The following is a 124,566-nucleotide window of genomic DNA, read 5'->3' as shown; positions in this document are numbered from 1 at the left end:
ATCTCAGCACCTGCCCTCTGGAACCTTGCTAATTTATAAGGGAATTGTGTTTATCTTGATGAAAGGCAACATGATTTTAGCAATATAGTTTTCCTGACCACCCCCACCTTCAGGCAGTCAATTATAGCTGGCTAACTCTTTGGGACAAATAATGCAAAAGCTGAAAGGAAAGAGGGGGTAAATTATCTTCTAGGACTCCACAGAAGCTTAAAGCTGATGAGGAAAAGTAGCTGTCAAGATATTTCCCTATTTCTGCTCCTTTAGGCTGGTGGGGCAGAGCATGTAGGTTATTAGAAAAGCAGCCAGCCTTCCTATGTTAAAACAACCATTGTCACCCAGCTCTGATTGTATTCAGGCATCTGAACAGCCTACAGGGATGACCAAATGTTTGCCATCTTTAACAATCAGGTTCCTGGGAAAGTTTTATGTTTTATGTATATTATTTCTTTGAAGTCCAGGAAGAGGCAGGGCATTGTGACAAGATGCGGGGGTTCTCTTGCATCTGATCTCTTCTGTGGCTTCAGATAGCCCTTTGGCCATCTGAGAAGAAGACAGCCTTCTAGTCCAACACCTGATGGCTTTTTCTGTCTGCAAAATGTCCAGTACTGGGGCCAATCCATTTTCTAAGTCTTTTGAATCTTTCCCATTTTCAAATGTTTCCCCAGGCTAGAAGCTCACATGTAGTCCCCAGTGCAGACATTATTCAGGACAATCACTTGAGCTTTGGCAGATGTACTAAATTATCCAATGGTTTGAGAACATTTTGTGGATCAGAAAAGCAATTCACAGTCTGTCTATAAGCTGCATTTATCCATTGTGCAACCAAGTGTTTGCTTTAATTCTTTATTCCGTGTTGTCTGTTTGTCAAGGGCCATGTCAGTTGTGTGGCCAGAGCTAAGCAATGGCTAAGGTATGGGGGTTGTTACTGGGAGGCTCAGTTTCAAATGTCCTTGCTGATAGATTTCCCTGAGCACTTTGGGAGTCCCTTTCTCAACCCAACCTCCTTATGGCAATAAAATTAAGGAAGACTCACCACATACACTGCCTTGAGCTCCCAAAGGAAAAGTGGAATTTAAATGCAATAAATGCATTGTGTGAATGCTTGAAGAACTCAGGTTCATGGCCCTTGACAAACCAACAATCCGCTTCACCAGACTGTACACCCATTGAGATCAAGGTCTATGTATGATGTGTCATTGTACAAGTGCTGTAGTATCTACCAGTTATTCCTTGTGACAGTTAATGATGACAGGTACTGCATGTTGGCAACCATGTTGTTTTTGTTTTTTAATTCTTTTGCAACTTTAACAGGAATGATATTAAACAACAGTGATATTGAACAACAAAAAGGGAATGGACAGGAGGTGAAACAAACTCCCGTGGGAATATTTTTATGACTAGTGTGTTGGTTTATCAGCCTTTTATTCATTCAACCAAAGATTGCTCCATTTATTTTTTGTAACATAATTATCTCAGAAGGAGGAAATGACAAACTATTTTTGAATTATTGCCAAGGAATCATCACAGATGAGTCCAGGAAGTCATTGGGAGTTGAGTTTGACTCGAGGGAGATTTTATCTTTTTAGATGATGACTCTCACAGATATTGAACTGCTAAAATAAAATTTCATAGAAGTGTTCAAGGAACAGGTCTGCAATTCAGGTCTGAATGGCATCTTAAATGCACTCATTTGCAAAGTAGGAAGGAAAATGACAAAGATATATTTAGTGTAATATTTATCTTCCTTGTTTGTTTGTCCAGGTAGGATATAAAAAATATTACAATGTAGTATCTTTAGCAGAGCTAGCACAAATTTAAATGTATATCTCATTTAGTGGATCTCAAAAATCCATGCTACTGTATTAATCTTATTTCTCTCTCCCTATTTGTTAATCTTGGGAGAAGCAGTATATTCCTGCTCGGGCACTGAAGAATGGTCACCCCTTGCCTCCAGTCTATTGAGAATGGAGATACTATTGTGACATCACCTGAAGGAGGAGTTGTGAAAGTGTCATGAGTTAAATGAAAAAGGGCAAAGCTCAGTAAAGGGATTTCTACATATAGAATTCAGTAGTCATGGCTTCCCTTCCCACCAAATGAAATGAATACTAATATTAATACTACTAATACTAACAATAGTTGAGGAATTAATGATATTTTTGTTATTATTATTTATTTTGCACTTTATACCAGTCCTCCTGCTTTATACTTAGAATCCTGGGAAACGTAGTTTTGTAAGGGTACTGAGGATTCTAAAGCAAACAATCCCCACCCTATCCAAAACTGTATCTCCCAAGGTTCCTTGCAGGGAGGGGGTCAATTCATCCATGTAGTTATGCCCCAGACCCAAAATAGACAATCTTTGGGTGGCTGGGGGCAAAACTAATTATTGTTTGAAGAGACAAAGGTCACAGTAGGCAGTGTGCTGGTGCAAACTGGGCAGGGCCTTAGGCAATGGTTTTGCAGGTTTTTTACCTGTAAATGGTACCACTGACCTTCAGCAGCTGTCTTCCAATGAAATCCAAAGGGCTGCAAAACCGATGCACACAACACCTGCAGCCTTAGACTGCCTATCTTTGCTCCAAATTGCCTGTATTTTGTTATTTGCATTAGCTTCATGAAACCTGCTATGTTGGGCTAGACTAACAGTCCATCACTTTGTCTCAAAGGCTGCCATCCACAGGGCATAAGCTACGAACTGAGGGGCAAGGACTCTGCTGGTTGCTCTCCTTCTCTTGGCAATAAGAGATTTAAACGTGCACTAGCTGTTACATGATCATGCTTTCCCAGGTACTATATGTGTTGCTCCAGTAAAAGCAGGATTAAAACCAGCTGACACGTAAACTAGTGGACAAGCATGGTGGAGGAGCACACTTGGTGTGTAACCTGCATTCATTTAACAACATCTGGCCTTGTGGAATAATCATTTGTTATCAAAAGCATGTTTTTGGAAAAGTTTTGCAGGTGTTTAGCATATAAAAGAAATCAAAGCTCCATAGGGATAGAGTTAGGGTAATTTAAAATCCTAAATCTATATGTTTATCTTAAGGGTTAGGATATCTGCAAATCTGAAACTGGTCTGATATAGAATTAACAATCATAAAATGTTCACTGCTCAGCCTTGGGCAGTCCAAAGGGAGATGGTATGGTGATCCCCAAATGTCCTGGACTTCAACTCCTATCAGCCCCAGGTAGCATGACGAATGGCAAGAACAGGGGGAGGTGTAATCCAGAACATCCAGAAGGTACCATAGTGCCCGTGTCTGGGTTAACCTATCCTACCATCTAGATGATTTTGTAGTATATGGAGACAACACAGAATGGTAATGCTTATAACAAGGAACCGATGTATAAAGATTAAACAAAATCACAAGACAATATATTGGCAGCATACATAAGTCATACAAATAATACAGAGGAAAATTACAACAGGGTTCAGCCAGTACGTTGGGTAATAAACAAGAGGATTTAGTACGATAAGGAGGAAAACATTCACAAATCACTTTTCATAGCACCAGAAGCCCATTTTATAAAATACACTATTAAATTATATGTATTAATATTTATTATTTTATACAGTGCCATATTCTTGTGCATGGCTGTTTAACAGATAATCCCCATGATAAACAGCTTTTTGCTCCCAAGGACCCTACAATTCAAAACAAATTTGAAAGAATTGGGAATGGAATGAATGAGAGTCAGTGAAGAGCTAAGTCCTGCTGCAGCCAGGTACCTTCCGGTTCTGCTAAACAATCCATCTGATCACCCCTGCCAGCCCAGCCAATGGGAATTGTAATCCAGCACATCAGCAGGGCCCTGGTTGACAAAGGCTCTTCTACTCCTACTTTGCCTTTGGCTTGTACAAGCTCAACATTTTTCAGCTGGTTTGACATTTCCACCACCAGCTTGCAACAGGCAAGATTATGTCGGGTTTTTGTTTCTGTTTTGCGTTCTTGCTTGGCTGTTCCTTTCTCATTTATAATAAAATTACTTTAGTCAAAAGTATATATGTATGTATGTGTGTGTACACACACACACAGAGTTGCTTTCTGTGCGTGCAAACGTAACAGTCAAACTTTTCCCACCATCATTAAAGAGAGAGTGACCAAGACAAATTGCTATGGATTGAAGTAATGGGGCTGCAAAATTTTTAAGTGCTAAAGTATTGCTTCAAAGATTAATTAATTAATGTTTACATACTTTCCTTCCGAAAATGCCATCCTGCTTTGAAAATGAACTTCAAAGTATATTTACAGTAGCTTGTGACATAAGACCATGGTTTTATTGTGGATGTGTGTTAGAACTTAACCATCAAGGTCATAGTGTTTGAGGAATGGTGGTGCTGGAAGTTGGAGTAGTAGTAGTGGGGTTCATGGTGTGCTTTTTTAGCCGAAAAGATGTATGTTTATCCACATTAGAACTGTCATATTTTGTATCCAGCCCAGATTCTTGCACCTTTAATGACAGATTAGCTGGTTCCTTATTTCCATGCCATGAAGGATTTGCATTCTGATTTTTCTAACTCAGTTCTTCATTAAATAAACAGCCAAGTCAGATTTTTTCCCTCCTGCTTAGGTGGCAGTGCTACTTGCTGGAATTCATTGGTGGCAGTATGAACAAAAAGTCCTTGCAGAAATCCTTCCAAATCTTAATGATAGGACTTGGAAGGAAAGAAATTAAAAGATGATTGTTACCCCAAACCTATCTGGGCACACAGTATTGCCAACTCTGAAGCAGTAATTCTATGTGCAGTCAGACCTGCATAAATTTCATTCACTTACATGGAATTTCTTCTGTTACAATTGCTCACAGGCCTAACAAAGAATGTGATTCCATGCCTACTGCATTGCGTAGAAGCCCTGCAAGACGTCGGGGGCCAACATATATAGGACCGGGTGAAATTATTCAACTCAACCCATACACAGAATATCTTAGGCATCATGAAGTAGCTAGAAATTAATGTATTGATTTCATCTTTTAATACATCATTTTTTGGTTTCAGGTGTTTTAGGTATTCAAGCTTTGGCTAAGTCTCCTACAATCTCATGACTCCTAGGGTTGATTTTGTAAAAGGGGAAAGAAACATTGTAATGTAATACAAGACTAAGGACAAAACAGTGAGGATTGCAAACACAGTTCATATAATTCCAGAGAAACTCCAGTCTAGAGGAGTTAGCAGTAGAGAAAAGCATAAATGATAAAACAAGACTAAACCTCATCCTACGGTGCAGATTTTGAAATCTAGACTAAAATGTACTGAGATCAAATGCCCTTTTAAGGACATGGTCTGAATGTATCATGCGGATATGAGATCCTGCAAGCACTTATGCACACATCACTAGTGTTTTAGAAAAAAACCAAGGACACGGAGCTACTCATCAGTGATACACGGGCACTGAAGTACTTGCAGAAATGAAATACGAGAACTTGTACATTCTCACCTTAGTACCAAAGATGGAAACATATCAGTTCGGTGCCATTTGATGAAAAGTCCTCTTCAAGACAGACAAAAATGGTAAGTCTCCAGAGTTATCAATGTGGATGAATCATAACAGTCATGATCTATATATTTTTTTTCCCTCTGGGGAAATTCAATACATTCCCTCCCCCCCGTCACAGTGTACATGATTTAAATTTGCCTGGCTAACTTCAGGGAGAGTGTTTATGCACACCTGGTGTTCTATAGCTTAGCTGGATTGAGCTATAGAAATTATAAAGCATTTCCACTGACTAATATGTACACGGGATAATTAAAGGAGACAGATGTAGTTCTCTTGGGTGCTATCCTGTTCCGGTGCCAGTTTATTCCTCTGAGAGACGGCATTCAGGTCTGTGGAAGGGGTTCTGCCACTTTGCTGCTGCTCCAGCTGCTGCTGCCACTGCTGTCACCTGGGGGCTCCTAAAAGGAAAACGGGGAAAGGAGAAAACAGAAGCAAAGGAGCTTGGGTGATTCACTTCTGGGATTTTTGACTGCTCAGTGGATTCTGCTAGGTCTCTGCAATGACACTCATTAGAATGATCCCATGAGGTCCATCTGGAAGGCCACACATTCTTTATCCCTACCATGTTTGATGGGCCCTATTCCTAGCTATGTGTGTACAGGATTGCAGCTCTCTGTCCTCTGTTTTGGACATTCACAAATTGCTCTCTTAATCATCCTGAAAATAAAAATCAACAGCATGCAAACAAATGTTTACTAGGGCTTTCTGCTTTTTTCTTCCTCCAAGAGGCTGGATTCCCCTCCCAATGCTGCTGAAGGGAATTCCATTATTGGAAACACTGATCGCACCCAGATTTTTAAAGAGGAATTTCAACATTATTATTTATGATATGCTTATCACACCTTTTATCCAAGCAACTCTAGAGAGTACAAAACCTCCTCCATTGCCCTTTCATCCTCACAGAAAACCTTTTTCAAACTTTTTCTGGTCACAGAACTTGTTGGTTAAAAAAACGAAATTTGGAACTCCTGCTGCCTGCCTTTCAAACACACGAAGAATGAGGAGTCATCATGGGCACAAATATCCCCTGGGGTTTGGGGGCTTTTGAATGTCAGGTGACAAGCCATGCCTTTTTCGCTATATTTTAGAAAAATTGCTATGGATTCTCCTGGTTGCAGGCCACAGTTTGAAAAATAGTGAGCTAGAGCATCAGTTGGACTTGTCATGAAGTACCTTTCTTGTTGCTGAAAGATGGACCTGAGAGGGAAGGGTTAACTCCATCTTCACCTCTTGGATTTTATATCTATTTTATCTTTATTTATTGGTCTGTTATATTGTAATTTATATCTTTTACTTTTGATTTTACTGTAAACCACCCAGAGTCCCCCTTTTGGGAGAGATGGGCAGTAATAGAAATTTGAAAAATAAATACGTGAATAAATAAATATTTGATAGCTAGAAGACAGGGCTTAAGAGTTTCCCATACCCCACTGAGAAATCCTCTCCCTTTCAGATATGTGCACTGACTTTAGCTCAATGTAGTCCAAGTTCTTTTTTAACTGAATAATTCACTGCAACCGCAAGAAAACTTGGTAGTAGACAAGAGATGCGAGAAAAAGAATAATAGATAACATTTAGCAAACACAGTCAAGAAATTAACCATTTGACCTTTGGTTGCTTGAACTGTCTCTGTCTCCTTTGTTGAGTTCTTTTGGTAATCAGAATGGTACTTCATTGTAAACCCAACTATCCTTGGTCACCAAAGATGGAGCTGACATGGGGTACACTACAGCAGTGTTCCCACACTGGAACAATAGAGGTTAAAGTACTGCTTAATAGATATAGATGATTCTGCCAAAGCTGCTACCTTATAATTATCTATTAGTGGGAGTCCTTCTATTAGAGCTGTTGATGTGGGCTGTGCTGCTGTGAAGAAGCTGTTCCTTGCCAAAGGAATGCAGCCTGCTGATGATGGATGGTGCAACCTGCTGTTTTGTAGGAGACCAATCGGCGATTGGCTTTTCACCCTTCTACAGTATGTTTGAGATATATTCCCAGCACAGTGTGCATATCTAGCTTGTGCCTGGTTCACTCCTCCTCAATGGGAAGGTCAAGATGCTTCCTTCATCCTGAGCTGCTTCTCTTTATATTTAGAGATGGGGGATGGCAGGAACATTCCTCTTGCTTTTCCTGCGAATTCCAGAACCTGTCTCTGCCCAACTGTCTTTGCGTGTTTAATCAACACTAAATAATTCAGCTGCCTTCTGCAGATGTTGATTAAATCTTCTAATACTACACCTGTAAAATGGTATGATTAGCTTGGCTAAATGGTAAGGAAGGCCATTAAGTGAGCTGTTAAATATTTACCAATCTGAAGAGCCAATGTCTTATGAGGACAAACAAGAACCTTTCCTTCTGAGTAGGGAAGCACTGTGTAGCCAAGGAAAGAGAAGGACTGAGGAATTCACCCAGTCCATTAAACCGACAGGTTGCCAATTGTTTTATACTTAGAGGCTCTGGAATACCTTGAGGGCTGTTGGCAGGATTTTTGTATGAGGAGAGAAATGGAAATTTTCCATGCTCCATCTCTCTGTGAAATGAGAAGATTGATGCTGTGTAATTTCTGGTCATTAACCAGCTTTCCATGTGTGGAGAACAGAACAGGAAGTGAATGGCAAAAGACAAATTCTCTTTGTGCCTCCCTTTTAATCTTGTTTTTTTGTTAAGGTTGAAACCTGTCCCTGGAGATTTTTTCAAAACATTAATATATATATGGATCCCACATACTCCAATTCCATCTCCACCATCTAGTACTTAATCTTTTTCTTGCCAAACACTGGGGAATTAATCTTGGTCCAGGCTGACAGAGTTTATATTAAGCGCTTCTCAAATAAACCACATTGTTCTGAGCAGATGAAGAAGAGACAGATGAAGCCAGTTCCTGCCCTAGAATCACAGCAGAAAACCTTCCTTCCTTCCTTCCTTCCTTCCTTCCTTCCTTCCTTCCTTCCTTCCTTCCTTCCTTCCTTCCTTTTTTTTTTTAGTAGGAATCTAGAAGAAAATCTAGGTCATTGATGTAAGCAACTGAGCTGGACTGTTAAAACCAAGACCATTTTCTAGGGGTGTTCATCAGATTAAAAAATCTAATACTGAACTGAGCTTGTTTGAAAAGAGTCAGGTGCTTTCCAGTAACAATACAGGCAGTCCTTGCTTAACAACTATTTGTTCAGTGATTGTTCAAAGTTATGGTGCTGCTGAACAAATGGTACTTACGCCCAGTCCCCAAAGTTACAGTCATTGCAGCCACATGATCAAAATTTGGGTATATGGCAGCCCGCCTGCACTTATGACCACAGGGGTGCTTCAACTCTCCCCACCAGCCTCTCTCCCTCCCCATCTCTGCCCTTTTGGCCACCCTGCACAGTGGCGCTCCTTGGTGGCAGCACCAGGGCTGAAGTACTGAGAATGGTGCATGCTATTTGGAGAACAGTGCAAGCAGCCTTGGGAAGAATGTTTGGTATGGCCAACAGTTGCCTCACATGGGGCCAAGCTGTCCATGCCTTGTCAGCAGTGGGAGGAAGACTGCGAGAGTCAGCTGAGGTGTGGCAAGGCCTGCAGAGCACAGGGTAGTGGGGGCAGCTGGGGCTTTGCGCTGTGGCACTGGGGTGGCTGGTTGCGGCACGGAGCTTGAGGTGGCACTCCTTGATGGTGGGTGGTGCTAGGGCTGAAGTAGAGGCCTGGGAGCAGTGGCGGCCAGCAGAGACTGCTGAAGGCCCCAGGCCCCTACTTCAGCCTCAGTGCCACCATCGCCAAAGAGTGCCGCTGTGTAGGGTGGCCAAAAGGGGAGAGATGAGGGGAAGATGGGCAGGTGGGGGGAGGTGGAGGCAGTCCCTTACCTTACCGAGGCTTGGGGCTGGGAGGGACCAAGCCAGGAATGGCTTGGATCGGGGTGGGTCAGATTTCTCTGATCAAAAGGTTCACAGAACCCCTTATCGGAGCATCTTCCATTACTTCCTTATCAATAGGTCAGACTCTCTGTCTCCAAATGGGAGGGGGTGTTGCGATGGAGTGTGAATTGCATTATTATGGCTAGAGATTTATGGTGGTTCACATCAAGGCCAGTCAGTAGAGATACACCAGCAACACCACCTGGATGGGAAGAGGGGTGACATACTTTCGTGGGAAAGGAAGGCAATTAAGGGAATGTAGTTTTAAATGTATGTTTTAGCGGGAATTCTCCATTCGCAGCTTTACTTCTGTCCTAGCCATTTCGCTTCATTAAACAGTTAAAGGATCCTGGTCTCCTGACTGTCATTGTGTGAATGCTCGAATGGTCTGGTGCTGACACTAACAACTGGTGGGATTCGGTTAACGATGGCAACAGGGACTGCTGTTGCTAAGCAATGTGGTCACATGACATCATGCTTTACAACTGCACCGCTTAGTGATGGAAATTCTGGTCCCAATTGCCATCGTAACTTGAGGACTGCCTGTATTGTCAGAGACTGGCAGGGCTGTACAGAGGTGCTCCTCTTGAATGACTTGACTTGAGCAAAGCACTCCTTCAAATACCTTCATCAAACAGAGTGGAGGCTTTCTTTCTAATTGGTGGGACAGCCGCTTTGCTTCATTTGGCAGCAGGGACTTCTGCATGTGAGTATCCTCTGTACTGTGGCTGCTGTTCATGAGGCAGATCGGCCCATCAAGGCAAACTGCCCCACCTCAGCTCTGTTGAGGTAGACCAGGGAGTTCTCTGAAATAAGCAACAACCAATTTCACAGTGCTTTGCCATGTTAGCTTTTCAAAACAAGAGATACCAAAGCAGTTAATAAGCAGGACATACTGTGTGTTTAAAAAAAAGTTCTATTATTTTGATAAAGATAAAAATTGTGGTGAGTCACAGCACTGATAAAACAAGGGGTCTCAAACTCTGTAGTGCCATGGCTTCCTAAATTTTCAAACAGAATTGACCTTTCTCATCACCTTGATATCACAAATTCAAGAATCTGCTCAAAATAATACAATTTATCTTAAGTTAAATCAGAAACATCTCAGAAACTGCCAACAGACTATTACAACCGCATGGCATCACCGTAGCACATAAACCAACTAAAACTCTTCAAAACATATTAAGCAACCCAAAAGACCCAATAGCCTAAGAAGAAAAAACAGGAGTTATTTACAACATACAGTGCAAAGACTGTAACAGCCACTATGTAGGACAGACGGACAGAAGACTAGCAGAGCGCATCCATGAACACCAACTAGCAGTCAGAAGACACGATGAGAACTCCTTAATATCACAACACATGGACAGATTCAACCATACTTTCAACTGGGAAACTGAGAGCATCCTAGACCAAGCCAAATCCAAAAACGCCAGAGAATTCCCGGAAGCCTGGCACTCAGACAAAGCAGCCATCAACAGACACATAGAGGTAAACAACATTTGCATACCATTCAAAAAGGGCAATAGAAAAGCTGAAAGACCAGAACACCTCCATGCCAGCAATCAACACCCAGATACGCAAAGATAAACACCAGGATTAACACCAGAGGAACAATCAAACAGCACAATATACCCTAATCAAGGAACTATTAACTCAGTCAATCAACCAAGCATCAAACAACAGCCCAATCAAAGAACTCCCAAGGAGAGAACAACATCCTCACCAACACAAGCAGGGCATGCCACCATATATAAATAGAGAGCAAGGCCCTCTCCTATTCACACTGAAGATGTTACCTAGTCTGGCAATGAAATGTCTGCAAGAAAACAACAAGGCTCATACCTGTTGAATGTGGATGGTGAAGGTATGAATGCTTACAGCTATTTTTTTTTATTTAACCTCACTTTTAATATTGTTGATATGGTATATAATCAAACAATTTTAAATGCTCTTTTAGTAAAGAGGTATCACTTGCTGTGCAAAATTCACTGTTCATACTTCTGCTTCGCCCTGGATGATGTAATAGTTTTGTGCCAAGAGTCCTACTGAACTAAGCTGTGCACATCAAGCTGTATTTTAAAAAAATCACTAAAAGTCAAATTCCAGTATTCTGACTACAATTAAACTTAAGCCAAACTTCACCTTTTCTTATTGTTTGCAGAAACAAAACAAAACAAAACACAAAATTAATAACCAGGCTTCCAAATCAGATTGAACTAGCAAGATGGAGCTGCATGTCCTTAAGACAATGCAACCTACCTCTGCCAAGTGAAGCACCTTGTCAAAACAGATCTCCTGTGATCCAGTCAACCCAGTTAGCTTACAGAATTAGTTCTCAGGAGGAACAAATAGGACAGAGGCCCCTGAAAGGAAAACGGCTCCTGCATAGCATTGTTCCCAGGCTTGCTTTCACCATCTGTAGGTGTACCAAAGGGATGGCCACTTTGAAAACCACGAAGAAAAAATTGGGAAAGGATTCATAGAATCCAAAGAAATAGTTCTTTGGTCAGTTAAGGCAGTGTTTTTCTAATTTGGCAACTTCAGGATGTGTGGACTTCAACTCCCATGCTGGCTGGGGAAATCTGGCAGCTGAAGTCCACACATCTTAAAGTTGCCAACTTTGAAAAATACTGAGTTAAATAAATTCTACTATAGCTTGGATGATTAGCCAGTATCCCAGCAGTTGGCAGGGATACAAACTGCAGAGAAGTACATATAAACCTCTGCCAAAAGTTGTTTGCCATGTCTGTTGGGCAGGCCACACAAATCAGGTCTCTAAAACGAAGGCTGGGCTGAGAAGAACCAGTAACAAGCATTCTGATTGTCTAGGGCAAATGTGGGAAAGGGTTTTTTAATTAAATTTAATTTAATTTAATTTTCAAAGCCTGTGAAGCCATAGTTGGTGGCACAATGATGTCACCAGAATGGGCAAGGCCAAACTTTTGCTGGGGGATGGGAGGGTTAATGGAAAATACGATGTCACATAGTTCTGCAAAAGAGAATGTATGTATGTATGTATTGGACTTATATGGCCACCTCTCTCATATAATGATTCTAGGTAGCTCACAACAATCCATAACAACAAAGATTTTTGAAAAGTACCATTCCCTCCAGGCACATGTAATGGTATGTGGGAGCGACCTTGGGAGACAGGGGAAGTGCCACAGCTAGGGGAACAGTCAGATAAAGAGCAGCTTGGCCCACAGCAGGAATGGGGTTGTGGCAAACATCTCAGAAGGGTCACCCACCCCCCCCCCCAGTTTCTTAGGCTGTAAAGGCAACGGGGGAAAAATGTACTTTCAGACTTGCAAGATTCTGTTAATGTAACCTTACAATAAAGTAGAATTAGTTCATCTGGATGTGCTTCTTGTCTGGACTGCCTCATAAGGCTGACAGTGCCAGAGCAAACAGCCTCCCAGCTCAACCCCCATCCTAGCCAAATGCTTGGGGGAACAGCCAGGTCTTCACAGCCCTCCAGGAGGCTAAAAGGGTACAGATCCCTCGGCTTTCAGTGGAAGGCTGTTCCATAGAGCTAGGGCGGCCGAGAAGGCGCATCTCTGAGGTCCCATCAGGTGGCAACATTTAAGGGAGGGGACTTGGAATGCACCTACCCTTTTTAACCTAGTAGGGTGGGCAGATACCCTCAGGGAGATGTGGTCCTGTAAGCAACCATGAAAACTAGAGCATTTGAAGAGAATTAGGGGGCTAAGGGTTGCAATGCCTACCTTAAACCTCACATATGCTTAAGGTATCTTTCTCATCTGGCTTAAGATTCAGGTAATTAGCCTTCATTCACTTCTTTACCATACCCATGTATTGATTAAACCCTTTTGTTGCTTTAGCTGGATGGGATGAATGATATAATAGAACAGTGATTATCATCAATATTCTAATGGCACTACTTACTTTCTCTCCCAATTATCTCTCTCAGCAATTTCATGCTGACATTAAATAGCAGAGGAAAGAGATGGCTAGTCACCCTGGGCAGCAGAAATAAGCAGCCTCACTTTTCTGAGATCATAGAGTAAATAAACTAGTCCAAGGCAGGGATTGTGGGAGTTTGTCCAGGGGGACAAACATTGCCCACTCCTAATTCAAAGTGATAGCCACGCAATGTGGCTATTCACGCCTATCCTAACAAGCCTCCCTTCCACAAATTCCTTAAAAATACTTTGTTTCTCATCTGGTTTTCCAGATTGCTGGGCAATATTTTTTTAAATATTATTCCAAAGAGAAGGACAGTAAGGTGCAAGACGAATGTATATTCAAGCTCTACACTCGGAACCTGAATGTACATTGACCAGCCAGTGATTATGCCCCCAATTTGCTGTAAGTCAGCAACCCCTAGAGTTGGCCAATGAGTACAATTGACCTGGCATAGATGGGATAGCCTGGCAGTGTTTCTGTTAGACAGTAACCTTCACCACAAAGGGAAAGTAACATTTTGCCTAGCTGCTGGCACAGACAGAGCCTCCTCATGAGAGCAGCATATAAAATCTGAGCAAAAAAATAAAAAACCTTCCACAATAGGTTTGAGTGGGAGATTTTAACATGGTAGGTGTCACACATGCTCTATTAATTAGACATCCAATATACTAGGTGGGGGAGTTTTCACTAGCTGTAAGATTATCACATTTGTCAACTAAGGTTCATTCATAAAACAATGTACAGGTAGTCCTCACTTAATGACCATTCGTTTAGTAATGGTTCAGACTTACGATGGTGCTGTTAAAACCAACTTACAACTGGTGATCACACAACTGTTGCAGCATCCCCACAGTCATGTGATCACAATTTGGCAACCAATTCGCATTTATGACCGTCGCAACATCCTGTGGTCACATGATCACCATTTTTGACCTCCCTGGCCAGCTTCTGGCAAGCAAAATCAATGGGGAATTGTGTGATTCACTTAATGACCATGGTGATTTGCTTAATGACCACTGCAAAAAAGTCATGAAATCAGGTTGGATTCACTTAATGACCACTTTGCTTAGCAGCTGAAATTCTGGTCTCAATTGGGGTCTTTAAGCAAGGACTACCTGTAGTGATTCTGAGGGACAAACTAAATGCTACAATGCAACCACATATAACATATATGCTTGTCCTTTGCAAAGTATTCTTCAGCAGAGCAAGTTTGCTGAGAGAAGAGGAGGCAGGAGAAGGAAGCTGTAGCCATCTCCTGCCAGCCTGTTCTTCTGTGAAATTCCCCTTCTAAACTCTTTGCAAAATCTATGCAGGGCCACTTGTGAGGGAGGAAGAGCCAGGAGAGTTTCAAAGGGAAATAGGTAGCCTTTCTTAAGAGGAAGAGCCATTTCCTTCTTGTGTGTAGTTTGGCTCTGTTACATCCTCTTCATCCCCTTCAGTCCACCACTTTCTGTTCTTGGCAAAAAGTTTTGGAAACTAAATAAAGCCGGCAAATGAATAGGCACGCAATATTATGTGCCTGCTTTGTTTAATTCACAGAATTTGGGTTTGCAGGTCAGATAGAAACGGTTAATTTTAGCATCAAATTCTAAGTACAAGCCTGAGGCAGTGGAACAAAACATTCTCATGGATGCTGAGTTCCCTCTCTTAGAGGCAATGCATCCTGATTTTCACTTTTTCATTTGCTTTTATTCTTACACAACTATGTACATTGCCAAAATCAAACAAAGTCATGAGCATAGGGAAACACGCCTGTAGGCAGGTTAAAAACGGGGAAAGACAATCAAGGAAGGATTTCTGGCTCATAACAAAAAGCCGACTATAAGACATTCCTACGGTTGAGCCGTGTGTGTGATTCAAATATCATTATATTTCACATTCAGTACACAAGGACAAAGTGTATGTAGGTGAGTGTATATATGCCTTGTACCTCCATACAGATGACCATCTCTTTAGACCTTCAGAGCAAATGCCTGAAGGGAATCAGCTAAATATTGCTTGTGCAGTTGGGGAAATTGTCACATTAGGATTTTTTATTTTTTAACGTCTTTTACCAGGTTGATCTTCTATGAGGGTTCAGTTGAACACTGTTGCAAACCTTCATCCAGATACCTGAAAGTCCCTTTTAGAATCTGGTGACTGCACAAAAGTCCAAAGAGGATCTGCTTATGTGGGCACATTGGCTAAGGCATACTTAGGAGGGGTTTAGTTCTTGCACAGTCAGCTGAATGCTTGAGTAGATCTTTGGTCTACAACTCTTTTTACTGCATTTAACTGAAAGGAAGCTGGGATGTTTAAAAGCGTTTCTTAAATTATGTGACATCAGGAGGCTTCCTAAAGTAAATTAACTTCTTAGCTTCCTCATTGCTGCCGTTGTTAATAAAGGCTCCCCTAATGTTACTCAGAGTGAGGCAGCTGCTTTAGCAATTGCTGAAAAGTACAAAGTACATAGAATTGTATGGCCACAGAATCTTCCCTTTGCCCATAAGCCCCCTCTGATATTTCCTGTCACTAATATTGCAACAAAATACAGTTGTCTTTTGACTAGGCAATATAATATTTTGGAACATTAAGACAGAGATGTATTGAAAAAGATGAAGGTAGGGTTTGAAAAGTTGGGTTTGTGAACAAAAGATCAGAGGTCTTTCTGCCTGAGTATCCTGTTTCCCTATATCTTTTGTTAGCTGAACTGAGTGGTGTGTGTCCTTGCTGTTTTTGATGTAGGGATTGACCAGGAATGAACTGGGTGCAAATTAGAATGGAAATTAGCCACAGTAATTTTCCAACCAAAAGCTGGTTAAGATATCACCATTTCCTTAATATCTTTTTAGGCAAAATGAAGCATCTAGAGCAATTTTTTTTAATCCCACATTTTATATACTTATTTATAATTGATTTGTGAGCCGGACCACATTGAAGAGCCAAATCCTATATTATGTTAAATGCAGTGGCAAAGGATGACTTCTACTCTATTTTGCCAGTGGAAGAGCAGTTTAATCCTTCCGTCCTGAGTTCCGATTGTATGTGAATTCTCTCTGCATGTCTGTGAGGCTTGGGAAAACATCTGCCATTCTTACAAACACTCTGAAAGGTAGATTTTGAAAATGCCTGTTTTACAGATAGAGGAGCAAGACTGCAAATGGTGGTCCTATTTCTGATTTATTTTTATTAAGGAAATAACTTTGCTGCAGACCTAATAACAACTTTGCTGAGAAAGCAAAGATTGGGGTACCCATTCCTTTTCATTACCCTCTTCGTGCTTTCTCTTCTGTCTAATCAAAAATATAATCCAGATTTACCAGAAAACCCAGCCTAATCCATTTATAAGCCTTTACTCAATTTCACAATGCTGATAGGAACTCCCTGGCTTGATTTTTCTTGCTGATAAGGGCAAGAAGTCCATCTTCTTCTAGCAGCATCCTACAAGGAAAATGGATGATACCTTCACTTTGAAACCAATTTATTCAGCAATACAAAGTTGTTGCATTGCCTGAAAGACCTTGATGTATCAGTGTTCATTGTTCTGTGAATGAGGCTATGGTCACACTAATGGGATACTATGCCCATGAAAATCAATTCCCAAGTTCCATTATAATGCACTAGGGGTGAATCTGAAACGGGCAGATTTGACTTCATTGGTATCTGGGTAGGGGTGGGGGGTGGGGTCAAAATAGCTAAGACAGAGGACACAACATCACAATCCAAGCCCTGCCCCTTTTGTACAAAAGGAACAGGGCTTGGATTGTAATGCCATGTCTGCTATCTTGCCTGTTTTGACCCCCTTGACATTTTATCTGTCATGGATTTTCTTGCTAGCATTTGAGAAGTGGTCTTGCCTTCAGTTTCCTACATGTAAAGCAAAAATGAGTAGCATACTGATCTGTTTGCAAAGTGCTATAAGAATGATAAATTGAGTGGTCCAATCCAAATTCAAAAACATTCTGTCTGTTTACTCTATTCTAATAAGTCATTCTGTGTCATTTCAAACAGAGGAGGCATATTTGGTCAGCTACGCTTGCCTTTGTTGTTGGTAAAAAGACACAGCCAAGAAAAACAACGGAGAGATCAAATTGGATTTGGGCGAAAAATGTTCCTGACTTCTGGGGGAAAAAAATGGCAAAGAACTCATTTGTGTTGTTGGAATGTCAATTAATAACTACAGAAAACAGTATCATTTCCCATCAAAAAGATACTGCACAGCTATTTCCTCTGTATTTCCTCCCTGGATTTTTCTCTCATAGCAAATTAAAAAAACATGCACAAACAAGACAGGGAAAAAACAGGAAGATTACAAATGGAAGACAGCATCATCTTAACCCAGTGTAAAATTTCATCAGTACTGTGGCTCAATCTAGCCTACACAAAAACTCAGGAAGTCTCAGGAAGAAATGTATGGTGAGAAAGAATCCATGGACCATCCCAATGCTTGACCATGGATTCTTTGGCACCATCCCACTTTCTATAATCAGGAGCTTTGAGGAATATGGTGACACTTCAGTAAACACAGCACTATTTCATTGGCAGGATATTGTATGCATGCAGAATATGGCCCTGGATGTAGAAGATTATGGCTCTCAGTGCAATGTGGTTGAGATGATAATCACATTGTAGTATGTGATGCGAATTGACCTTTAGGCCCATTGATCCTAGTTGGATCCACACCAGTGGTTTACGTAGCAACAATTTTCTATCCTATCCTAGGCTCTCTGGAGCCTCTTAATCTCATTCATGCAAAAATCCTGGCCCTGGCCATTTGAGAAAGCTTTTGATGTTAATCCGTCTTTCTCTTGTGTTCAGACTGCATGCAGGATGTGGTGAAAACCCACAGGATTACTTCTGCAGAACACATTCACTGTATGGAAATGCTGATTCCTTGCCTTTTAGGGATCTGCATAAAGTACAAGTTTAACTGGGTAATTCCCAATGCTACAGAACTTTTCCCTTCCCCAATGGTATCTCCAAGATGTTTTGGTTGACTCAGTCCCTTGTTTTGGCTGTACAATCTGTTACTGAGTTTGTAGAAGAGAAGATCAGAGACACATGGGAAAGGAGAAGCAAACAAGTGAATACTTTTGAGTTACTTTTAGCCACTGAGTCCCCTCCATTTCTGAAAAAAAAGAAGGATTTACTGTTGACGTGTTTCATGAAAGAGCTCTGATACTGTCAGGATGACATAGGAATGGTCTGAAGGTTTCGCAGAATGTTATTTTGCCATCTTCATCTTAGTTGAATGTTTTGGATTAAAAGTATTAAAACTGGAAATATGGCAACATGCTCCTTTTCATCATTTGGGGCCTCTATTTTCTTCTTATGGAGAAAGTGTATAATCAGGTAATCTGGAACTATCAAGCTGGTATCAAGGAAGCTAAAGCTCAGAATGAGTTGAGGTTAGCAAAGGATGCTATAAGATAACAAAAATGCTTTCCTTAAGTATAGAATAAAAGGAAAAGAAAAAAAAAATAAGTGTACCAACTGTTCAATGGCAAAATGTTAGCAGGTAGCCAAAAACAGACTTTGCTCCTCAACTCTTAACTTCAGTTTAGACTGTAGTTCAGCACACTATTATACAATCCCCTTGAAAATTATGAGGAGCAAGATAAAAAGGTAGGGTTGAAGCTTGAGATGGGTAGTGATATGGTCACAGATGAGTTTAAATCTCCAGGACCAGATGAATTGCATCCTAGGGTACTGAAGAAACTAGCTGATGTTGCTAGTGGCTGAACTCTTAAGTGTTGTCCTTGAGAACTCCTGGAGAACTGGTCAAGTACTAGATTTCTAGAGGAGAAAAATGTTTTTTTTTTTAAAAGAGCAGGAAAAGGAAGAACCCACAAAAATCCAACCTGACATCAGTACCTGGGAAATTCTATAGCAAATCATAAAGAGGTTATTTGCAATCACTTTGAAAACAATGCAGTAATTACCAGAAGCCATCATAGATTTATTAAGAACAAATCTTGCCAGACTAACAATATCTCATTTTCTGATCAGGTTAACTTTCTTAATAGATTGGGGGAGTATTGGAGACATACTATATCTTGACTTCAGCAATGCATTTGACAAAGTGCACCATGACATGCTGCTTAGCAAGCTTGTTAAATGTGGGCTGGATGGCATTCACATTCAGTGGCTTGCATTCAAAAGTACATATATTAATGCTTCCTCTTCATTTTGGATAGATGTATTGAATGGAGTGCCACATGGATTAGTCCTGGGTCCTGTACTCTTCAATATTTTGATTAATTATTCCAATAAAGAGGTGGAGGGAAAGCTCATCAGGTGTGTAAATTACAGTAAATTAGATGAGATAGCTAATACCCTAGAAGACAGAAATAACTTCCAAAATGATTTTGCTATTAGTAGCTACTAGTAACTAGTAGTTATTAGTAACTATGAAATTTAAGAGAAATGAGTACAAAGTTCTTCACTTTGAAAACAAAACCCAAATACAGAGGTACCTAATTGGGAAATATCTGGCTTGGTAGTGCTACTTGTGTGAAAAAGGATTTTGCAATAATAATAATAATAATGATGATAATGATAAGTGAATATATGCTAAAGTGTGATGTGGCTACAAAAAAGGCAGATCCAGTTTTATCACTGCATCAATAGTGGTATCACTGTTCAAATCATAGGAAGTAATAGTTCCACTTCATTCTGCCTGTGTCAGACTGTATCCAGTTCTGTGTGCTGGACTTTAAGAGTAACTTGGAGAAATCAGAACAAGTTCAGAGAAAGGTAACAAGGATAATCATCAGACTACAAACAATGTCTTATGAAGGGAAATTCTTCAGCTTTGAGAAAGGCGACTAAAGTGATAGCACTCTTCAAATAACTTCCACATTACAAAGAAGTTCCAGAACTGTTCTCTTCCATTTTATAGTACAGGACATAAAATAATGGATTTAAGCTAAAGGATGGCAGAGTTCTACTGAACTTTAGGGGGAAAAACTTTCTACTAGCATGAGCAGTTTGACAGTGGAACCAACTACCTAGAGAAGTGGTGGGTTCCTTTTCATTGGGTGCATTCAGGTAGAGCCTAGATAGCCATCTCTCTGAGATTATGGATCTAATGTGGATTTTTGCTCTGAGCAATGGGTTGAGCCTAAAGGGCTCCCCTTACCTCTGTGATTCTGTGGTCCTTCACTTCAGGTAGGCCTAAGGCTTTTTTCATTGCAGTGTTTCTCACACATAGTTTATGCTTCTAAACATCACCTCTGACTCTCTAATTCCAATGCTCATTCCAATGCTGTTGTCTACCGGTCACTCGCCAGCAGATTTTTCTGGCTATCTTAGATGCAGATGTCCTTGCTACACAAGTATTTTCCAGGAGCCTTCAGACATTAATTTAAAATTGCCAAAAGCATACCTTGCTATTTGACTTACAGTCTGAGGAGTACAGCCACACTGGTGCTGGGTTTTTGCTCTTGTCATGGGGAAGAAGAGCCAACAGGAAATCAGTTGCTTTTCAAGGAGTTTATGCATAGCAGTGTTTCAGCAAAGCAAGAAAAAGAGTGTTTGTATAACGAAGTAGAGAATATGGTTGGACTGCAAATCAACTTACTGTATATGAAACCTTGCCAGATAACTGTATTTTAATCAGCTGCCCTACTTCTGCTTAGTTCTGGAGTCTTATTTTGGTTTCATAGGATCCAGAGATTCTACTACAAAAGAAGTGACATGTTTACCCCAGCAAAAATATCTGCTTGGCAGTTGGGGGAGGATTGTGAATAGCAGCAGAAGTACCTCATGTAAACTGGCTTGATGAATCATGTAGTCAAAGAGCGGGTGCAGGAACTGACATCATTGTGTGGGGCAGATGACCTTTGACTGACTGGGATCATGAGATAAATGATCAACTGCCAAATAAACAAGGACAGGAATTTGCAGAGCTGTTACTATCTGCCCCTAAATGCTATAGAAATATTCTTGAGTTTATATTTGATGTATTCAACTTCCAAAACAATAAGCTGCTTACTAAGCGATGACCCAGCTATTGCTATTATTGCTATTTACTTATTTATTCAATTTATATAGCTGCCCATCTCACATATGTGACTTTTGGTGGTACATCTGCACACAACTAAAAAAACCTACCATCTGAATCCATGTCCTCTATTCCAAAGCATTTTTGGCAATATATCATGGAAGAAAAGAAATCTCTCTCTCCCCCCTTGCCCCCACCCCCCGTTCTCTCTCAAACTAATACTGGACTTTTTCACTGTTCTCTTTGTCTACCATCCTGAGAATCCTGGATAAACTTGAGGATATAGTATTTAATATGTGATAAATCAATAAGATGTTAAATGATGCTGAAATGATAAGGCAGGGGAAAAGGCTTTATCAAGTTCTATTTTTATTACAGTATACAATATCTCCAATTTCTGGATCCCCATTTTCAACAGCTAGACCATTTCCTGTAAGACCTGTTACCCATGGCAGAAAGTCAGCCGTATTCTATACATAATGGCAGTATATAATCAAGAGTTTGGGATTTTCTTTTTTAAAAAGTTGGTTATTTATAACCCATGCTTATTATTTATAACTAGTGAAGATATTACATAGAATCTCAGTCATACAGGTTTGTATAGAGGAAATGTCTCAACAGAATAATTTTTCTTGGCTAAGAAGATTTGCACAAACAGAACATTTTGAGGAAAAGTAATTTTCAGTGCATTGCTTAAATACAGCTGTGGCACCAAACACCTGTCAGCAATGACAATTCTGACTGAAAGTTGACCTGGAAGCACCTTTGCAATTAGTGAATTCATACTGAGTGATCAATGTATAAGTCAGCTCTGCATATCAACAAGGAAAAACTATAATTAGAACTTGCTTTTAGTTTTCAGCAATAACAACGGCTAAGCAATGTGCACTGTCAAAATGTTCAGTAATTAATAACTGGTGGCATTCTTCAAGTTCTCTCAAGCTTATAATAGCCATAGCATAGAGTTCATAATCTTTTGAATTTTAGACCTAAAATACTTTTATGGCTACCATCCAATTTATTTTTCTGATTGTAAATGTGTGTTTTTAAAACTTGTTTACTATGTTTATATATTATTTTTCAGTTCAGAAAGTTTTGAAAAGATAGCTTACAAAAGAAATTAAAGTCAGCAGCAACATCTAAAATTCCTGAAACTAATTAATACAAAGCAGCAGCAGCAGCAAATTAAACAACCTGGAAAAAATAGCAATACAAACCATATTAAAATACTTGACCAAAAAAGATATGGTAAAATACAAAATTCTTTAACAAGCACTAAAAATAAAAGGAGAGGAAAATGGCAAGCATATCAGGGAAGAGTATGAAGGAAGTCCAAGACAGCTATTGAAATCTCATGGAACAGAATTTAGCCTTTAGAATTAAGGGCCTCTGGAGTCAGATGCTACCTTCCAGTACTAATGCTCTAGAACTAAGATCACAGCCTGGTTGGTTAAGAAATCATACAGAGGCCAGTGCAAATACAGTAAATTAAAATACTGCCTGGTGCCCATCAGTAATTAGATGTGACATGCTGTGTATCAGCTGAAGTTTTGGAACTATCTTTAAGGGCAGCCCCACATAGAGCACACAACAATAGTAACCTAATCATGATATTACTACGAAGTATTATATTTTCAAAGTACGGGCAGCCCAATTGTTGAATCAGCCCAACTGATGACACATTCTGGGTCACAACTCCTACTTGTAAATCTAAGAGCAAAACTTGAACATTGTTATTTAGGCACAGGCTAGCCTGAAAAAGAGCAGACATTTGCCAGACAGCCCCAGTTATCCATTCTTGTACTGAACTTGCATTTATTGATCCTCCCTTAATTCACCACCCACTTCAGAGATTTGTTTAGCGAATTCTCTGCTAGAAATGGATCAGATTGAAAATGACGAAGAACCTTGCAGGATGGCTGCTATGGGGAAGAACCACCATCTGCCACCACCACTTTTCGAAATCCCCCTTCTGACGTAGGAGTAGCACCATTACAAAATAGAATGTTACGGTAGCAGTTCCTAGGACAGTCCAGAAGAAGACCAGTGCAGATTTGATTCAAAGCAGCACTGCTCTTTTCACTCTCCCACCTAGGTTGTCAGTTACGACACTTAGGCAAGTTCCTCTAGACCACGTTGAATGCCTGGCAAAAACGGATCATAAACAGCCACCTTCAAGACTCCTCTGCATTGTTCCAAATTTTAAAGGTTAAGACAACAAGTTTGAAACTGGCAGAGTACAACTGGAATCTAAGATTATTGTTTTATTTTGTTCTGTCTTATGTTTATTTTATTTAGGAAATGTATATGCTGCCCACATCCGTAACAGTTTTTAACATGCATTGGAGCATTTGATGGGGATTTAGCCTATCTATGCCAGAATGACTTAGTTAAGTGATATTCAGGCCTCCTGAAAATATCTTTGGGGACTGGGTATGCACACATGTACAGTGGGTCTATCAGGTAATTGTATCAATAAATTGACCGGAAGGGAAGGAGAGAGTTAAAGGCAGTCCTCTGCTTCCCCTCCTGACTCAGAGCTTTCCTTAATGAACTCTGCTGAAGCTGGGGAATTGTGAGTCCTTCAGTCGTTCTTAGGAGCTGCTAGACATGTGTACGTGGAAGCTTGCCCCTACTTGAATGTGGCATAATCCCTGGATGAGCTGAATTCCAGCTCTCTTCCCACCACAAACATTTGAAGGGTGTTCCCTAGCCTCTAGAGTGCTATACTTTGCTTGAGGAACACCAGCCTATGGGTTCGCAGATGATCCAATTAATTCAACCCAGAGCATGTTATTAAACACAAGCCACTAGAACTATGCAAGGCATTTGACAGAGTAAACATGATATGATGCAATCTATGACATATCTACGGGGCACAGAGAAAACAGAAGAGATAAATGAAGTCTGGTTTCCAAGAATTTTCTTCTGATGTCAAAAGAAAGGGAGGAAAGGCTTGGAATCCAGATATGAGAGCTGCATGAAACATGGAGCAGCTGTCTCAATGTGTATTAACAGAATCATCAACCAAAGTCATGATTCAATCTTCCTTCTTGCTCTTCTCTCCTTTTGATTTCCCTGTTTTTAGAATTATTTACTTGGCAGATTTAAACTTGAGTTATATATCCTCTTTATATAAAACTAAGACAGATTTAATTTTTTTAAATAATGAAGGTAACTATAAACATATTTCTGAAGATGTATATGTTCTTTCTTGGTGGTACATAGTTTTGCAGGTTGATGATACCAAATGCTGTATGCATCTGGATTCTGCTTAGTAAATGGTATTTCTGAAAAATAGCAGTAACAATAAACAAGTATTGCAATTTTTTTAATAATATGGTTTTTGAAAATTTAGATTTATTAAAGCTTGCAGCTAGGAACAGAATAGCCCAAAATGTCAGCTGTATGTTAATTTGACAAGCATACAGTTATTTTTCTTTTCCTGATGGCCTTTTTAAATTCTGCCAAAGTACCTAAATGTGAAACTCAGTTTGGTTTTCAGTATACACCTTGTGTAATGGTATATGGGAATGACCTTGGGAGACAGGGGGAAGAGCCACAGCCCAGGGAACTGTTGGACAAGAGGCAGCTTAGCTCACAAAAGGATTGTGGGTATGACAAACATCTCAGAAGGGACTCTCCCTTGTTTCTTGGGCTGTAAAGACAACAGGGGAGAAATATGCAGACTTGCAAGGTTCTGTTAATGTAACCTTACAATAAAGTGGAATTAGTTCATCTGGTCATGCTTCATCTCTGGACTACCTCACCAGGCTGACATCAGTCTTGCAAGTCTGAAAGTACATTTCTCTCCCATCACCATTACAGCCCAAGAAACTAGGGAGGGTCCCTTCTTTGTCACACCCACATTCCTTTTGCGGTCTAAGCTGTCTCTTGTCTGACTGTTCCCCTGACTGTGGCTCCTCCTCCTGTCTCCCAAGGTCATTCCCACAAACCATTACACCTTGCCATCTCTGACTTTGAGGTGTCATACAACATGGGGCACCAAGCTTGTGATAAAAATGGTGTTGGTATGTTTGAAAATTCAAGTGTCTTTTCCGTGTTCTCCCTGCTATGTGTGAGCTACTTAAACATGATTATCATGGTTTGTGTGGCTGAGAGAACGTTTGAAAGATTCAGTTATATGGTCCTACATCCTCTTTTGGGAGTAATGCGATTTCATGGGAACAACTTGAAGAATCAGTTCCTATATACATAGTTGGGTGATCTAAATACAACTCCATCCATAGAATATCTGCTTGGAGACATGCAGTTCTCACGTGGCCAGGAGAACGTCAAAAGGATGCCTGAATGAGATACTCCTAGATTCTGGAACCCTGCTGAAAAATGCCAGGGTTCTTCTGGAAACGTTTATTATTCTCATTACTGAAAATTTAGCATGTCAACAACTTCCGTGACAATTGATGAAAACCCTTGGAGGGCTTACACCTGAAGGCAAACTTAGTGTTAGCGTTCTAGGCAGCCTACAGGGTTACTTGATCTTCGGTTTTGTCAATCCTCTTTACTCTGCTGTAAGGATTGAATGGGATTATAACAAGTTTTCTCTCCACAATTGTTCTTGGAAACTTCCCAACTCTGTAACTAAATGTTCCATGAAAACATGGCAGATCCAGGACCACACTAGAATTTCCATTCAAACCTTATAATGTTTTTGGGCTCCTTTATATTTCTCATCGTGTTTTTTTTAGGAGTTTCTTGATATACATCTTGTATGTCTTGATTAGACAGTCTTTGCAGATGGTACTGGTTCTGTGGGTCTGCCTTTTAAAATGATGGAAGAGGAGTGCACCACCCAATAGTCCATATTGTATTATTGCTGTAATTATTACTGCCCAGAGTTGTTGGATTAAGGCAATATATACATTTAGCCAATCAGAAATGATCAGTATTGGAAAGGGGAGCATACAATTGTATATACTGTATGTTGCACAGAGTATTTTTTATACAAAAAAAAAAAAACAGGAACAAATCTGGCTCAGTATTTTGTCATATATTTCTCTAACTGTTCTTTCGTTTATCTTTGATGCTAGTGATTATTATATCATTTTGTGGCATTGAGGACATCTTGACATGACAACTTTGCAGAAATTCATAGGCAATTCCAATCATAAATGATTTGATCTATCAGCTGGGTTGGAGAGCTTAGTCAATTTATTTCTAGCTCTGCGTAGATTCACTTCAAGCTGTAGCAAAGCTGGGTCTCCCTTGTGCAAGGCTGTAATTCAGCAGAGTTTCTGGGAACCCTGTTTACCCATTGTAGCAGCTCTTGCCTCATCTCATCTCCTGGCCCTTGACTCAAGGCAGTCATTCATCTCCTCACCCCCTCACCCCAAACTTCAGCAGCTGGATCCTGGTATCTGTCCACCAACATACATTTCCCAGACTCCAGCCATCACAACAACATGTAGCCATTATTACTGCTATTGGGGAAAGTACAAATCTTGTAAAATTGAAAAAACCTTGACAGGCACATCTTCACAGTGTGCACAAGTCTTTCTCTTTTAAATATGACAAAGGAACAGGGTCTTTGCAGCCAGCTTCTCTTCTCATGTACTGAGAGGGTTAATAGGAGAAGGCTACTAGTAATTAAGGTTTTTTCACTTTGTGTGAAGTGGAGGTGAGGGGATTTGTTTTGGCTCCTGGGTCTGTGGTAGCTCAGATGGGATACTGAACAGATGATATTTTTGGTACTTCCTTATTGCTCAACTGGATGGTGAGCAATGACCAGCTTATGGGATTCTTTGTGTGTATTAAACATTTTGAGATTTGTAGAAGTGACAGCTCTACTGTTTGAATGACCCAACTGTGTCTCCTAAGCCATAAAATAAATGGACCCAATGCTGTGAGGCTTGAATAGATAGAATTCAGATCTCGCTTCCCTCCCAAGCCTCTTCCATATAATCTCATTTATACAATGCACAAGAAGTGAGAACAGATTATGCCTTTATCATTTCACCAAAGGTTGTTAGGAGGGTGGATTTAGCCACTAGGTAATTTCTGATTTCCTGGCTAGACTCAGAGACGGAGGATTTTCTTTAATTTGGGGAAGCAACAGCCTCCCTAGAGAGGCTGGTTTTCAGTTATTCTGCAAGTTCTAAGGAACTGAGGATAGTGCTCAAGAAAAAGAAAAAAAGATAGGAGGAGGAGGAGGGCTGCTTATTAACTCGCAGAAGGAGGTCCAGATCCACTCTCAAATCATTTCTCTGTAGTATTTTCTGAATATGTGCTGAAACCCAAGATTTCAGGCAGCAGTTAGTAAATCAGTACAGTGAATTCTTCATTTTAATGGACTAATTGAGTTGAGGGGTGTCACTTATTCAACAAGGTCTGCTAAATAGGAAATTCCATTACTGCAGCATTTAAAATTGCCAAAGAAATGTGGTCCCATGCATGCAAAGTCCATGGTATTAAGGTTTCCTAAATCAAGGTTCTAATATAGTTTACTTAGGCTGACTGTATTGATTTTTCTTGGAATTCCATGTGTGTGATTTCCTACTTCTTTTCCAAATAAATTCCTTTTTTGTATTTAGAGTTTTGGCTTCATTGGTTTAGTAAGAGATATTCTTATTAAAACCTTATGCACATGCAAAGTTGCACAGCTATCTCTTGTGTTTCAGAATGGACACCAGGTTTGTCAAGCATTGCAATTCTAGGTTTTGGGGCAGAAAAATACAAAGCTGTTCTCCCCCCTCCCTAGTTTTTCTGTAGGTGGGCTGAAGGGAGACATCTGGATTAGAAGAGCTAAAACTCCCCAGGTGAACAGAGTAAAGGAGAATCAGGAAGTTCAGCCTGATTGGTGCCATCTTGTCAAAAGTATCTTCCACCTGACAGTCTGCGTGAAAAAAAAGGGATCTGCGGGGGAGCAGCAGTTTACACTATTTCTCTTCCTAATCTGTAAGCGCTCCCATCTGAATTCTGAGATAGGTTTTCATAATCTGTTCCTGAACATAGGCTTTGGCTTCTTATTATATTTCAATGTTGGAAGTCCTGGCAAATCTAGCATGCCTCATTAGCATGTGAATTAGCATGTAAATTGAGTTGTCCCACAGTGCAACTCTGAGGAAGATGTTTGTTGCCACTCCCACTCTCTCTCTTCCTCCTTCTTCCACTGAGAGAAGCACACAGCTGTGTGCTGCTCTCCTCCATTCTGGGCACCATGCGGTGGGCCCGGAATTCCCCTTTTTTTCCACACAGCCCTTGGCAGCAAAATAGGGCTGAGGGTTTAGGGCAAACTAAGTATTTAGAAAGAAAAGAAGAACAAAGGAACTTTATCTTTTCCACCAAGATGGATGTAACAGAACTAACAATACAGTCAGTAAGAATTCTTTTACTTATCTTAACCTAATCTGTCTAAGCGTGTAATTCTTTATGCTTGGGAGGGCTGAATGTGTAAGATCAATAACCTGTGTTTCTCTGACATGCTCCTTGAAGCTATTTTAAGATAATTTTCTTTTTCTGTGCCAGCTTCTCAGCTGTGTTATAAGCTCTGCTCCATTTCAGTGGTTCTAGCAGGCCACTAAACTGGCTTCATTTAAAACATACAGCCATTCAGTTTCTAAGACCTTCTTCATGATAGTTTTAATTTAAAAATAAAGATATTTAATTTTCTTTTTAAAAACAGTCTGTAAATCACACACAAATGTGTCGAATGCAACCTTCAGTCTATCCTTGCTTGAACTGGGAGAGGCAAAATATAAACTGGAAAATAGTCTTGATAATTACCATTTGGAATCAGTCATTGTGTCTGTTTGATGGTGTTAGGAATTTCTGGCTGTCTACTTCAGAGAGTAGAGTATAATTCCATTTATCTTAGACACACATTTCATTTGGGACTGGAGCAAACACCCAATTTTAATTGAGTATTCTTCAGCTGGCTAAAATATTTTATGAATTTAGCATTGGATTTTCAGTGCGTTTATCTCACTAAGAATATAAAATTATTCCCCCCTCCAGCCTTTATCTTTCAAACTGACCGAGACTATATTAAGGCACATTATACTAAAATAATTGCTTCTCTCATTTTCTTGTAGCAAAAGCTGGATCTTGTCCTGGCCATGCCTGTTTTAATTTGCTTTAGTTGCTACAGAGGGCTGGTAACCAGTGTTCCACATGGCAATGGAGAAAGGGAAACCACTTGGGTTATAGGAGGGAATAGGTGGGTAGAGTCTGGACTGACAGATTTAAGTCTTGGTCTCTGATACACCATTTTATTTACTGGACAATATGCAAGAAATTTGGAATAGAGAATTGGAGTATTTATATTTCCCAATGAATGGATTCAGGCCTTACGGAATGTTAGATATGTTTCTTAAGACTTAAAAACTGATTAGTTCACCAAAAGAAAAAAAAAAGGAGGGGGGGAGGTCTATTGGACTTCTCCAAACATGTTTTAACAATATTGGCTTTTATCTTGTCTATGCTGGAGGCATAAATTTGAAGGAACTTTGGTATTTATGTTATGGGCATGTCCACTTGGGGTTGAATCCAGGGCTTTTCAGGGGCCTCATGCTGCCCTAGGATCTCAGGTGGTGCACCACTGACTTAAAATACTTTCAGCAGCCAAAATCAATTATTTCAGAAGTAGAAACTCGTATTATTCTGCTGTTTCTTTGACATCATTTAAAGGAAGCCTGCCCATTGTCATTCTTGGTGGGGCAGAGCTATGACTTCCCTTCACTCTTACTGAAGGAATGTCAGTCATGAGATACCTAAAGCAGATTCCAAATGAGGAAACTGTCAACAGTACTGAGTGAGAGGATCCTTCCCTTTAGTACTTAGTAGTATGGAAAAGATGCAGCTGGATTGAGACTTTGCAGACAGGTGCCCCATTTGTGCTACCTGTTGAAATCTGATCTGCAGCACAAACAGTTAGTAGCAGTTGTTCCAAGGAGTGGAGGGTGTACCTATATGTATATATAGCAAGCTTATTCTAGCCAGCTAAACCAGACTTTTCTAATAGCTTAGGAAAAGTCAAACAATATCACACCGTCATGATATGCCTTGTCTTCCTTCTAGCTGCTACTTCCCATACATGCCACTTTAAAGACTGCACTGCCTACCATGTGCTGATTCATTGTGCAGGCAGCATTGCCTGTGGGAGAGCATCCAGAGCCTTGGCACATCCTTTCGACATCAGCCTGGCTGACTAATTCTTTGTTCTGTCTAACCCAGTATGAATCAAGACTGGAAAGGGAATCCCAGTGCACGCTTCTAATATCTTTGAAAATAGGCCAGAACTGACATGCTTTGCCACCTAAATAGATCACTGAGGTGAATCACAGGCTTTCAAACACTGTAAATGAATCAGCATCAGTAGAAGAACAAAAATATATCTGAGTTTGGAAAGAGATGAAGTTGGATGATTCGGTGGGCAGAGATCACCTGATCTCTTATTATTTATAACCTAGGAGGTTTTTAATTTTGAACTAGGGATCTCTCTAAGATTTCTGGGCTGTAGAAAGACTGCAGACAAGTCATGTGTATGATAGTAAAAATTACCAGCCTGATAAGACATCATGCCCCTCCATCAATGAAAGATGTGTAGGATTAGACTTTTTTCTTGATGATTTGTGATCTAAATACCTCTATTAACATCAGACTGAAATAAGTAAATCTGAAATAAGTACATTCTGAAAGCTATTACCATAAACTAATAGCTTTCAGAATAGTAACCGGGTTCTCCTGAAGCAAATAAAGAGTCTTGCAATACTTTAAAAGAAAAGATTTGTTGGATCTTTTGTGGATCATTGCCTACTTTATCTGATGGAAAGGACTGAGATCCACAAAGGTTTATCCAACTATCAGCCACTTTTTAAGGTGCTACAAGATTCTTTACAAGATCCATATATTATGGGCGCACAAAACCTCCCACCGTATTATTAACAAACCTGGTAGTTCTAAAAGCCACAGTTAAATGCATTTCATCTTCTTTATGCTTCATAATCTCTCTATACTGATTGCCAAGAACAAAAGGTCAGGCACTGAACTTCTTCTCGAGTACCGACAGAGCTGTGCCTATGAGCCTACTGCAAGGATGGTGAAAGGGTGACAGGTCATGAGAACCAGGGTGCAATTGTGCAGAAACCCCTGCCCTGCCATATCACACTCCCACAACTGAGTTTGGAACGTGCATCCAGCCCACCTCCTTGTATGCAGCTGTCACATGAGTGTAGATGAGGCTCCTCATCTTGGCCCAGGCTCTCTGAACCTCTGGAGCAGTGAACTCATTGGCATATTCTTCTGCAAGCACTTCCAGCAGGATGCCAGTCAGAATCTGGGAGAAGGATGAAGATGAAAAGTTAGGAGAACAGAATTTCTCAGTCTCCTCCATAGCTTCAAAACTAGGCATGACCAATGGCCCTTTTTCTTTTCTGTTATTGCTTTGGCTGCGTGGTGCCATAATGGAAATTTATTCTTAGGTTCTGTGTAATACCCAGCAGACTGATAACAAGGTAATTAATAAGAACATAAAAACAGCCTTCCCTAATATTGTGCTTCCCCAATATTTTAGACTATAGGCCTTTTCATTCCTGACTATTGGCAGGTTGTTTTGGGCTAAGTGATACACCTAAATAATTTGAGGCCCTAGATAAAACGGTCTTAATTCCCTGATATTTAGATGATTAGGTTACTTCAATTATGAAGCACAAAACTAGAAGTGCTCCTTTACTTCACAACCATTTTATGCTTCACAATTGTGTGTCCATTCTTAGTAGACTACAAGTATGTACCTGATGCTCTGAGCATGTATAGTCAGGCTATGCACACTTTGAAAATGATTCAGAAGAAATGCCTCAGACGTTGCTCAAGCATGAGCACAGCACATTTTGCTATTCATTAAAGCAGACTGATGTTTTATTTTAAGGTTAACTTGAGAAAAAGTTGTGGCTGCTTTATCAGACATTCACTTTAATGTCTCAGCTGCTTATAGCAGCCACAACTGCTTGAAAAATAAGCATTTAGTTATATTAAAGTTGGGCTTGTTTACTATTTTCCCCATCTGACACTTCCTATGTGGCCATTTCAGCAGCCTGTGGGCCTCTTAATTTCAGCCCCAAGGTTGCACCGCAGCTTGTGCTTATGAAACTGAAGTCCAAAATACAACATAAAGAGCCAGTTTGTCCTAGTGGTGAAGGCACCAGGCTAGAAACCAGGAGACTGAGAGTTCTAGTCCCGCCTCAGGCACGAAAGCCGGCTGGGTGACCTTGGGCCGGTCCCTCTCTCTCAGCCCAACTCACCTCACAGGGTTGCTGTTGTGGGGAAAAGAGGAGGAGGAAGGAGTATTAGGTATGTTCGCCGCCTTGAGTTATTTATAAAAATAATAAAGGCGGGATAGAAAACAAACGAACAAAGTAAGATCAATAGAGCAAAATCAGCAATAAAATGAGATAACCAAATCCTTACTAAAAGCAAGGAAATTAAAATGGTGCTTTCTTGATGTTGTGAAAACATCAGTCTGCATGCCAAGCAAGTCTCCCTGGAAGAGAGCTGTACAAGGAGCCACAAAAGTTAAGATTTTTGGTACGGTCGTTGCTATCTTCAACTCACATAAAGTCATCAAGAAAATGGCGTCTCTAGATTATCACAAGGCTTGGGACAGCTCATGTGGAAGCCGATTTTTTTCAGGTAGCTACCTAAAGGTTAAGTACTTGCATTTGGAACTGGACAGAGAATATTTTCTGCACAAGTGATACGTGTTTCAGTTACTGGTTCTAATTATTACTTTAGCAGCTGCATTTTGTGTGAACTACTAGAACTGTGAGTGCTTGAAAAATGATTCTGAAAGTGCTTTGGACTTCATGTGAGTGCAGTAATTTTTGTTTGTTTGTTTGTTTTGCTATTCATTAAAGCAGCCTGACTTTTTCCAGGCTTCTTCACAAGCCTGTTACTTCTGGTCTGTCTTCAAAGGTAGTCCCACGCACAGTTCACTACAGCAATCCTGGCTGAAGATTCCCACTGCATGAATAACTCTAACCAAACTATTTCTGTCCAGGGGAGGCTGCAAGTAGCCCACCAGTTAGCTGTAGATTAAAGGTAATGGAATTACAGCGTAAAAGAGGTTAAAATAAAACATTTGAGAGCATTCATAATTTAACTTATGGTGGGCAGATCTGATATTCTAAAACTATGTTGCAAATATTCATTATTCATTGCAAATGGATAAGACTGTTTCATCTTTTCCAGGGTTTTTCCAGTTTACCTTTTAATTTTTTTCTGGGTCAGGAGCACCCTTTAGAAAAACAAACAAGCAAACCAAAATCTGGGCTTTAGCTACCACCACCATTGCCTAAGAATAACCACTGACAATTTTAGAAAGGAAAGAAAATGCTTTGTAGCATGCCAGCTATGTTTTTTGGTTTCAGGTTTTTTTTTTTTATCATGATAAAAGTATATATTTTTAAATCAGCTGGGCAGGTCACAACATAGTACTTTGTGTCTGATTGCCAGCTGATATTCTGGGATGCATTCTGCCAATCTTCTACCTGTCTGTTCTGCTTTGGAGCTGTTACAATCTTTAGTCTCTCAGCTGGGAAACTGTTGATATTTTAGATCAAGCCAAATCTAAAAATGCTAGGAATTCCTGGAAAGTTGGCATTCTGCAAATCAGCCATCAACAAACACATAGAGACAAACCCTATTTACATACCATTTTTAAAAAGACACAACCAAAAGTCAAGGAAAAGAACAAACAGCCCAGAGCAGCCAACACAGTGCCAAATAAACATAAAAGAAACAATACCGTAATCAATGAACCATCAAAGGAGAAACCATATCCCAGCCAAGACTTTCAGGACAGGCTATTAAATATAAAAAACCAGCACTGCACTGGTGATGTTAGCAAGCCTGGTAACAGAATATCTGCAGGAAAACCACCAAGCTCAGTGTACAGGTGTTCTTTTTGGGACCAAAGCACCATATAGGACATTGCGTTGACAAGGGTTTGATCCCAACATTTAGTATTTTTGATCATTAGGTACACATTTCTCCATGGAATATCAATGTCAAATCTTTTTAATGTTGAAATTCCTCAAAAAGTATGTGAATTGTAATGATTCTAGAAACCAGTAACAAAATATTATCTATACCATAATAAAGTTACCTTTTTTAGGATTCTTAGTGGAAATGGAGAACCATTTCAGTCAAATCAATTTCCTGTTTGAAGTATGGATATACCTTATTCAAGGGGAAGTGATTGAACATGTCAAAAATACAGAGCTTTGTACAGGGGCTTTTGAAGACTCTTGAGAGGTTATAGAACAAAATGTTTATTTGAATCCCCTCTCTTACCACTACATTCTATATCAGTATAACTTATTACCCATTGTGATTCTCTATCAAGTATACAGGCAAATTCAAAACACTGAAATAATTCTTGTGATAATATTAATTAATTAATTAGTTTAATTAATTAATTAATTAATTAGCCTTAAGTGAAAAGTATTGATCTATTTAATCATTTAAAATATTAAATCATGTTTTGGATAGGTCCCCTTCCACATTCAAGGCCTATTACAATATTGTGTTGGACAGCTAGATTCCAAGTTATAATGTGCAAAAATAGTTTATTTCAGTTCTTCATAATTATTATCTAGTATGGCATCGGGTTTAAGGATGAGGCTGTATAATCTATCAACTAATCAAAATTATGATGCATCCAAATTTGTGGGTAATTCATTTGGCACTCTTTGTTCTGCAGGGCACCTGCCCTCTGTTTTTGGCATTCTTTGATCTAGATTTCATAAGTATTTATGAGAACTAGTGGGTGAAATTAAAAATGTGTCCATGTTGAAGGACAATCATGGTATCATCATCTGTCATTAACCAGAACTGTGGCCAATGATAGATCTAGAGTTCAAAGTCAATGCAAACAGATCTGCAATAAGGTGAAGTTGCTCCAAGTGCTCTATTTAGGACAAACTCAATAGCTGAGATCAAAGAACATGAGCAAATAAGGGCTTATGGGGCTGAGATCTTTTAGTAGAAAAGATTTAGCTCACAAGAATTGACAGAGGAAATCTATCTTGGAAAAAGACACAAAATAATGATGTCTAGAGAGTGGTATATGCAACTGCATTATTTTCCATCAAGTAAGTTTAAAGACCTCTAAAGAAGGACAGAAAGACAGTCTAATCTTCTCAATCTGACAATGACAGCCTGATGAGTAACCTTTCAAATAGCACTTAACCCACAGTTTAAGAAAAATGTGTTAGGATAGAAGAGATTAATTCAAGCCTGATTTTGCTGCCTCCCTATGAATAATGGAAAAATGTTTATGTATTTGCTTGTCTCTGCCCTTCCCTTATATGTACTGTTAGGATATTGCAAACAAACTCAACCCACATCCTCATGTTAAAACAAGCCTAGTGGGAATGATTGTAAACAGAGGGCCTTAGTATACACATTTAGTTTGTTTGTGGATCTTACAAGTAAACTGAATACTGATGACCACACAACAAAACTAGATATGGATTCCATGATTAGGATTAGATGGAGACTAATCCTGCAACATTTAAATATTCCAAGATAATAAAACACCAATCTGGAAATCACAATAGATTGTATCAGTGAAATTGTCATAGTTATTTTTTAAATTTTATCGTTATGTATACTGTTGACTTTGAAAAGTAGAGTCCTATATTTATGTTTTTCTGTGTGTGTTCTTTGGGGAATGTTATGCTTATATAATTTAAATATGATTCTATTGCGTTGCGTTATTCCAGATATATTTATTACTATATGCTATTTGCAATAAAATTATTAATATAAACAGATTGTTTTGTTTTTGAATAGTGTTTTATATGCCCTGTACCAAGTTCACACTTATTTGTCATATTCATGCATAACAAATGCAGCCAGACATGGCATGTTAACTTAAAAATACTTGTTTCATTGCTTCTCTTCTTTACCTTGTGCCCAAGCCCCTATTCTATTTTCCAGAGTATATAATCAATTTTCCAGAGCAAAATATAGCACCTATGGAGGGTTTCTTCCCACTTCAGGTTTAAATGAGTACTGGTAAGTGTAGATTTTAAGAGAGCATTATAGTCCTTCTGAAGAATATATCTTATTTGAAGTGATTTAGATAGGTAATTAATTGATAGCTGCCTTGTAAAATTTGTATCAATCCTAAAGTTACCCATCCACTACATCACTGGATGTGTTAAAGTCACTCATCTTAAAAAAAAGATGTTTCTGTTATTCACCTCCTTAAATAATAAGGACCTGATCACTCCAGAGAAGACTACTAGCCAGTCAGTATTACTGTTTTATGTCTACTTTATTTGTTTGGTTTTGGATTTTCTTATCAGTGTTCAAGGACTTGATTTTGCCCTTACCTTAAAGTAGACTGGGTCGACTTTGTGCTTGACAGCATGAGCTTTGCCCACCAGAGCTAGCACAGAGGAAACCTTTTCGGAGTCATAGATGTTCTCCACCACAGTATTAATAGCCCCCATGACTCTCCTGGCATGTTTACGCAGCTGCAGACTCCTTTCCATCTCGAGTGGATCTTCCATGTGCTTGAATTGGCTGAAATACTGCTTGGCAGATGGGAAGTTGACGAAAAACCTGCACAATGCCAGAAAGAGAAGGCTGCCAGGTTAGTTTGGAAAACAATACGTTACAATGTGTTTCGTTACAATGTGTTTCGGGGGAGGGTGGGCAGGAGAGAGTCCTGGAGGTGATTTAAAGTAGGGATTTTGAGAGGGGGGCCTGGTTTACTCACATCCTTAGGGCAGCTTCTCCAGAGCACTAAGCACTTTAACGCTACCGTAATGTCAGCTTTCAGACAAATTGTAATCAGGTCACCAGAAAAGTCCATTTTTGAGAAGGAATTTGGGGAAGCCGATTATTTCATGAGGATCATTTAAAAACTGGAAGAAGCCTCAACTTCAAATGATTTTACTGTGGAAGTAAAGTAAAAGTAAATCTATTTTTATGTGGAAGAGATGGCTGAAAGCTTGGGAAAAGGTCACTATGTGAATGAATCAGAATTTCAGGCAAGTTCTTCCCTTCTACTCCCAAGTCCATCTTTTCCTTGGAAAGGTTCAAAAGCCTTGAACTATGTGGCATAGAATGGCAACCTGGCTTGTTCAAAAATGGCTTTGAGAATTGCTCCCTGATGCTTGCACAGTTTGCACTTCAAGCAAATTCCTGGTAGGCCAGTTTCACTCCGAGACAGGTGGGAGGAAACTAGGCCACCTCAGCTCTTTTTGATCCTGACTGTCTCCTCCACCCACACACGACGACAGAACAGCAGATTCTTTTGGTTCCACTTGATTACGCTGTTCCCACTTGGCTGATCTCACATAAGAGGTTGCCAGGGAAGCCGTGTGAAGCCGCAAATGGAATAACCGTATCTCCTGCTGCCTTTCCTTAGACATCTGGGATTCATCAGCCTGCCTAAAATAAGTTCTGATGTGTGAAGAGTGTGTGGCAGCAAGAGGATGGGAAAGATGAGAGACAGAGGGCGGGGGTGGGGGGGCAGGGGAAGGATTAAGTGGCTTTATTTTGCCTTTTAAATATTCTTTCATTTTCTTTCTGATCCAATCCAAATGCCTGTCTATCCAATTGATTTTGACAGAAGAAAATGTGTGCCAAGGCTGCTGTTGACTAAGTCTCACTCTCAGGTTTCTCTGCAAAATGCTCAGGTACAAGCCTGCTCAGTGCTTAATTCTGCCAGCAACAGTGGTCTCCCCCAGATTTTTTTCAGGGACAAACAGCAACTGTCTGATAGATGGTCCCAAAGCAACCTGCCCCCTTCTCGAAAAAGAGGTAGCCAAGCAAATGAGGCAAAATGTATGCCAAATTGATATCCTGGTAGAATAACGGTTGTGTTATAAATGAGAGGGGGAGGAGGAAGAGGGGGAGACAAACCAAAGGATTACTGCCTCCTCTAATATATTAATTAGGACCAACCAAAATGGCAGAAAAAGTATGAAATCTTTGGAGTTCTATGGAACACTTTCTCAAGCAAGATGTTACAAAAAGCTAGCTGCCCATGTTAATATACACTTCACTAGAGATACAGAATTCAGCTGGGTCAGTATTAAGTGAAAAAGTAACTTTGTGACCAATCCTTGCATTTTTAAAATTTTATTTTATCTATTTATTTATTTATCAAATTTATTACCGCCCATCTCCCCCACAAGAAGGGACTCTGGGCGGTTCGCAATAAAAACATTCAACCACAATATAATATAAATACTACACAATAATGTCAATAAGCAATAAAATATAAACATATTAAAATGGAATAGAGTCCAGATGGCTAAAATTGTCTCTCTGTCCGTGAGCAAAACAGGGGAGTTCTAAGGAGCTAGCCATCCCCAAGAGGAACTATTCTCTTTCCCGCCCCAGGCATGATGGTAAAGCCAGGTTTTTAATTTTTTGCTGCAGTCCAGGAGCGAGGGGACCTGCCTTAACTCCGGGAGGAGAATGTTCCAGAGGGCAGGGGCTACTGCATTGAAGGCACGCTTCCGCAACCCTGCCAGATGGAACCCTTTAACAGATGGGATCTTTAGCATGCCCTCTCTGCATGCCCGGGTAGGATGGGTCAATGTGATGGGGATGAGACAGTCCCTCAGGTAGCCTGGTCCCATGCCATGTAGGGCTTTAAAGGTCATAACCAATGTCTTGAATTGGACCCGGAATCAAACTGGCACCCAGTGCAGCTCGCGCAGTAAAGGTGTTACACGTGCCACCCCTTGGGCACCTAAAATTACCTATGCAACTACATTCTGGACCAGCTGTAGCTTCTGGATACTCTTCAAGGGTAGCCCCATGTAGAGTACATTACCGTAGTCTATATGGGAGATAACCATGGCATGAGTGGCTGTTCGAAGGGCCTCTCATTCCAGGAAAGGGCGTAACTGGTGCACAACACAGAGTTGTGCAAAGGCCCTCCTGGCCATGACTGCCACCTGCTCTTCGATCAGGAGTTGTGAGTCCAAGAGGACCCCCAAGTTATGCACCTGATCTGTCTGGGGCAGTGCGACCCCATCCAGAACTAAAGATGACAATTTCCTAGAAACCGAGGAGCCATTAACCCACAGCCACTCCATCTTACCAGGGTTCAGCCAAAGCTTGTTGTTCCCCATCCAGGTCCCCACAGCCCCCAGACACTCGGAGAGGGTGGTCACAGCATCACTTACTTCACCCAGGATGGAGACATATACTTGAGTATCATCAGCGTAGTGATGATACCTCATCCCATGGTGACAGATGATCGCTCCCAGTGGTTTCATGTAGATGTTGAAAAGGAGCTGAGAGAAAACCGAGTCCTGTGGAACCCCACAAAGTAGGGGCCACGGGGAGGACCTCTTGCTCCCTATCAACACCGACTGAGACTGATCCTGGAGGAAGGAGATGAACCAGTGCAAAACCAAGCTGCCCGCCCCCAACTCCCTGAGTTGGTCCAGAAGGATACCATGGTTGATGGTATCGAAAGCCACTGAGAGGTCAAGAAAAGCAAGGAGGGATGCACTGCCTCCATCCTGCCCACTACAGATCATCCATAAGGGCGACCAATGCCGTTTCCATCCCGTAGCCAGGTCTGAAACCTGACTGAAAGGGGTCTAGATGATCCATTTCATCCAGGATCCTCTGGAGCTGCAACCACCACTTTCTCCACCACCTTCCCCAAAAAGGGGAGGTGGGAGACTGGACAAAAATTGTCCAGGATGGTAGGGTCCAGGGATGGTTTCTTGAGGAATGGGCACACCAGCGCTTCTTTAAAGGCTGCTGGGAACACCCCCTCCCTCAAGGATGTATTCACCATCACCTGGACCCAGCCACATGTCACCCTCCGGGCTGCATTCACCAGCCAGGAGGGACATGGGTCTAATTGGCAAGTGGCAGCATTTACAGACCGGCATTTACAACTTTCACAGGTCTGTAAAGCAAAAGAAAGCTGAAGTAAGCCCAGTCACAGTTTCACATAGTGACCACTTTGCTTAACAACTGAGTTGCTGGTCCCAATTTTGGTCACTAAATGAGGACTAGTTGTATATACATTTGTCTCTGTTGTTCTTCCCTTGTGATCAGATTTCTTGTCTCAGAACAGCAAGTCTAATGTATATTTCCACTTCTGTGTATACATTACAGAAGCTGTGTTCTATTTCACCAAATGCATCCTCTCTTTGAAGGGGTGTTCTGTCTGAATGAGTGTGCAAGGTAAGTCTAATTAAAAGGCCTTGAAAAAGGGAGAGTGAGGAGCCCTGAAATTGACCATCAACAATTAAGAACTGGACAAAGCAGGCACACACGTCACCTAGTTATTGTGATGAGAGCTGTACCTTTTCTTATCTAAATTATGGATATTATTTTAAATCTGCTTTTGTAGATATATATTAGTAGAGACAAATTTTATGTAAATCCTTTTTGCTTGTGGTTACCTAACTGACCGTGCTGATTTATATGAATGCATCCATGTCAGAGTTTTACTTGTTCCTCGTCTGGTGTTAAGCTGGAAGGTCGGGGTTAACAATTTTGAAAAGGAAGGCAGAGGGCACAGTGGGAAAAGCTTTCAGTGACACTGCAAGGTAAGGGTAGTGTGTGCATGTGCACATATTTGTGTGCAGATACACATATTAATGGTGTGAGATTCAGTCCAGTTTTAAACGTAGGTAGGAAGTGTGGAATCTGAGAAGACTCTTTACTGGAGACCCTAGAGAGTTGGTTTCAGAGCACTGAGTTAAATGACCACTAGTTTGATTTAGGGGAAGGCAGCATCAGTTCATAGGATGTTGCCTCCCTAAGGCATGTAATATAAAACCCAATCAGCTATGTTGAGCTATTGCTGTCTGCTCTTTAAATAGGAAGGAAACCAGCCCAGCACATATGGATTGTGAGGAATGGATGCATATAGATGTATAAAGATGGGAGCTGCAACAACATTTTGCAGTACCGTATGGAGGGTTTCAAGACTCTAACACCCCATTCTATTTTTGCCATCTTTCCCCCCACCCCCACAATGGTCTTTCCTCCCATCCTGTCCACTAGGGCTACATCCTACTTTCCATCCTCTTTTGGACATTTTTAAGGTTTTCCCTTCTAATGTGGTTATATTTCTGCAAAGAAACGGGTGTGCTTTCTGACATCCCCTCTTTAAGCATGAGGGGTGGCGTCTGGACTATACAAGCAAGTGCACGTACAGCCAGAACGTCAGAAGTGAAGGTTTGACACGGCCCCTTCAAAAAGCATGCCTTGTTAATCTGCTCTGTTTTGCTTCCCCTGAATTTCAGCTATATTTCTTACGAACCTTCGAGAATCATTTGAGCTGGGTGGTAAAGAAATACATGCAATTAATTAATTAACCATCAGCCTGTGGAATAATAGCAGGGAGTGAGGATCAAGCTGAAACTTTCTTTCAACTCAGCTTCCACGTGGAGTTCCCCATGGGGTGGCTGCAGGGGAAAAAAAAAATCACCCCATGGTGGGAGAAAACCATTGTGTGAATCCAAAGCTTGGCAATAACAACAACAAATATTATTGTATGTTACTGGAAGGCTTTGCAGATCTAATCTTTGTTATTGCACAACATGGACAATTAAAATTGATAAAAGGCAGATGTCAAAGTACGGATTCTATGAAATTCCTTCTCTTATGAATTCCATTTAAGCATATGGCTCCTGGAAGGATATCTCAGGGTCAGAGAAATTTTCATAGTTCCTTTCTCTGAGGTTGAAGAATTCTGACCATGGATAGATAAGTCCAGTATTAGGGACCATCTCATCCCCATCACATTGACCCGCCCCACCCGGGCACGCAGAGAGGACATGCTACGGATCCCATCTGTTAGAGAGTTTCGTCTGGCGGGGTCACGGAAGCGTGCCTTCTCTGCAGTAGCCCCCGCCCTTTGGAACATTCTCCCCCCGGAGTTGGGGCAGGCCCTCTCGCTCCTGGACTTCCACAAAAAAAATTAAAAACCTGGCTTTGCGATCATGCCTGGGGTGGGAAAGAGAATAGTCCCTCTTGGGGATGGCTAGCTCCTTAGAACTGCCCTGTTTTGTTCATGGACAGAGAGAGAATTTTGACCATCTGGATTTTATTATATTTTAATATTTATATGCTATTGTTTATTTATATTATTGTATAGTATTTATATTATTTTGTAGTCAAGTGTTTTTATTGTAAACCGCCCAGAGTCCCTCCTTGTGGGGGAGATGCACGGTGATAAATTTAATAAATAAATACATTAGAGAAATCTGTTTCAGTATTTGATGTAAACCTCTGAAATCTGTTCTTTTAGAGTTCTCTAGCATCAAAAAGAGGCAAAAGGAGATGACAACGGGCAATGGGCCTGCTGGACTTTCCAGTCAGATCTTCAGACCGGCTGCAAAGCTACAGCACTTTATGAGGTGGCCTAAACATGAAGTGTGATTTCTCTGTTGAATGTAGTTCACAGAAAGAATGTTTCCTATCTCTTCCTTGGTCCTATTGGCAGCGATTAGTGTTCCCTTAAAAGTTAGAGGCCTTCCTGAATCAAAGATGTGAGTGTACTCAAAAGTGGAGAGCACTCTAAATCTGACCTGCTTTTTAAGTACGTCAGTGGGGCAAAACATAAAATATTCTGATCATTAACTTTCTTAATTTGTTTTAGCATTCAAGCTATTATTATTTGGGTGCTATCTATTGGGAAATCCAGATTGAAACAAATGGATCCCAGATAAGAATTGGCTGTTGGACAAGGAGGGATTGCTAAAGAGAAGCCATACAAGTAGTCCTCACTTAACAACCATTCATTTAGTGATGGTTCGGACTTACGACGGTGCTAAAAACCAACTTATTGCTGGTCCTCACACTTATGACCGTCACAGCATCCCCATGGTCACGCGATCACAATTTGGGCACTTGGCAACTGGTTCACATTTATGACTGTTGCAGCGTCACATGGTCACATGATCACCAGTTTAAACCTTCCTGGATGGCTTCTGGCAAGTGAAATCAATGGGGAACCATGTGATTCACTTAACAACCAAGTGGTTCGCTTAATGCCCATGGTGATTCACCTAATGACCACCACAAAAAGGTTGTAAAATGAGGTTGGATTTGCTTAATGACTGCTTCACTTAGCAACTGAAATTTTGGTCCCGATTGTGGTCGTTAAGCAAGGACTACCTGTAAATTTGTGGATTGTGTCCTCAACAGCAGAACTTGGGAAATGGTTCTATTCAGATGAAAGATTTCTAGAAGGGCTGAGAATATGTTTTTGAGTTTGTGTATCTTTCGAATAAGAAAGAAATTCCTTCAGTATGCTGGAAAAGTGATCTCAGGATTAAACAGTGCTCTATATTTTAGTATCCCTGTCATTTCTCCAGTATTACTCCCACTAGTGAAATATATTTGCCAATCTGATAGGCTAATTCTGGAACAATTTAGAATGGAACCTAGTAAGTCTGTGTAAATAGAGCAAATTTTAATCCATGAACATCATAAAACAAGAATCTTTAACCACAAACAAGAGCCACAGGCAAGGGTGTATGCATTTTATATTACAGCCACTATGTGTAAAATTAAGCCCTTTTGAGTATCCCTGTTCTCTCTGTGTATGTGTGTGTTGTTGGTGGTCCTTCAAGTCATTCTTCATTCCTGATGCTTACATGGACAAGGCCCCATGCAGATTTTTTGGCAACTTTTTTGAAAGTGGTTTGCCAATACCTTCTTTCTAGGGCAGAGAAAGAATGACTGGCTCAAAGTCACCCAGCTGGCTTCCTGCCTAAGGGAGGACTAGAACTCAGGTTTTCCTGCTCCTAGTCTAGCACCTTTAACTACTATGCAAAACTGGCTCTCTGTGAATGTACGTATATATGTTTATATGTGTGTTAGTCATCCATAAATTGAATACTGCATTTGCTTCATCACTGCCACCTCTAAATATGCTGATACAATATATGGTACAGATGTGTTGCTCATTCTAGTATATAAATTGATATAATCCATTAATAATGTTCAGGAGATATTCCCCATAGATTCTGTGGGAACAGTTGTTTTCAATTTCTAGAAGTGAAGAGAGAGAACTGTTGAATTAAAAGCAATTTCAACATAATTACATCATGGCAAATAGGACAGTTTCTAAGGATCAATAAAATAACGTTCTGAGGGAATCTTGGAAAAGTTGGGTAAACAATATTTATAATTGATAAATAATCCTCATGCTAATGAGGAGCAAACCTTATTTCAAGTGAGGAAAAAGCTGTCCCTATTTTGTTTGTTAACAAGAAGAGTCTGTGTTTCCAGAGTTAACCCAATGGCGGTGGTGGTGGGGAGAATTGTCCTATGAGGTCAAAAATATTATCCACAACTATCCTGCCCTGATCAGAACCATATGCAGTCATAAGGTTAGCCGAAAAGAAAATCTGATTGTTGGCTTTTATAAGGTAACAGAAAATCATTTTTCCTCATAAAGGACTCCCACTATTCAGTAACTGTGATGCTTTGTGTTTTGTTTAAATGCATACAGTGGACACCATCCAGCAAAATAACAAATCAGTTCCTCTGAAAGTACATGCACCACTTAGTTTATATCAGTGGAACATTGCTGGATTATGCCTATTCTTTATATAAGCGCTTACGATCTCCACAATTACAGAATTGTGGAACAGTCACTAGTTTTATTACCAGCAACAGCTCTAACTTCGGATCAGAAAAGTAAGGTAAAAGAGACTTCCTGTTCAGGGACAACACAACTTGAAAATAGTAAGCAAGCCCTACTTGAAGTTTAATCCTTCCTTAAACAACCATACCCAACAGCGGTTCCCAGGGTTTTTAGCCCATAGGTGTATTGGGAGAACCTGTTATAGGCTCCCTCCCAAAATGGCTATAGAGGGGAGGGGTGTCCTCCAAAACAAAACAAAAAAAAGGACAAAATGGTGTAGTTTTCCTCACCATCCCTGTAGCCTCCCAAAGTGCTCTCTGCCCCCTCAGCTCACCTGTTTTGGGGGTGGGGTGGGGTGGGGAGGATGAGCACATTCCCAGGAAAAGCCCTAAGTTATCAAAAGCCACATTTTTTTAAATTATTCAGAAATGCCTATGCCAAGGCAAAGGCATTTTTGGAAAAAATATGCTTGCTGCATAGTAGATTTCCATTTATCTATTTTTTTAATGAAAAAAATCTTTAAAAATAAAATCAGGCAGACGTAAAGCCAGGCTGGGGTACATTAAGGAAAAGTATTGCTGGTCAGATTAATCCTCTGCTAGGGATGCAATGAACTATTGTCTTCCCTGTTGGGGTACAAAGGAGGAGTGTGACGATTTCTACTTCCACTTTTGACAAGTTCCATGAATTTAAAGATGTGATCTAAGTAACCAAAGCCCTCCAAGATGCCATCACAAAGGCATCCACAGGACCAACCCACTGCAATGTGAGCTCATGCCATGTATATAATAGGGGCAGAACCTGTATTGCATTGGTGAGAAGCGTTATCATTTGCCTCCCCCCCCCCGCCTCACAGATGTCTCTATGCTCTAATGAAGCAGAAGTGATGAAGGATAATATAATTGGTAGCACAGCATGTGGCATATCTCTTTGGAGTCCTTTCCCATTTTCAACTGCCTCATTGCCTGGTTGGCTGATTTCCTAATTCTGTACATGACAGAGAAGTTTAGTTAGAAGGCAAGTAAAAATTCTCAGTCTCTAGAGCAGTGTTTCTCAAACTTGGGAACTTTAAGATGAATGGATTTCAACTCCCAGAATTGTCCAGCCAGTGTCCATGCATCTTAAAGTTCCCAAGATTGAGAAACATTGCTCTAGTTACATAAAGGAGGAGAGCCAGTTTGGTCTAGAAGTTAAGGTGCTGGGCTAGAAACCAGGAGACTGTGAGTTCTAGTCCCCCTGAGGTGTGAAAGCCGGCTGGGTGACCTTGGGCCAGTCATTCCCTCTCAGCCCAACTCACCTCACAGGGTTGCTGTTGTGGGGAAAATAGGAGGAGGAAGGAGTATTTGGTATGTTTGCTGCCTTGAGTTATTTATAAAAATAATAATAAAGGAAATAGAAAATAAATAAAAACTGGTAGCATGTTTAGATCTGATGCTCATTTTCTAAGCCACAGTTTAAATCTGATAGTCTGAGCTGGGCCATACTCCGTAACTTGATGTAACATGCATTCAGAAACAGGAGAATGCTGGTTTTCCAATGTTCTTTGACTGTCAAAACTGTGAGTATAATGATGTGGTTTCCAATAATGAGTATCTGGTAACTAAAGCACAGTGAGCGTTCTTAATTATGTGTCTGAACAAACAAAAGAATAACATCGCATTGTAAGTGGCAGTAGAGGTCCAGCTGACCAGGCATTAGCAGATTACAAATACTATTATTATATGTATAATATACTATTATACTATTATTATTATTGCCTGAGAAAAAGACATCTCAGATCCTTTGGGTTCAATCTCTGGTGAATAAATGGTCCAATTTTTAGGAGCACTGCGCTAATTTTTTCGGTTTTAAACCACTGACTTTGGGTAGCTGGTGAAAGCTAAATACATAGCATCCCTTCTTTTTCCATGTAATTTGTTGACAAGACCTATACTTCTATCTTGGTTACCAAATTAAAATATGTATTGCTCTGTTGGCTCTATTAGCCTCTTTGGACATATGAAAAAAATGCTATAGGTTCTTCTTTTCCTCCTCCTCCTCCTCCTCCTCCTCCTCCTCCTCCTCCTCCTCCTCCTCCTCCTCCTCCTCCTCCTCCTCCTCCTCCTCCTCCTCCTTCCTACATTCTTATGCCAGTCTCCAAATGGTAGAGAAAACATGGACAACATAGCAACAGAAGGGCTGCTGTTTCCGTTTCTGTCTGAGCACTAAGCCCTAGCTGTTGACCTTCTGTAGGCAACTGCTTGTCCTTTCCGTAATTCTGTTATCTTGATGTCAGCAGCCCTGGCTTTGATTGATCAAAAGCTTTCAGAGATGTTTCCCTCAAAGAGCAGAAGCCACTGCTGTGCTCTGAAGTAATTACCAATCTTACAGAAGCTTGTGCTCAGTAGTCCTTTATATATCATAGGCAATCTATCCCATGAGACTCAGATAATGGCCCTTAGATTCACTCTGTCTTCATTATTCCTGTGGCTATGGCGAGAAATTGAAATATCCTTTGATTCATAGATCTAATTTTTCATTCTGTAGTTCCATAAGTTATCTCTTTAGTTTCAATAGATGTGAATGGTGTGAGAGAGAACACAGCAATGTCTTTATTCTAGGCCAGGAAATGATCTCCTTGGGGGGAGATGGGCGGTGATAAATTTGTTTAATAATAAATAAATAAATCTGGAAATAGTATTATTTGTTTGCTTATTACATCTTTCTTCCAACCTACCTCATTTTATCTTTATTACAACCATCATGTTATTATTTGGGGGGGGGGCTTTGAGTCAGTCTTGACATCCAGTGACCACCTGGACAAGTCCCTGCAGTTTTCTTGGCAAGATTTCAGAAGTGATTTGCCCTTGCCTACTTCCTAGGGTTGAGTGAGAGTGACTGGCCCAAGGTCACCCAGTTGATTTCGTGCCTAAGGTGGGACTAGAACTCACAGTCTCCTGGTTTCTAGCCTGGTGCCTTATCCACTACACCAAACTGGCTCTTCATGTGAGTAAGGCTGAGCTACAAGAAAGTGACTGGCCCAAAATTACCCAGTGTGGTCTACAGCCAAGTGAGATCTCTGTTTTGGCATACTAATACCTTATTACTGTACTGGATTATAGGACTTCCCAGACATTGTGAAGTCACTAAAGTGAGAAAGATACATAGCCTGTCCTAACAGTCAGGAACCACGCTGAGACAAGGAATAGGTCTCTAGTGTTTTATTACTGCTCCATTAGACAGAAAATCCTAACAAACTGAAGAAGCGTGGGAAAAACCCAGACAGATAAACCCCAAAAGTCAAGGCGGGTCTGATCTGTGTCTCTTTGAATGGCCGCTTAACTCCTCAGTACTACGCATGCATTTTCCCCCCTGGATAGAGGCCCCTTCCAGCTCGCCATCAGTACTCATGACATCGCCACTCAAGGGCACCAACTAAACTCAAATGTTTTTTGAACGTTTTTCCTTCTCTTTGGCCCCTTGCATCTAGTCCTTTATGTAAGCATTTGGCTTCTGAAGCCTGGAGTCACATGTCTCTCACCACATGTTTACTGAATACAAATCAACTTTGACCTGTGAAAAACTAATCTAAAGCCTGTCTGGTTTTTGTGAATGTTAGACTGGTTGAGATGCAACACTGATACTTGCAACTTTAAAATATTAGTTTATTCCTCTCTTGATCATTTGCCAGCGACTTGTTTTCTAAAGGGTTTCTGAACAGTTACAGCAAAGAGGAACCCCCTAATAAACATGAAGTTAAGCCAAACGATTAATACAAGTTTATATTCCAGATTACTGGAATTTAAACACACTCATCTTACATCATCTAAAACTGCTGGGTTCATAATATTTAATCTTTTATGACACAGTTACTCCATACAGTATGCAGTTTCTTAGTCCAGTTTAGCCATTGTTTTTGCAAAATCAAATCAATACAAAAAAATATTTATTTTATCTGGGTAGTAATTGTTTCACCATGATTCATCCAAGAGTTACATGTGGCATTTTAGGCTGTGATTTATGGCAATCAGAACTTACGCTACATCAGTTCACAGAGAAATAAGTCCCTTTCTCAGCACTGCTTTTTTTGAAAGAAATTAAAATTAATCCAGAATAACAAAGAAATACTAACCCGCATATCTGCTGAGTAGCAGCATTATGTATGAACTGGAAGTACCCTTCTACTAGTAGAGAAGTTCCGTTGCACTGGGCTATTGTCCTCACTGAAAGCACCAGTTGTGCTTGTGGAAAGATCCACCAGCATTAATTTTGCTACTGGTTGCGTTCCCACCAGTGGGCTCGAAACAAGGAGAGACTAGCTTTGAATCCACTGGTTTCAAAGCTAGTCCGTTCTCCCAAAAGGCCATGGGATGTGATCATTAGGTGAGTCAGTCTAAAGCTGGCATGCTGAATTCTTCCTTCCCTGGTCTTCAGTAGGTGAGTTTTGTTTATTGGTTTGTTTGTTTGTTTTAATCACCAGAAAAATAAAACAGAAAATTGGCCTTGTATGCTACCTTATCTGATAAACTGGCAGGATTTTGGAAACAGATGATCCACTACTTAATTCACACATTCTGAGAAATGTTTGTTCTTAACACTACTTGAAATTAGGTTCCATTGCTGTCAAAGGGAGCACCTAATCATGATTAATATCCCAATGATTTCAATTAGAATAAAGCGTGACTTAGTCTGCCTCCAAAAATAGGAGAATTATCTACTTCACATACTTATAATTGTCCTTTTCCTCACTGGTCATTTGGAATATTTACAAGAATTGTCTTAAAAATATTTACACTAAGACAAGAACAAGGACATAAACTGGCTATTTGTTGTTAGGTAAATGAGCACTTTCTAATACTAAATTTCCTGTAATATTTAAAAGCACACAGCTGTGTTGCTATCTTTAATGACCAATTCTAATCATTAATTATGGAAGTTGGCAATCCCTTGCTGTCCGTATCAGTGAGAATCTTTTCAGAAACCACAATCTTTGAACACATTGCCAAATATGAGCCTGGCCTGTTTTGTCACTGTTTTAATGAAAGAATATAATGTAAACTATAAAAACATTTCCCCAAGAGAGGAAATACTCTTCTCAGGAAGGTTTCTCCTACAAAAGGAAGTTATCACTTATTCAGATCCTTGCTAATAGTTATTTCACCAGAAGTGGTGTTTATTCTTTGCTGATTTATCTATCCATTTATCTATTAAATGTGTCTCCTGCTATTATTCCACTGAGCTCAGGCTGATTAATAACTCCTTTGAAGGCTAGGTAGCCAGAAACTAACCCCCCTCCAGCTATATGGCTGAACAGGGATTTGAATGTAGATCAAGTCCTGACTTTAATAAAAGCCTCCAGATCCAGCTGAAGTTCTCAGCTTCAGCATCAGCAGTAGAGGGATCATGTCCTGAGATGTGGGTTGAAAAACATCTGGATGCAGCTACCAACCACTCTGTCTTGGCCCCAATGACATCTCTAAACCATCTTGGAGAGCTTGGAAAATAGGGGAGAACTGTCATTTTTAGTCCAATTCACTTTGAAAGGCTCTGCAGGCTGTAAAAGAGATGCTGGTTGGCTGCATTTGGCTTCCAGACTATAGTTTTCACATCTCTGTAAAGAGCCAGAGGCAGAATGAAATTGAGAGTGTCTTTCTTGAAGCCTAGTCAAATCCCAAACCAGCACTGCTCAAGGATCTTGCTTTCAGACTATCTAAATTTTCCATATTATTTCAGGATTATTGTTCAAGAGTCAGGCTGTGTAATCAGTAGGGAGTTGTTAGGGGAGAACAAGCAAATTCCACTTAGTCACAAAAGTAAGAAAACCAGCCATGAAGCTGAAGTTATATATATTTTATATCTTTTTGATCTTTTTATTGATCTATTTATATTGTAATTTATATGCTTTTATTTATTTGTTTGTTTGTTTATTTATATTTCAAATTTCCATCACCGCCCATCTCCCCCAAAAAGGGGACTCTGGGCAGTTTACAATCAAAGTTAAAGCACATAAATTACAATATAAATACTCTATAAAATAAAATAAATACACAGTAGAAAATATAAAATCCAGCAGCGAAGATCTTGTTTGTTGGGGAGAGCTATAATAGCCATAGCTATAAACTATAATAGCTATAATAGTTTTAATTTTGATCTTATTGTAAATGGCCCAGAGTCCCCTTTTCGGGAGAGATGGGTGGTGATAGAAATTTGAAAAATAATAAAATAAATAATAAGTTGTTCTTTGCTTGAATATTCAGAGCCTCCAGCAAATATACATAAATGTGTTCATACTGTAAATGTTGCGACATGTCCATTTAATCTACATACAGGCTGCCTATCAACTCCTTGGTGGAAGTCTTCCATGCAAGATGATGCTGATTCTAGTTAATGGCTGAAGTAACAGTTTCCATTCAGGGTCTTTGAGCTAATCACTCTCTTGGCTTAATCTACCTTTCTCTCAAAAGTGAGGTCTTAATGAAGGAGTACTCAGTGGCAAAGCTTATTTCTCTTTCATGGAGGAATTAAGCATGAGCCTCTCAGAGGTCACCATATTTGAAACATCTCTTACTGCAGCAGACAAAAATGATGACTATCCTGCAGTTTACTTGATGGAGGAAAATGCATGAATAGGTAGATAAAATATCTACTTCACGTACTTATAATCATCCTTTTCCTCACTGGTCATTTGGAATATTTACAGAATGCAGATAAAAACAACAATAAAACATACTAGATTATTAGAGACATAATTATATGTTGCACTACGAATCCAGAACATTGACCATAGCCATCCTTGGGGCAGTGGGGCAGTGTAAAGGAATATAGAACTGACCTTGGGGAAGGAAGGAGCAAACTTAAAGGCTCAGTGGAACTACATACAGAGCCTTTGCAGCTTAAGCATAATAATTAAGGTCTGGGCTATCCTTCCTAGAAAGGGAGCTCCATAATCAGGAGGCTGTTATAAGAAAAGACCCTATATTGATCTATATTTTTAGGTCATGGGAGATGCAACTAGATAGCTGATGCCATTTGTAAACTACAAGCCTGTTAGCAGGGTAAGAGATTTCTCAGAGGTCCTGGACCACGGGCATCTGCACAGCAGACTCGAGGAGGCAAGTGACATCATTGCACATATGATCTGAATTATGTCATGGAGGCAAATCCTATAATTCGTATTGTTTTTTTTATGACATCATGATGATGTGATGCCATTGTGGCTTGTTCCAGACACCTGTGTCCTGGACACAAACCACTTAGGACTCTATCTATAAGACCCAGAGAACATATTGGACTGGAAAGAAATAGAAAACTGATTGGAAACTGATCCAATATCAGTGCTATGTGGCCTATAAAGGATGTTGCCAAATTAATTTTCTCTATCCAGATTCCCTTGTCAGTCTTTCACCAAAGCGACCTCAGCTGTTCCCATCACAAAACCAGGGTCTGAAAGCAGACTGGAAAGGATCCAAATAATCAGCTTCATTCAAGAAAGCTCAGAGATGCCACTGCCCACAGCAGGACTTTATTTAGAAAAGGAAGTTTGGAAACTGAATAATAATTACCAAGGGTGGTGGAAACTGGTGAAGGCTTTTAAAATAAGGGTCTTACAGCTGCTTCCTTTAGAAAAATTATAAAATAAGCATTCTTCAAGGAAGAGTTCATAGTTTCTACCACCCAGCTAGCCAATTCCCCTCTGGCAGTTTTTAAAAACCAGAATGGAAATGGGTTTAAAGATCATGTTATTGGCCTCCTCCCTTCCAACAATTTGTTCCTGTCTTTGGACCGAGCAAATTAAAAGACATCCATCAAAGTTGGACAGCAGGCTGCCTCAGTCATTTGATTTTCATAGTTCAAGTCCAAAAGGGTGCAAGCGTTTTGCAAGCTTGTTACAAGAAGTTTTGGGAAGTTCTTCCTGGTAATATTGCTGGATGACACTATACTTATATAACAAAGGCAGAGATACCCCTACGGAATAGGCCTTACTAAGTTTGCTTAGATTCAGCCCATATGTTTTTCCTGACATTTCTGTAGTCATATGCCTGAGCTGTGTACCAAGCAGAGGATTTAGGGGGGGACTATGAGCTGCCTGAGTCACCTCCCCTATTTTCCCCTGATCTATCAGGACATCAGCAGGATTGCCAGCTTTTGTGGGTAGAGAATCCCCTGGAAGTTAGTCCCTGAAGACAGGCCATTCAGTAGGGTCCCCACCACTGCATATTGTAAAAGCACCAACAATTCTAAACATTACTGGATAATCTCTCCATGATAGTGGGATTTTTGGACCTTCTGACTTACAAATCACCATCATCCAAAATAGCAAAAATCTCTTCATCCATATGCCCTGCTATACATATAAGTCCCAATATGAACCGAGACAAGCCCATGGTTGCCATGGAAGCCATACGTTCCTGAGCCGTTCCTATTAAGGGATGTTGAAATTCCCCAACATGATCAAAATACTTTGCACTCTAAAAATGTTCCTTGAATATGATATTGATATGTATGTATGTACGTATGTATGCATATATCCAGAATGAACCATCTCTTTTTTACTTGAGCGTCCACAAATGACTTAAGTCTTATGCAGTTGGTGTCTTCAGTGAATTGGTGACACATATTCAAACTTTTCCATTTCTCATTCTAAGTTTCAGATCTCCTCAGGCAGCTCCTGTCCTTGGGAACTGGGTGCCTTGTCCCATCTGGGGTGCCAAAATGTTGCATGCAAAATGCGGGCTTCTTGGTTCTTCGCCCAGGGCAATTTAACAGCCAATTGATCACACAGAGTGGGGGAATCAAGCAGCTATTTATTCAAAACGTCTAGAAGAAATAGGGTCTCCCCATGAAAAGGGAACAGCCCCAAACAGATCGCGAGCGGCAATTTTATACAGTTCGACAGCAGTTATCAAAACAGTTCATCAGCAGATCAAAGCTGCTTATTGGTTAACTATTTCAGCACTTGTGCAGTTTCTTCACATACAACATACATCCCACATGGTATCCCATAATAGTTCTTAGCATGTTCTATGTTTTCCCCTAAATCCCCGCCTTGGGGTGGAGACTTTGGAATGATAATTAGCTAGGGGTCAGTGCCTGGTGAGCAGGGGCATTTGGTTTGTCCCGTACTGTGCCCCATCCCTTCCTTAAGCACTGGCCACACCCTCATCTGGGAACAGAGCCCCAGATAACAGAGCCCCCAGCCCTTCTTCTCCAACCTCCTGGCAAGTGCATAGATAAGCCAGATCCCTTGCATCCGTTAGTTCGGCTTCCAATTTCTTTCCATTATTTCTTAGTCCAATTTCACGTTCCACACTCCTTTCAACAGTGAACTGCTATTACAGTAAGAGGCCATAAACCAGATTTGGAATCAATGGGTTTAGGGTACCTATGATTTTCCTGCTGTATAAATAAAAGTCTATCTCCTTTTAAATTTAAACCAGCTGCTTGAAATGCCTGGTCCAAGAGAGGACAAACAGTTGTTTCCCTTCTGATTTCAAATAGTAAATGTTTTCCTAGGATGACAATGTTCCCCTCAAATTGCACTGAATTAGCTCCAGAACTGTCACCCACAGATGGAAGAGTTCCTTCCACCCTCATGGGGCTGCTAATTCCTTAAAGGGATGGAGATGATTTTCATTAATTCTCCCACATACTTGGAAGACAGTCCTCTATTGTCTCTCAACTTCTCTAGAGCTCTGCCACAACATGGGGGAAATAATGCATGGGTCTGCAGAAAGAAAAGGAGAGAGAGAGAGAGCAATTGGCAAAGACTATCTCCCCATTTTCCACCAACAGGAACACTGAGTATGGAAGTCTGTTTTGCATAAAAGAAGCAGGATCCAATTCATTACCACTTTGTTTGACTATGCTTCTATGCTTGAGGTGTTTACCCTACAGTGTGATAACCTCTAAATAATAACTCCTGAATGTTACATCCTTACTGGGTAAATTTAGTTGCAAAGGAATTATAGAGCAGCAAATAGAAAATAGAAAATTGGTTGGAGAAGGGGGAATACTGGACCCCCACCATGAAGCATGTGGGAGGATAGCAGCTGACCAAGTATCTTAGCTGGTATCTTCTACCTGCCAGAGGGATAGTTTCTATTTTTGAATACTAGTCCATATTCTGCCCTTATATTTTGATAGGTTGAGACATGGCTATTGTGATTTGCCAGCACTTCCATTTTTCCTATTTCCATTCCTTCCCACAAATCCCCAAAAATAAAATCTCTTATCAGATGCATATGTAGATAAATCTATGTGCTTGAAGGCCAAGCTATTGTGTAATAGACAGCCTGCCTTTCTACAAACCTACACCTACTGAGGATATTTTGAACTAGAAGTAACAACTATTTTTAGTATATCTTTGCCAAAGAAATAGTGACGGCTTTTAAATGGAGGACAGACCGCTGTGCAATAATTGAATATAACATCTGACTGGGAAGAGCTTTCAAAGATATGTAAAAATAGGAGTGCTGCAGTCCAGGCTGGACTTCAGGCCTGGGTAGAAGACTAAGTCTTCTTTCAACAGAATGAGCAAGAGGACCTCTAAATGTTCAAGGTTGCCTTTTCACCTGCAAAAGCTAATGTACATGCCTATCTAAATAAGAGGGTCCATGGAACAGAAGTCAACTGAGATGGAGTCTAAACAACTATTGAATTGTACTATTCAACAGTGGAGCATTTGGCCTGAGAGAAGGTGCCTTACAAACCTGTATTTTCATCTGTAAACATCTATAAGGGTAAGACAGGCTTGTCGTAAAATTAAATGGGGAAGAAAGATGACAACAAAAATAGGGGATAAGAAAAATAAAAATGTAATAAAATCTGGGCCTGCTGAAAAACAGAAGAGATGCCAAGAGAGAAGATGGGCCTTTAAGACATCCCTTATTTTAAGAAAATTCTGTAACTCTGGGACATGAGCAGGACATGTTATTATACAAACACTTCCATAAGGACTTGCAACATAGAAGAAGATGAATCCCATAGGCTTTCACTTTTAAAGACTTTGATTTGATATTTGGAAAATATGACTTCAGAGACCTTGGATGAGAAGGTCTGTGATTTCAGCAGATTGTAGACAAAAACAGATCCCTGTGAGTTTCCTTTACTAAAGGCAAATTGCACAGCTATATTATTCATGAACTGAGAAGTGTGTTAGAAGCTGTGACAATTTCTCAAGTATTTGTTATCAAAGTAACCAAATTATCACATTTTTCTAGTATCTTATCTGTAACTTAACATGTGACAATTCTGCAGGGCAAAATGTACAACAATATAAAACATGTATCCTTTTCATCATTGCTCAGCCCCAAGTTCACTTTGTTGATGATTTAGAGAGGGCTTCTGTATTGGCCATTTATAAATGAATAACCTTTGACATTTCCATTCCTCATAACATTCTCTAGTCTTTCATGGTAACCACTTATTATTTTGAACATCTGTGCTAATTATATAACTGAATATCATATGCTTATATTTTGTCATGATGACAACATTATCTATATAAAGATATCAAGTCCCATTGGACTGTTTAATGGTAATTTTGTAATATATGAAGAATGTGAATAATAATAATAATAATAATAATAATAATAATAATAATAATAAACATCTGCCTATCCCAGGTCCTTGGGAAGGACTTGATAGGTGGACAAAAATGCCAAATCCAATCTAAACATCTGGCTGACTGTGAGATCAACCATACACTGTGAGATCAACTATATTCCATAAAGTTTCATTTTACAATCTCTGTAGATTTTTTATTCATACTGTATTACTGTGCTACTCTACCTATCACCAAAACTGCCCCATCTCTCTTTTAAACTAGTAGCAGTCTAAATGGGAATCAATATAGCTCTCCATGTGATTTGGGAGTGTTGAATAAGCTAAATCCAATATCCTGATCTCAGAAATGCCTGCTTTCTGAATCATTCTTTTTCAGCAAAGTTTTCTGAGATTGGAATGTTGGTTTTAGACCCTTCAGTGCCCAATATTCCTTTTCATGTTCACTCAAAGGTTGCCCTTTCTTTCCTTTGTTTTCATTATAACCCATGAGCTGGACCATTATGTTCAGGCTCCATTTTCTGGAAAAGGAAGTGGGCCTGACAAACAGGGTCTTGATAGGCTGTACCCACTGAAGGATTTAAGCAGTGGGATTCGCACAGCTTCTTGTCTGATCATTTTTGGCCCTAAGAAATATGAGGCATTTCAGTAATACAGACAAAATATTTCCAAAGTGTGTAGGAATGGAGCTTCTCAATAATTTAGAGAAGCAAATTCTGCAGAGGCAGTCGAGGTGCAATTTGGACTGCTTGTCCTCTCCATGTGCCTCCCAACAGCTTCTCCAGATGACCTAGTTATCCAGGATGGGAGTGATGATCTATTATCCAGCTGTGAAATACAGGGAGGGGGCTAGCTGCATAAGAGCTGTGATCACAGGTACTGTTCGTTTCAAACCACAACTGCTGTAATATAAGGGTGCAGAGACATTTGCTAGAGTAGCTTCAAAGTGCTACTCGGCAAAGGGGCTGAGAAAAGGATTGGGAAGTCTTTCTAATTAGAATTCCTTTGTGTGCTTTTCCCTTTCCTCCTAAGGTTTCTCTATCAACATTCCACCAGCCTGTTCTTATCAGATTGTAATACGGTATATAATTTCACAGTAACGTGCAAAGTAACTACTTATGCCAATCTCAGCATTTTGGAGAGAGGGTAAGAGATAGATAAATATATGATGCATGTAGTTAACAGTTGGTTATGAGCATAACAGTAGGTTATGTTGGAGAAGACTCCTGAGAATACTGTGGACAGCCAAGAAAACAAATAAAAACATCATCAAACCAATCAACCCAGAGTTCTCACTTGAGGCACAGATGACAAGGCTCAATTTATCCTACTTCAGACACATTATGTGAAGACCTGGCTTTCTGGAGAAGGCTCAAATGCTGGGAAAGGTGGAAGGAAAAGGGGAAGAGGATGACCAGCAACAAGCTGGATGGACTTGGTTACAGAGGTGATGGGTACACTGTTGGAAGACCTGAAAGACCAGGTTAGGGACAGATGGTCATGGAGAAAATCTATTTATGCAGTTGCTAAAATTTGACACTGACTTGATGGCACATAAGCAAGCAAGCAAGCAAGCAAGCAAGCAAGCAAGCAAGCAAGCAAGCAAGCAAGCAAAGAAGAGCCCAAATTGATCAGACCCAAAGGTCAATCTGCTTTGCCATTCTGTTTCCAATAGAGGGCAGCCAATTGCTTCTAGAAAGCAAAAAAAAAAAAAAAAGAGTAAAGAACAGGGTATGAGGTCAACAGCCATCTCCCATTAAATGTCTCCAGTATCTTTAAAAATATCCCATGGATAAACACAGAACTTCCATTTAACTCTCATGGTGTTGGTGATAGATCTATGCTCCATTAATTTACCTCATGATTCATATACTACATTAAGACATATTGAGATTTGTTTGGTTTTGATGTAGATGTTGTGTGAATTCAAACTATTCTGGTTTAAATAAATCATGGGTAAACAAACTATGACTTAGTGTATTGTGTGAACCCATTCATAGGTAGTTTATGTCTTGAAGTGAATGTAAAGTTAAGGTTAGGGTTAGGCTGAAATCCAAAATTAAAGCAAAAGAAAGTTAGTGGAGCTACAATCAAGATTGTAAAGGTTCTTTAGAGAAACCTTTTTCTTCTTCTGTGAAGTTTGTTCTTCCATATGTTTAATGTTTCCATGTGTTTAATCATGCTTTCTACCAATATACCTTGGAACAGTGGTTTGAAAGGTCTGTAATATCTTGGATGTGTTCCTGATTTTCTTCTTAATCATTAATGTAATATTGGCTTATCCTTCCTTCTAACCCTTTAACATATGGTTATACTTTAACAGTATGGAAAGTGTCCAGTTTAATTTTCAGAAGATAATGCTGTGCCTAGAACTCTTTCTTTCTACAGATACATTATTAATAAAATATTCTAGTGTGTGTGTGTGTGTATCCAAACAAATACACTCTACACATATATACAATATGTGCAAATGCTCTACTTCTCTTAATAAAATTTTGTTCAGCAAGGTCTCTCAATCCAAACACTGTTCAAAGTTTGCTATTAATGCAGATGACAGCAAAAGTCCACTTGTACAGCAACACCAGCAGGAATGAAACTTCTGGCAAGATTTGCAGAGTCAATTCAACACAGGGGCTTTTTCTGTTTCAGCGATGTCGTCACTGAGCCAAATCTTATAGTCTACATAGTAAAATGTGAAGTTGTTATGTTCAATACACCCACTACTCCCAGCCTAGTGCCTTCCAAATATGCTGCACTTCAGCTCCCAGAATCACCTGCCTGAAGGTTGGCCATGTTTGGCACTATTTTGGGGAAGCTGCACTGTCTGATCTGTGTTGAGCTAGGATCTCCCAGTAACTATTCCTTCCAGGTTTGATTTTCTTTACTGCTGAAAAATGGTGCTAGTCATGGAAATACGTCTGGGAACAGACAGGAAGAAAGGGGTTGAAAGAAAGGAACCTTTTGGTTTTTATGTTTTGATAAAATAGCAACTTTGAATAAAGAAATGAAAGATCAAGCACTACAAAACTGATATAACATTAGCCACTTTAGTAACTGAAAACAAACATTTGTCTTAGTTGTGGACCTTGCGTACATTCAAACATTTCATATTTCACACTGTTGCTAATGGCCATGGGGTCAAAATGCTTCTGTTTGATAATGTGGAAACCATTAACAGTTCCCCTTTCTTGTAGAAAGTCCACTGGCACCCTGCCTATATGCTTATGTTTCTATTTGTATCTCAGTGCTTATTGGGCATATTATAAGACATTTGTACACCTGAGTAAAACACACACACACTAGAACACCCCACAACTACTCTCTTTTATATATCAGGAAGCAGTCTTCCAGAGCTGTCTGTCTATATTGGACTTCAATAATCAGAAGTCTTATGAATGATGGAAGTCCAACTTTACATCTAGAAGGCACCAGGTTGGGGGAGGCTCATGGACAAATTATTAGTTCAACCATTCTCTAACTGAAAATATAAGCAGTGTTCCTTTGAAAACCATTTGAATATAAAGGTAGTGTGATTTATACCTGAGTTACACTGATCAGCAGCTCAATACATTTTTGGAAGCTACAGCAATCTCTCGGCTGAGTTGGCTCCCATCCTTGTTCTTCCTGCATCGATATAATTGCTTCTATATTCACTGAAGCCCAAAGACATTATTATAATTTGTAACAGGAGATAATTTCGTACTGAATTTTCAATTTGAGAAATATCATTCTGATCTTTTTTTAAAACATTTTTAACTTCACACGTGAGAATGAGGATGCCATAACACCCAGTTCTTCAGGAAATTTCAATGAAAACCAGCTCTCCCTGATTTTCTAAAGAAAGGCTGGCAGGCAAACTCTTGTTACTGAATTTATTCCAAAGTATTTATGCTGCTGAAGAAAATCAAGAGCCAAAACCTATTCTGCGAATATAGTGTTCATCCCCATCCCTGTTCTCTCCTCTGACTGCTAGAGCTACGAGGATGAGCAAACTGCATTGGGCTTAAATGAACAAGTAATTCCCAAGCTAGTTAGCCCTCTAAGGCAGTCAGAGATAGCTAGACCTGAGTGCTTCCATGAACACGGTGCAAGTGGAAAAGTTCCAGTTAGCATTTTTCAGTTTTTTAATCATTACAGCATTTTCTCTCAAGCTATTAGTGACATGTTCTAGAGATGATTTATTAAAGAGAGATATTTTTCTTTAACTATCCAATGATTGTTTAAAAGTTACCTGATTAAACAACCATCTTCCAGATAATTTCATTATCTGACTGCAGAGTTTTAAATAAATAATTGTAAGCTACATTGTCTCTGGCTGTGATGGAATAAAGTTTGGAGTTTACCTCAGAACAATTCTTCTGAAGATATCAATCTTATGGCTTCTTCCAAAACATCACTTTTTAAAAAGATTATCTGGTTTGAAATATATTTAATATACTTGTGAAAGAGTCATGAAGAAAGGAAAACATGAAAACTGCTACAACAGCTAAATAGTTGCCTTGAACCATGATTATATTTGCCCAGTACCACCTCAACATATTGGATTCACCTCCCCTGCTAAAGGCAATGCTTTGAAAAAATCTTGCGTGCGTCATTTCAGGACCAATTCCTGTCTTCTTCTGTTTGCCCTCCCTCCCTCCTGCCTGAAGATTGCTTCTTTGTACTGCCTAGCAAGACTGTGTATATTTGTCCACCTGATGTTTTTGGGCTGGAATTCCTGCCTTTTAGGTATTATTGATTTAGTACTGAACTTTCACTGATAATCAGTCTCAGACTTCTCTCTCTTTCTCTCCCCCAACCCATCCAATATATTCTCTAACTTGGCTTGCTGCTTATCCACTATATTTTGCTTTTTTCATAGTTTGTCTGCAGTTCCTATGTGCAAATACTCATATGATATACTAGCCAGTGTGGGACTGCATATTATTTTGAAATGCCCTCACGATTGATACAATGGTTGTTGTGATAGACATGCACGCGCTATTTCCTTGGTATTTTGTTCTTCAGCTATTGCTGGGTTTTATTTTGAAGAAACCTATTTGGAATTGGGAATAGCTAAAATTCCCCATTTGAACAAAGATAAGGTTATTTACAGTAGCATTTCTGAACCAGCTTTCAGCCCATTGCAAAGTCTTACCTCGTTTTCTTCTCACAACAAGCCTGTGAGGTAAACTTGATGAAACAATTGTGGTTCAAATTGTGGCTGAAAAGGAAGTTGAACGGAAGGCCAAAATATTTATCTTATTTTGTCATATTGGTGCTACATTTTTCCATCCCTTAGAAGCAGAATATTCTTTTGAATACTTCATACTTTCTTCAGTACTGAAATCTGTTTAGCAACTGTTTTCTTGTTGGCACAAAGAGCCAGAGATAATATGGCTAACTTTCAAAATTATTTTTAGTGTGTGTGCGTGTGAGAGAGAGAGAGGTAGATAGGTAAAGGTAAAGACACCATTGAGCTGAGCTTGACTCCTATGGGTGTGTGAGAGAGAAGATTTATTTTTTTAAAATGTCTAATTTGTTTTTCAGAAATCTAAATGAAGGACAGGTTATTCAGATTCAGTTTTTCTTCTCTCCCTCCACCTTTCCCTGCTTATCCGTCATGCTTAGATCTGGTGAGCAAAATCCAAACAGCATTTATCTTTCCAGGCTGCTCTGAAGCCCTGCTTGGAAATTAATTTCAGCATGGCTTGCAGGCTGTAAGAAGCAGGGCAATCTCTGGTGTTTCTATGTACCAGCTTCTCTGCTCCTCCTGGAGTGATTCTATCATTTTTCCTCCTGCCTGCCCTTGACATCCTTCACTGAGTAATGACTTTGCAGTCACTGTGTACATGCATAGAATGAATTCAGGGCCAGTTCTTCACAACTGTGCACTGTAATCTGTCCACATATTGTATTGTGTTGCCTTGGCTTGGCTTGGCAGACAAATCATATCACCAATGCCACAGAAATGTGCCAGGTCTGTTTTTTAATCAACATTTTTTTTGAGTTGCTGGAATGGATACTTATCCCAATCCAAATCTTCCTTATATCTAGTTCTGTCTATTTTCCTTTGAGGAGGGAGCAGTGGTGGGGGGAGATAAATGGAAGCTGGATGGAGGTACAAAATCTTGTGCAAGGCAAGTCAAAAGAGAGAGAATAAAAACCAAAGTCAATTAAGCATTCAAATACAGATGTCCATCACTGCATTAGTCCCAATGAGATTTTTTTTTCTGATGCACAAATAGCTCAGCTAGTCCAATGTAACTATATGTGGCCAGAGCTGAATTGGGCCATATATGGGCAAATCTTAATACACATCACAAACAAGCAAAACAATAAATTTCTTCTGAGCTATAATTGGCACTTTCCAGAACAAACTAGGTGCATGCACTTGATGAAATAACTTTGTTCTTCTTCCCCTTCTCCAAGTGAGTTTATGTTTCACACCGGCAGCAAAATGGAATGGAAATAGTGGTACAACCAGAATATCAGCATGCATGTTTGCATATGTAAACAGTTGATACATATGTGCTACCCCAGTTATTTGCAGAAAAAAAATTGGGAGGGGGAGGGGCTGTTAACGCAAAGAGACTTTTGGATGAGCAAAAATAATTCAGAAAAGCAAGGCCTATTGATTTTTTTCTAGACATCTGAGAACACGCAAAGGGAAAGCAGAAAACTGAAAACAAAAAAGCAGGTTTCCTACTTCTGTTATGCTCTCTCCACTATTCATTTAGAACCTTAAAACTGAATTGATAGGCATGTTGCTCAGGGCAGCAGACTTCATTCTCTTACTGTTCAAGCAAAGAAGTAATCTGAATAAATGCTTTGATTATGCCCGTCACCAGAATCACATTTCCACAGGGCATTTGGTTTTGTTCCTCATCCTCCTCTGTCTTTAACTTCAGTCTCTCTTGCCATTGTGTAAAGTTGACCTGCCAGTTCCATTTTATATAACCTGCATTGAACTTTGGTTCAGTGGAAACCAGATGTTTGACAGAAATCTCGAAAGCAGAGATCTTGTAGTTTCTGGTTCAAAAGACAATCATGGTATATTGTCATGGCCTATGAAACAAATAGTTAGATAACTGCACAAGCTATCTTTGTAATTTTTCTGTAACTATGAGGTATATCTCTGTATAAGAAGGTTGAAGTTTGTTCCAGCTTCCTAATATTGATATTTCATAGAGAATGGAATCTGATGTTGTGAGGTAACATCCTGGATTTTTACACAATAACAGATTTTGCCTTTTCGACACAGTTCAATGGGCACTTCTACCTGGCAAATACATTGCCAGCTTGTGTGTGCATGTATGTTTATGCACCTGTGTGTAGTACCTAAGTACATCTCCAGATAACAATAAAGTGATTAATAGGAAAAGAATCACTCAAGCAATCAGACTGTTGAGGAACATAGAAGTTGGAAAAATGCAGTTGCATACATTCAAGTCAAGAACAACAAATGGAACTGTGACCTGAAATCCAGGGCCATGCCAAGGGGAAAGTTGTGCCCTGCATGATCTACATCATTCAACATGGGGGTAAGGAATTAAAATCACTACAAAATGATTCTGATATATTATTTATCCCAACTTCCTACTCAAGAATAAAATGAGAAAATTTCTGTTCAATTGAAAAAAGATCATTTGGTGTGATTTTAAGGGGCTCATTTGTAGATAAATGGGCTTTTGGTTCCTTTTTTAGTATTCTGATCAGCTCCTTAAAGTTTGAGGGATATTCTGGAATAAGTGTGCCTTAACTTGGCTTGGTTAAGATTGTGAATCTTAGCACTATCACAAGGGATGTTAATTATGCTTTGTGGAATAAATACAAGAGGCATTTCCTTTTTTCAAAAAGAGCATGCTTTGAAATAACTGAGTGCCAAATACCTTGGGTCTAAGTTAAGTTCTTCAGATTTTCTAGGAAGTAGAAGATCTGTACGAAAATGAATTCTCATTTTTTTCCCCCAAACAGCGTCTGCCTGGAAACATAGCTAAAGATGCGACTGGCAATTCTGCTGTTGTCCCAGCGGGACAATTGGATTTACGTAATATAGCTTTCAGACCATTAGTTCTTGGAAAATTTCTCCTGAAAGACAACAACTAATCTAATTTTCCACAGAAACACTGATTAGGAAACTTTAAAAAAAACTGGGAAGATGTCACCATAGTATATTTGTGTGTGTCCTCATTACTATAAAATCCAAAATCTTCTCTATTCTCTAGTCAAATTGGGTATTCTTGGACTGCAGGGAATTTTTTCGCTCAAAACTCTGAAAAGTTGCTATAAACTAACCTAAAAGTTTGATAGAGAACACATTTGTTAAATAAGTGAAGGATCTTAGTTCTTTTTGAGTGCCAGTTTACATAGTCTTTAAGTCAAACTATGCATACTAGCAGAAAACTGTGACTGGACTTCCTAAGGTTTGTTTAAACCTTAAAATGGCAGCTGTGGGAGGCCTTGGATTAAATTGGGGCAATAGCATTGGAAATGGGTTAACCCCTTTTCCCAGCCCAAACCCCACTCCATCAAATCAGACCTAGTTTATAGGTGGGAATAGTTTCAAATCCTAGATCAGTTCAGCGGCCTTATTTCTCTCAGGCCTGGTCTTTTTCTCACTGCATAGAAAAAGACCAATGTAAAAAAAGCACCTTCCACACATCTCCAGAAGAGTCTGCAAGGTCAGATTCTGAAATAATCCTCAAAGTAATTTTGACAGGGGCATGGCCATTGTACACAAGATACTTCAGGGGGCTATTTATAGTGAGTGGGTCCCACTAAAGTACACAGGTTCAGATAGGCTATAGAAAAATAAATTGGTTTGGAGAATTATCACATTCATACAAGGCCACCTCAGTTTAAACTAGCTTTCTGGCTTTCTATTTCACTCGTCTGGTGACATATAAATACACAGGCTACATTCACACATCACAATAATCCATGGTCTGAATCATGATTTTTTAAGCAAGCCATATACCATGTGAAGCCAGAAATCATGGTTTTCAGAAGGCTGGGTTTGTACTCCACACTATGCCAAAGTGAAACAAGCCACATTATTGCTCAGTGCCATGTGTAAGCTTAGCCACTTACTTCCTTCAAAAGATTCCTATGACCCTCCCTACCCACTGCCCTCTGGCCATTTTGCCAAGAGCTTTCTGGCAGAGTGAAGCATCCAATTATCCTTTACCTGTCACCATTTGCCTTCCTCACACCAACCCCCTAGCTAGTAACCTTCACGGCAGACTCAGGAGACAACTTCAGCCTCCTATTTTACATAGCTGTAGCCACCCAGCTGAGGAGCAGATGGTGCCGACAAGCTTCAGCAGCCTTGTTTGGATTTATCTTGGCTCGTAAGTTGCAGTATTTCACCCAGGAGTCTGATGTATATCTCTTTCTATCAGCAAAGAACCAAGTCAGAGCCATCCCTGTCTTTTAACCCCCCAGTTGTACATATAGAATAAGATGACCTTTCGGACTGAAATATTGATTGCCACCAACTAGGCTAAACAGAGCGTATTTTCCCCTCTTTGCTACTCAAACTGTTGGAAATCAAAATGCAATGCAATAATTCCCAATCACAGCTAATCCATTGAAGGGAACAGCCACTACCTTCCCACCCTGTCCCTTGAACCATTTGTACTTGAAAATTTGGCTTCTTGTGGGCATTGTAAATACCTGATCAGTATGGAGACCCCAACATCTTCGCACTTCGCATAGACTCTGTTCCATGTCTCTTGAATCACCTTCCTTTCGGCATCTGACATGTCTTCGCTTCTTTCCCATCTCTCAATCTCCATTTCTCCTTGGACTTTCTCCATGAAAAACAGCCAGCAAAATCTTCCAAGGAAGCCAAGAGAGAAAAAGATGTGTGAGTCTGTTGCTCTGTGGGTTTTGTCTGTATGTGTATGTGTGTGTGTGTGTGTCCAGCAAGAAGAGATAAGGTGCTCTGTTGGGTTGTGATGGGGCGGCTGATACTGCCCTTGCCTCCTTCCCTGGGTCTGAATGTCTCCCTATATAGACAGACCGAGATATGTAATAGAGGTAATTAGGGAGGGAGATGGTGTGTGATCAGATTTCAGATCTTCTAGAGCAGCCCATTGCTGTGGTTTCCTTCAGCTCAGCATGTGTGTGTCTGCATGACTCGGAAGAGAAACTGGCAAAAAGTAGAATATTCAAAGGCACTGCAAGACCAGCCTCTTTACCAATGTGAGAATGTGAGCTCACTTTTCGCTCCCCTCCCCTCCTCCTTCTCCTCCTCCTGTGTGTGCATTTGTGGGTGAGTGAGTGAGAGGGAGAGAGGGAAAAAAATGAGTGTCAAAAGCTCCTGCTTTGAGTATTTTATGCCTTGTGTGCTTTCTCTCTGTTTTCCGCATCTGCAAAGGGCTTGGAGAAAATGCAGCATCTGAAGTGAGCAGTTAAACTTATCTCAACAGCTGGCTTAGCTGAGATGATCTTTTTTATCGCTTCCCACCCCCAACATCTGCTTAGATTGTTTCTATCAACAGCAGCAGAAATCTTTATCTCTCTGTGTTCCCCCTCCTTCTTTATTTTTTGAGGGAGGGAGAATTGGGAGAAAAAGATACTATTGAATCAGTGTTTATCTTTTGCACTGTCTGAATTATATCTTTCCTCTGAAGGAATGTTTCTAATTATACAAGTCTTTTTTTTTAATTCCCTTCTTATCTGTGAATCAGATATTAGAGGAATAATCTGGTTGAAAGCACTTGTGAAAGAAACATATTGGCCTATGAACTCATTTGGGTTTTTAGATTGGAGTTAAGATAGCTTTTTTTTTTTTTCCAGTCAAGAATGAAGAAATGGATTAGAAGCAAATAAATAGTTCTGCTGTTTTATGGGAATACTAGTAGATTTTTTTGGCTGGCTCAAAATGTTTGTTTGTTATTTCAACTTGGATTAGAAATACTGACATTTAACTCATTTTGCTCTCTCTCTCTCTCTGCCTTTTGTGTAAGCACACGCAGACCTAATTCAGCCTTCCAAGAACTGGTGCCTTCTAGATGTTTTGGGATTATATTGCTCAGAACTCCATGCTAGCATTGCCAAAGACTTACTCTTGGTTAGGACCAACAAATTAGTTCCTTATTTAGAAGTGCTGGGATATAGTGTTCCATTACATCCCATTACCCTCCTGGCCAAATCACCTGGGAATGGTGGCTACCTCAGAGGAAGAGCCCTAAACTGGATCAAAAAGAGTTGGAAAATGTTGATCCTGCCCAAGAACCTCTCCATTTCAGTGGACGCTCCATGAGGAAGTGTTTGTGGATTTGACAGTGCTTGTGGACACAGGGCCAGAACTATCTGGAAGCATGATAAATACCTTTGAGATCTACTTTCAAGAGATCTGGATGCTCTGGATCAGAGCTCGAGTGACAAGCTCGGAAGGAATGGGGAGAACAACATTTGCTCAGTTGGAATCAAGCCAGTGTTGTAAGAATAACTTCCCATTGAGCTTCCTGCTGGACAGCTCCCCTTCTAACCTGAACTTCCTTATTTTTCACTCCTAGCAAAATGGCTAGGCAGTAAGAGTGGCAGAAATGGAATATGAAGTTCTTCATGGAGAGCAGACACGTGTGAATGATCTCCTCCCAAGTTTCAGATACGATTATTCCACAGAAGCACCAATATTTCTCACCAGTACTCTGTTGGGTCCTGTTTGCTCTTAACATCCTTGGGAATCATTTAAATATCTATGCAAGCGAAAACACAAATCCTATTACTGTGAAAAACTGCAAGAAAGTTTACCTCAAAGGCCATTATGTGCTGCTATATTTAAACTAAATACCCTACTTTTTAAAAAGAGGCGATCCTTCTGCTATATATTGCAGGGTAGATTGTAAAAATTCTGTTTGTTAAGATTTCTTCTCTGGACTGTCCTACTGAAAGCACTTTGCCCCCCACTGCAGAAAGGAAAGCCTGTTGACTAACAAGGATTTTGGCTCCTAAGAAAATTCTTACCCTGCTGCCAATTTTCTGAAATAGGCCACTTAATGCATCCTTAAAGAGAACTGCATCACTAGAATTCAGCTAACCCCAAAGGATACAAAGTGAATTATTTTAAGAAATCAGCCCAAATGAGCAGAAAAGATGATATAGATCTGTATCATACATATAGTTTAGGTAGTTCAGTCCCCTTGAACAAGACAGTATGTGCTTCACAGGAAATTGGGAAGATCAGGGTGATAGAAGGGACAAGCCTGAAGCTTGAGGCTGAAAAAACATGATAAAGGAATAACTATTTACTCAATGAGTTTGAATCTCCAGGGCTCGATGAATAGCATCCTAGGGTATTGGAAGAACAAGGTGACGGGATGACTAATTATGACAATGACAATGATGATAATTACAAATACTGTAATCTAAAGGGGGAAAAGGAGGAAGTGGTGAGTTACAGCCAGTTAATCTGATATCAGTATTTGGAAGGATTCCAGAGCAGAGAGATTCATCTGTGAGCACCTTGAAAATGCAGCAATTACCAGGTCAGCATAGGTTTGTTAAGAATGAGTCTTACCAGACTAATCTTACCTTGTTTTTTGACTGGGTAATGCTTTCATAAAAAAGATTCAGATGAAACTCTCCCCAAGAAACCAGTCTGCTTTAATGAATAACTGTAATAGGGAGAAGGAATAACCTTGAGGGACAGAAGGAAGAGATGCTACCAAGACAATGGTCAGATAAAAGAAACCTGAGTCCAGGCCACAACTGTAACCTGAGTAAGCATCTCAGACAAGGCCCTCCTTAGTTCTCACAAAAATAAAGAGAGGGAGGGGGAAAGTGCATTCAGACTTGCAAGATTCTGTTACTGTAACCTAATAATAAAAGTAGTATTAGCATTCATAACTTTGGTTTCCTAGTCTGGTCTACCTTGAAGGGCAGAGGCAGTAACAGAGAGGTATTGAACTCATGTGAAGATTCTGTTCTTCACATTAGCAGGGAATGCTGCATGTGGTGCAGATACAGGTAAGGCTGAAAACGTAGGCTACCTCCCCTCAACATTACTGAAAAACATTACCTGAAAGATTTGATTGACCAAAGCTATGAGGGTTTCCCCCCCCAAAATCTATAGGACCATCTCTGCAGATAACCATGGCATATGGGAGATTGTGACTTAGAATGTAAGAGGAGTAAATGAAAGGAAGAAAATAATTTTTTTAAAAAAATAGATTTTTGTGTGTGAGAGACACACAAAAAATGTGGGAAGATGTAAACCATCTGAAAGAAAATGGTCTGAACATGTGAAGTGGGGTTGATGAATACATGCAGGGAATTGAAAGTGTAGGTTTATAATGTCGATTACTATGAATTGGCATCATTTAGATTGTTGTAAATGAAAGTATGGATCTATAGATTATAATCCAATGAATGATGACAATGGAAGAACAAGAAATTAATTTTGGGGAAAATTGTGTAATATTCAGAATGAATGCGATCCAGAGGAAAATATTTTTATTCTGGGACATGAATGGATAGATAGGAATGAGAAGAGAGAATACAGAAAAAGTGAATGGGCATTTGGACGCCTAAAAATGAATTAGAATGGTGATTGGAGAACATTATCTTAGAAAAAGATACGTTTCTTTCCAATATGTAGGTATGCATGAATGTATTCATATGTACGTATGGCAAGGATTTGAAAATAAATCTAAAAGCATGTTTGATGTTATTATTTCTGATAAACAGCTGAGGGCATTCCTGATGAAGACAGAGATAATAAGAGATTTCAGATATGGGACTGCGAGCCTTACCAGGTAGACTAGACAGGAAACATGACCAGATGAGCTAATTCTACTTTATTGTAAGGCTACATTAACAGAATCTTGCAAGTCTAAAAGTACAATTCTCCTCCATCTCCTTTACCCCCAAGAAATTAGGGTGGGTCCCTTCTGAACCTCTTGCCCTGCCCACTATGCAGCTGCAGACTACGCTGTCCCTTATCTGGTCCTTCCCTAGGCAGTGTCTCTGGGCCCAGTCTCCCAAGGCATTCCCACATACCATTACAGGGTCAGAACAATACTGGTAGTGTCAAAGTACTGTATATTTAGGGGAAGAGTGGAATGGAAGAAAAGGAAGAAGTGAAAAAAATAGTTGAAAGTAGAATCACTGCAGGAGGAGAAAATCAGTGTTGTATGAAAAGGTATTAGGTTAATCTCCCAACAGAATGAATGGAAAATAGAGGTAAGGAAAGAAGATGTGGGAGCTGCTTGGAACAGAGGGAAAACAGTTATGGGACAGAGTGTCACCGAAGTAATGGATGAGAAAGGATGCAAACCTAATTCATTACTTGGATGACAAAAATGCATATAAAAGAGTGACTGCTGCAAAAAATTAGGAGGAAAGATACTGTATAATGTATCCATAGAGGAAAGGATAGTTGCAAAGAATGTAGTCAACACAGAACTGTTAAAAGGAGCAGAGAAAAGGTACAATTATTTTAATGAAAAGTTTAAAAAATGTTTTTGAATTAGATGAAGAGGGCTCAGCAGAGTGACTGGAATTAAGAATAAAGGTACTAAAATGATTTGGGGTAAAAAGTGAGGGAATGCTAGAGGAGTATTGAGAGATTTTTGCATGGGATTATAGTGGTATCTCAAAGAGTGGAGCTGAAAGTGTTCATGAACAAGTGATATAAAGGAAGTCATAAATGTTTTCAGAATGTTGAAAAATGGTAAGATTGCAGATGTAAATTCTGTAATTGGTGAAATGTTAAAATATTGGTGTGGTTTGCTTATGAAGTGGCTATGAGATTCGTTTAACACATAAAGACTGAAACTCTGTCTGACAACTGGAAAATGTTATTGTTCCCCTACACGAAGGGAAGAGTAGTAAGAATGAATGCAAAAACTACAGAGAGATTAGTTTGCACACGGAAGGCATTTGGCAGAATTATGACTGAAAAGCTATGAGAAGTGACAGCAAAATTTAGGAAGCACAGCATAAATTTATGCCAGGTAGAGGGCTGCAAACTGGATTTCAACTCATTAGCAGATCATTGAGAAATGTATGAATATGAGAAATAAAGTTCATCTTCAGCCTTAGAATCATCCAGCCAGCTGCTCACTCCAGATTGTCCTGAACCCTCCAAAGGACCAGCTTCTGGTCTGAACCCTTGAGGACAAAATACACTCAACCCCAGGAAGCAGAGCAGGGATGGGCCCAAGCTCCAAGACATAATGCATGTTTAAGAAACAAGCATCTCTGTGAGCATATCCTTACTCAAAAGTAGGGCCTTACCAGTGAGCAGGAACCCTTTGTAGATGGCCTAATGCCCAGTAATGGTGGCTCGGGAACGGTTTTAACAGCTCTCACCTTTTAGCAGCTACTGGTGAAATGATGTTTGTGCATTGGGTTTAGTGCTTGCTTCATGACTGGCTGGCTCTGTCTTGACATCTGGCATTTTTTTTTAGAAATTGCCTTGAATTCCACTTTAGTTTTATGCCTTGCCTTTGTTTTTAAATCCAAATCACAGACCTGCTTTCTGACCTGGCTTATAATTGACTTGTGATGCTACGCTGCTCTGTGACCTCCCCCCTCCTGGTTTGTTTCTGATTGAGGGTTCTGTTGCTCTGCAGCATAGAAAGTCCTGAAGTGGGACACTGAGGCCCCATTTTTTGCTTAGGTTTGTTGGGCATCCTCCTTTCCACAGCAAGATGGTTTGATTAAAACATAAAATGCCTCCTTCAGATGGAGAAGAACTGCCCCTAGCTTTTGAGGGGTGTGCTAGGACTGCATTCCAAGTAAATAAGATAAGGCCACAATAACAAATTGCAGGATAAAAGCTGAGTCTGATTAAATATAATTAAAATTAAATATAGTTGATACAATTGCTTCCTATGTATTTAATCATCTTACCCTTCTGTCATGTTCAAGATTACTATTTGCTTTTTGGCTTCTCCGCTCAGGACTTGAGGTGGGGCAGTTGTGCACTCCTAAATCAAACTTATGAACAGATTTCAAGTGGGACATAATCCAGGACTCTCATTCTTGCATGATTTCAACAAGTCTGTGAGTGTCCAGAAAAAAATCCAAATGGTCTGGATGATTTCCAAACTGGAGCTGATCCAGTCCAAGCATTTCTAGGGAAAATAGTTTTACGTTAAGTGTTATTTTTAATCCTAAAATAATACTAAAATCAAATGGAAGATTTACAGAGTGGTTTAGAAATCAGAACTGTATCCCTCTCTGGCATTCAGTTCCAAGGTTCTGTACAGGAGGAAGGGCTGCATTTCCAGATCCAGGTAAGTTGTCAAAAGGTGTGCTGCCTGCGTTACAAAGGATCCATCTTAAAAGAATTATAGCAGGCTGGGTGAACCAAATGGAATGGGAAACACGTAGGAATGTATTGAGCAAAATCTCCAAACTTGCTCATGTTTAGAATAATCACCGCCAATAAATATTCAATGCACCAAACTTGCTGGGTGAATAAAGTAGCTTCATATTACCATGATGGCTGAAAGTGAAGAGGAACTGAGGAGCCTTATGATGAAGGTGAAAGAAGAAAGTGCAAAAGCTGGTTTGCAGCTAAACCTCAAAAAAACCAAGATTATGGCAACCAGCTTGATTGATAACTGGCAAATAGAGGGAGAAAATGTAGAAGCAGTGAAAGACTTTGTATTCCTAGGTGCAAAGATTACTGCAGATGCTGACTGCAGTCAGGAAATCAGAAGACGCTTAATCCTTGGAAGAAGAGCAATGACCAATCTCGATAATATAGTCAAGAGCAGAGACATCACACTGACAACAAAGGCCCGCATAGTTAAAGCAATGGTGTTCCCCGTAGTAACATATGGCTGTGAGAGCTGGACCATAAGGAAGGCTGAGCGAAGGAAGATCGATGCTTTTGAACTGTGGTGTTGGAGGAAAATTCTGAGAGTGCCTTGGACTGCAAGAAGATCCAACCAGTCCATCCTCCAGGAAATAAAGCCAGACTGCTCACTTGAGGGAATGATATTAAAGGCAAAACTGAAATACTTTGGCCACATAATGAGAAGACAGGACACCCTGGAGAAGATGCTGATGCTAGGGAGAGTGGAGGGCAAAAGGAAGAGGGGCCGACCAAGGGCAAGATGGATGGATGATATTCTAGAGGTGACGGACTCGTCCCTGGGGGAGCTGGGGGTGTTGACGACCGACAGGAAGCTCTGGCGTGGGCTGGTCCATGAAGTCACGAAGAGTCGGAAGCGACTAAACGAATAAACAACAACATATTACCATCGAGTCTAAAAACTGTTTCAGTTTCATAGTTTGTCCTATTTAGAGTTGCTCTGTGGATAAAGCACATTAATCATACTTAAATCAAGCTGTATTTAAAGTCAAACCTTTTACACATCCAACTTTAAAGTCAGATAAAGTTGGATAAATAAAGTCAGAATTACTTTATTGCAATCTTGATACTTCAAGAAATCCAGTCAAATGGGGTTTTCCCACCAGCTCTTAGAAGACCATGGAAAAGTAGGAATGTGAATGTGAATTATAATTCCAGAATGAATTGAACATGCTATAGCATGCATTAGATCAATAGTTCCCATTATTATGGGCAGAAAACAGACTCAGATGCTTGTGGAATAAGTTGCCTCACTCTTCAAGAATCAGGCTGCAACATGGCTCATTTTAATTAAAATGTAATATTTGCATGTGGCATGCCTTCCCATGCTCAATTTCAGTACCTATTTATGAATAGAGCTGATACCTATGTGACAGATTATAAATGTTACTTCAGAATGAACATTTTCAAAATACAAATAAATGTTGGTATGGGAAAAATTATAATTACTGTATATTTACTTCAGGCTTTGGATGCTGACCTGTTTTCACACTATTGCTATGAGTGCAATGGAATGCATTTGTTAAGAAACTGAATATGGGCTGTCAGTTTCTAGTTTCAATTACATCTGCGCAAAGGGAGAGGAAGCTTTTCTTTTAAAAAAAGGGGGGGGAATCTGATTCTGAAATGACACCCAAGATACAACAGATTGGAATGTTGAGAGAGAAAAAGAAGAAAAAAAACTCTGGCTTTGTTCATAGGGCAAGCATCCAGTGGTTGAATCCAACCTCCACATTCCTCAGGTTTCTTTTGCAAAATAGCAGCAGTAGCAAAAACAATCAGATTGGCAATGCCTCCTTGGAACCATAATTATTGAATAATTATAATAGAGGACTCAAATTTTTAAAAACATGGTAAAAGGATATATACCGTGGGTAAAATGTTGTAACCTACTTTGAAGTAAAAGGATTCCCCCACCCCCAGCAAATGATTCAAGTTCAACATTTAAGGAAGCTAATGGGATTCTTTCAATTCTTCTAGGGTTTTCCCCCCAACTTAGCAGAGTTTGTATTTTTCCTTTAAAGAAATGCCAAGATTAGACTATAATAGCCAGGGTGCAAAAATCTGGACCACCATTAGGCAGTTGTTAAATGGTCTAAATTTCTCTGCTTCTGCTTCATTATTGTCCTGGACTTCGTTGCCCAGATATGGTAGCCCTGGGACCCAGCTGAAGGCATCTTTGAAGAAGCATTTTCACTGTTGTCTCTCTTTCTCTACATCATTATAGCTTCTCCTTTTGAACCACTGCACCGGTTCAGAAAATGAAGAAAGGAGTGCCTATCCACCCCCACAGTTACTTAGTAGCTTCTATATGCACTGAACTACAACTCCCATTATTTCCATTCTGAGTGGTAGGGGATAATGGTTCAACACATCTGAACAGCACAAGAATGAGGAAGTCAGGACTGGCTCATCAGAGTTGCCAAATGTGTTCATTTATTAGATTTCTGTCCTTTTCTTTCCCATACAAAAGCTCTCAAAACTGTTTCTGCACAAGCTCTCTGTACACTTGCCTTAGCCAGCAAACCTTCAGAGACAGGAGTGCAAGGGAAACTTTTAATGTTGCCAGCAATGGCAAGTTCACCCAGCTCATACATAAATTTACTTTGAAGGGAAACTGGTTTATTTCCTGCGAACAAACACACCAAAATATGGGGCAACAGAATTAGCTTAATTCTCATACACTCAGCATTATATGGAATGGAGAAGCAACAATTCAATGGAGGAGAAAATGGCTTCTTTGGCATGCCCATACATAGCACATAAATAGGTATGCTAATTCTAAATAACCTACAGTAAGGAAAAGTTGGAGAGAATGGCAGCTGCCAAATCTTGCTGGGAAGGTGACCCTAGGAAAACAGAGTTTGATTATTTGTTCGTTGCACACTGCAAGGGCAAAAGGAGAGAGTACAAGTGGGTGAAACTGAACATTTCCAAAGAAAGAGAGCGAGAATAAAATATACTTACCTGTCCTAGAGAAGATGGATTGCAAAATGACTTAAGTTTCCTGGTAGCTGTTGAGCAAGATTATTGCATTACTTGCATGCAAGTAGAATCTTGAATTTGGAATCAAATCTCATGCAAGGGCAAACACTTTGTTAAAAATAGAGCTGCGGTTATCCAATAGTTCCCAGTAGTGACATATGGCTGCGAGAGCTGGACCATAAGGAAGGCTGAGCGAAGGAAGATAGATGCTTTTGAACTGTGGTGTTGGAGGAAGGTTCTGAGAGGCCTTGGACTGCAAGAAGATCAAACCAGTCCATACCTCAGGAAATAAAGCCAGACTGCTCACTTGAGGGAATGATATTAAAGGCAAAACTGAAATACTTTGGCCACATCATGAGAAGACAGGACACCCTGGAGAAGATGCTGATGCTAGGGAGAGTGGAGGGCAAAAGGAAGATGGGCCAACCAAGGGCAAGATGGATGGATGACATTCTAGGGGTGACGGACTTGTCCCTGGGGGAGCTGGGGGTGTTAGCAACCGACAGGAAGCTCTGGCGTGGGCTGGTCCATGAAGTCACGAAGAGTCGGAAGCGACTAAACGAATAAACAACAACAACACTTAACTGGAGATTCACTCTTAACTCTTAGGTAGTAATATTTCCTTCCTCTTAGTTCTTTACTCGACCATTAAATCTGGCTTTGAGTCTAGATAGTGCTTCTTCAAGGAAAAGCGATGGAAAAAATATCTTGGGGTAGCAAAGCAACCAAGAGTGCCAAAGAAACAGCAAGAACTCTGGCTCTTAAAACATTAAGGGAGGCTCCAGGAAAAAAGTAGAGGTAGTGCTAGGTAGGAATCTCAAGGATCAGAATGAATTCCAAGTCAGTTTTACTGATCTTGAGAAACAGCATGTCAGGCCAAGAAATGGACAATGACCCTGTAGGCTGAAGGGTAGTTATAGCCTCCTGGGCAAAGGAGAACGGGGTGAAATCTGCTACAGTCCTTGATTAGATTAACCTTTGTAAATAGCAGAAAGTACTTGGACGGTAATCATTCAGTAAACAAGACCAGGTGATTACCCAACTGATCACTGACTCCTACCATTTGAACGGAAATTGTTCTCCCCACCCCTGCAACCCCCCCATCTCTGAAGATGATTTATAGTCATCACTCTACCTAGGTAACCTTTTGGGTGTTGCTAGGTTGCAGAGGATATGTGCTTATCTTTTCAGAAGGCATGTGCCTTTGAGCACAAATCTCTTTCTGAATTCCCTGGGGGTTGGGGGAAGAGTCTTATAATCAATATAGCTGGTGGCTAAGTTGCTATTCTTTGTGTGGGGGAGAAACAGAGTAGAGGTGAATTTGCACATTCCTGATCTCTTTAAACTTCCACATTATGGCCTTTCAGTGGAAAAACAGATCCTCTGAAACAGGCTTCCCCAGATGAAACATATATACAGTGTTTAGGAGCCCCTAGCTGGGTCTTTCTAGAACAGGGCTGTCCATCAATCAAAATGAATACACTAGCACTGTCTTCTGCAATCTGAGAAACATCCCAATGTTTGGACTTCAATTTCTAGTATTCTGTACCCAGCATGACCCCATTCTGGAAGGCCTGAACAGAGAGAATTCAGCATTTGTTTTCCAAAAAAGCCTCTGGTAAAAAAAACTTAGGAGTGCTTAGCCACTGGATAATTTCTGATTTGCTGGCTAGATTCAGGAATCAGAAATGGAGCCCTTTGCTTGGCAGGAGAAAGTAACAGCTGGTCTCCCCAAAGAGGCTGCTTTATTTATTTATTTATTTAATTTTTATCCTGCCTTCCAGTTATCCTCCACTTCCTATAAAATTAAGGTTAGCGCACAAGAAAAAGAAAGATGCAACGTACTTTGAACATGTCCTGAAAGCAGGTAGTAAATATCTAGTTTAGCTATGTACTGATTTTATTTGGACATCTGTTATATTGTTGACTTCCCTGCTCTCCTTTATTTCCATTTTCCAAATAATTTTTACCCTGGAGATAAAGCTTCAGTAAGGGAATTTCCCAAGAGTACAAGGTTGCACAGCTCCTTCTTGTGTTTTAGGACCTGGGCAAGGTTTGCTATGTTCTGTATTTCTGAGCTTTGAGAAGGAAGTAAATGTTTAAGCATTTTCTTTTTACTTTTCCTAGGGCTGAGCTGAAGGGAGACAGCTGGGGTGGAAGAACCAAGAACTTTCCAGCTACACAGACTAAAGATGTAACTTGACTAAGGGTGGCCTATCACAAGTAGGCATAATATACCTGGACTGCAAAATCAGGATGGGCACTAAATGGCAGCAAAGAGATGCAGAAAATTTAATTCTTCCTTGTTATCCAGATATGGCATGCCTAATCATAATGATCTTTTATTGGACAGATTATATCTAGAAGGGGCCAGAGCTTTGCTGAGTAGCACAGCACTCGTGTTGCATACAGCAAGTTCTGGGTGCCATTCTTGACACATCCATCTGGGATGCAGAAATTCAGGTAACCAGTAGATGGCCACAGAGATGTAGCACCTTCTACAAGACTTTCTACTATCTCATGAATGTCCAGATTTTGCACCCCAGATGTGGTAGCCCTATGTAAGCAACCTTGCCTCAAACCGGGAACAACCATTCCTATCAGACAGCATGCATGGGAACAAATCAAGCAAAAGGCACAAACAGAGGTCACAAGAATTGAATTGATAAACCAAATAGACGAATTAAACCTGAATAAATCCCCAAAGGATTTCCAAGTACTTAACTGTAAAAATGCTGATTTTAAAAAGAAAAATATGGAATTTCTATTTTCGATCTGCATCTGTTCCAAAGACTGGAAAATCAGTGTAACTCTAAATGTGGAAAAGGAATTGAGGAGAGAAACAGAAAATGATTGGTCAACTGTCCAGTGTTGACCCCAGGCGATTGGTTTATTCAAATGTAAGCTATTGTATGAAGGATGTATAAAAACTGAAAACCTTTGTCTCTGGGTGTGGCTTCCTCCGAGCACGTTGCTGCCTGTGCCGTTGGATCATCCACCTGGCTGCTTTACGTGGCCAAATAAAGAGCTGTTAGTTTTCTGAAGCCTCTGCCTGGAGTCTTTATTTTCGGCATTAAGAGTCTCCGGTTTAGTTTAGGGTTTGCTGGAACCTGACAACTTGGTATATGACCCAGAGCATGCTTCCCTCCCTCATGGGAATATGGATCCACAGTCTGGCATCAAGTGTTGGCAGCCATGCTCGCTTCACAACAACTGGAAGATACTTTACATGTCAAATCACATACTGTAGTGGACTTCATCTGTCAGTACAAATCCCAGTAAAATGGGAGTTGTTTTTAGGCCGAAAATACTGAAGAATTGGCTTAGCAACAAAGACAGATGTCAGAGACTAATAACGTGGCTCAAAACTGATCAACAAGGTGCAATAAATAGATTAACATACAGAGTTGTGAGCAGATGCAATGATATATGAAATTATCTTGAAAAGCCAAGCCAAGCACAACTGGAATTGCACAATAGTAGCTATTGTTATAGGAATAAAATAGTATTGACAAAAAAAAAAAACCAACAACACAAAAAACTGGTTTGGACGGATCTCTCCCTGTGCTGAACAAATTTCTGTTACTTCTGGACCCAACTAAATGAGGCTCTTTTCTTAGAAGAATTGGCATGCTAAGAAATTCATCCAGGAAGCTTGGTCTAGTTGCTGCTGAACACACTCACTTATATCACCGGGTTGCTACGAAGATAAAAGGAAAGGGAGAGAGCAATGGTTTTGCCTTACACTCTTTGGAAATAAGGTTGGCTGTAGATATAATGAAATGAAATAAATAAGAAAAGAGTAAATGGGGGAAGACCCCAGAAAATTTTCAAAATACCTTTCCAAATATGTCATATATTTTTAGATGCATGTAAATAATTATCAAAGGTGGATGAGCTGTGAGTGAAGTTGATAAACATATGAAAGATTCCCCCTCCCTCCATATCTTTCTCGATGATAGACTTCAAAAAATAAGTGACTTCTTAGAAACACCGGGTTTAACAAATAAATCTGATTATTCCCAGCCAACAAACTTTATCCAAAAAACAGGAGGAGATATTATCCCAGAGGCTGGGCTGCTTTATAATAACATATATTGGGCTATCTATGAAAGCCCTGGAAAACTCAGAGCAATTGGAAATAATGGAGGAAATCCTTGCCATCATTCACCATAGCAGTAGAACAATTTTGGAAGCTCTGGGATGTTGGGAAAAATAATTATTTTTCAAATTTTGTTAGATATCTCACCTAAAGAAGGAGGAGGTGCACTGCAATCAATCCATTTGGAGTCAGAGCAATGGTCTGAAAAAGAAGAATATATATGAAAAACTCAGTATTCTCCTGATCAGTAATGGATCAAGTGGACAGCAATAAGACAGATGAGAAACACAGGATTAATTGGTTTTGATTAGATTTCTCCCCCATCCAGCCCAGTAACTGCACTCACACCAGAAAGACAGTCCTCTCTTGAAGGAAATAAGGATGGATCTCTCTGACAAAAATTACCAGCTATACTTCTTTCCTCCAAATGTGCTATCAACCATTGTCCAGCTTGGCCATTATACAAAGAATGGGAGAGAACATGAACTCTGGGAGATGTTCCAGGCATGCAACTTTGAAGAAGGGTCTTGGGGCCTAAGAAGTTTGGTGCAATGTCTCAAATAATGACAGATAACTTTGGTGAAAACATTATGATACAATGAAAGATAAGAAGTATCCGTAATTAATTAAACCTTTATAAACCTTCTGATGATTTAGACTTTCAGTTGGATCAAATGCCCATTCAAGGAAAAGAGAATGTGCAAGGAGGAGTATCATTTTAGGACTGGCTGCCTGTTTGTTTGTGGGGTGGTTAATAGCAAAATGGTTAATTGATGCTCTTGATAGGAAAAAAAATTGTTAGGAAATAGCTTGTTAGTTTTTTTCTCTTCAGTTTCTCTTTTGTTATTCAGATTTTTCTCTTGAGTGGTTTGAATGGAAAGTTGCCAGAGTATGAAGAAAATGGTACAGATACAGACAATAAAGGCAGGAAACATGGGTTTGTGTGTGTGTGTAAACAAGGGGATTTTGAGGATGAGAGAGAAGGAACGATTCTCCCCTTTTGGTTTTAGCTCATCCATCCTCTGCCCTTGTCCCTATTCTCAGTTATCTCCATTAAGAAAATAACCATGCACTGAGGGCCATGTCTTGGAGACAGAACCTACCCTTTCCGTAATAATCTTCATGATCTGGAATCCAGATTGTGGAAACTTATAAATCAAAGAGGGTAAACTCTTGTAGACTGCTACATTGAGTGGGAATTCTGGGAATTGTAGTCCCAACCTTCTGTAGATCACGAAGCCTTTGTGGCTGCATGCTGGCACTCAGTAGAATTAAATCCAAAAGTGGCCAACCACTCATTTTCTCTCTGTCTGTTTCTGCAATGCCCGTTTACCTCTTCATTTTCATCTTAGCTGGGAATACACCATTCTTCCAAATCGTTTGCAGAGGGTTCATGCATCTTTATTGCTCTTCCCATTTAAGCTCCCCCTACTTCCTCTCTCTCTCATCATCAACTTGTTTTCCCCTGGCCTCCCCTTACTTGCACACAATAGGCTGAGGGTGCTGCAGGTAATCCATTCCTGCTTTATCTAAGGATTAATCTGCCCCTAGATTAATCTGAAGTGTCATTGAAGAAAAGAACAATTATGTAAATATATTGAGAGCTCTTCCACGGAAGTCAAATTCCTTGTATGTCTAATCATACTTGGCCAATAAAATAAAGTATTCTATTTACCAGCAGGGAATAGAGGTGGCAAGAGGGTGGGGGTGGGTACTAGGAAGATCATGTTGACAGGGGAGAGGTCCAGTCCAAAGCCTCTGGTTTGCAGGATACCACAGGGCTCAATGGTTCATCTCCTCCATTTAATATCTACATGAAACTGCTGGGGGAGGTTATTGATCAACACGGAGTCAGGTTATCATCAGCACACTGATGATATCCAGATTGACTCCTAAGCAAAACCTTTATTGCTTAAAGGCTTGACCACTAGTCAACCAAGTTATGCCACTGAGGTCAAGTTTCAGTGCCTGGAGGCTGATCAAGTCTGGACAAGAAGGAACAGGCTCACACTCAACCCTGACAAGACCGTGTAGCTATGGGTGCATAGATCTGGTCCTGTGATTTTCCATCTTTAGTTCTCAATGAGTGGTACTTCCCCACACAGAACTGGTGCACAATTTGGGTGCCTGCAGCCGCCAGAAGGCCTTTGCACAGATTCATCTGGTTTGACACTTGCACCCTTTCCTGGACCTGGAGTGCCTTCTTGTGGTCATTCATGCCCTGCTCACCTTAAGTGTGAACCATTGCTATGTGCTCTACATGGGGCTACCTATGCTCATGTAACACCTCTGCTATGTGAGCTGCACTGGTCAACAGTGAGCTTCTGTATGCAATTCAAGGTGCTGGTTATCACCTGTAAAGCCCTCCATGGCATAGGGCCTGGCAATCTGAGGAGCCACCTCTCTTCCATCATTACTGCCTGCCCCTTTAAATCTAGCAGAGGAGATGTGCTTTGGGCCCCAGCCATTAAGCAGTATTATCTGATAGGAAGTTCCCTTCTCTGTTGTGGTTCCTGCCCTAAGGAATAATATCTCCCTGCGGGCTCAGACTGCCCTGACCCTGTAGGCCTAGAATGACCTTTGAAAACCTGTATTTTTCCCCCAGGCTCTGGTATGGGTTTGTGAGTGCCCATGTCTTAGGCAGTTTAGTTTTGTCTAGGGTATGTTGTTTCTTCCTGTTTTGGGTAGGCTTATTGTTATATTTACTTTAATTCATTTTTAGGTATAGTATTTGTTTTGATTTTTTTTTAATTGTATGGCATAGCAGTTTGGTGTTCATGCTGCTTTTTCTTGCTGGGAAATCCTTGTGAGGTCCAGCAGCCAGATGAGTAGACTATTTAGCTGTGACAAGTCACGTTGCCCATGGTGCACCAGGAAGAGGCTAGTCTACATTGCACCAAGTTGGGCTGAGAGAGAGGGACTGGCCCAAGGTCACCCAGCCAGCTTTCATGCCTAAACAGAAACATGTAGTAGCATGTAATACAGTCTTTGGTCCCAGAGGTTTTGAACACACTTTTCTCTCTCCAGTGGCCACATCAGGCGTTGGCAGGGCCGCAACTAGGGGGGTGGGCAAGCGGGGCATGTGCCCCAGGCGCTGTGCTGGGGGGGCACCCAAATGAGTGCTGGGGAGGCACCAAAATGGGTGCGAAATCCATGTTTGCCCCATGTGACACAGACCCTAGTTGCGGCCCTGGGAGTTGGGCTTCCCACAATTGGTTCTCAATGAGCAGAAACTGCCATGTAGCAAGAAAAGGCATTTAATAACCAGCAGAGGAACATTTTGATACTTAGAGGGTTTCCTTTCAGGATTGCAAGCTGAGAATAACTTGTGTGATTGGTGGCTGTCTTGGAAGTGGCATATTATTTGCACAGTCAAAGAAATATTGGGAGTCTGTAAGTAGATGCACATGCTAAAGCCTTTTTTTCTATCTTGAACTGCTTGTTGAGGAAATGCTGTGTTAATCATAGCAGAAGTGGACAACTTTTTGACAGCCATGAGCCATACTTATGGGGAGGAGACACTAAAAGGAGGGGAATAATGCCAATTGCTTGGGTTATAGAATTACAGTACATGGGCTTTCCCTTGTTTTCTTTTGACTGGGGATATTTTGAGGTTTCTTTTTCAGACCCAAAGGCTGGCACATTTGTTTTATTGTGTTTTTTTCTAAAATGTCTGGAAACAGTGCTGCTGATTTTATAGCAACTAAACCAATGATGGTCAGTAGTGAGATAAGGAAGGGCTTTAGGAATTGCAAATAGGAGTTTGTGGGCTTCTTGCAGCCTCAGATACAGATGCATCTGAGGAAGGGGTTACAAAAAAGTCAAGGTGGCATCTACGATGGCACAATTGAATCTCTGCCCTTTTTTGTATGCATTGCTGATTCACGTAATTGCCTGCTCAAGTCCTGGCACCCACAGCCTGTATGGCCAATGGAAGGACAGTGGGAGTTGTTCTGCATCTGGAAAGACACAGGTCCCCCCAGTCCCACCTAAACAATTGCTTCACAATGCATCTCTATGGCCTCTTGGTTCCTTTCCACTCACTGTAAGCTTCAGCCTAAAGTTATGCCCAGATCCTCAAGAGCGACGGCTTCCCTCTTGCCAAACCAGGATTCTTACTGGCTCAGGAAGGCCTTCAGCAATCTATGGGCAACTGGACTAAAGCCAGCAGTTGCTAGTCTTATCCTCTACCTCTTTTTCTGCCCAAGCATTTTCCTTTCCCCTGCTGCTGTCTGTTTCCCCTGAGTTTTGTTCCATTCCCCTTCTTGCATAATTTATCTTCCTTCTCTGTTTGACTGACTTGCTCCCTGCTGTAGATTTTTAATTAAGGACCTTGTCCGTATCTGTCACCCTCCATTCCTCTCGCCTCTCATCTCTGTTCCTGCGCATTCCCCCGCTCTGCCTGCCTGCCTGCTTTCTGTCTGTGGCTTCCATATTTTATCCCTTTTAAAAGCAGCCCGAGTATGCCCTGTGCGGCGGCTGCCCCTAGAGGAGATGGGAAATGACAGGAGCCTGACCTTCTGCTTGTCAGAGAGCAAAGGGATCAGAGTCTTGTCAGTTTCAGACAGCTCTGGAGACAGAAGAAGCTCCTTCTGCTTTCCTACAGCGCTGAAAAGATCAAGTGTGTGGAGGGGCAGCCTCCATTTTTACCCACAGTGCTCAGGAGGTGCTGAAACGATCTGTGGGCAGAAGCGGCTGAGCTTCTAACTATGAGAATCTCTTGGTCCCTGATTTTTGAAGTGTCCTTTTGATTAATCCCTTTCCCATAGGAGTGTAGCTTTCATTCTACCTATCCGCCCCCCCCCTTTTTTTTTTTTGCTGAATTCCTTCTTTCAGTTGGGTTGTTTTGAAGGCTGCCAGTTGTTTAGGACTTGTTACAGCGGTGCAGCAATTCAAGAAGTACCACAGTTACAGGAAAAGCTGTACCAGCTGACCCCTTTGGAAACCTGTTTTTCTGGGGAGGATAGATGGTGGTATCAGCTGGGAGTGGCAATTTAAATCCTTGTTGTTTATTCGTTTAGTCACTTCCGACTCTTCGTGACTTCATGGACCAGCCCACGCCAGAGCTTCCTGTTGGTTGTCAACACCCCCAGCTCCCCCAGGGACGAGTCCGTCACCTCTAGAATATCATCCATCCACCTTGCCCTTGGTCGGCCCCTCTTCCTTTTGCCCTCCACTCTCCCTAGCATCAGCATCTTCTCCAGGGTGTCCTGTCTTCTCATTATGTGGCCAAAGTATTTCAGTTTTGCCTTTAATATCATTCCCTCAAGTGAGCAGTCTGGCTTTATTTCCTGGAGGATGGACTGGTTTGATCTTCTTGCAGTCCAAGGCACTCTCAGAATTTTCCTCCAACACCACAGTTCAAAAGCATCAATCTTCCTTCTCTCAGCCTTCCTTATGGTCCAGCTCTCGCAGCCATATGTTACTACGGGGAACACCATTGCTTTAACTATGCGAATTTAAGAATTTAAATCCTTACTGGCAGACTTTCTTTTCCAAGGGCTCCCCAGCAAAAGATTATTCCAGGGAGCTGCTACCAGTCAGGGTGAACTCTCTAACTCCCCCCACTTCAGGGATGAGTCTGGCCAGCTGGGGAGTTCTTAGCCCGTCAAGCTCACCTCTGGAGTGCTTTGCTTCTATCTGCCACAAACAGAAGAGACGAAGCTTGTGCCAATCCAGAAGCACAAAGGATGACTGTGTAACCATGCAGTTTTGTTTGTGGGGAAAGTTTTAATGGGACATTTCCTAACTAAAATAAGAATGCCAAACTTGTACATGTAAAGAGGAATTTATGGGGAAAAGGAAATTAGAGAAAATACCAGTGAAGTCAACCATCTCACACACATGCAAGTCAAATCAATCCAGTCAGCCCAAGAAAACATATTCTTTACATCTGTTTCTGAACTGTTCAGAGTTCATTGCAGAGATGATGCTTGGAGATAATAGATCATCTGGGCTTCCTGGTTGGCAGTTTTTAGGTAGGCCTTCCTTGATCTTCCTTTTCTTTCCCCCCTGCTGAGCATTAACCTCACAGAAGGTGGAGGAAAGTAAAAACCGAGCTCTTTTGGAAAGGCTGACTGTTGCTTTTCACTGTCAGACAAAATGCTCCATCTGTAATGTTCATGGCTCAAGCCAGCAAATTGAAAAATTATCTGCACCCGCTTTCCTAACCACCTAGTGGTTGAATGATAAAAGTTCTAACTATTTTCACTGGTTCTGCCATGGTACAAAAAGAAGTGTGGGAGAGAGGTGGTTTGGGAAAGAAAATAAGAATTTTGTCTATTTTGGCTTCTCAGGCTAGGATCAATTTTCTTAATGCTTCAGGGTGATCCAATGGTGCCATTCTCCAAGATAGGAGTTGTTAAAGAGGATTCCAGGCCAAGGGCCCAGTAGAATGGCAAGCAGGTTCACGGGCTGAACTTCATAAACAACATTTCTCGTTCTCTGCTTGAAATGGTCTTCTATTTCAAAGATGGCTAACATTTTAATGGCAGGCGAGGGGGGCTAAATGCTCTTTTGAGGAGTGACTACTGCAGTAGGCAGGGCAATGTGGCAAAGTAAGTGGAGCAGCATCAGATTCACAGGGCAAGGATTTTCCAATTTATTTCCAGGGTTTGGATGAGTTGCAAGCTTCCTTTGCTTGTTGATATGTGTTAAGCCTGTTGGAAGGCTTACCGTTTACTTTTCAAGTGTCTTCTGCCTCACAATAAAAATGTCACTTTCAATTTTGGGGAATCACTCATTTAAGATAGAGCCAAATGTTTATTTTTATGCTTCTTCCCCGAAGAATCGTAGACTGGTGTATAATTAAATAAATAAATTGTAAAAGTAAAATAATCTTCTTTCAAAAGAACTGCATAGAACAATAAAAAAAAACCCCAGTAGGAATAGTGGAGCAAGTTCAGAGGACTACCAGGATAGTGAAGGATCTGGAAACCAAGCCTTATAGTAATGTTAAATTACTATATAAATGGCCTGGGCATTCATAGCCTCCAGAAAAAAACAACTGAGGTATGATAGCAATCCTCAAATATCAAAGGGATTGCCACACAGAACTGGGAGTGGACTTATTCTCTGTTGTCTCAAAGGGCAGGACTGGAACCAATTAATTAAAGCTACAAGGAAAGAGGTTCAAGTTAGACATCAGGAGGAACTTCCTGACTATACTGTCTGTCAGCTAGTGGATCCAGCCACCAGAAGAAGTGGCCACTTCTCTGTCACCAGAGGTCTTCAGACAGAGGCTATATGGTCATCTGCCAGAGATGTTGTACTGGATCCTGCACCAAGTAGAGGTCAGACCAGAGTTACCTCTATGATTGCTTCCAATTCTATGCGTGTGTGAATACAATTTAAAATGAAGTTCATTTATAAAAAGCAGTCTAAAAGGCATTCTGCTTCAGGACCATTTGTTGCTCTGCAAATGTCTGGGTGAACAAGCATATCCTTGGTTGCCATTTAAATCAAGATTTGGGATGGGGGGCAGCTACATTCCTCTGGTAGAGTTCCAGAATTAGGGTACTCCCACCAAGAGGGATATATTAACTTAGGTTTGATTTCTAGGTCGGGATCCATCACCTCAACTGTGCATTGAATTGTGTTGCTTTATTCCTACTTTCCAAATTGGCCAGAAATCCAGTGCACTGTTAAGGTTTGTTTTCTAACCTTTCTCTCCTTCCAGCAGATAACAGGCATCCCTCCCCACTTTTTCCTTTAGTTCCAGTTTCACAGAATGCCTCCTTGGTTATGATAAAGAACAAAACTAACCTAGATGAAAGGAAGAAAAGAGAGAAGAGAAAGGCAGGAGGGCAACTGCAGGGAGTTAGCTATTTTCTTATCTCCTCCACCACAGCATGTCAGAAGATCATTTGATAGCTGGATCCCCACCCTTGTTCCAGCCTGACTACTTGAAGTTGATAAAAAGTGCCCTTTCCAAATTTTAAACCTTGGAGGAAAAAGGATAGGCAACAAGCTGACACTCTTTACAGAGTTGTGTATGTGTGTTTCTCTCCCCTTGAAACTGAATGCAATCTCAAGGCAGCAGGTGGCTAATACCATATTCGTATCATTTTGCATTTCATCGTGGCACTTGACGTGCTTGCTGTCAAGGATCCTAGCTTAGGTTCAAAGCATCTCCCCATTTTAGATGCAGATCGTGCACCTGATGTGCCCATAAAGATTCATTGATTCATCTCTTAAAAGCCAAAGACATCTTTAGAAGACCTTAAACCTGGCTTTTCACATGCTCTTTGGTTTTCCAAGGTCTAGGCCAGGCAGCATGGGCTAGGCTCATATTGCATGCCTTTGAACCTGGGGTGTCATGGTGTCAATCAAGCCTGCTTTTAACTGATCTCTTCTGTCCAAGCTCCAAGCCTTTTGAAAAGTGAAGGTTATTAACTATCAATGGGACAGAATTTCAGACATTCATCTTCCTATCCCTCCCTATCCCTCTCTCTTTTTCTCCCCCTCTCTCAGATGTTTCCCACCAAGCCTACCAAACCCATTCTAATGACGTGAGCTCTCAAAAGCTTACACCCTAATAAAGTTGCTTAATCTGGAAGGTGCTGTCAGGCTCTTGTCTATTTCAGTGCAGTTGTGTTGATAAATTGATCCAAGAATGGGGATGTGGGAGAGAACAGAAGAGAAAGAAGTCAGATGGAAATGAAATTCAGAAGGTGTAAATAGGGATAGTTACCTATTGATAGTGATTATTCTCAAAACAGTTGGGAATGCCCTAGGCATTCTGTCATTGGTGTGCTTCTCTTTGTGTTTAAATTGTGTAATAATACAAGCAAACTTCTGGATGAACTATAGCTCAAGTCTTTTATGATGAAATTGGTCTTGTACTTTTTTGCATAAAAACAAGAAATTGAAAGTCCCTGTTCCCACACCATCCCCTGGATTTTGGATATTGCCACCTCTGGGATCAGATTTGTATCTTTTTATTTTTTGCTTACAGATTGCCAAGTTTGTTCTAAACTGAGTTTCTAATAAATGATATGACATTAGAAGATGAGCTGGCATATGAAGTGACATTCTTGGTTTGGTAATAGTGTAGTCAGAGAAGATACTGGGAGGACAGCAAGCAATCTAAGACATTTCCCTGTTGTATGGATTTCGGCTTCAGCAAAGGATCGTTACCTTGTCGTGGTGCTGGAGCTTGAGCACCTCAATGATGCCATGAGCTAAACCGTGAAGGGCCACCCAAGACGGGAAGGTCATGACAGAGAGGTCAGACTAAATGCGATCCCTGGCGAAGGTAATGGCAGCCCACCCCAGTATTCTTGCCGTGAAAACTAAATGGATCAGTACAACCAGAGATACGTCGGTATACCATCGGAAGATGAGACCCCCAGGTCGGAAGATGCTCAAAATGCTACTGGGGAGGAACAGAGGATGAGTTCAACTAGCCCCAGACGTGATGACGCAGCTAGCTCAAAGCTGAAAGGACGGCTAGCGGCCAACGGTGTTGGTGGTGAACGGCGAATCCGATGCTCTAAGGATCAACACACCATTGGAACCTGGAATGTAAGCTCTGTGAGCCAGGGCAAATTGGATGTGGTTATTGGTGAGATGTCAAGATTAAAGATAGACATTTTGGGCGTCAGTGAACTGAAATGGACTGGAATGGGCCACTTCACATCAGATGACCACCAGATCTACTACTGTGGAAAAGAGGACCATAGAAGAAATGGAGTAGCCTTCATAATTAATCGTAAAGCGGCTAAAACAGTGCTTGGATACAATCCAAAAAACGATAGAATGATCTCAATTTGAATTCAGGGCAAGCCATCTAACATCACAGTGATCCAAATATATGCCCCAACCACAGATGCTGAAGAAGCTGAAGTAGAGCAGTTCTATAAGGATCTGCAGCACCTACTGGACAACACGCCTAAAAGAGATGTTATTGTCATCACAGGAGACTGGAATGCTAAGGTGGGCAGTCAAATGACACCTGGAATTACAGGTAAGCAAGGCCTGGGAGAACAAAACGAAGCAGGACATAGGCTGATAGAATTTTGCCAAGACAACTCACTCTGCATAACAAACACTCTCTTCCAACAACCTAAGAGATGGCTTTATACATGGACTTCCCCAGATGGACAACACCGAAATCAGATTGACTACATCCTTTGCAGCCAAAGGTGGCGGACATCTGTACAGTTGGTAAAAACAAGACCTGGAGCTGACTGTAGTTCAGATCACGAACTACTTCTTGCACAATTTAGGATCAGACTAAAGAGATTAGGGAAGACCCACAGATCAGCTAGATATGAGCTCACTAATATTCCTAAGGAATATGCAGTGGAGGTGAAGAATAGATTTAAGGGACTGGACTTAGTAGATAGGGTCCCGGAAGAACTATGGACAGAAGTTTACAACATTGTTCAGGAGGCGGCAACAAAATACATCCCAAAGAAAGAGAAAACCAAGAAGGCAAAATGGCTGTCTGCTGAGACACAAGAAGTAGCCCAAGAAAGAAGGAAAGTAAAAGGCAACAGCGATAGAGGGAGATATGCCCAATTAAATGCAAAATTCCAGAGGTTAGCCAGAAGAGATAAGGAATTATTTTTAAACAAGCAATGCGCAGAAGTGGAAGAAGACAATAGAATAGGAAGGACAAGAGACCTCTTCCAGAAAATTAGAAATATTGGAGGTAAATTCCAGGCCAAAATGGGTATGATCGAAAACAAAGATGGCAAGGACCTATCAGAAGAAGAAGAGATCAAAAAAAGGTGGCAAGAATATATAGAAGACCTGTATAGGAAGGATAACAATATTGGGGATAGCTTTGACGGTGTGGTCAGTGAGCTAGAGCCAGACATCCTGAAGAGTGAGGTTGAATGGGCCTTAAGAAGCACTGCTAATAACAAGGCAGCAGGAGACGACGGCATCCCAGCTGAACTGTTCAAAATCTTGCAAGATGATGCTGTCAAGGTAATGCATGCTATATGCCAGCAAATTTGGAAAACACAAGAATGGCCATCAGATTGGAAAAAATCAACTTATATCCCCATACCAAAAAAGGGAAACACTAAAGAATGTTCGAACTATTGAACAGTGGCACTCATTTCACATGCCAGTAAGGTAATGCTCAAGATCCTGCAAGGTAGACTTCAGCAATTCATGGAGCGAGAATTGCCAGATGTACAAGCTGGGTTTAGAAAAGGCAGAGGAACTAGGGACCAAGTTGCCAATATCCGATGGATAATGGAAAAGGCCAGGGAGTTTCAGAAAAACATCTATTTCTGTTTGATTGACTATTCTAAAGCCTTTGACTGTGTGGACCATAATAAATTGTGGCAAGTTCTTAGCGGTATGGGGATACCAAGTCATCTTGTATGCCTCCTGAAGAATCTGTATAACGACCAAGTAGCAACAGTAAGAACAGACCACGGAACAATGGACTGGTTTAAGATTGGGAAAGGAGTACGGCAGGGTTGTATACTCTCACCCTACCTATTCAATTTGTACGCAGAACACATCATACGACATGCTGGGCTTGAGGAATCCAAGGCTGGGGTTAAGATCACTGGAAGAAACATTAACAATCTCAGATATGCAGATGATACCACTTTGATGGCTGAAAGCGAAGAGGAACTGAGGAGCCTTATGATGAAGGTAAAAGAAGAAAGTGCAAAAGCTGGCTTGCAGCTAAACCTCAAAAAAACCAAGATTATGGCAACCAGCTTGATTGAGAACTGGCAAATAGAGGGAGAAAATGTAGAAGCAGTGAAAGACTTCGTATTTCTAGGTGCGAAGATTACTGCAGATGCTGACTGCAGTCAGGAAATCAGAAGACACTTAATCCTTGGGAGAAGAGCAATGACAAATCTCGATAAAATAGTCAAGAGCAGAGACCTCACACTGACAACAGAGGTCCGCATAGTTAAAGCAATGGTGTTCCCCGTAGTAACATATGGCTGCGAGAGCTGGACCATAAGGAAGGCTGAGAGAAGGAAGATTGATGCTTTTGAACTGTGGAGTTGGAGGAAAATTGTGAGAGTGCCTTGGACTGCAAGAAGATCAAACCAGTCCATCCTCCAGGAAATAAAGCCAGACTGCTCACTTGAGGGAATGATGTTAAAGGCAAAACTGAAATACTTTGGCCACATCATGAGAAGACAGGACACCCTGGAGAAGATGCTGATGCTAGGGAGAGTGGAAGGCAAAAGGAAGAGGGGCCGACCAAGGGCAAGATGGATGGATGATATTCTAGAGGTGATGGACTCGTCCCTGGGGGAGCTGGGGGTGTCGACGACCGACAGGAAGCTCTGGTGTGGGCTGGTCCATGAAGTCACGAAGAGTCGGAAGCAACTAAACGAATAAACAACAACAACATGTATTTGGGGGAGGAGGGGCAATTACTGCAGGATGTATGGCAGCCTGGAATGGAGCAATGACTAAATGGCTTTCTTTTTTCCTTATTCTCAGCATCTTGAGGTTGGTAGATAAAAATACCATTGCAGATTATCTTCAAACCTGTTTTAAGGAATTGAGAAATAGAAGGAGAGACTTCTTTATTTTTCCCCACTTTATTTATTTATTTAGCAAATTTATATAGCCACCCATTTCACAAAAAGCGACTCTTCCACTTTTTTTCTTTTTTCCCCCTCACTTCATTAGATGGGTATTTAGTTTGACAAATACCTGATTTAAATGTTGAGATGTGAGTCTCTGTTTGATAAGTCTAAAGATATAAAATTGCTTGTAAGGTATTAGCTTTGGACAAGTGATTTTGTGATGTGTTTGGGTGGAATGTGATAGTATGTAAGCATAAGCAATTGTCAATCAATTTCCATTATATAACCATCATATCATTTCACAATCATGCTCAACTTGTGTAAATGAGTTGATGTTAGGGTGAAGACTATTGAGGTTCTGATGAACTTAGCCAGGGCCTCCTTGTTTTGAGTGCAGATGGACATCATCAGTGCATCTCAGATCAAAAAGAAAAAAATGGAATTGGGGGATGCTGACAGAAAAAAACCCCTAAATCTGTTCTGAAGGTGTTGACTTAAGCTTAGTCAAGAAAGCTAAGCTTGTGCTCACACTGGCCTTTTTGTCATCTGCAAATAAGTAGGCAGTACCCTGCTACAACAGACTGAATTAGTGCACTGTTACTAACATTAGTTGGCATTAACATTTCCATTATGGGATTCACTATTTACAGTACTCAAAGCCAGCAAATTATCTAGCATTTTATGTTTCTTATGAAAACAGATTGAAGTGCTTTTTTCAGAAGTGATTGTTCAGAAGACTCTTATGGTACAAATAGCAGAGGTGGCCAGAAGTTGGGGAAATTATGAAAGAGGAAATCAGCAAGAGGGAAAGCATGGAAAAACAACAAAACAGTCTCTAAAAGAACAGGTGGCTGGCCAGAACCAGAGGGATTTACAGATTATCGGGGGGGGGGGGGTAGTGTTAGAGGAAAGAAGAAGGGAATACACTGGATGGAGAGGAAAATAGCCCTGAAGGTTATGTGCCAGCCAAAAAAGAGAAGAAATGCTGCAGCCAAGTGGAGGGGCGGACCCTGTAAAAGAGTTGGGAGACAGCCTTAAAACAGAGATACAAAGGTCTGTCATTTGTCTGATCAAAATAATGTTCCAGAGGAAAATGTTGGAGATGTGATTTCCAGGTGATTTGAGATGTATTTATGCAATATTTTCTCCCTTCATCCTATTATTTTACATGATTCCTTATGCCAGAAGAACACACAAGCCTAGGAAAGGTTAGGAATTTCCAAGACTTCAGAATATGACACACATATAGCACCCAATATTCTGCAAAAACCAGTGGTCGTTTCAGTGGTCTTAGAACAGACCCTGAATCCTGTGCAAATGAGAAGAGGGGAGATTCTCCCCAGTGGGGAAAAAACCCTTAGCTCTCTCTGCTTATGACTCAGAGCCATTGCACAAAATGAGCAGAAAAAATTCATGACTTGGTCCACCCTGAGCTGCACTCTCTGCAAGGCTAGAGGTCTGTGCCCTCATTTTCCTGCCCATTAATTCCATCTTATCCTCCTCTAATCTTCTCTGAAAGGGTCAGGAGAGCCCACAGGTGACTGGGAACACAACAGCCCCACCCGCTTCCTTCTGCCTAGCCTCCTTCCCAGGCCATCAGGGAGTCTGTCTAAGGGCTGCCTGTTGCTTTCCAGGTAGCCCAATGATGCCCCTGGTTTGGTAATGGAGGAAGAACCATGTGCACCACCTTCTTGGCCATCACAACTCTAATATTTCTGCTACGTCGATGCTTCTTCAACAAAGTTGAACCGTATGTCTCATCATCCTTTTCTTCCTATAGAAAAGCCATTTTAGCAGCATTTCTGGCAGTGAACCTATGGGTGTGTGGTGCCTGATTCTTAGTCATATAGAGCTGTTGTTTGTGTGCATGTATTGTTGTTGTTTTGTTGTTGTCTTTTGCAAAGATTAGATCTTGAGATGCCAAGATGGCTGTTCCAACTTTTTGCTCAGGTTTTTAATCTAATCCCCAAGGTAGGTTCCCCACCCCACCCCACCTCTGGTGCCAGTATATATTCTACCCAGACAATTTCATTTCAGTGAGTAAGACAAAGAATACACACAAATGATTCTCCACAAAAGAGTTTCAGTATAGCTGTCTAGTAACATATACGAAACAGTCCTGATATGTTTGGGGTGATGCTGCTCAGTTGCAGGGACTAAGAAGCCTTCCACCTCACCTTGTATAAACCTTACATTTGTTTAATAATGTTCTTACATTTCCCAACTAGTCTTTGAACTGACATTTGGCATGTTGGTCCAGGGCTGAATCCTGTTTTCCCCCACAAAATTCAGGGTTTTATTAGGAACAACCACAAGAAAAGTTAGGATATTATTTGAGGTGAATTCCGGAACAACAAAATGCATTTATGCTTGTGTGCTGCTTGATCAAACCATGATTTGCCTTCCTTTGCTCAGTAATTATCTTCAGTTGGACTGGGGAAGGAAGGTGGGATTGAATGGCAGAATCTGGACCAACCTGCATATGGAATTCTGTGGCAGATAATGAACTAAGCTTGCATTAGATGAAAAGCAGTGCAGACTTTTTCTTCTGTGCCAAAACATCAAGCAAAAACTTTTTGATCCCAGTAAAGATACTGAGGTTTAGAATTCCTTGTCACACCATAGGAACACATCCTAAAATAGGCTTCGACTTTCAGCAGTTAGCTTCTAAAATGCTTCAGTTGTTGGCAGTGGTTAGCTCTGCTGTAGGAAATGTGGGTTATTAATTTGCTTTATTGTCACTGCATTCATTTACTTGTAATGGTACTGTAAAGTCTTTCAGCCATGTTGAAATCCAAATCTTTGATCTCCAATAGTTGGGGATAAAAGATAATATCAGTTAGTAGTTCAAAGGAAAATGGGATAAGGAAATATAGCAACAGTGATGACTTTAAGATGAATTAATTCTTCCTTCCTTTTTGAGCTTATTTACATTTTATTTTATATTACTCTGATATGAGGTTTCAAATACCAAGATTCTACATTGTTCTTTATTATTCATATGGCATGAATTGCACTACCTTAAAAAAAGCTTCCCAATCAAAATTACACTTCTGTTTTATAATATGCAAATATTTGAATGCCCCTACATGATCCAGAATTACTAAAGCCTTTAAAAATAAAAGGTAGCAACAGATAGCACACAATGATGCAGGTGTGAGAGATCTAGATTTTCTGGAAACAAGATCTTTTTGACTGCAAACTCTTTCAGTGCCAATTACACAGGTTATGGACAATCAAAACTGCATTTGTGGTAGGCTGTATGCAAATGGAAACCAATCCTTCTTTCCAAGTAAGTTGAGTGCCATGTGGATTTTGCAGGTCAGATTCCTATTATGGTTTAGGAGTCTCTTTGAAACAACTTAGATGTGTGCAGAGTATACTTATTGACTGTGTGAAATGACTGAGGAGAGTAAGGAAAATGACCTTGACAGAAATATGCAGGATCTGTTGCCTGGGCAACAGGGGCTCAAGTACTTTTTAAGTCCAGAATGTCAGATAATGTTCAGAAACAACTCAGACAGACCCCTCTCTAATTCACTGAGCTATAAGAAGACAAAGAGGGTACAGCACAATCAGATTTGCAAGATTCTGTTATTATAGCCAACCTTAATAAAAGTAATTTTAGCCTTTCTTAGAGCTGATTTCTTGGTCTGGTCCACCTAGTGGGGCTGACAATGACTGATTAAAAACAAAGCACAAAACCTAGCTGAGTTCTCTAAGTTGAATTAAAGAAAATTAAAAGATAAACCCCAAATAATTATCTAAATTAGGCCATTAAGTCTCTTTCTTCGGAAGTAAGTCCCATTGAATTCAATAGCACTTACTCCCACAAAAACTTGCAAATAATTTCTTCCTCCTCTTTCCTCTTCTTCCAAAAATCTTGGTATTTCAGTGCATCTCAACTCTCTAGAACATAGCTCTGGCCACAAGGCACCTCTGCAGGAAGAACTGATTTTCTCTGCAAACAGAAGCCCTGGTTCTGGGATACGTTTGGGTTACAGATGTGCAAAGCTATTTTTCAGCTGAAAAATAGTTGAATTTAAGAAGCCACATTGCTTCAGCCAATCAGAGTCCAAAACTGGATATACTGTAGCTGTCCTTGGTTATATAGATGAGATGATAGCATGTTCTTTTCAAAGCAAAGTGAAGTGCACTGACAACTGCTGTTTTGTAGATTAACCAGCAAGCAGGCAAGTATCTGGAGTTTTCATTCTGCATAGATCTGCAAAATTGCTCAAGCGAGTGGTTATCAGCATTCCTTGCCATGGGTAATTAGGTAGTGATAGCTTTGGCTCTGCTAAGGAATAGGGTGCTAGTTGTTATTAGTATACAATGTTTACATTTTAATGGTTCACTTTTTAAAAAGAAATTAGAGAGGAACAGTGTATTCCCTTCAGAACTTGGAAAAGGGGGTCCTTAAAGTCCACAGTGGAAGATCTAATTTGAGGTAGCCACTTTTCTACCTGCATTGTAAGCATGCATCCAGCATGTTTTATTTCTGTTATTCTTCTAACAGCCTGGTCTATAGCATGTGTTTGTGTGTGTGTGTGCGTGTGTGAGAGAGAGAGAGAAAATGGCAGTGGGCTTCAGGTCTATGGAATGAGAAGGAGTTGGAGTTGGGCGTTGCTTGTGCCCCAGACCTGGAAACTAGGATTGTCATGATCTTTCTTTGAACAAATTCCTTACCTTAATCCAAATCTTTATTGTGGTTAAGTCATATTCATGCAAAAGAAAACATGTGTGTATATGTGGGAAATCTGGTATGCTTCCCCTTCCAATGCTTTGATGCATGTGTTGAAAATATTTGACATCACAGCTCTGGGGTTACTAGGAGTAGAAGTCAGGTTTTCATATTATTACTATCCAGTATACCACTAGTCTCATTCATAAATAAATAAATAAATAAGCAAGCAAGCAAGCAGGCAAGCAAACCTGATCATATCTGATTATGTGGAGTCCTTGGTGCTCTCTGATATTGGTTGTTTGCTTGCAGATGTTTCATTACCTGACTAGATAACATCATCAGTGCACTGATGATGTTACCTAGTTGGGTAATGAAATGTCTGCAAGCAAACAGCCAAGCTCAGAGGGCACCAAGGACTCCATAGTTCCACTCTGAGCTACATATATTCTCTTCTATTGGGCATATCTGATTAGTATTTGGATGGAAGAGTATGAGAAAATCCCAAGGCTGCCTACTCCAGGGATTTATAAAAACACCCCAGGAAAAGGTTATGGTAAACTAGTTGGATATACAATATTGTTTGCCAAGGCATATAACCTTTATGTGGTATGTCCACATATATCTCAAGGAATCAAGCTTGACTCAAGGGAGGCTTTTTTTACTCACACAACACTAAGACTCACATAATAGCCAACCCTATTTTAGCCTAGCATAATGCTTAGACTCAACTTGGGTAGTTAGTTTATGATTTAGTGTTTGACATAAAGACAACCAGTTGAATTGAATTAATAAACAATGGTTAAGTTATCTTAATCATCCATGAGAGATGGCTGCCCAACCTCTTCTTAAAAACTTCCAGAGATGGAAGACCCACAACCACTATAGGCAGTCTATTTCACTGTTGTAAAGCTCTTTCCATCAGGAAGTTTTTCCTTATATTTAAATGAAACATATAAGTAAGTGTGTTGAATGAACAAGAGGTTGCTATTAGAATGCAGTCCAAATCCACTCTTCACCCCTAAATTACTAAGTAGCATGAGCCCCAGTGACCTTCTGCAGCAACCCTGCAGGTGATAAAATGTGTGACCAGTATGAGGGATGCATTGCAGTTAGCTAGGACCCCCTCCTTCCTTTGTCTCATTAACTTACATTTTGCCATTTGGGAAATATTTGCCAAAAACTTAACATTAAATTATTTGATCCTTCTTCCTCTCCTTCCCTTTCACTCTCTTTTTCAAACACAGAAGGAGAGAGAGAGAGAGAGGTTTGCTATCCAAAAACATTGTGTTAGTTAACTGTTACAATAAAGCAGTACAGTAAAACAATAGGTAATCAACTGAAATTATATGACTGAATCCATCTTTGCTATGTTGACCATCCCACTCACCTTCACTGTTTTAAGAGCATTTCTCACCCTCTGATCTTGGAATTGTCCAGCTGAACAACCCCCCTCTCAGGGCAGAAATTTGAATTAAAGCATCCTTGACAGATGGCTATCTAGCATCTCTTTGAGCATATCCAGCAAAGGGATGCCTGCCACTTCTCTGGTTAATTGGTTCCATTCTTAAATTATTCTTGATGTTAGAAAGCTTTTGCCAAACATTCAGCTGAAATTGGCCACCATATAACTTCAACCCATTATATCATTTCCTGCACTCTGGAATGATAAAGAACCTTCTGTATGGAGAAGATAATTTTGCTGCCTATAGAAATCCTGAAAAGAAGATACTTGAAGTCTCTCCTCCTTGTCAGTCAAATGAATAGGACACTTTCATTCATAGAACACTTTAAAAAATATTTTGGATTTCAATCTTGACACTGAAGTCCTTTGAAAAAACAGGATCAAGAATATGTCTTATAACTATAACTGTAAAAATGTGTTTTATATAGTCAGCCATATACACTAAGATGTCTAGAGTTTTCTATTTCTATGCGATTATTCACAAACGATTTACAGATCGCACACATTGACTGAATTTTATATATTTAGTGCAGTTACTTTCCAGCCGCAAAAAGGGAGTGTTATGAAGGGCTGTGTGTGTGGTGGAAATTTGTCCTTAATATAAGGAGTATAGCTTCTTGAAAGAAAAGGCCTGAGGGAATATTTCTATTTTTGATGAACTAGAGTGCATCTTCATATGTATCCTGTGCCAAATTTGGAAATGCCCACTGTTACGGAAGTTGCTAGGAAAACTGCTATCTTTTAAATTTCAGGATTATGCACACAGTTTGCTCTGGATGGATTTTATTTCTAGATAAACAGTTAAGAACTTAACAGGAAGGAAAACAACTGTTAGCATTCATGATCATGCTTAAAATAAAGCAAGCTGATTGGCCAATTGAATAGTCTCAATGCTACCTATTGTCGTATGTAATCATTCAACACCTGCTTTTCTTCCTACTCCATGCAGATAAAATGCCTATTTTTAGAATATAATTAAATTTTTATTTGAAACCAGATATTAGCTGTCTCCAGTAGTAACTCATCTAGTGACTGCTTATCTGTCAGTATTTAAGTTTCCTTCCTTAGGTTGATAAATGTGCCCTAAATCCATCCCTAGCTTCTGACAAGAAATCCTCACTATTTATTTCATTCCTTTTCACTTCCTAGTGAGGCTTGTACTGTGCCATCTGTTTGCCTCATTCACAGAATTTTATAGGGAATCCAGACATCGCCACCTTCCGCTGGTAACTCTCCTGTGAATTCTCACCATTTTCATCCCTTTTCTTTCCACACAACAATCCATCCAGGATTAAGAGATTGAATAGTTGAATGTGTTATTTTGCTCTTGCTGGGAAGCACTCAAAAAATCTCACATCTGTATATTTTGTTCAGCATAAAGCACACGGTTGTATTTCATGTTTATGGACAGACAGTCAAGCCCAAGTTAGGATGATATGAAAACCCGTCCTAGCCGAACCGGCTGTGGAGGTTGGGAGTGAGGGACGCATTGTGGTGGTTCTTTTCCTTCCTAAATGGGCAGTTCCAGTCAGCGGGAGAAGGGAGAGGTTGAGCCCTCAGGCACTCTGATGTGGGGTGCCAGGGTGTTTGGCCCTTTTCCCCTTGGTGTGTAATATTTACAAGTAGCCACTGGGGACAGGTCCTCAGGAAGTGAGGTGTCATTAATAGGTGGATGATACTCAGTTGTACAGCTCTGCCCTGGGCCGGTCAGCAGCTGCAGCCGGTGTTCTGTTCTGATGCCTGGAGGCTGGTAGGGTCTGGATGGGGACAAGCAGGTTGAGGCTTAATCCCTGCAAGGCAACTGTAGGGGATAGGGAAGGGGATTACTCAAAAGGAAGCCCATTTGTGTGAAGCAAGTTAACAATCAAGGGGTGTCCTTGGACTCAGCAGCTTCTGCTAGAAGGGCAGATGGAGGCCGTCGCCCGGAGGGTCTTTGCACTAGTTCATCTAGTGCCAGTTGTAGCCATTCCTGGAATGGGAGGCTTTGCTGATGGTAAGTCACACCTTATAACCTCACATCAGCACTGGACTGTTGCAATTCACTCAGTATTTATTTATTTATTTATTTATTTATTTATTTATTTTCTATCCCGCCTTTATTATTTTTATAAGTAACTCAAGGCAGGGAACATAGCTAATAGTCCTTCCTCCTCCTATTTTCCCCACAACAACAACCCTGTGAGGTGAGTTGGGCTGAGAGAGAGAGAGACTGGCCCAAGGTCACCCAGCTGGCTTTCATGCCTCAGGCGGGACTAGAACTCTCAGTCTCCTGCTTTCTAGCCTGTTGCCTTAACTACTAGACCAAACTGGGCTCCCTTGCAGTTGGTTCAAAATGCAGCAGCCCGGATAGTTACCAGCTTGACTAGGTTTACCCAGGTAACACCTCTACTGCAGGAGCTGCATTGGTTGATGTTAGTTTCCAGGTATAATTCAAGATCCTGGTTGCTACCTCTCAAGCTCTTTATTATTTAGGACCTGGGTATCTCTAAGACCACCTGCTCTGGGTGGAATCTGCCCATCCAGTGAGATTTATGAGGGAGGGCATGTTATAGGTCCTACCTCTGAAGAAATGTTGTCGTCAGGGACCTCAAGGATAAGCCTTCTTGCCCCCAGCCCACCCCTGGAATAACATTCCCCTGAGATGAGGATAGTGCCTCCTTATGTTTCTGAAGATTTGTGCTGACCTGGCTCTTCCGTAGGGCTTTGGTGATGGAATGCAATTGTGAGAGGGTTCCTGAAGGCTGTGGTGCTACATATTGGTAAGGGATAGTTTAGTGTTTTTAGGATTTTTTGGTATTTATATTGTTTTAATTACTGTATGTAGGAAGTGTAAATTGCTCAGAGTCTTCTTTGATTGGAGACTATAGAATTCTAACTGATAAATAGCTAAAGGTGAATTAGAAAAGAAACATTTTAAAAAAATAAAAATTATTTAAATACAACTCATTACAATAATTTGGTCCCAGGTTTTTTTCTGTTTTAAATCTAATTTTTTTTCTCTGGTCATGTGCAGAAATGAAATGTACATACATACATAATACGTACACATATGCCCATCACACCATTCCTGTTGAGGATAAGTAACATTATGCAAAGCACCGAAAAGGAATAATAGTAATCCAAATGAATTAAAGGTGAAAGATAAAAAATAGAAATAGATGAAACTAGTTTACAGCAACCCCATTCGCTCTACCTCTCTATAACTTTATGCTCTTGCAAACCATCCTTGCTTCTACCAAATCCACACAGGCTTTATACACTGTCTTTGAACTTTAAATTTAAATCCTCATTCAGTTTCTCTATATGACCAAGCCACAGCATATTTCTTTTTTTTTTAAAGTCATGCTTGGGCATACTCAAACTTTCTTCCTTTTACTTACAATAAAATATAAATAAATAAATACATTCAGCTATTTCCTGCTCAGTCTTGAATCTCCCCCAGAAGAACTAAGCAATTCACCTTTTTCTTGCCCTAGTCATCTATTTCTTCTGTTTCAATAGCAGTCTTTGTGGCTCTTAAAAGAGGTGCTGCTTTCCCAGACACAGTCCCAGCCACAGATTTCTTGTTTCTTTCTTTGATACCCTATGGGGAAGTTAAATACCATATCTCTGAAAGCAGACAGGAGAAGAAAAAGTGAATATACTGAGGGAAAACAGCTTCAGAAGATAGACAGGAGAGCATGTCATAAGAATCCAGGGTGAGATAAATATCACGGTGCGGGGATAAAATGCTTCTAAAGAACTACTCACAGTTGTCTGAAGTATTTATCTGTACAAATAAGAGACTGTCATTTTTTGGGTTCCCAAGTAACTTTCGAAACATTTTTATTCAACAGAGAATAATGTAAACTGTGCTAGTTCTAAGAAAGATCTCAACATCTTTGGTCAGGCAATACCTTTATTCAGACTAGCCAACTATTCTCAATAATGAGGGCAAGCTTTTAAGATCTGTGGATCTCTTAATTAAGCAAAATGTTACATTAGACCATCTGTTTGATTACACCAGCAGTTTGTGAATGTTACAGAATAAAAGTGATAAGTAACAGAGCCATCTTACTACCCTGATGGAATATTCTGGCAAGTCCAAAGCTTTCTCTTTACCAACTAACAGGACAGGAGTGCAGGGAGGACGAGTATTAATTGCTCCTCTGGAATGGATCTCTACCTCTAGATTTAGATCTCTACAAGCAATGGGAAAAATACATTTAGGATTGGCCTAAATGTTGCAAGTATTTGGGGCATGGCAGAGTGTTGGGGATTCTGTAGATCATCAGTCCACTCCAGCTTGCCCATGTCTAAGTTCGTTCATATTACCTCAGAGGCTTTTTAATTGATATGATGGATTCCCAGTGTGAGAAAGAGCCCTCCATAGAGGCTGCAAGAAGGAGGGAAGAAGATCTGAATGACAGATTTCCTTGCCAGAGATCAGAGATCCTTCTCTAAGTTCAGTTAAAGAAATACCACATATCCTAAGATCAAAATGTGCCTTGAACAGATAAATCAGTCAGACATAAGAGGCAGGACTATGAAATCAAACGACAATGATGTGAAGAAATTCCACTGTTAATGTTCCAATCTACTAGAAATTGATTAAAGATAGACATTTTGGGTATCAGTGAACTGAAATGGACTGGAATGGGCCACTTCACATCAGATGACCACCAGATCTACTACTGTGGACAAGAGGACCACAGAAGAAATGGAGTAGCCTTCATAATTAGTCGTAAAGTGGCTAAAGCAGTGCTAGGATACAATCCAAAAAACGATAGAATGATCTCAGTTCAAATTCAGGGCAAGCCATCTAACATCACAGTGATCCAAATATATGCCCCAACCACAGATGCTGAAGAAGCTGAAGTAGAGCAGTTCTATAAGGATCTGCAGCACCTACTGGACAACACGCCTAAAAGAGATGTTATTGTCATCACAGGAGACTGGAATGCTAAGGTGGGCAGTCAAATGACACCTGGAATTACAGGTAAGCAAGGCCTGGGAGAACAAAACGAAGCAGGACATAGGCTGATAGAATTTTGCCAAGACAACTCACTCTGCATAACAAACACTCTCTTCCAACAACTAAGAGATGGCTTTATACATGGACTTCCCCAGATGGACAACACCGAAATCAGTTGACTACATCCTTTGCAGCCAAAGGTGGCGGACATCTGTACAGTCGGTAAAAACAAGACCTGGAGCTGACTGTAGTTCAGATCATGAACTACTTCTTGCACAATTTAGGATCAGACTAAAGAGATTAGGGAAGACCCACAGATCAGCTAGATATGAGCTCACTAATATTCCTAAGGAATATGCAGTGGAGGTGAAGAATAGGTTTAAGGGACTGGATTTAGTAGATAGGGTCCCGGAAGAACTATGGACAGAAGTTTACAACATTGTTCAGGAGGCGGCAACAAAATACATCCCAAAGAAAGAGAAAACCAAGAAGGCAAAATGGCTGTCTGCTGAGACACAAGAAGTAGCCCAAGAAAGAAGGAAAGCAATAGGCAACAGTGATAGGGGGAGATATGCCCAATTAAATGCAAAATTCCAGAGGTTAGCCAGAAGAGATAAGGAATTATTTTTAAACAAGCAATGCACGGAAGTGGAAGAAGACAATAGAATAGGAAGGACAAGAGACCTCTTCCAGAAAATTAGAAACCTTGGAGGTAAATTCCAGGCCAAAATGGGTATGATCAAAAACAAAGATGGCAAGGACCTAACAGAAGAAGAAGAGATCAAGAAAAGGTGGCAAGAATATACAGAAGACCTGTATAGGAAGGATAACAATATCAGGGATAGCTTTGACGGTGTGGTCAGTGAGCTAGAGCCAGACATCTGAAGAGTGAGGTTGAATGGGCCTTAAGAAGCATTGCTAATAACAAGGCAGCAGGAGACGACGGCATCCCAGCTGAACTGTTCAAAATCTTGCGAGATGATGCTGTCAAGGTAATGCATACTATATGCCAGCAAATTTGGAAAACACAGGAATGGCCATCAGATTGGAAAAGATCAACTTCTATCCCCATACCAAAAAAGGGAAACACTAAAGAATGCTCAAACTATCGAACAGTGGCACTCATTTCACATGCCAGTAAGGTAATGCTCAAGATCCTGCAAGGCAGACTTCAGCAATTCATGGAGCGAGAATTGCCAGATGTACAAGCTGGGTTTAGAAAAGGCAGAGGAACTAGGGACCAAATTGCCAATATCCGCTGGATAATGGAAAAAGCCAGGGAGTTTTAGAAAAAACATCTATTTCTGTTTTATTGACTACAGTATTCTAAAGCCTTTGACTGTGTGGACCATAACAAATTGTGGCAAGTTCTTAGTGGTATGGGGATACCAAGTCATCTTTTCTGCCTCCTGAGGAATCTGTATAATGACCAAGTAGCAACAGTAAGAACAGACCACAGAACAACGGACTGGTTTAAGATTGGGAAAGGAGTACGGCAGGGCTGTATACTCTCACCCTACCTATTCAACTTGTACGCAGAACACATCATGAGACGTCTTGGGCTGGATGAATCCAAGGCTGGGGTTAAGATCACAGGAAGAAACATTAACAATCTCAGATATGCAGATGATACCACTTTGATGGCTGAAAGCAAGGAAGAACTGAGGGGCCTCATGACAAAGGTGAAAGAAGAAAGTGCAAAAGCTGGATTGCAGTTAAACCTCAAAAAAACCAATATTATGGCAACCAGCTTGAGTGATAACTGGCAAATAGAGGGACAAAATGTAGAGGCAGTGACAGACTTTGTATTTCTAGGCGCAAAGATTACTGCAGACTCTGTGTCATGATCACCGTTGTGATGTTTGTGACATCGCAACGGCTCGCATGACAATACAGGGAAATGGGTCCCTGGCGGATTAAGGCAAAAGGCAACCATGAAACAAAAAGAAAGCAACAGGTGCTGGAAACTAAGTAACAACCAAAGCCGGCGGCGCAGAAGACAAAGATACAAAGTTGCCAAAAGGTAATTGACAAAACAACAGGAGAGGCACGCCCAAGCTGTCAAAGGGATTAAGAGCCTGATCGCCCGGCAATGAATCATTACCGTTCAGGAAGGCGATCGAGGCGACGCCCGGGGCACAGGGGGGCTGAACGACCTCTCACCTGACAAGGACGAAACTGGTGGGACTCGTGGGACACACCTGGAATAAGGTGGGATGGAGTGCTGACCGGCGTGGGCTATTTAAATCCCGTTCCGGCACGCTCCCCTCATTCTCAGCTTTTTAAAGGTATGCACTCTGTTTCTTCAATAAAGCCAGAACCTAAGCCTACGCTAGCATCTGTGTCTTTACTGGTTAGCAGGCAGAGCCTGACATAAAGCTGAGAGTCACAAAAACGAACCTCGCCAGTCTCCACCGGGGAAAAAAATTTTCCGCGGGAGAAAAACACCGGCAATGACGGAACCGGGGAAGACCATGGAGTCGGCGCTTCACACCGGAGGTGCAAAGGACACCACGCAAGAGGAGGAGACGACCCAACAGCTGCTAGAGTCGGCGCACCCGAGATGGGACACAGGCTCCCTCCCTGCCCACACCGCACCCCAGTTCCAGACCTGGAGCTCCAGCCTGGATTGGAGAGCCCCGACGGAAGACGAAGTCGGGGGCCAACAACTCTTCACATAGGACGGCGGAGCAGGACCCCAGACGGGGACATCCTACACCACCTGGAGACTCCACTACCCTGATCCATGAAGTCATGAAGAGTCGGAAGCGACTGAACAAATAAACAACAACTACTAGAAAAGTCTCTTTGGAAGCTGTACTTGGGGTGCTGTGGTTGATAATGCTGCAGCAAGCAACCTCCATAGAAAAAGCCTTAAATGGCCTTTTAACTGAATTATGATATCAGATCAGAATGGATTTATTCTGAAGAGATTAATGATGGATATTTGATATATTTTGAATGACATCGATAATATGAGTACATTGATAATATAAATCAGAAAAGCAAGAAAGTAGCTATGATTTTTCTTGATGCAGAGAAAGCCTTTGATAATTTAGAATGGCCTTTCATTTTTATGATTTCAAAGGAGATGAACTGTGGTTTGAATTTTTTACACGGATATAAAGCATGTATAAAGAACAAGAAGCCAAGTTACTGGTAAATGGAGTTTTGTCATAGATGTATGACAAATGTAGTATAACTAAGGGAAAAGACAAGTCTGCCCTTCTTCTTCTTTATTTCTACTGGCATTAGAACCATTGGCAAGGAAGATGTGACAAGAAAATAAAATTTTAGTAACTAAATTGGCAAATGAAGAACACAAACTAAAATTATATGCAAATAATATTGTAATTCTAGTTACTCATCCAAATAATTCTCTAGAAATAGTAATGGAACATATGTTGTTGTTTATTCGTTTAGTCGCTTCCGACTCTTCGTGCCTTCATGGACCAGCCCACGCCAGAGCTTCCTGTCAGTCATCAACACCCCCAGCTCCCCCAGGGACGAGTCTGTCACCTCTAGAATATCATCCATCCATCTTGCCCTTGGTCGGCCCCTCTTCCTTTTGCCTTCCACTCTCCCTAGCATCAGCATCTTCTCCAGGGTGTCCTGTCTTCTCATGATGTGGCCAAAGTATTTCAGTTTTGCCTTTAATATCATTCCCTCAAGTGAGCAGTCTGGCTTTATTTCCTGGAGGATGGACTGGTTTGATCTTCTTGCAGTCCAAGGCACTCTCAGAATTTTCCTCCAACACCACAGTTCAAAAGCATCGATCTTCCTTCGCTCAGCCTTCCTTATGGTCCAGCTCTCGCAGCCATATGTTACTACAGGGAACACCATTGCTTTAACAATGCGGACCTTTGTTGTCAGTGTGAGGTCTCTGCTCTTGACTATTTTATCGAGATTTGTCATTGCTCTTCTCCCAAGGATTAAGCGTCTTCTGATTTCCTGACTGCAGTCAGCATCTGCAGTAATCTTCGCACCTAGAAATACAAAGTCTTTCATTGCTTCTACATTTTCTCCCTCTATTTGCCAGTTATCAATCAAGCTGGTTGCCATAACCTTGGTTTTTTTGAGGTTTAGCTGCAAGCCAGCGTTTGCACTTTCTTCTTTCACCTTCATCATAAGGCTCCTCAGTTCCTCTTCGCTTTCAGCCATCAAAGTGGTATCATCTGCATATCTGAGATTGTTAATGTTTCCTCCAGTGATTTTAACTCCAGCCTTGGATTCCTCAAGCCCAGCATGTCACATGATGTGTTCTGCGTACAAGTTGAATAGGTAGGGTGAGAGTATACAGCCCTGCCACACTCCTTTCCCAATCTTAAACCAGTCCGTTGTTCTGTGGTCTGTTCTTACTGTTGCTACTTGGTCGTTATACAGATTCTTCAGGAGGCAGACAAGATGACTTGGTATCCCCATACTGCTAAGAACTTGCCACAATTTGTTATGGTCCACACAGTCAAAGGCTTTAGAATAGTCAATCAAACAGAAAGAGATGTTTTTCTGAAACTCCCTGGCTTTTTCCATTATCCAGCGGATATTGGCAATTTGGTCCCTAGTTCCTCTGCCTTTTCTAAACCCAGCTTGTACATCTGGCAATTCTCGCTCCATGAATTGCTGAAGTCTACCTTGAAGGATCTTGAGCATTACCTTACTGGCATGTGAAATGAGTGCCACTGTTCAATAGTTCGAACATTCTTTAGTGTTTGCCTTTTTTGGTATGGGGATATAAGTTGATTTTTTCCAATCTGATGGCCATTCTTGTGTTTTCCAAATTTGCTGGCATATAGTATGCATTACCTTGACAGCATCATCTTGCAAGATTTTGAACAGTTCAGCTGGGATGCCGTCTTCTCCTGCTGCCTTGTTATTAGCAATGCTTCTTAAGGCCCATTCAACCTCACTCTTCAGGATGTCTGGCTCTAGCTCACTGACCACACCGTCAAAGCTATCCCTGATATTGTTATCCTCCCTATACAGGTCTTCTGTATATTCTTGCCACCTTTTCTTGATCTCTTCTTCTTCTGATAGGTCCTTGCCATCTTTGTTTTTGATCATACCCATTTTTGCCTGGAATTTACCTCCGATGTTTCTAATTTTCTGGAAGAGGTCTCTTGTCCTTCCTATTCTATTGTCTTCTTCCACTTCCGCGCATTGCTTGTTTAAAAATAATTCCTTATCTCTTCTGGCTAACCTCTGGAATTTTGCATTTAATTGGGCATATCTCCCCCTATCGCTGTTGCCTTTTGCTTTCCTTCTTTCTTGGGCTACTTCTAGTGTCTCAGCAGACAGCCATTTTGCCTTCTTGGTTTTCTCTTTCTTTGGGATGTATTTTGTTGCCGCCTCCTGAACAATGTTGTAAACTTCTGTCCAGAGTTCTTCCAGGACCCTACCTACTAAGTCCAGTCCCTTAAATCTATTCTTCACCTCCACTGCATATTCCTTAGGAATATTAGTGAGCTCATATCTAGCTGATCTGTGGGTCTTCCCTAATCTCTTTAGTCTGATCCTAAATTGTGCAAGAAGAAGTTCGTGATCTGAATTACAATCAGCTCCAGGTCTTGTTTTTACCGACTGTACAGATGTCCACCACCTTTGGCTGCAAAGGATGTAGTCAATCTGATTTCGGTGTTGTCCATCTGGTGAAGTCCATGTATAAAGCCGTCTCTTAGGTTGTTGGAAGAGAGTGTTTGTTATGCACATTGAGTTGTCTTGGCAAAATTCTATCAGCCTATGTCCTGCTTCGTTTTGTTCTCCCAGGCCATGCTTACCTGTAATTCCAGGTGTCATTTGACTGCCCACCTTAGCATTCCAATCTCCTGTGATGACAATAACATCTCTTTTAGGCGTGTTGTCCAGTAGGTGCTGCAGATCCTCATAGAACTGTTCTACTTCAGCTTCTTCAGCATCTGTGGTTGGGGCATATATTTGGATCACTGTGATGTTAGATGGCTTGCCCTGAATTCAAATTGAGATCATTCTATCGTTTTTTGGATTGTATCCAAGCACTGCTTTAGCCGCTTTACGATTAATTATGAAGGCTACTCCATTTCTTCTGTGGTCCTCTTGTCCACAGTAGTAGATCAGGTGGTCATTTGATGTGAAGTGGCCCATTCCAGTCCATTTCAGTTCACTGACGCCCAAAATGTCTATCTTTAATCTTGACATCTCACCAATAACCACATCCAATTTGCCCTGGATCATAGATCTTACTTCCAGGTTCCAATGGTGTGTTGATCCTTAGAACATCGGATTCGCCGTTCACCACCAGCACCGTCGGCTGCTAGCCATCCTTTCGGCTTTGAGCTAGCTGCGTCATCACGTCTGGGGCTAGTTGAACTCATCCTCTGTTCCTCCCCAGTAGCATTTTGACCATCTTCCGACCTGGTGGTCTCACCTTCCGATGGTATACCAACATATCTCTGGTTGTACTGATCCATTTATTTTTCACGGCAAGAATACTGGGATGGGTTGCCATTACCTTCCTCAGGGATCACATTTAGTCTGACCTCTCTGTCATGACCTTCCCATCTTGGGTGGCCCTTCACGGTTTAGCTCATGGCATCATTGAGGTGCTCAAGCTCCAGCACCACGACAAGGTAACGATCCTTTGCTGAAGAATGGAACATATACAGGAGTACAATTCAGTGTTAGGATATTGGGTTTCAAATAATCATATGGAACTTATCTGAAGAAGAGATGCAATATCTGCAGCAAATCACAGGGTTTAATATCACTGCTAAAAAGGGAGGTACTTGGGAATTTACTTAACAAAAACAACGATTTCTCTATAGTTCTTTTCACAACTCTTTCAATGTTATCAAATGGAAAGAGAGCCTGAGCGCAACAAAATGGATTGAGGCCACAGCACAACTTTTTAAGGATCCTGATTCCTATGTAATTCCATTCTAGTTGCTCAGAACTAAAAAAACCTGTCCGGATTAACTATCTGAATTGATTACTCCTTGAGCCTTACCCCAACCCATTCAGATTGCAGAGGATTCCCAACATACTTTAAACCCCAATGCCCATTGCCCCCATTTTATCTTTGCCATCTCCAGGTCCAAAACACATACTGCATGGTGCTTCCCATGTGCTTGTGACTCATGAGCTTTCAGAGGGCACTGCCCTGCCCAAGCGAACCAGCAGCTGAACACCAAGAACACAAGCCTTTCAGCATTCACTCTCTCTGCTCTAACTGGCCATGACTGAATTTCTTGCAGGTCCCTACAGCTCCAAATCCTGTGTATGTACACAAAGCAGCTCTTCTTCCTTCCTTTATTGAGAGCAACAAATAGACTTTTTGTGGCACCTCCCCCCCTTTTTTTTAGTGTGCACTTGTCTAACCTAGTGATTTCCTCCTGGTGAGCTGACATGGATTGTTTTCAAAGGAAGATTGATTTCTGAAACAAATAGTAAATTCACTGAGAAATCTGTAAAGTCTTCTTTACATGGTGTCAGATCAGCTTTGCCGCTGAAATGGCACTGATTATTTTGCAGTGATCTATATAAAATAATATTCTGTATTCAGTCCCTAGAAGAACTCTCACTTGTTCAATACATTCAGAATTCCCATTTCATCCTTTGAATTACACGGAAAGATAAGGAAAACGCTTCTTTCCCTCGCCCTAATCTTTTTATTAGAAGTTTTAAGGAGAACATAAAAATTAATGCCAACTAATAAAAAAAAGAGAACAAAGAAAGGAAGAGAAGAAGAAAAAGAAAACAAAAAGTGCAGTGGGAAAGAATAAAAAGAAATAGAAAAAAGAAGCTTCCAATCTTCTCTGCAGCAAATATAAGTATGATTACAAAATTATCTCTTACTCTGGTTTCAAAAAAAGCTTTTTTCTAGTATCCATTTTTTTTTCTAATCTTCAAAACCACAAGTGCATTTTTTCCGTTTCATGCAAGAAGAATGTACATAGCCCCAATCTTGAGTGCAGCAGTATGGTTAAGGGTGATATGAAGGGCTTGATCATTTCACCTTTGTTCTCTCTGCATTGCCCCTGAAATTGGGCACCAACTGGAGCCCAGGGCCATTCACAGACCCCTGAAAGTAAGTCTTTCCATCAGTCTTCTCAGTATTAATGGACCCAAACAAGATTAGCTATTGTTAGTTTGCTCTTTTGTTATATTGTTTTCCTCTTTTAATCTTCTTACTAAAAGAACACAATGTAAGCTGCTCAGAGTCCTTCTGGATTGGGGCACATAAGCTCAAGTAAATAAATAGTGATGCTTGCTGTCTCTTATTCTGTACCAGTAAGAAGTCAAGGAGTGCTCCCCTTAATATATTGATAATACAATGAAGCCCCTTTGAGAAAGGGAGGCAAATATTGCTTCCAGAGGTTTTGAACTTCAATTCCTATCAGCCCTGTACCAGCATCAGTACTGGTAAAGGATTGTGAGAGCTATTAGTCCCAAAATCAGTAGATCTCCTATCCCTGACCTACAAAAATCTGAAACTAACCAAGGTTCCCAGATGCAAAACTGTACTGTAAATTCTACCTTTATCTTTCAGTCTTAATCTAGCAACAGCTGCTTTGCACACTCATTTTGTATGCAATGATCTACAGAATCCATATCAGCCAATGGGTTAGGATCCTGAAGAGTAAACATAGATATTTTAGCACAGGGTGTAGTAGACTGGATTGTATTCATTGCCAGCAGTGTAGAGTGATGGTAGCATTTGATGCCAAGCCTGAGGAAAGGCTGCTGCTCTTCTTATTGCTGCCCCAAATGAATAAACTCTCTTTGTTTTCCAAACTTCAGAGAAAGAACAGAAGAAAACAAGGAGGCCAAATCGGATTCCTCTACAAGGTAACACATTTATGTAAATGTCATTCATGTCAGGAAAGTTTTCATAGCAGAAATTCCTGCTTGGGTTAAATGCAGACTTTAAATCAGAATATATTAGTGACCATTCCTATTTAGCCTCATTAATACAGTTAAACATTAAGTTTGCTGCAGTTCTCCTACCTGGAAAGAAGCTCCATTTGACTTAATTGGACCTACTTCTGAGAAGATGCTGACAGAATTATGCTGCTAATTATATAGAACTGGAATGATTTACCAGCATTAAGCTGCCAGTAGGCTAGATTCAAAGGCCCAGAAAGTCACAAAGGGTCTGTCTTAAATATCCTGTGTTGCAATGCGTGTACAGTAAGCTATATTGTGTTTTGTATTTCTCTTTAGAGAAGCAGGAAATTAAACTCTGGCCCTGCATGAGGTATAGATGCAAATGGAAGAGAAACTTGATTCTCTGCATTATAGTATCACCTGGTGGAAAATTCACAACCATTTTTTGATCGTATCATGGTAAGTGCATGGATAAAAAAATACAGGGAGCTTCTGGAAATATAGTTTTTAGGCCTATCACTCAAAAGATAATAACCTCATTCACATATGTGCTAAGTCATAATGTGAGTTATTTGGTTTTGGATTAACATGTTGAGTGGATCCTACCACTGAAGCTTGGCTTGGTTGTGGCTTGCCATGTTGTGTGATCCCAACTGTGGTTTAACCATAAACCTATCATTAAGGAATTTGTGTAAGGTATGAACTCTGTGTGTAGTAATTGCATCCTTCCTCACATGGTGGTGGTAAAGGGAAAATGTAGACGAATTACCAATGACAGATGATATTGTTTGGTCTTCCTGAAAAATTCTGTGAATGAGGCAAGGCAATAAATCAATAAAAGCCTCCAAGAGCAGTGAAGGATAAGAGCATTGGAATCTGGAAAAGGCCACAATGATGTCACATGTACTGTAATGGCATTGTGCAAATGATGCAATATGCAAATGACATTATTTGCATGGTGACATCAAATTAGACATGATGTCATTCCCTCCCCCCACCCTCATGTACGCCCATGGGTAAGAGGAGGGCATGCAAGATGGAATCAAAGCTGAAGGAATCCAGATAACTAGAACATTTTCTGTTCCCTGTATTAGGTTCTTTAGCCCATATTTACCCACCAAATCAGGCTAAGCAGAATATATTAATCAGTAGTGAAACCATATTTTATTAATCAACATCACAATTCCATGCTGAGGCACAGCAAATTCCCAAGCAACTTTGGAAGAGGAAGGACAATTTTCTTTCAATGGTTTTTCAAAGGCAGAGATCAGAGTCTAATAGCAAAATTAAGTGGGGAATGCCAGCAGGACTATAACCAAACTGGGGCCACTGAGGAACAAGAATCCTAAAATTTGCATTGGTACAATATAATGTTTTTTTAATTCAAGAAGGAACAGCACACACACACAGAAACAGGGGGACTCTAATACATGTAAACATTTTGAAAAACTCAATGCTATTTACAGAGTTAAAGCATTAAAATACACACATATGCAGGGATAAGAGCCAGTTTTAAAATAAAGGGCCTTTCTTGCATTTCTCCAGGCTTCACTTGGCTCTTCACCATCTGCTTTAATGGTGCTCCAATAGTCTGTGGTTATCCTGGTTGCATCATCTGCAAAAGGTTCTGGGTTTGAAACCAGAGAGAATTTTTTTTAATTATTACTTTTCTTTCCTTGAGCCATCCATTTAACAAACAAACAGCTCACCAGGGGATAATTCACTCATTCATGATGTCCCTTGAGGTAGAAGAGTTTCACTCTAGCTCTGAAACAGCCCAAACAAATAAGTGTTGCAAAGGACTTATCACTTCATTTTTTTTTAATCCGTTCAATCATGTCTGATTCTCGGAGGCTGCCTGGGCAAGTCACTGCAGTTTTCTTGGCAAGGTTTTTCAGAAGTGGTTTGCCATGACCTCCTTCCTAGGGCTGAGTGTGACTGGCCCAAGGTCACCCAGCTGGGTTCATGCCTAAAGAGGGACTAGAACTCACGGTCTCTTGGTTTCTAGCCTGATGCCTTAACCACTACACCAAACTGGCTCTCTACCACTCCATTCACCTGGGATCAGTTGAAAAAAAGAAAGCCCCAGCATTTCAACAGTCTACCAGCGGACTGATTAACACCTCTCCCCCCAAAAAAAGCCCAGTGGAAAACTAGGCAACTCAGGGAAAGAAAACTAATATTTTTTTAAAAGTTGGTTTTGGCCAGTTTCAGACTGGGAACCGTTCATATATAAGGCAAACATGGTGCTCACCACACTGCTGGAGCATGGTTGGAGTAATAGATTCATCAGAAATTAGGAAGCCAAATCTGAGAAAAGGCAATGCAGGGACTTTTATTCTAAAGCTGGTTGCTCTGCCTGCATGTGTGCGCCTTCTGAATGCTTCAACTTTGCGAACAGTAGTATGCTTTCCATGTATGCATGCATGCATGCATGCATGTATGTAATAAACCATGGCAAAGAGCTATTTTAACAACACGTAACCACCAGGAGGAATAAGAGGCTGTATTCACACCATACACATAACCAGGTCAGCTAAAGACCTAGTAGGTTATATGATCTCACTTCCCTTGGTTCAGCTTTTCAACCCTGGGAAAGTGCCCACCGAAGGGGATGCAATTCAGCAGCCCAAGAAAAATGTCGGGGGGGGGGGCAGAGGGGAAGGAGCAGTCTCATGGCAGGGCACGCTAACCAATGAGAGCCAAGACAGTTGCTGACAATCCAGCGAAGCACAACAGACAAGCCAGTGGTCATCCCACCCTGGTTTTGAGGCAATGCAGGAAAACAGGGTGGAGGCTGCATTTGCTGCAGCCTGGGGTGGGATGGGGTTGAGAACAATGTCATACATTCCTGTCTCCAAAAAACAGCAGGTGGGGTTTGGGCTCACTCCGGGGCAAGAGGAAGCATGGACTTGCCCCTGATGTCAAAGCCTGGGCTTGTCTTAAAGCACATTACGCTTTATACCAGGCAGAGGAGCTAGCCACAGGGCAGCAACTAAGGGGAGGCAAGTGGGTCATGTGCCCTGGGCACCGCACCTGGGGAGGGTGCCAAAATGCCAAAATGATATTTATATACTGAATGGGTGTGTGTGTGTGCGCAGAACCCATGTTTGCCCCGGGTGACACAGAACCTAGTTGCAGGCCTGGCTAGCCAGGAAAAAAATGTCAAAGCTGTATTGGAATAACTATTCATAACCATAGTCATTGTTTTCCAGTAGAGTTTGGGAAAGAAGAAATGAGGTCACTGCGCCTTTAAGTTGCAAGAAAGAAAAAGAGAGACCGAAAGAAAGAAGTCACAAGGGGCAAGAAAAGGCAGCATTAAGATCTCCTGCAGAAACACGCTGTTGCAAAGTAGTGGGAAGAGATACTCTGGAGGAAACATTTTCCATTGCCTGAATTGAGGAAATTACGTGCGTTGTGGTTTTAATTTTTTTCCCAAGATGTAAATCCAAAATAAATAAATAAATAGGAGTCCCACGAGCCCGGCAAAAGCCAGAATGGTTGGGTTATTCTTGGATCAACAAGGAGCGCAAGCTACCAGATGAAACGGAGGGTTGGCTCACGTGGGTGGAATTTTCAGTCACTCAACCATTCAATGGGGTGTTCTTGGCCCTATGAGGTGTTAATGTGAAAGCATGATTGGGTGCTACACACACGAATTTGGAAGGGTTCACCTATGAACTGGAAACAGGCCCAATTCCTTTGCACTTCCCTCTTCCTGCACATGACAATTCCTTCCTTCCTTTCTTAGTATAAAGACAAGTAGCTTGCAGATTTGGGAGAAACAACAAACTTTTTTACGTAAAGATAGGAATGGTGGCTGGGAAGAACAGGATGATAGAAATGCAGGCTGGGCAGGAAAGAACTCAGAAGGCTCAGGCACTCAATGCTTAAACTGAACCAGGATGTTACATGTGAACCATCCCTTCGTTGGCTCTGAATCTCAGCTTATGTAAAAGCAATAATAAACATTGCTCCAACTTTCCCCAACCTAGGCCCCTCTGTAGAAGAAACTGGAGCACATCCAGATGGTTGGAAGAAACTTTTGATCAGGTCCCAAGTATTAATCCCACCTTCTCTAACCTGCTGCATTCTAGAAATGATGCATCTACAGTTCCAAAACTGGGTGGCCATGCTGCTGGGAGGACTGGGGGTTGTAGTTGCAACATACCTGGAGGCACCAGGTGAAGGAAAGGCAGGCTAGCAAGATGGCACATTCCAGAACTGACTTTTTGAATGATGAGAAGAAGGCTACTTTCCTACAACAATGGTAGTGAGGGAAGAAAGGCCACCAGGAGCTCCAAAATGGGAATGGGATGCATATAAATATTAAATAAATGAATAGACATGCAGATCTAGGTATCACACAGCTAATACAACATATCTGTCCACACGCAACTGGGAAACAATGGACCCAGATATTTTGCTCTGAACTCATTTTGCTCACAGCCATTGAAATATAAGGTCTAAGCAGCAGGTAGCAGAGCAATGCTATAGTCAGCAATTGGGGTACTACTCATGTTTCCCTCTTGGTCCTTAGTACCTTAGTATGGAGATCCCTCTCCCAGAATTTGTATTTTAAAGATTAACTAGCCACAACTCAGACTTTGGGTCCTAAGGTTTCAGACTGTACAACTCTGGCTTTAGCCATAGTTCGTTAAATAAGCCACAATTGGCTGGATTCATAGATTAGAGGAGCTATAAAGATTATGGCATAAATTTTGGTCCAGAGATGACAATGCTTAGATTCACATATATTTTGGCGTAATGCCATTATTATTCCCCCACCCCATCCTCTTCTTTCCAACAGGTATTTAGTGCTTTGTTGTCTTAGAGGACTGGGATTCCTGGGATCTCCAGTTCCTTACTTGATCTTTTGATTATACTATGTTTTCTCCCATGGAAGCATACTGTCCTCATCTTTAAGAGCTGGAATATATGCAGGCCTTCTTACAGGAAAACTTAGTTCAGGAAAAGAGAGCTGGGAACAGAGGGGCTTAAACCTGCTTGATCCCTCACCGTTCCATATTCCTACCTCTTCATAGCTTTTGTTCTGCTCCTTCTGCTGGGGTTTCAGATGATCTGTCTTGGCAAACTTACTTTCTGGCAAAGGTGTATTGCCTCTTACTCATCTCCAAGTAGAGAAATTAAAACATACGGCTAAGCTGCAGCCTCAGCATGTTTGAAGTTCCCAAGTTCTTGCTGTGGGCATCTATTCAGATTTTCACATAAGTTTTCAGACTTGGCTAGCAGAATATGTCCCTACTTACTCTACCTTTTCAGTTGCAACAGTTCAAATTTCTGGCAGCAGAACTGTAAATAAAAGAATACTTTATTCTCTCCGCCCCCAGCGGCAAGGGTGCCTGTAGGCCATCAACACCCATCATAACTTCATAAAATATTAGGATCAGAAACCCCATGTCAGATTGTTGTTTCAGCAATTGCTGAAGTATCTTTAGTGAAGGCTTGAATTGTTTCTGATCCACATTTATACAGTACAGTAGTGCTAAAGTTTCACGAATTCAGAACTTTGTAACTTTGTACAAAGATAGGCAAACTTTGGGAAGGAATAAGCACATTCTGAATGTTGAGAGGATGCCATAGATACCTTAACAAAATGGTACCAAGGGGCTGACCTCTTCCTAAAAAGGTTGCCATGGTGGCAGTGCTCCGCTGCAAAGCACCCGTCTGCCAAAAAGCAGGCAAATGAGGTCCCCCATCATCTTCTCTGGGCCCTTCCCCACCAATGGTCCGGAGCAATCCTGTATACCTTCTGCCTCTTCTCTGGGTCTATAGACTGCATGACCACAATCACAGTCCTGAATGCTAGAGTCTAGTGCCCTTGCTCTCAGTGTGCCAGCTAGTTTATTTTTAATTAAAAGACTTTTTTTAAAAGATCAAAGGGAGCATTAACTCTGGCAGGGAGATGACCACAAGTACCACATTGCCTGCCTCTGCTATATTGTTTGCAGACATTGGAGGAAGAGTTTGATCTTGGTACAATAGAAATTGTAAATAGTAAATAAAGCCAACTCCAAGAGGTGGTTAATACAAGCTTGCATTTCAGTTTTACATTTTCCTAACTTTTCTTTTAACTCAGGACTTAATTTTTTTTACCTTAATGACTAGCAAGTTCTTGTAATAAGATTTTCTTGCTCCTCCAGGAGCATTTCATTAAGTCTTTACAACTCCTGTTCCATATCCTTAATGAGGTTTTTTGGTCCGGAAATAATGTCTGTCATCAAGACAGAGCAAAATCGCTATTCTGTTGGGGCCTTTTCCATTTTTGTAGCTGATTACTAGCAAGCAGAGAGAAGGGAGGAAACAGAAGGAACACCTAATTAAGGAGAGATTGGGAATAGGGAACAGAAGCCAGAAAGGCTGAGGAAAGACAAATCGTATGAAGTGGAAGAATGAGTGGTCAACTCTGGACAATGGAAGCTCATGAATATACTTTGGAAAAGGCTGGTAAAACTTTTGGAGAAGTATTTTGTGCCATCTTGTAACATATTCCCCACTATTCTGTAGGTTGTAGCTTGATCATAATTTTAAGATGCTGCATTGATGTCCCATTACATTTGGACATATTTGATTATTATCAGTAAGGTGTTCTTCTTGTGACTCCATGCTAATTAATTTAAATATATATACATGTACGCAAGATAGCTGTGGGCAATATGCAAGAAATTGGTTTCTTTCACCCATACCTGGTTGAATTCTTCTGAAATTAAGGAAGACATTTGGTGTTAAATGGGAAGATATATTTTAATCATGTTTATTTTTTAACCAAGTGAGTATAATTGTTTAGAAAAGCACACCATTTCCTAATTAAGAGGTGGCAAAAGTTACTAAGCAGGTGGTCTATAAATGGAATAAATGTGCAATAGCATTTACAAAGAAGAACCTCACCAATATGGCAGAGAATGCTTGTATGTAAAAGAAAGGGCAGATAATATTGAAAGGTCTGATAAATCCTGCCTTTGTTTATATATTTATCTATTTATTTATTTATTATTCAAATTTAATTACCGCCCATCTCCCCCAAAAGAGGGACTCTGGGCAGTTTACAATAAAATCAAACTACGCCCATAAACATTAAAATCTCATAAAAATCAAACACATTACAATTATAAAATACAATAAATAAATATAAAATCCAAGAGGCTATAAAACTCCAAGCTGGTGGGAGGGACTCTAGGGTGCAAGTCACCCCCAAGAAAGGTTACCCACTTTCCCGCCCCAGGCGAGACAGCAGAACCAGGTCTTCAGGGCCTTCCGGAAGGTCAGGAGTGAAGCGACCTGTCTCATCTCTGGGGGCAAGATGTTCCAAAGGGCGGGGGCCACTGCAGAGAAGGCCCGCCTCCTGGACCCCGCCAGATGGAATTCTCTTATGGACGGGGTCCGTAACATGCCCTCTCTGGATGATCGGGTGAGGCGGGCTGATGTGATGGGGATGAGACAGTCCCTCAGGTAACCTGGCCCCATGCCATGTAGGGCTTTAAAGGTCATAACCAACGCCTTGAATTGGACCCGGAAGCAAACTGGCACCCAGTGCAGCTCACGCAGCAGTGGTGTTACATGTGCCCTTCTGGGGGCACCAAAAACAGCTCGCACAGCTGCATTCTGGACCAGCTGAAGCTTCCGGATACTCTTCAAGGGTAGCCCCATGTAGAGCGCATTGCAGTAGTCTATATGGGAGATGACCAGGGCATGAGTGACTGTTTGGAGGGCTTCTCGTTCCAGGAACGGGCATAACTGGCACACAACTCGAAGTTGAGGAAAGGCCCTCCTGGCCATGACTGCCACATTACTTGAAAAATGAGTATGGTAATATATATAAAAGTTTTCTGTTTTCTCATTCAATAGTTATTTATTACCTTTGTATCAAAGCATGCATCAATGCATTGATACATTTTACTGCACATATATTACATGAACTGCCTGGCACTTTTAAAAAAACTTTTTGCTCTGAACATAGGCTATTCCCTGGGCTCATCACCATAGCCTTCTAACCCCAGTTCCAAGATGGTTTACATATCATTTCTTGTGCTGGCATCTGGTTGCCTATCTGCTGCTGAGGCAGACGGAGGGCAGTTCAAGATGATGTAGCAGGAAAGTGGTATTTTCTGTGGGAAAGCAGAAGATCTGTGCAGACATTCTATGTCACTCTGGAATTATCTTCAAAGGGTCAATGAGCTGCTGGACTCCAAGTGGCCCACTGCAGGACTGTTCCCTCCCATCTGGCTATAGGGCTCCTTGCCTCTATGGTCATTTCTACTGTATTGTGGTGGTTAGAAAGAACAGATGCCTCTCCTGGGCAGCTGTCTCCTTCATTTCTGTTTTTCTGGTATAGTGAGAGGAATATCAACCTCATGAAAACCAAAATTTGGGCCTTCCATGAGGTTATTCCCACCAGTAAGCAGAAAATAGGACTTCCCCAGCAGTTTTTGCCTATCCTACAGTTCTGATTGTTTATTCTCTAAATACTAGCATAATATGATAAGGATTTCATTCATCTCTCTTTCTCATACATGCACGCAAATTACAAAAGGTATAAGAACACATTAGCCATAAGAAAATTCCAGAACCTACATTAGGGCAATACCCTTATTAAGCAAACTCGATTTCTCCAAATAGCCTGATAAAGGGCAAGCCGTTCAACCCTAAGACTTTGCCCAGAATCAGTTGGAAGGAGTTGAGAAGTGAGTGTGGAAAGTTAGTGGTGACTCCTCTCCTTTCCGTTTGAAATGGATGGAAAATGAAAAGTGGCTGTGGGAAAATTGTTCCACGTGAGTGAGCAGAAAGGAGAGGAAAGGGGCATGGCTAGAGATATTTTCCCTCCTGTTCTTCTCATGGCGGTGCTGCTGTTCCTTCCTCTTGGTCCACCCTGGCAGCTTTCTGGAAAGCATCATTGACATCCTTAAGAGAAAGCAGCAACTTTATGAGCCTTATTCCTGAGGTCCGGAACAACTGTGGGGATGGCAGTTGTCAGAATGACATCTTTCCTTCCACCTTGAGGCTGGGAGGAAATCACTGCATTGCAGTGACAGCTTTCTAATTGGGATGTAGAACATAACTGGACGGTCTTGATTTCAAGTGTGGATGGTATTGCTTGGTAACAGGGGGCTTATAAGTATATTGAAAAATGGAAGTCCATGTACAAAACAAGCATATTAGAGTAGAGCACATAAAGCTGCACCACTTCATCCTCAGCCCAACTCTACCTCCAGGTACCATAATATTTTTGTCCAAGAACTGATAATACTACACTGAGTAATCCATTTTTAGAAACAAAACATCTCATTATCTGAAAAGAGACAACATTCTGCTCATAGTATTCCATGGAAGAAGATCTGCTGGGAATGCTGCCCTGGCTGACCTAATAGTGGGTGGATTTGCTTTTCTGAGCAAGGATTTCTGGCCCACCCCAAGCCCTTACTGTCTGGAGTTAGATTTGTGTTTGTCCCAGAAGGTCCTTGATGAGCGGGAATGGGCAACTCTCCATTCTGCTATTTTCCCATCACCCAAAAAACACAGCTAGTTTTTATGAGAAAAACAAAACTGATGTTGATTGTATTGGACCAATAGGCCTCAAAGAAGGAGATGCTGGCCTCCTTCCAGGTTCCTGTTTTGACAACCATTGGGTCTGCTTGGACTTTGGGAGACTCTGTCACCAAGCAACTTCTATAGAGCTGAGCCCTTGGCTGGAAAGCCTTCACTGGAAATAAGGGTGATACTGACTCCAGGCTGTCTTTCTTTTTATCTGCACTGTAGAGCCAAACACAGCATAGATTTGCAGTCTTCTGACATCTCAAATCAATGGTGTGAGAGCAAGGGTGGAGGGGATCTTGGATAAGAGGCCTTGGGAGGGGGCATAAGGACCTCAGGGTGCTTTGTTTCCCAGTTTTTCTGCCCACTCCCCATTTTCCCTCTCCTCATAGTCTCTCTTCCCACCACTGGTCTTCTTACTACAACATGGATGGGGTGTGTGAGTGAGCAAGAGCAGGCTTTTCATCCTCCCTTCCCATTAACTTTTTAAAAGGCTTGGGTGCATTGCAGGGCATATCTGCTCTTAAGCCCAGCATCTTCGTTTCCCCAGAGAACCTCTGGGGAAAAAGAGGCAACTCACAGTAGTACCTCTGCTTGAACATTTGTGTGATTGCTGTTTTATTTGAACGAAAAGGAGCCCTGAGTCTGGACTCAGAACCTGACTTATAATCAGTTGGAAGCAGTCTCTTTGTATACTTTATATTCTGTATCTGTTTTTTGTGGTAGAGAGATTTATTTATGTGATGGCTATCCAATGTGGAATAAATCTTGGAAGTCTCCATACAGGACGTGCTAAGATCTGTTATTCCATTCTTATCTTTGGATTCTGCCACATGCTGATTCCACTTGCAAGCCATACCCAAATTACATCTCTGCTTTTCCCTCCCAGCTACTTGGCCTAGGAAAGGAGCAGCTGTCTTACTCCCCAGCCCAAAGGGACTTGAGCTCATCACTTCTGCAGAAAATATGGAGCAGCGAGAAGAAATGGCAAATTACAAAGGACTCTCTTCTAGAAGTTCTCTGGGGCTTCATCCCCAACTAGGGTTACCAGATCTCCAGCAAAAGGAGGACACATCCTCCTTTTTGTCCTCATGTCTTCCGTCCAGCAGGCATAGCCTTAACATCAAATATTGTCTGGCTTTTTAAGTATTTACAAGCTAACATCTTCCTGAGCAGCTGTTCTCCACCGCACAGCACTTCCCTAATAAGTGCTAACTGCAAATTAACAAGCTCTGCTCTGTGACCTCGATTAGTATCCTGTGCTGCTGCCTGAAATTGACATGACCTTAATTAGTTATACTCTGAAGGGTTTTGCCTCCTAACCTATGCAGCACATTCTTGCAATTGAAAAACCAGTCTGATGCTGGAAAAAGTATTTTCATATACATGTAGGCCTATGTACTTTTGTTTTGGTAGTTTTTCACTGTGATTTTTGTTGTGGATACCAAGAAAGTTAAACAGTTAGTGTAACCTCTTCCCCCCACCCCTTTGTCTTCCTTTCCAATTGTCCATGTCCTCCTTTGCCTACTCAGCTATCTGGTAACCCTATCCACAAGTCTTTTTCAGCCAGCCAACTTGCCCCACTTCAGGATACCAAGGATTGAAATAGAACCTTCTCCCTGAAAAGCAGAGGCTTGGACCCTGGACTAGGGCCCTTCCTTGAGTCCAGGACAGGAATCCTGGAGGCCTGGTTTGCCTGGAGCATCAATCAAGCAGCCAGTCCAGGTTAGCTTTCTCTTCTATGAAGAGAATAATGCAAGCTAGGAGGAGAGGGCGTGGCACACAACATCCTAGAACATGCTTTCCTGTTAGACATGATGTAGCCTGATTCTCCATGAATAACCAAGATCTGGATTCTTTTTAAGTTTGTGGCCTGCTAGCACTGGTTTTGTCACTATCTTGTAGGCAGTCCTTGGGTTACGACCACTCGTTCAGCGACTGTTCAAAGTTACCCTGGCGCTGAACGAGGGGGACTTACAACCAGTCCATGAAGTTACAGTTGGTGCAGCATCCCCACAGTCACATAATCGCAATTAGGGTGCTTGGCAACCGGCTCACACAAGGTTGCTAAGTGATGTGGTCACATGATGCCACGCTTATGACTGCATCGCTTAGTGATAGAAATTCTGGTCCCAATTACTGTTGTAATCTGAGGACTACCTGTAAATATTAAATGTGTGTCTAGTGGCAGACTTGAGATACAAGTCCTGTGTGGAGGTTAGGTAGCTATCTGTCAGGAATGCATTAATGTGGACTCCTGCACTAAGTAGTGGTGTTGAACTCAGTGGCCTAAGTGGCTCTGTCCAGCTCTAGGTTCTTCGCTTCTGGTTTTGGGAAATTTTGCCTTGAAGTTCTTGACTTGAGATTGTGCTATACTTGTAGCTTGGCTCCAGCTGTTTGAAGTTACACTGGAAACTAGCCGTCTAGAGATGTCTCCATGCTTCATTACTGGAATTTAACCAGTAGTGTATGGTGGAGTGAGAGATGTATTGAGATAACATTTTCTGTTTGCAAGTATCCTGCATTTTCTTATCACTTCTTACATATCTCTTTTATCTCCTTTTAGTTATCATTTTTGTTCAGTTATCTCAACAAACAATATATTACATTGGAAAAGATGAAATAGCTCCATGAAGCTTTTGCCTAGGAATACTCCATGTGCC

At 40.8% G+C, this 124,566-nt stretch overlaps 1 protein-coding gene across 2 annotated transcripts; it reads right to left on the bottom strand.

The window, feature by feature from the left end:
* Nucleotides 1-3,357: 3,357 nt before the first annotated feature.
* Nucleotides 3,358-75,883, bottom strand: CYGB (cytoglobin). 2 transcript variants are annotated; one of them, XM_063292946.1, is made up of 5 exons: nt 75,749-75,883; nt 66,118-66,279; nt 36,659-36,890; nt 31,465-31,596; nt 3,358-5,899 (listed from the first exon to the last, which is right to left on the bottom strand). In XM_063292946.1, exons 2-5 carry the CDS (start codon nt 66,258-66,260, stop codon nt 5,825-5,827), a joined length of 582 nt encoding a protein of 193 aa, XP_063149016.1. In that variant the 5' UTR covers nt 66,261-66,279; nt 75,749-75,883; the 3' UTR covers nt 3,358-5,824. The 2 variants fall into 2 exon arrangements, with proteins under 2 accessions (XP_063149016.1, XP_063149017.1); XM_063292947.1 differs by lacking the exon at nt 3,358-5,899 and having other exon boundaries at nt 31,030-31,596.
* Between the last annotated feature and the right edge of the window lie 48,683 nt (nt 75,884-124,566).

Source organism: Candoia aspera, chromosome 2 (genome assembly GCF_035149785.1).
Source record: "Candoia aspera isolate rCanAsp1 chromosome 2, rCanAsp1.hap2, whole genome shotgun sequence".
Lineage (NCBI taxonomy): Eukaryota > Metazoa > Chordata > Lepidosauria > Squamata > Boidae > Candoia > Candoia aspera.
This window is presented reverse-complemented; position numbering and strand designations above follow the sequence as displayed.

Bases quoted from the DNA above. Each gene is read 5' to 3' on its own strand.
- CYGB (XM_063292946.1), bottom strand. From the start codon at position 66,260: ATGGAGAAAGTCCAAGGAGAAATGGAGATTGAGAGATGGGAAAGAAGC. The intron at 31,597-36,658 runs GTAAGGGCAAAA...TCCTTCTCCCAG, and splicing joins TCGACCCAGTCTACTTTAAG to ATTCTGACTGGCATCCTGCT. The intron at 5,900-31,464 runs GTGGGCTGGATG...TTTTCCTTTTAG, and splicing joins TGACAGCTGCATACAAGGAG to GAGCCCCCAGGTGACAGCAG.